Source organism: Tasmannia lanceolata, unplaced genomic scaffold (assembly GCF_043159265.1).
Source record: "Tasmannia lanceolata isolate RefF3 unplaced genomic scaffold, GAP_Taslan_0.1 ptg000013l, whole genome shotgun sequence".
Taxonomy (NCBI): domain Eukaryota; kingdom Viridiplantae; phylum Streptophyta; class Magnoliopsida; order Canellales; family Winteraceae; genus Tasmannia; species Tasmannia lanceolata.
In genome coordinates, this window is record NW_027518690.1 from 26,444,143 (window position 1) to 26,588,321 (window position 144,179).

The 144,179-nt window shown below is 40.0% G+C and overlaps 2 pseudogenes across 1 annotated transcript; both read left to right on the plus strand.

Moving 5' to 3' along the window:
* Nucleotides 1-64,460: 64,460 nt before the first annotated feature.
* On the plus strand, nucleotides 64,461-66,088 carry LOC143891104 (putative mitochondrial protein AtMg00860 pseudogene; annotated as a pseudogene).
* Nucleotides 66,089-76,927: 10,839 nt separating this feature from the next.
* On the plus strand, nucleotides 76,928-106,504 carry LOC143891105 (protein TPLATE-like; annotated as a pseudogene). The gene is made up of 8 exons (XR_013255280.1): nucleotides 76,928-76,957; nucleotides 78,058-78,373; nucleotides 78,512-78,564; nucleotides 80,596-80,946; nucleotides 82,870-83,173; nucleotides 95,484-95,606; nucleotides 103,753-104,214; nucleotides 105,969-106,504. The product of XR_013255280.1 is annotated as a protein TPLATE-like (transcript).
* The last annotated feature ends 37,675 nt before the right edge of the window (nucleotides 106,505-144,179 follow it).

Below are 144,179 nucleotides of genomic sequence, written 5' to 3' on the forward strand. Positions count from 1 at the left end.
AAAAACCTTATCAAAATACTCACCGGGATGAGTGAGTTATGGTCTTTTAGCCTAAATAGCATTAAAACATAATTTTGGCAATAAAGGGTGTTATTTAGTAAAACATCCATAACTTTCTCATTTTAAGTTCAAATCAAGTGAAATCACTCTATGTACTCATCTCGAAGTTTTCTTTCAAACCCAACAAACACACCGAAAAAGTCATGGAGATTAGAGAGTTACGGTCCATTTTTTAAAGACAGTGTGAAACCTCCATGACTCTCTCATTTTAAGTGCAAAAGTAGTGAAATTTCAACCAATCAGATGCCTTCAAATTCTCTTTCAGTGGAAAAAAACCATATCTAATATTCACCGGAATGAGTGAGTTATGATGGTCTATTAGACAAAATAACATTAAAACATAATTTTGGAATTGAAAGAGAGTTATTTAGTAAAATATTCATAACTCTCTAATTTTAAGTCCAAATCAAGTGAAATCACTCTCTATGTACTCATCTCAAAGTTTTTTTTCTAACCCAAGAAAGGCACCGAAAAAGTCATAGGGACTAGCGAGTTACGGTCTGTTTTTTAATGGTAGTGCGAAACGTCACCCAAATTTAAAACCTCCACAACTACTGCATTTTAAGTCCAAAAGTGCTGAAATTTCAACTAATCGGATGCCTTCAAATTCTCTTTAAGAGGAAAAAAACCTTATCAAAATATTCACCGGAATGAGTGAGTTATGGTCTTTTAGCCTAAATAGCATTAAAACATAATTTTGGCAATGGAAGGGAGTTATTTAGTAAAACATCCATAACTTTCTCATTTTAAGTCCAAATCAAGTGAAATCACTCTCTATGTACTCATCTCGAAGTTTTCTTTCAAACAAAACAAACGCACCGAAAAAGTCATAGGTGATGAGTGAGTTACGGTCTGTTTTTTAAAGACCGTGCGAAAGGTCACCCAAAATTAAAACTTCCATAACTCTCTCTTTTTAAGTCCAAAAGTGGTGAAATTTCAACTAATCGGATGCCTTCAAACTCTCTTTCAGGCAAAAATATCCATATGAAGAAAATATTCACAACGATGAGTGAGTTATGGTCTTTTAGCCTAAACAACATTAAAATATAATTTTGGGATTGGAAGGGAGTTATTTTGTAGAACATCCTTAACTCTCTGATTTTAAGTCCAAATCAAGTGAAATCACTCTCTATGTACTAGTCTCAAGGCCTTCCTTCAAACCCAACAAACACAGCGAAAAAGTCATAAGGATTAGAGAGTTACGGTCCATTTTTTGAAGACCATGCAAAATGTCACCCAAAATTATAACTTTCATAACTCTCTCATTTTAACACCAAAAGTGGTCAAATTTCAACTAATCAGATGCCTTCAAATTCTCTTTCAGGGAAAAAAATCCTTATCAAAATATTCACCGGGATGAGTGAGTTCTGGTCTTTTAGCCTAAACAGCATTAAAACATAATTTTGGGATTATAAGTGAGTTATTTAGTAAAACATATGTAACTCTCTGATTTTAAGTCCAAATCAAGTGAAATCACTCTCAATGTACTCATCTCGGAGTTTTCTTTCAAACCCAACAAACATACCGAAAAAGTTATTGGGGTTAGATAGTTACGGTCCATTTTTTAAGGACAGTACGAAACGTCACCCGAAATTAAAACCTCCACAACTCCCTTATTTAAAGTCGAAAAGTGGTGAAATTTCAACTAATCGGATCCCTTCGAATTCTCTTTCAGAGGAAAAGAACATTAACAAATTATTCTAGGGAATGAGTGAGCTATCGTCTTTTAGCCTAAACAGGATTAAGACATAATTTATGAATTGAAAGGGAGTTATTTAGTAAAACTTCCGTAACTCTCTCATTTTGAGTCAAAATCAAGTGAAATCATTCTCTATGTACTCATCTCGAAGTTTTGTTTCAAACCAAAGAAATGCACCGAAAAAGTCATTGGGATTAGAGAGTGTGACGGTCCGTTTTTTAAAGAAAGTACGAAACGTCACCCAAAATTAAAACCTCCATAACTCTCTGATTTTAAATCAAAAAGTGGTGAAATTTCAATTAATCGGAAGCCTTGAAATTCTCTTTTAGTCGAAAGAAAAGAGACCGTAATTAAAACCTACAGTCTCTTTTCTTTAAAAGAGACCGTAATTAATCGGAAGCCATGAAATTCTCACCGAAAAAGTCACTGGGATTAGAGAGTTACGGTCCGGTTTTTAAAGACAATGCGAAACGTCACCCAAAATTGAAACTATGTGGACCCCGATCCGAGAGGATGAGTGCCGAGGGACGCGAGATCCCCCTGCAATCGTCAAAGATCTCCACATGTGAGGGAGAGCTCTACCGAGGAACTCTCAAAATAAGTGCCACTCTCACAGCATAGCATAGGTGGCAATACAAAACGAATGAGATACATCTTGATCCGAAGCCAGGGCTCGAAACCGAGATGTACCTAAAAATAACTCAGAGTCGCCATCCATGGATACGCCATGGAACCAAAACAAATGCTCTGTCTGTAGCGAATAACCAGTGATACAAAAGGTCCGTGCCTGATTACGAATGTGGAAGGTCCGAAGAGCACCCCAAATTCATCCGAGTGGAAGCACTTAGTCTCTTATGCCATTTATTATTAACTTTGAAGAGTTTTGGGTGAAAATCATGTGAAATGGGAACAAATATCCCCGAGTGGATATCTAACTAATCATGCATGACTCGGGGATGAAATAATAAGCATACACAACATAAATGAAAGAAGCGTGTCACCTAAGCATCGCTAGGTTTTGTGTGACATGCCTAATGGGTGTCTAAGTTCTGGTGGACAAACACATGCATGCTACAACTAAAGCTATAAGGTATGCGCATGAAAATAAGATAACACAATAAAAATACACAACATAACAACACAACAAATCCTAAGACTCTAACGATTGAGCCAGAGTCCTTGGATAGTCTGATGTTCATCCAAGGAAGCCTACGTATCCCCGCCGCAATGAGAATCAGAGCAACGTAGTTCTTTGCGCCTATTCTAAGCTACGATGCCTAAGACACCTAGACCTCTATCCTATACTCGACCTAAAAGACCGGACTAGTTCTTAAAGCTTCTTGAGCGATCATTTAGGTTTCAGTGAATTGTGAATTTTTGGACACCCTATATGCCCTAACTAAATGCAGGTTAGTCTTAAGCTAATGCAGGTGGTTCCTACAACCTATGTGTAACTAGGCTGTTTCCTAAAGAAAACAAAGGGGCGGACTAACGCATCCTATTCTAGTCATCAGTCGGCGATGTGGATTGCCAACTGGCCAGACGGAGGCACTCTTATAACTCTAGGACAAACCCCTAACTCTAAAACAAGCACCCAACAACCACAACAAATCAAGGACAAACCCTCTAACTCTAAAAAAAAAACTCTATCTAGGAGAAACTCCTAACTCTAGAGGAAGAGCTTTTTAAAAACACGGTTTTAAAGAAAAAAGGGTTAAAGTATTTATTTACAAAGTTTGGCTGAACTTGGGATAAAGATCCCAAGCTGCACTACGTACCTCATGGAAGAGGATCAAGCCAACGTAGTTCGAAAATAAACTTTCCTAAACTACGCTCCTAAAACTCAACACTTTAGATTTTTTCAAGGTTTTTGATGTTTTCAAATGTTTTTAATGTTTTAAATTTCTAATGTTTTTTATATTTTAAATTTCTAATATTTTTGGATTTTAAAATTCCTCAATGTTTTAGGACCCTTAAAGAGATGGAGATGGTAGGTGGAGGCTGGGAATCGGATGGTAATCGGATTCCGGCAAGCCTGCCGAAATCAATGGGGATGGGGTCGGAGTTAATGGAGATGATTTGGGACTTTAAGAGATCTGTGGCGGGGATGATCCTGGGGTGCCAGGAATAATGGTGTTGGAGGTGGAAGTGAGAGGAGGTGGTGGGTCGTCGGATTCCGGCTAGGGTATGACCGGAATTAATGGAGATGTGAAGAAGGAGATGATGGGATGGGTTTGCAGGTAAGAGAAATGGAGGATGGGGAAGTAGATGGCTGCTGAGATGGGTTTGGAATAGGGTTTGGATCTAGGTGGTTTTGATATGGGTTCTAAAATGGGTTTGGGCAAAAATGGTGATTGTGATGAAGGCAAGAGATGGTCATGGTTGGATTCCGGCAAGGGTTGGTCGGAGAGGAGGGAGGCTGCGATGGTTTTGCCGGTGGCTGAAGAAGAAGAAAAACAAGGAAAAGAAGAAGAAGAAGAAGAAGAAGGAGAAGAAGAAGAAGATGGTGATGTGGGTTTGGCCGGAGCTCCGTTGGGAGATGGAGCCGGAGAAGAGGGTGGTGGGAGGTGGGTTTAATGATTTTTTTTCTTTCCCTCTTCCGAAAAAAAAGTGTGAGCTCCCCCTAAAACCCTATTTCGTTGGGTTTTAAAGAAAAACAAGGAAATGATATATTTGCCCCCCGCCCCCCCGGTTTCAAAGGACAGCCACCTCCTAGTGTATGCAAGACTAATCTTTTGTTCTATAGGGGGCCTCGGGTAAGACAAACCCAAGCAAAAATAAAAAGTACTTGACCCCCTGCTATCCCACTTGGACAGCCTACCTCTACTGTATTTCAAACTCCTCCATGCTAGCAGGGGGGGCTAAGTAGGAAACAGGGGAAAAAATTTTGTGAAAAATATCTTCTCCTCCTTTGATCTTAACCCTTCAAATCACCTTTTTATTCAAGGGTTAAGATCAAATAAATCTTAACCACCTAGGAAGCTTCCTAATATTCTCTCTCAACTAATCCTAGCCTTAAACACCATTAGCTCAGGATTAGGCCTAATTGTGACTTGATGTGGAAGAAAAGCATCTTCACTATTTATAAAATTGCCCTGGCTTCAGGATAATACACCCCTTAATTATGCTACACACCAATCTGCACACCCCTATATCTCCCTGGACAGCCTATTACAGTAAATTTGAACAGGCTTTCCAGATTCCAGCGCACCGCCTTATCTGGCTAAATCGCCACCCTTATTCCTACACCACACTATACTACAAACTTCGCTCGTTTGCTAGGCAAACCGTGACGGATTCGAATGAAAATTTACAAGGACCAAAATGAGGCCCAAACCTACCTTAGGAACAAATTGGGGGTGCTAAAACACTAGTTTGACAGGGTTTCTGTCCTAACCGGACTTATTAGGGTTCGGTCAAAATGGGGTGTCTACAAACCGCCATAACTCTCTCATTTTCAGTCCAAAAGTGGTGAAATTTCAACTAATCAGATGCCTTCAAATTCTCCTTCAGAGAAAAAAACCTTGCAAAATATTCACCAGAATGAGTGAGTTATGATGGTCTTAGCGTAAACAACATTAAAACATAATTTTGGGATTTGAAGGGAGTTATTTAGTAAAACATCCGTAACTCCGTGATTTTTAAGTCCAAATCAAGTGAAATCACTCTCTATGTGCTCATCTCGAAGTTTCCTTTCAAACCCAACAAACGCTCCGAAAAAGACAAAGGGATGTGAGAGTTACGATCCGTTTTTAAAGACTGTGCGAAATGTCACCCAAAAATAAAACTTTAATAACTCTCTCATTTTAAGTCCAAAAGTGGTGAAATTTCAACTAATTGGATGCTTTCAAATTCTCTTTCTGTGAAAAAATCCTTATAAAAAATTCACCGGGATGAGTGAGTTCTGGTCTTTTAGCCTAAACAGCATTAAAACATAATTTTGGGATTAGAAAGAAGTTACTTAGTAAACATCTGTAACTCTCTGATATATTTTGGGTTAGGCGGACCCCTACCAGATATATTAATAAGAGAAAACGATAAAACAATTAAAACAGAAACCAGCCCTTACACACAGGGAGTAGACATAGAACATAAAAGCAAGAATTGAGCAAAGAGAGCCCCAACTACTAAGGGGAAACAACAAAGACAAAAAAGCAAAAGGGCCCCACATGCAAATAACAAAAAAGTCAACAAATCAGCTTAAGAAATCCAACCATCAGAAGGAGGTTGTCTTTGAAATCCCCATGGTTTAACTCTTTGAGATACCTAGGGGATGGGATGCCTGGCATGGATTGGACGAAAGGAAAGATATTTCCTTTTTTCTTAGTTAAGGGAGTTATTTGGTAGAACATCCTTAACTCTCAGATTTTTTATTTTTTATTGGTAACGAAGGGTGTCCCCACCCCCTTCGGCGGTAGGACTATATCCCAACGGATGCGCGCAATCACCCGGAAACCACACGCATCGGGTAAGCAAGGGGGGATTTCAACGCTGGTCACTGGAGAGCAAAACCAAGACTTTACGCCAAAGAACCACACCCTTCCTGGTTAACTCTCTGATTTTAAGTCCAAATCAAGTGAAATCACTATCTATGTACTCATCTCGAGGTTTTCTTTCAAACCCAACAAACGCACCGAAAAAGTCATAGGGATGAGAGAGTTACGGTCCGTTTTTTGAAGACCGTGTGAAATGTCTCCCAAAATTAAAACTTCCATAACTCTCTCATTTTAACACCAAAAGTGGTCAAATCTCAACTAATCAGATGCCTTCAAATTCTCTTTCAGAGAAAAAAATCCTTATCAAAATATTCACAAGGATGAGTGAGTTCAGGTCTTTTAGCTTAAACAGCATTAAAACATAATTTTGGGGTTAGAAATGAGTAATTTAGTAAAACATCCGTAACTCTCAGATTTTAAGTCCAAATCAAGTGAAATCACTCTCTATGTACTCATCTCGAAGTTTTCTTTCAAACCCAACAAACGCACCGAAAAAGTTATAGGGATTAGATAGTTACGGTCCGTTTTTTAAGGACAGTCCGAAACGACACCCAAAATTAAAACCTCCACAATTCTCTTATTTAAAGTCAAAAAGCGGTGAAATTTCAAATAATCGGATCGGTTCAAATTCTCATTCAGAGGAAAAAAACATTATCAAATTATTCTACTGAATGAGTGAGTTATGGTCTCTTAGCCTAAACAGCATTAAGACATTATTTTGGAATTAAAAGGGAGTTAATTAGTAAAACTTCCGTAACTCTCTCTTATTTTAAGTCCAAATCAAGTGAAATCATTTTCTATGTACTCATCTCAAAGTTTTGTTTCAAACCAAAGAAATGCACCAAAAAAGTCAATGGGATTAGAGAGTGTGACGGTCCGTTTTTTAAAGAAAGTACGAAACGTCACCCAAAATTAAAACCTCCATAACTCTCTGATTTTAAATCAAAAAGTGGTGAAATTTCAATTAATCGGAAGCCATGAAATTCTCTTTTAGTGGAAAGAAAAGTGACCGTAATTAAAACCTACGGTCTCTTTTCTTTAAAAGAGACCGTAATTAATCAGAGACCGTAATTAATCGGAAGCCATGAAATTCTCACCGAAAAAGTCATTGGGATTAGAGAGTTACAGTTTGTTTTTTAAAGACAATGCGAAACGTCACCCAAAAATGAAACCGCCATAACTCTCTCATTTTCAGTCCAAAAGTGATGAAATTTCAACTAATCAGATGCCTTCAAATTCTCTTTCAGATGAAAAAAACCTTGTCAAAATATTCACCAGAATGAGTGAGTTATGATGGTCTTTTAGCCTAAACAACATTTAAACATAATTTTGAGATTTGAAGGGAGTTCTTTAGTAAAACATCCGTAACTCCATGATTTTTAAGTCCAAATCAAGTGAAATCACTCTTTATCTGCTCATCTCGAAGTTTCCTTTCAAACCCAACAAACGCTCCGAAAAAGACAAAGGGATTGGAGAGTTACGGTCCGTTTTTTATAGAGTGCGAAACGTGACACAAAAATAAAACTTCAATAACTCTCTCATTTTAAGTCCAAAAGTGGTGAAATTTCGACTAATTGGATGCTTTCAAATTCTCTTTCAAGGAAAAAATCCTTATCAAAATACTCACCTGGATGAGTGAGTTCTGGTCTTTTAGCCTAAACAGCATTAAACCATAATTTTGGGATTAGAAAGGAGTTACTTAGTAAAACATCTGTAACTCTCTGATTTTAAGTCCAAATCAAGTGAAATTTCTCTCTATATACTCAACTTGAAGTTTTCTTTCAAACCCAACAAACGCACCGAAAAAGTCATTGGGATTAGAGAGTTACTGTCCATTTTTTAAAGACAGTGCGAAACGTCACCCAAAATTTAAACCTCCTTAACTCTCTCATTTTAAGTCCAAAAGTTGGGAAATTTCAACTAATCGGTTGCCATCAAATTCTCTTTCAGAGGAAAAAAACCTTACCAAAATATTCATCGGAATGAGCGAGTTATGGTCTTTTAGCCTAAACACCATTAAAATATAATTTTGGGAATGAAGGGAGTTATTTATTAAAACATTCATAACTCTCTCATTTTAAGTCCAAATCAAGTGAAATCACTGTCTTTATACTCATCTCGAAGTTTTCATTCAAAGCCAAGAAACGCAAAATAAAGTCATAGGGATTTGAGTGTTACGGTCCGTTTTTTAAAGAAAGTCTGAAACGTCACCCGAAATTAAAACCTGCATAACTCTCTCAATTTAAGTTCAAAAGTGCTGAAATTTCAACAATTCGGATGCCTTCAAATTCTCTTTCAGTGGAAAAAAACATTATCAAAATATTCGCCGGAATGTGCGAGTTATGGTCTTTTAGACAAAAGAGCAATAAAACATAATTTTAGGATTGAAAGGGAGTTATTTAGTGAACAATCCATAACTCTCTAATTTTAAGTCCAAATCAAGTGAAATCACTCTCTATGTATTCATCTCGACGTTTTCTTTCAAACCCAAGAAACGCACTGAAAAAGTCGTAGGGATTAGAGAGTTACGGTCCGTTTTTTAAAGACAGTGTGAAACGCCACCCAAAATTAAAACCTTCAAAACTCTCTCATTTTAAGTCTAAAAGTGGTGAAATTTAACTAATCGTATGCCTTCAAATACTCGTTCAGCGGAAAAAAAACCTTCTCAAAATATTCACCAGAATAAGCGAGTTATGGTCTTTTAGCCAACGCAGTGTGAAAACATAATTTTTGGAATGAAAGGGAGATATTTACTAAAACATCCATAAGTCTCTAATTTAAAGTCCAAATAAAGAGAAATCACTCTCTATGTACTCATCTCGAAGTTTTCTTTCAAACCAAAGAAACGCACTGAAAAAGTCATAGATTAGAAAGTTACGGTCCGTTTTTTAGAAACACTGCGAAATGTCACCCAAAATTAAAACCTCTAAAACTCTCTCATTTTAAGTCCAACAGTGGTGAAATTTAAACTAATCGGATGCCTTCAAATTCTCTTTTAGTGGAAAATAACCTTATCAAAATATTCACCGGATTGAGTGAGTTATGGTCTTTTAGCCTAAACCGTATTAAAGCATAATTTTGGGAATGAAAGGCAGTTATTTAGTAAAACTTTTTATATGGTGTAAGCCTGTATTGTCAAGTATTTTTCAAAAATTACTGAACGGCGTACACCATAGGATGAGCCAAACTGTCCATTTGATGTGCCACAATGTAAATAGGGTGTCCCCGAAAAATCATTTCCATATTATGATCCCAGCCCTTCGATCTGGAGTGGTTTCCATATTTACTCATCTCAAAGTTTTGTTTCAAACCCAAGAAACACCCCGAAAATGTCGTAGGGATTAGAGAGTTTCAGTCTGTTTTATAAAGACAGTGCGAAACGTCACCCAAAATTAAAACCTCCATAGCTCTCTCATTTTAAGTCCAAAAGTTGTGAAATTTTAACTAATCGGATGCCTTCAAATTCTCTTCAAGAGGGAAAAACCTTATAAAAATATTCACCGGAATGAGTAAGTAGCCTAAACAGCATTAACATTAAAACATTATTTTGGTAACGAAAGGGAGTTATTTAGTAAAACATCCATAACTCTCCCATTTTAAGCCCAAATCAAGTGAAATTACTCTCTATGTATTGATCTCGAAGTTTTCTTTCAAACCCAACAAACGCACCAAAATATTCATAGGGATAAGAGAGTTACAGTCAGTTTTTTAAAGATCATGCGGAACGTCACCAAAATTTAAAACTTCCATAACTCTCTCTTTTTAAGTCAAAAATGGTGAAATTTGAACTAATCGGATGCCTTCAAAATTCTCTTGCAGAGGAACAAAACATTATCAAAATATTCACCGAAATGAGTTAGTTATGGTCTTCTAGCCTAAAGCGCAATAAAATATAATTTTGGGATTGAAAGGGAGTTATTTAGTGAACAATCCTTAAGTTAGCCTAAAGAGCATTAAAACAAAATTTTGGGGTTGAAAGGGAGTTATTTAGTAAAACATCCATAACTCTGTCATTTTTTGTCCAAATCAAGTAAAATCACTTTCTATGTACTCATCTCGTAGTTTTTTTTTTAAGCCCAAGAAAAGCCCCGAAAAAGTTAAAGGGATTAAAGAGTTACAGCCCATTTTTTAAAGACAAAGCGAAATGTCACCCAAAATTGAAATCTCCATAACTCTTTCATTTTAAGTCCAAAAGTGGTAAAATTTCAAGTAATCGAAGTCTTCAAATTCTCTTTCAAAGTAAAAAAACCTTATCAAAATATTCACCTTAATGATTGAGTTATGATGGTCTTTTTAGCCTAAACAACATTAAAACATAATTTTGGGATTTGAAGGGTGTTATTTGGTAAAACATCGATAACTCTCTGATTTTTAAGTCTAAATCAAGTGAAATCACTCTCTATGTACTCGTCTCGAAGTTTCCTTTCAAACCCAACAAACGCACCGAAAAAGTTAAAGCGATGACAGAGTTAAGGTCCGTTTTTTAAAGACCGTGAGAAACGTCACCCAAAAATGAAACTTCCATAACTCCCTCATTTTAAGTCCAAAAGTGGTGAAATTTCAACTAATCGGACAGATTCTCTTTCAGGGTGAAAAATCCTTTTCAAAATATGCACCGGAATGAGCAAGTTATGATCTTTTAGCCTAAACAGCCTTAAAACATAATTTTGGGAATGAAATGGAGTTATTTATTAAAACAGGCATAACTCTCTCATTTTAAGTCCAAATCAAGTTAAATCACTCTCTATGTACTCATCTCGAAGTTTTCTCTTAAACCCAAGAAACGCACCGAAAAAGTCACAGGGATTAGAGAGTTACGGTCCGTTTTTTAAAGACATTGCGAAACGTCACCCAAAATTGAAATCGCCATAACTCTCTCATTTTCAGTCCAAAAGTGGTGAAATTTGAACTAATCAGAAGCCTTCAAATTCTCTTTCAGAGGAAAAAACCTTGTCAAAATATTCACTAGAATGAGTGAGTTATGATCGTCTTTTAGCCTAACCAACATTTAAACATAATTTTTGGATTTGAAGGGAGTCATTTAGTAAAACATCCGTAACTCCGTGATTTTTAAGTCCAAATCAAGTGAAATCACTCTCTATCTATTCATCTCGAAGTTTCCTTTCAAACCCAACAAACGCACCGAAAAAGACAAAGGGATGGGAGAGTTACGGTCCATTATTTAAAGACTGTGCGAAACGTCACCCAAAAATAAAACTACAATAACTCTCTCATTCTAAGTCCAAAAGTGGTGAAATTTCAACTAATTGGATGCTTTCAAATTCTCTTTCAGGGAAAAAATCCTTATCAAAATATTCACCGGGATGAGTGAGTTCTGGTCTTTTAGCCTAAGCAGCATTAAACCATAATTTTGGGATTAGAAAGGAGTTACTTAGTAAACATCTGTAACTCTTTGATTTTAAGTCCAAATCTAGTGAAATTGCTCTCTATATAGTCAACTTGAAGTTTTCTTTCAAACCCAACAAATGCACTGAAAACGTCATTGGGATTAGAGAGTTACTATCTATTTTTTAAAGACAGTGCGAAACGCCACCCAAAATTTAAACCTCCATAACTCTCTCATTTTAAGTCCAAAAGTAGTGAAATTTCAACTAATCGGTTGCCATCAAATTCTCTTTTAGAGGAAAAAAGCCTTACCAAAATATTCACCGGAATGAGCCAGTTATGGTCTTTTAGCCTAAACAGCATTAAAACATAATTTTGGGAAAGAAAGTGAGTTATATATTAAAAGATCCATAACTCTCTCTTTTTATGTCCAAATCAAGTGAAATCATTCTTTTTGTACCCATCTCGAAGTTTTCATTCAAAGCCAAGAAACGCACAAAAAAAGTCATAGGGATTAGAGTGTTACGGTCCGTTTTTTAAAGAAAGTTTGAAACGTCACCCGAAATTAAAACCTGCACAACTCTCTCATTTTAAGTTCAAAAGTGCTGAAATTTCAACAATTCGGATGCCTTCAAATACTCTTTCAGTGGAAAAAAAAAACATTATCAAAATATTCACTGGATAGTGTAGTCTTTTAGCCAAAAGAGCAATAAAACATAATTTTGGGATTGAAATGGAGTTATTTAGTGAACAATCCATAACTCTCTCATTTTAAGTCCAAATCAAGTGAAATCACTCTCTATGTACTTATCTCGACGTTTTCTTTCATACCCAAGAAACGCACTGAAAAAGTTGTAGGGATTAGAGAGTTACGGTCTGTTTTTTAAAGACAGTGTAAAACGTCACCCAAAATTAAGACCTTCAAAACTCTCTCATTTTAAGTCCAAAAGTGACGAAATTTAACTAATCGTATGCCTTCAAATTCTCTATCAAAAGAAAAAAAACCTTCTCAAAATATTCGCCAGAATAAGTGAGTTATGGTCTTTTAGCCTACGCAGTGTTACCCAAAATTAAAACGTCCAAAACTCTCTCATTTTAAGTCCAACAGTGGTGAAATTTAAAGTAATCGGATGCCTTCAAATTCTCTTTTAGAGGAAAAGAACATCATCAAAATATTCACCGGATTGAGTGAGTTATGATCTTTTAGCCTAAACTGCATTAAAATATAATTTTGGGAATGAAAGGGAGTTATTTAGTAAAACTTTTTATATGGTGTAAGCCCATATTGTCAAGTATTTTTCAAAATTACTGAACGGCGTACACCGTAGGATGAGCCAAACTGTCCAATTTATGTGCCACAATGTAAACAGGGTGTGCCTGAAAAATCACTTCCGTATTATGATCCCAGCCCTTCGATCAGGAGTGGTTTCCATATTAACTCATCTCGAAGTTTTCTTTCAAACCCAAGAAACGCCCCGAAAAAGTCGTAGGGATTAAAGAGTTTCGGACCGTTTTTTAAAGACAGTGCGAAACGTCACCTAAACATAAAACCTCCATAGCTCTCTCATTTTAAGTCCAAAAGTGATGAAATTTTAACTAATCGGATGCCTTCAAATTCTCTTCAAGAGGGAAAAAACCTTATTAAAATATTCACCGGAATGAGTGAGTATAGTCTTTTAGGCTAAACAGCAATAAAACATTATTTAGGTAACAAAAGGTAGTTACTTTGTAAACATCCATAACTCTCCCATTTTAAGTCCAAATCAAGTGAAATCACTCTCTATGTACTGATCTCGAAGTTTTCTTTCAAACCTAATAAACGCACCGAAAAAATCATAGGGATGAGAGAGTTACAGCCCATTTTTTAAAGACAGTGCGAAACGTCACCAAAGATTAGTTATGGCCTTCGAGCCTAAAGCGGAATAAAACATAATTTTTGGATTGAAAGGGAGTTATTTAGTGAACAATCCTTAAGTCTCTCATTTTAAGTCCAAATCATGTGAAATCACTCTCTATGTACCCATCTCGAAGTTTTCATTCAAACCCAATAATCGCACTGAAGAAGTCATAGGGATTAGAGAGTTACGGTCCATTTTTTAAAGACAGTGGGAGACGTCACCCAAAATTAAATCCTTCAAAACTCTCTCATTTTTAGTCCAAAAGTAGTGAAATTTCAACTAATCGGATGCCTTCAAATTCACTGTCAGGGGAAAAAAACCTTATCAAAATATTCACCGGAATGAGTGAGTTATGGTCTTTTCCAACATAGCGTTGAATCAAATTTTTTGGAATGAAAGGGAGTTATTTAGTAAAACATCCATAGCTCTCTAATTTTAGGTCCAAATCAAGTGAAATGACTCTTTATGTACTCATCTCGAAGTTTTCTTTCAAACCCAAGAACGCACTGAAAAAGTCATAGAGATTAGAGAGCTATGGTCCATTTTTTAAAGACACTCTGAAACGACACCCAAAATTAAAACCACCAAAACTCTTTCATTTTAAGTCCAAAAGTGATGAAATTTCAACTTCGGATGCTGACAAGTTCTCTTTTGTTGGAAAATAACCTTATCAAAATATTCACCGGAATGAGTGAGTTATGCTCTTTTGGCCTAAAGAGCATTAAAACAAAATTTTAACTCTCTATGTACTCATCTCGAAGTTTTCTTTTAAACCCAAGAAACGCCTCGAAAAAGTTACAGGGATTAAAGAGTTACAGGCCGAACAACCTCCAGAGGAAAAAATACCCGAAAATGTTACAGGGATTAGAGAGTTACAGCCCGATTAACCTCCATAACTCTTTCAGAGGAAAAAAAATCTTATCAAAATATTCACCATAATGATTGAGTTATGATGGCCTTTTAGCATAAAAAACATTAAAACATAATTTTGCGATTTGAAAAGAGTTATTTAGTAAAATATCCTTAACTCTCTGATTTTTAAGTCCAAATCAAGTGAAATCACTCTCTATGTACTCGTCTCGACGTTTCCTTTCAAACCCAACAAACGCACCGAAAAAGTGAAAGGGATGACAGAGTGAAGGTCCGTTTTTTAAAGACTGTGCGAAACGTCACCCAAAAATGAAACTTCCATAACTCTCTCATTTTAAGTCCAAAAGTGGTGAAATTTCAACCAAAACGGATGCTTTCAAATTCTCTTTCTGAGTAAAAATTCCATTTCAAAATATTCACCGGAATGAGCGAGTTATGGTCTTTTAGCCTAAACAGCATTAAAACATAATTTTGGGAATGAAATGGAGTTATTTATTAAAACATCCATAACTCTCTCTTCTTAAGTCCAAATCAAGTGAAATCACTCTCTATGGACTCATCTCGAAGTTTTCTTTGAAACTCTCTCTATGTACCCAAGAAATGCAGCGAAAAAGTCACCGAGATTCGAGAATTACGGTCCGTTTTTTAAAGACATTGCGAAACGTCACCCAAAATTGAAACCACCATAACTCTCTCATTTTTAGTCAAAAACTGGTGAAATTTCAACTAATCAAATACCTTCAAATTCTCTTTCAGAGAAAAAAACCATGTCAAAATATTCACCAGAATGAGTGAGTTATGATGGCCTTTTAGCCTAAACAACATTAAAACATAATTTTAGGATTTGAAGGGAGTTATCTAGTAAAACATCCGAAAGTTCTTGATTTTTAAGTCCAAATCAAGTGAAATCACTCTCTATATACTCATCTCGAAGTTTCCTTTCAAACCCCACAAACGCACCAAAAAAGACAAAGGGATGGGAGAGTTACGGTCCGTTTTTTAAAGACTGTGCGAAACGTGACCCAAAAATAAAACTTCAATAACTCTCTCATTTAAGTCCAAAAGTGGTGAAATTTCAACTAATTTGATGCTTTTAAATTCTCTTTCTGGAAAAAAATCCTTATCAAAATATTCACCGGGATGAGTGAGTTCTGATCTTTTAGCCTAAACAGCATTAAACCATAATTTTGGGATTAGAAAGGAGTTACTTAGTAAAACATCTGTAGCTCTCTAATTTTAAGTCCAAAGCAAGTGAAATTGATCTTTCAAACTTAAGAAATGCACTAAAATAGTCGTAGGGATTAGAGAGTTATGGTCCTATTTTTAAAGACAGTACGAAAACATCACCCAAAATTAAAACCTTCAAAACTCTCTCATTTTAAGTCCAAAAGTGGCAAAATTTAACTAATCGATGGCTTCAAATTCTCTTTCAGAGGAAAAAAATCTTCTCAAAATATTCACCAGAATGAGTGAGTTATGGTCTTTTAGCCTACACAGTGTTAAAACATAATTTTAGTAATGAAATGGAGTAATTTAGTAAAACATCCATAAGTCTCTCATTTTAAGTCCAAATCAAGTGAAATTACTCTCTATGTACTCATCTCGAAGTTTTCATTCAAACCCAAGAAACGCACTGAAACTGTCATAGGGATTACAGAGTGACGGTCCGTTTTTTAAAGACACTATGAAACATCACCCAAAATTAAAACCTCCAAAACTCTCTCATTTTAAGTCCAAAAGTGGTGAAATTTAAACTAATCGAATGCCTTCAAATTCTCTTTCAGAGGGAAAAAAACCTTATCAAATTATTCTCCGGAATGAGTGAGTTACGGTCTTTTAGCCTAAGCAGCATTAAAACATAATTTTGGGATTGAAAGGGAGTTATTTATTAAAACATAACTCTCTCATTTTAAGTCCAGATCAAGTGAAATCATTCTCAATGTACTCATCTCGAAGTTTTCTTTCAAACCCAACAAACGCACCGAAAAAGACATTGGATGAGGGAGTTATGGTCCGTTTTTTAAAGACCGTGAGAAACGTCACCAAAAATTAAAACTTCCATAACTCTCTCATTTTAATTCCAAAAGTAGTGAAATTTCAACTAATCGGAAGCCTTCAAATTCTCTTTCAGCGGAAAAAAAACCTTCTCAAGATATTCACCGGAATGAGTTCGTTTTGGTCTTCTAGCCTAACAAAATTTTGGGATTGAAAGGGAGTTATTTAGTGAACAATCAATAACTCTCTCATTTTATGTTCAAATCAAGTAAAATCACTCTCTACGTACTCATCTAGATGTTTTCTTTCAAACCTAAGAAACGTACTGAAAAAGTCGTAGGGATTAGAGAGTTATGATTCTTTTTTTAAAGACGGTGCGAAACGTCACCCAAAATTAAAACCTTCAAAACTCTCTCATTTAAGTCCAAAAGTGGTAAAATTTAACCAATCGGATGCCTTCAAATTCTCTTTCAGTGGAGAAAAACCTTTTCAAAATATTCACCAGAATGAGTGAGTTATGGTCTTTTAGCATACACAGTGTTAAAACATAATTACGGAAATGAAAGGGAGATATTTATTAAAACATCCATAAGTCTCTCATTTTAAGTCCAAATCAAGTGAAATCACTCTCTATAAACTCATCTCGAAGTTTTCGTTCAAACCCAAGAAACGCACTGAAAAAGTAATAGGGATTAGAGAGTTACGGTCCGTTTTTTAAAGACACTGCGAAACGTCACCCAAAATTAAAACCTCCAAAACACTCTCATTTTAAGTCCAAAATTGGTGAAATTTAAACAAAACGGATGCCTTCAAATTCTCTTTCAGAGGAAAGAAACCTTATCGAAATATTCACAGGAATGAGTGAGTTATGATCTTTTAGCCTAAACCGCATTAAAACATAATTTTGGAAATGAATGGGAGTTATTTAGTAAAACATCCGTAAGTCTCTCATTTTAAGTTCAAATCAAGTGAAATCACTCTCTATGTACTCATCTCGAAGTTTTCTTTCAAACCCAAGAAACGCCCCGAAAAAGTCATAGGGATTAGAGAGTTTCGATCCGTTTTTTAAAGACAGTGCGAAACGTCCTCAAAAATTAAAACCTCCATAACTCTCTCATTTTAAGTTCAACAGTGGTGAAATTTCAACTAATTGGATGCCTTCAAATTCCCTTCATGAGGAAAAAAACCTTATAAAAAAATTAACAGGAATGAGTGAGTTATAAGTCTTTTAGGCTAAACAGCATTAAAACATTATTTTGGTAATGAAAATGAGTTATTTAGGAAAACATCCATAACTCTCTCATTTTAAATCCAAATCAAGTGAAATCACTCTCTATGTATTGTTCTCGAAGTTTTCTTTCAAACCCAACAAAAGCACTGAAAAAGTCATAAGGATGAGAGAGTTACAGTCCATTTTTTAAAAACCGTGCGAAACGTCACCAAAAATTAAAATTTCCGTAACTCTCTCATTTTAAGTCCAAAATGGTGAAATTTGAAATCGGATGCCTTCAAATTCACTTTCAGATGAGCAATAAAACATAATTTTGGGATTGAAAGAGAGTTATTTAGTGAACAATCCTTAAGTCTCTCATTTTAAGTCAAGTGAAATCACTCTCTAAGTACCCATCTCTAAGTTTTCATTCAAACCCAAGAATCGCACTGAAGAAGTCATAGGGATTAGAGAGTTACGGTCAATTTTTTAAAAACAGTGCGAGATGTCACCCAAAATTAAATCCTTCAAAACTCTCTCATTTTAAGTCCAAAAGTAGTAAAATTTGAACTAATTGGATGCCTTCAAATTCACTTTCAAGGGAAAAAAATGTTATCAAAATATTCACCGTAATGAGTTATGGTCTTTTAGACAACACAGTGTTGAATCAAAATTTTTGGAATGAAAAGGAGTTATTTGGTAAAACATCCATAGCTCTCATTTTTTTTTTTTTTGACGGGCAAGCTGGGTTTAGGCAGACCCCGACCAGAGTATATTAATGTAATAGGAAACAATTATACACGCACATAGCAAGTCCCCAAAAAGTCTTACTGAACAAGGTCCAAAAGGGCTTGGGGGATGGCCATAGACTCTATGTCCATCCCCTTACAAGGGCAGTCAAATTTAGAAAGATAGTCTGCCGCACTGCTAGCCTCACGCCATACATGGATTAAGAACCATTTATCGAAGTCCCTAAGGATCACTTTAATTTTGTTCAGCAAAGGGATTGCTTTCCAAGGGCAGTCGAATTCCCCATTGATGATCCTCACAACATCCATCGAGTCTGTTTCAATCCATACATCAGTGATCTCTTTGGATTTTGCAAGCAACAGCCCATGCATGATGGTTTCCATCTCCAGGATGTGGATAGGTTTTGGTGCCACATTAATGGAATATAGACCCATCAGGATGCCATTAGCGTTTCGGAGGAGGCCTCCAATACCTGCATTATCACCAACAATGGAGGCATCCGAGTTCAGTTTAATAACAGTATTATCAGGTTTTACCCAGATACATTCTCTGTGAGGACGCTCCATAGTAAACAGAGGGCAGTGAAGCATCTTTGCAAACCAACAATTTCTGTTAGAGGGTTCATCAGGAAGCTTTAAGAATAAAATTCTGTCCCTAATACATCCCAGGATCCTCCTTAGGAGAGCTTGTTTATGGTTGTGCGGTTCTCCGTGGATACGGGCATTACGCTCGCCCCAAATGTGATAAATAGCTGCTGAAAAGGCAATTCTCATAGCTGTAGAACATTGACCCTTACCTCTGAAGTGGGATCTGATCCACTCTTCTTCTTCAAGAAGCAGCTTTTTAGGTCTTCTTCTCTGGTTGAAGCGCCTTAAAACAGATCTCCATATCCAAGCCGAATAGGCACATTGGAAGAATAAGTGGGTAACAGCTTCTCTGTCAGAGTTGCATAACAGACACCGAGTGTCATTAACGGTACCCAGGAAGATGAGTCTATCACGGGTGGCCAATCTATTTTGTATAGCCTGCCACGCAGTGAAGCTGTATTTTGGAATGTGACCTTTGCACCATATGGAAGAGGCCCAGGGGACTTGAGTCTGATGAGTTCGAGTTGCGTTCCATGCTGATTTGAGAGTAAGCTTGCCATTAGCTTCAGGTTTCCAAATCAGATAACTGTCATTTATATCTATCAGGGCCAAAGCGATAATCTGGTCCATTTCACCTCCTTCAGTATTAGTAGTATCTTCATTCCACAAACCTTGCTGCATAAGCTGGGCTAAATTGGTGTGCATCGGGATGGCATTGATGCTAGGATCCTGGAAATTCCTGAGCCTCATAACACCATTCGGATGCCACGGTTGGTTCCAAAAATCCACTCCATCCCCATTTCCCACCGAATAGCAAATGTGGGCCTTGGCGTCCTCTCGGGCTACTAAGATACCTCTGGCTCCCCAAGACGGGTTAGCAGGGATCTTAATCGTCAAAAAGTTTTTCCTCCTGACATACATTGCAAAAAACCATTGCGCCCAAGGACTAGACTGAGTACTGATTACTCTCCACAAGCTTTTAATTTGGAGTGCCTTATTGACTTCGTGAATGCTTCGAATTCCAATACCTCCTTCCTCCCTGGTGGAACAAACTTGAGCCCATCCAATTGGATGGTAAGATCGAGCAAGGGAGGAGCCAGACGAGATAAAATTTCGGAATATTCTGTTGATCTCATTGAGAGTTCCCATAGGCAATGTGAATGCCGTAGACCAGTAAATGCTGAAAGAATTCAGTACAGTCTTCACCAACTCCACCCTCCCAGCCCGCGAGAGTAATTTACTTGACCAGGAGGCAATTTTCCCTCTAATTTTGGAGATCAAGGGAATACAGTCAGCACTAGATAATCTGCTCGAGGTTAGAGGGAGCCCAAGGTATTTCATCGGAAACGCCCCTTCATTCATATTGAGCTCCTGCTGAACTGGACTTTCATTCTGTTATTACAGCCAGCGAATATGACCTCTGATTTCCTGATATTCGCCTCCTGGCCAGTGCATTTTTTTAATCTGTCAAGGCATTTCATTATTTGCTTAGCATTGGTGCTGGTTGCATCTGCAAATAACATGACGTCATCTGCATAGAACAAGTGAGAAATCGATATGTTATTCTTAGAAAAAGGGGTAGTGAGCCAACCCATCTGAACTGATTCATCAAGAATGCAAGAGAGGATTTCCATAAGGATACAGAATAGGAGGGGGGATAATGGGTCCCCTTGTCGGATGCCATTAGATGCTCTGAAGTATCCACGAGGGCTGCCATTGATCATAACAGAAAATGAGGGGGTTGCAATGCATTCATTCACCCACCCACACCATCTATCATTGAATCCAACTTTCGCCAGAAACCCCAGGATAGCTTCATGGGACACATGGTCATAAGCCTTCCTGAGATCGATTTTCACACACAGGGGGTTTAACATTTTTCCGACGAAAGTTGTGAATAAGGTCCTGTGTCAGCAAAATGTTATCCTGAATAGATCTTCCTTTGATAAACGCAGATTGGAAGGGCCCAACGATACAATTCATCACGGTTCGGAGACGATTCGCCATTAGCTTAGTGATGATCTTGTATGAATTGCATAATGAAATAGGGCGAAACATATCAGGGGATGATGCATCATTACACTTCGGAATGAGGGTAATGTTAGTGCTGTTAACTTCAGCTAAGAGAATCCCTTTTTTGAAAAAATGCTGAATGGCTTTTACCACATCCGGGCCAAACTTTCCTGATTCGGAAAGTGAAAGGTTGAAGATGACTGCTAAAAAAGGAAAGGAGCTTTATCCCGCTCTTAACCCAGATTGCGCAAGTGGGCCCTCCCCTAATGGGCAAATCTCTGTAACAAGTGTGGGACCCATCAATCTCAAACTTGTTCAGGCGGGAAAAGTGGAAAAACTTTCCCGCCCAGAACAAGGATCTATTTTTTAACAAGGGAGAAAACTGATGGACCTCTTTAGGGGTGGCCAGAACCGAACCAAACCCGAAGAACCGAACCGGAACCGAACTGTTTAAAAATACTTTGGGTCCGGTTCGGTTCCACTGATGAAGAACCAAACTTATTCGGTTCGGTTCCGGGTCTAATGTTCTTGGTTCGGTTCTGGAACCGAAGAACCGAACTTTAAATATATATATATATAATATTTTTATATTTATATTATACATATACTTATTAATATAAATTACTTATAATATTAATAAGTAATAGTTAATACTATTCTTATAATAAGAAAGTAACTTATATTATAACTTTAATTAAAAGTTTTTAAAAATTATAATTAATAATTAGTAATTAGCCATTAGAACCGGAGAACCGGACCAGACCGAACCGATTATGTTCGGTCCGGTTCGGTTCGGTCCTACTATGTACTACGGTTCGGTTCGGTTCTTACGGTTCATGGAACCGGGAACCGAGAACCGAGAAAAAAAGTAACCAAGGACCGAGAACCGAACCGGTTGGCCACCCCTAGACCTCTTATTAGAATCAACTGAGGAGGTTTCCCGCCCAAGACTAATAGAAATCAAAACAGGGACAGGTTGTTCTTCACTGTCCCCTGTTGGGGAGTATCAAGCTAAAAAAGACGAACTCCCCAAGGATTCCAACCCTTGGAGATCTTTGTTTTTTAAGAGTGAGGAGAAGGTGTCTACAAAGCTGAGATACAGACAGCCTGAATTAACTGAGGCAGGTAACAAAAAGATTTTTTTTGCTGACGAGGAGGTCATGGAAATTGGGAGAAAATGGACGAATTGTCTGGTAGGATATTTTATTGGGCGGAGGCCTTATTTCCTTAACCTCAGAGAAAACCTGCTGAAAAAATGGAAGATTAAGGGTGACTTACAGCTGTTTACTCTCAACAAGGGTTTCTATCTTTTTCAGTTCACCTGTAAAGAAGATTGTGATCATGTACTTGAAGAATGTGATCATTCATATGGGGGTAGACCTTTAGTCCTGAGGAGATAGAGTGACGATGTTCCTCTGGAGAAGCTAAATCTTACTTCTATCCCGATTTGGGTTAGATTTCCTGGCCTGCCATTACAGTTCTGGAGTGCCGATGGGATCAGTAAAATCGCCAGCTACATTAGCAATCCCTTGTATATGGATGCCCAGACTTCAGAAACAAAAAGACTAAGTTATGCGAGGCTATGTATTGAAGTGGAAGCTGGAACTCCCTACCCTGATTTTATTCCCATTCATACTTCAAAAGGAATTCATAATCAGGAGGTGATTTACGATTGGAAACCTATTGCTTGCACACATTGCAGCAATTTTAGTCATTCCACAGATGCTTGCTCAAAGAATGTATCTGTTCCCAAAGAAACCAGGCCCAAACAGGTATGGAGACCAGTAAAGAGAGTTATAAAAGAGAAGGAGCCACTGGGAGAAATGGTCATGGCTGAGGACCTTACTGAAGATCATATGACAGACACTGAAGCCTCTTTCAATTCCCTGTATGGCCCAAAAGGGGATAACCCAACTAGCAGCCCAAGTATGAAATTGAAGATCACTCAAGGTCCAACTATGAATATCCTTAATCCTTATGCTATCTTGGAGGGTCTAGATGATATGGATTCTGTGGAAGATAAAGCTGAAGAGGAAAGTTCAGAAACACCATCTCTGATACGCTCTGACCTGCCCCCTCAGTATCATGAGAAAATGCCTCAAATGAGGCCCAATGACACTTCCATCCAAATTTCTGATGATAGTAATGGGGGTATGGAATGTTAGGGGCATCTGCTCTGACATAAAAAAGGGGGACATTAAAAGGCTCATTCATGAAAATCAGATGTCCCTGGTGTGTTTGCTCGAGACAAAAGCTCTTAAGGGTGATATGCAACAGATTATTTCTGCGATTTGTGATAGCTGGGACTTCCAATCCAACTATGATCACACTATCAAGGGAAGAATTTGGGTCTTATGGGACCCTACGGTTATTACCTTTCAAACCCTCTCCACCTCTAACCAGTATATACATGGTGTTTGTAACTTTATTTTGACAGGTCAATCTGTCAATGTGTCTGCAAGTTATGCTTCGAATAACCCTACGGGCTACGGAACGTAGGGATCTCTGGACTTCTTTAGTTGGTATATCCTCCCATATTCAGCTGCCTTGGATAGCTATGGGGGACTTTAATGTCTCCAGATTGGAAGATGAAAGACGGGGTGGTGCCAATCAGGTCATATCTGACATGAATGACTTTAATGCTTGTATTGACGATTGCTCCTTATCAGACCTTAGATCAGTGGGCCAGACAATGTCCTGGAACAATAGATCTCGTGTGGGGAATTTGAAGCTTAGAAGACTGGATCGTGCCTGGCCCTCTTCCCCCAATCCTATATCCTGTACAAAAACCCTGGTTTGTCGGATCACTCCCCTATTATTGTCTATCCCAGTCCTATTCAATCCAGTGGGGGTAAACCTTTTAAGTTTCATAACATGTGGCTATCGGACACTTCTCTCTTCGAGGTGGTGGAAAGAAGTTGGAATATCAAGATCAGTGGGAACCCGATGTTTAGGCTCTTTAAAAAACTCCAAGGAGTCAAGAGGGCAATCAAAGAGTGGAATTTGAAGACTTTTGGGAGAGTGGATATAAAAGCTCCTTTAATCAGACAGAACCTAGACAAAATTCAGTCCAGAATGGCAGCTGACCCCAGAAATATGGTGTTGAGAGAGGAAGAACGACCAATTAGAGAAGATTATATCCGGATCTCAGCTCAAGAGGAAGCCTTCTTTCATCAGAAATCCAGAGTGAATTGGCTGAATTTGGGCGATTCTAATACTGCCTTTTTTTCACTCTACTATGAACCTGCGGCGAAATCAGAACCATATCCATGGGATCGTAGATCAGAATGGGCAAATCTGTACTAATCCTATGGTTGTTGAAGAGGTCCTAGTCAATCATTTTGATGCTTTGCTAAATCATAACCTCCCCTATGGTTGGGGTGATTCCTGAACCAATTTCTTGTTTATCATCCGAGGATGCAGATATGCTGATTTTGCCTTTCACTAAGGAAGAGAGTAAGGACTCTGTTTTTAAAAGTGATGGTAATCGAGCTCCTGGGCCTGCTGATGGGTTTAATGGTTCCTTTTTCAAACATTGCTGGTATATTATTGGTGAGGAGATCATTGAGGCAATTCAGTATTTCTTCCGTACTGGTAATCTTCTTCCTGCCCTGAACTACACTTTTATCTCCCTAATTCCTAAATGCAATGGGGCTTCTTTCCCTGACCAGTTCAGGCCCATATCTTTGTGTAATTTTATCTATAAAATTATCACTAAGCTTATGGCTAACAGATTGAGTAGGGTTATGAACAAGATTGTTAGCCCGAATCAATCTGCTTTCATCAAGGACAGGCTTCTCCAGGATAATGTTCTGCTCACCCATAACCTGTGTCATAATTTCCACAGAGAAACAGATACAAAAGCTTTATGCATTAAGTTGGACCTGAGAAAAGCCTATGATTTTGTTATTCATGAGGTTCTCATTGGTTTTATGAATAAGATTGGTCTCGCCTCTGAGTGGTGTAACTGGACCTTAAAATGTATCTCCTCTGCTTCATTTTCAGTCCTCATCAATGGGTCCCCGAAGGGTTTTTTCAAATCTTCAAATGGCCTTAGGCAAGGGGATCCTGTGTCTCCCTTGCTTTTTTGCCTCGTAATGGAAATGTTCACAAGCCTCCTGACCAAAGCTCAAGCCCTGGGTCAGATTAGAACTCCATTTTCCAGAGGAAAATTATCTTTTTCTCATGTTCTTTATGCTGATGATGTAATGGTTTTCTTGTCTCCCGATCTTACCTCTGTTGCAGGTATCAAAGAGTGTCTGAGAACCTTCAAAAACATCTCTGGCCTCGAAGCTAATGCCCAGAAAAGTGAGTTGTTCTTTACTGGTACCCCTGAGCATACCAAAAACAGTATTTGTGCTGATCTTATGATTGAAGAAGGCAATTTCCTAATTCGGTACTTGGGTCTCCCTCTGATCACTAAGAGGCTGTTTAGTCAAGATTGTCAACCCCTCATTTCAAAAATCCGAAAAAGGTTGGCCATGTGGAGCAACAAGAATCTCTCGAGAGTAGGTAGAGTGGAACTTATCAAATCGGTCCTCTCATCCAATCAAGTATTCTGGTCTGGTACTTTCAATATCCATGTAGAGATTCTTCAGGGTATTGAGAAAGTTTTTCGGGATTTCTTTTGGGCTGGGATTGATGTCAAGAAAAAGTACCATTCAATCTCTTGGGATCAGATTTGTCATCCCAAGAGGGAAGGAGGAGCAGGTCTTAGAAGAGTGATTGACATAAACAAGGCATCTCAACTGAAACTGGTTTGGCACATTGTTGATAACAGAAAATCCTTATGGGTTCGTTGGTTCAAGTCAAGTATCTTAAGAAGGCCAGCTTTTGGAATAGGCCCATGCCTTCAAACCCCCCTGGGGGGTTCGTAGCATTTTCCAATGTAGGGATTTGGCTAAAGCTCATGTCTGTTATTGTGTTGGGGAAAGCAAAAGCATCAATTTCTGGACTGATCCATGGCATCCGAATGGGCCAATCAATGTTCAAACCTCGGAGGGAAGTATGTTCAATCTGATTCATCAGGTATCCATTGCTACTATGAAAGCGGATGGGAGTTGGGACTCTATGGCTGGTAAGCCTCACCTGACTCATCTTAATAACATCATAAGATCAGGAATCTTCTCGAATTGGTCAGATGACCAGATAATTTGGAAATGTGCCCCCAATGGAAAATTCTCTTAAATCTGCCTGGAACCAATGTCGAACGCACTATACTGAAGTTCCATGGTTTTCTTCTATCTGGCATAAAGGGTACATCCCTAGGTATAGCTTCACTACTTGGCAGACCCTTCAGAATAAGCTTAGCACCATAGACCGGCTCCACTTTCTAGGGGTTAACAGGGATACAAAATGCATCCTCTGCAAGACTGACTCTGAGTCAGTTAATCATCTGTTCTTTCAATGCTCTTTTTCAGCCTGGATATGGAGGCTTGTTCTGTGGAGATGTGGGCATAGAAGAAGGCCTCTCCCTTCCATCTTAGCTGAGGAAGCTTGGATTCGTGATAATTTCAAAGGAGGAGGACAGTCTACTGTAATTATGAAAGTTGGGTTCTGCGCATCGGTCTACATGATTTGGGGTGAGAGGAATTTTCGGCTCCATGGTAAGCCACAGAGGCATAAACAGCAAATTCTCCTGAACATTCTTTCTGTAATTCGTGCTAGGCTTTTACACTTGCAGTTGGAAGACGTAATCTGTAGAAAGAATGTGGCTATTGCTGGGCACTTTGGGCTAACCTATTTTCAATCGGAAAAAGATGAAAAATTCTGCTCTTGGGTCAAGCCAGATCTTGATGAAATGAAAGTAAATACTGACGCTGCCATTCAAGGAAGGGAGGTAGGTCTAGGTGGCATTATCAGAAATTCTTTGGGGAATGTTTCTGCTATGTTTTCTATTTGGGTAGATAATGAGGAAATTCATATCCTCGAGATGAAAGCTATACTCTTTGGCATCAGATTAGCGATTTCTAAAGGATACCATTCTATCTGGGTGGAATCAGATTCTTTGTTTGTGGGTAATGTTATGATGGAGAAATGGGAATGCCCCTGGAAAGGGCTCCAAACTCTTTTCGACATCCAAGATGCTCTATCCAAGTTCAAGGACTGGAAGCTTTCCCACGTCTGGCGGGAGGCGAATTCAGCGGCTGACTTCTTATCAAAACCTGATTGTTGCTGTGAATGGGAAGATATTCCCATCTCCCCTTTACCCAAGGACCTCAGCTCGATTGTTAGATTAGATGCTTCTGGCTATTTGTATCCTCGATTGTAATCTGTATATCTCTCCGAGGATAGATAAGAGAAAAGAAGCGTATGTTCAGATCGTCCATTCCTGGCAGACTGATGGCTCTGGTTATCACCTCCGGTATCTCTATTTCATGATGTATCTTTTTATCTCTGATTGTAGCTGGTTTTTTGGGGCGATAGTCCTGTTTGTTTTGGCGTTTGAGCCTCCATAGATGTACTTCTTCTTTTCTTTAATATATCTGGTCGGGGTCTTGCCTAACCCTAACTTGCCCATCAAAAAAAAAAACATCCAGGCCAATAAGATACAAATTTTTTTTTAATAAGTCCCCAGAGAATCCATCCGGCCCAGGGGCCTTGTTCCCATCCATATCAAAGACTATGTCTTTGATCTCCTCTTTAGATACCGTTCTAGATAAATGGTCAGCATCCTCCAGACTAAGGGACTTAGGATTCGAAGGGAGCAAAGTAAGATCACAGTTGTTACCAGCATTCAGAAGATTTTTGAAGTAATCAATAATGATTTCCTCAATTCTTTTTGGATCCGATGTCATTGTGCCATATGAGTCTTGGAGGCCCATGATACAGTTGTGGTTTCTCCGGGAGTTCATGACAGAATAGAAATAAGCAGAGTTACTATCCCCAACATTTAGCCATTGGACTCTAGCATTTTGCCAGAGCATCGATTCCTCCAATCTGGCCACTTTGAAATATCTCTCTTTGAGCTCACCTTCTTTTTCTCACAGAGTCAGATTTGTAGGATTGATGGCCAATCTCTTTGAACATCATTCAAATCCTGTTTAATAGAGGGGAGAATCTGATCAATTCTACCAAAGGAGTCCTTATTCCACCTTTTAAGAAGAGCTTTAGCATTTTTCAATTGTTGGGTAAGACAGAACATCGGGTTCCCATCAGGATTGGCACTCCAGGCTCGCTCAACAGATTCACAGAGGGAGGTGTCCTCAAGCCAGGCGTTGAAGAATCTAAATGGCTTTTTGGGACCTTTTTCTTTTTCAATAACCTTGATGATCATCGGAGAATGGTCCGAAGTCCCCGGGTATCGATATATAGAATGAGAATCTGAAAAAAGATTAAGCCATTCAGTGTTAACAAGAGTTCTGTCTAGCCTTCTTAATTTGAGGACACTGTTTTTTGCACTATTGGACCATGACAGAGATTGCCCAAAACATCTGAGGTCTTGGAGAGCACAGTTGTTGATGCAGTCATTGAATTCTTCCATCTCCTTTCTCTTAGGATTAGCTCCACCATACCATTCATCAGCGAACCTGATTGATGGCGTCTGAATCCGGGTCTGCGATCGCGCGGTCGGTAGGGGGCCTCCGCGGGGTCTGCAATCACAAACAAAGGGGGTCAGGGGGTCCAGGGTGAGTCCCGGACGACCACTTCGACACCCAAGTCAGATCCTTCGACCAATCAATATATAGGACAGCGAGAAGAGGAAGAGGTTTGATCAGGGTTACCAGGACAAAAACGCGGGTTCTTTTCTGGGTGTGTGAATGGGTGGGTCGGAGGGGACTAGCAGGGAGAGTAGGATTGAGTTCCTCGTCTCCTCTGTTGTTGCCTCGCCTCTTTTTCTGGTTGTTTTTGCGGAGCTGAGAATGGGGAAGTCTTTTCCCAAAACGTGGCCTCCTCTCTTCTTTCCCTCCCTCCCTTTTAAAGGGAGGCGGGCGGGCCTTTTCATCATTATGGAGAGAAAACCTTCTTTTGCGAGATTGGGCCGTTCCCCTGCTTCGCCGGCGCGCGTGGCTATGCCGGGTGTTTCCTTCCATAACTTGTGATGAAGAGGCCTGGACGGCGAGAGAACGACATGTGTCGTGACCGTATGGTCTTGCCATTTTCCCACGTTTTCTTCATGATGGTCTATGCCTTATTTGTGCATGGGCGACACATGGCGATGTCTGGGGGCGACGCTGTATTTGTGTCCCATCATAACTCCCCCTTACTCCTTTGGTCCATTGAATGAGCCAAGGGAGTAACGTTTTGTTCGAGCGACGCCATGATGAGGGCATTTATAGGGGGCTCTGGAGTACGAGGAGACGTGCCGTTTTATCCGGCAGCCGTCCCCGGGAAGCGGTGGCGTCGTTAGGTGGGTCGCCTTGTTTCGAAGCGCCGGGTTTCCTTTTTCGAGCTTAAAAAACAGGAAATTACCCTGGCATTTTGTTGTGGCTCTCCGTCCCCCTTTTTTTGTAGTAGGCGTTCTTTCGTGCCTTCTTCAACAACATGTCTGGTTCTCTTTCGCGAGTCAGGGGCAAGGCCTGTCTTCCCCAGGAATCGTCGAGTGACCCCGACTTGTCTTCTTATCAGGGGGAGGACCCCGCGGCTAGTCGGAAGAAGGCTAGGAGGAATTCGGGCCCTTCTTCGGGCTCCCCCCCCTTCGCCTTTCCTCTTTGCCTAGGGAAGACAAGTCGTCTCGGTCCCGTGTTGCCAGGGAGTGGTCTTTTTTCTCGCGAACCTATCACCAGGGAATGGAACTGCACGGCCGTGTTTCGAAGATGGGTAAGGAGATCGAGGACTTGAAGCGGGAGAACGAAACTTTGCAGAAGAAGGTTCGCTTTCTCACTGAGCAGTTGTTTGAATATGAGGTGGACCCCCTGCTGGAGAGCTCCTGGGAGGAAGAGGGGAACTCTTCGGGAGAGGAGTCTTCTTCGGATTAGTCCTTGACCTTTCCTGTTTTTCTACGTGTTTTTCTTTCTGCTCATTTCCTATCGGAGATTTTGGGGCCTGCGTGCCCTTGCTTCTGTTTCTTGATTTCCTTTTATTTTTTGTAGGCTGTGGGCCAGGAGGATGTGAATGGGCAATCTTTATGAATTTGTGTCGTGTCTCTTTGTGTTGCTTTTTCCGTCTGTTTGATATAAATTATCTTAATTGTGAGGACTTGTGACGTTCTTGTTCGAGCCTGCGAGGGATTCTGAGCCTTTTCCTGGTGTTTTTAATTTCCTTCACCTGTTGTGTTCGCGCGCCGGGGCCTCGCGCCGGGGCCCCGGGCCTGGGCGCGGGTTTTTCTTTGGTGGGGCTGAGGTCGGGCGCTTCTGCTTGGTTTCTCGCCTCTGGGCCCCTCCCTCTCATTTGGTGGGGAGGAGTCGGAAGTGCTTTGTGGTGGTGAGGTTTGGGCGGCGAGGAAGTGATACGTGTTGAATTCATACGGTGTTGTTGTTTCCCATCGGCTCTTTTTACGAAGGTTTGGCTGTATGGGTGTATGGGCGACACGTGGCGAAAGCTGAGAGCGGCACCGTTTTTTATGTCTCATCATAATACTGCCTTTGGTCCCTTGACTGGTCCAAGGGAGCAGGCTTGTTTACCTGGTTTGAGGAATATCGTGACAAAAGCATTTATGGGAGCCTTGGGGTACGAGAGGACGTGCCGTCCCGTCCGGCGGCTCCTTCCCAAGGAACTGCGGTGTCTTTATGCGGTGCCGGTTGGCCATCCAATGGGCGACGGGCACGTGTAGGCGAGTTGCTTCGATTTCCTACCCAAGGGTCTCCCATAGGGTTTATAAGGAGCGAGTTCTTCTGCTTTGTATGCAGATTACCCTTCCGTTCCTTTCCCCTTCTTTGCTTTCTTTCGGCCTTTCTTCGGGCTCGTCGGAGATGTCGTCGTCTTTCCAAGGTCTCTCTATAAGTGGCGAGGGGAGAGTTGCTAACGAGGGGAGTCCTCCCAGCAGCCCCGCGATCAACCGTGACGGGTTGGGGCCTCGGGAAACGATTCCTGAGAGGAACCCGCCTCAAGGGCTTTCCCCGCGTTCTCATCTTCCTCCCCTTTACGAGAGGGAGTCCCATGAAGCATTTGTTCATCGCCACCGCTCGTTCTTCTCTCATGTCCATCGTAGGGAAATGGCGGTTTGTAGCCGGATGATCGACATGGATCGGGAGATTGCGGTCTTGCGTGCGGAGAATGATTTGTTGAGGAGTCGGGTGCGGTGGTTAAATGACCAGACCCGATTTGCTGGGAATCGGCGTTGGGGGAGCTCTTCGGAGGAGGAGCATAGTGATAAGGAGCTTTCCGATGCGGAAAAATCCTTCAGCGACCAGTCGCTCTGAGCTGGAGGTGGCGGGATGAGCAGGATTTTGGAGGAGGCCTCTTTTTTTTTTTTTTTTTTTTTTGTTGGGGGACTTGGGGGCTCAGGCCTGCGTGCCTTTTTGTTTTCACTCCCCCCTCTTTGTAGGCCCGTGGGCCAAAAGGAAGTAGTTTATGAATGGCTGTTTTTTCGGTTTCTTACGACTTGTATCTTATGTTTGCTTTTCCTTCGCATGTTTGCTTTCCCGCGCGACCTGAGCCCTTTTCGCTGTGCTTATTATTTTTTCGTCTGGTGGTATTGTACGTCGGGCTCTTCTGACTTGCTCTGAGCCTTTCTTAGCCATACGCGGTATTTTCCATCTTGCGGATTCGTATACCGAGCCCTTATGATGGGTCCCGAGCCCTTTTGCCATCGTACGTGGTCTTTTCCATCTTGTGGATTTGTACGCCAGGCCCTTATGATGGGTCCCGAGCCCTTTGCCATCGTACGTGGTCTTTTCCATCATGTGGATTTGTATGCCGGGCCCTTATGATGGGTCCCGAGCCTTTTGCCATCGTACGTGGGGAAGATCTAAGGATGGCTTGCTGGGGAAGTCACTTAGCGGTAGGGGTAGCGACGTCTTTTCAATATGGCGCTTCGACTTTTGACGGTTCCCTTGAATTTCCCAATCGGCGCCACGTGTGCGCGTCCCATCGGATTAGAAAGGAAGGGAGATCAATCGACGCGTGTCGAAACCCTAGCCCTTTTATAAAGCCTTTTTGGGGATTTCGTTCTTTGTTTTATTTCTTCGTCTTCCTCGGGTGAAACGGGTTTTCTTCCGCGGCGATTTTTCTATGTATTCCTCTTCACCAACCTTCTTCCGGTGAGTTCTGTGTCTTTTATTTCATCCGACATTTGATAGTTTACGATGTCTGTCGCGACTGTTCCTCAAAGTCCCTCTTCTGAGTCGGTAGAAGTAGTGGAGAGGGCTCCGCCAAGAAAAAGGAGGCGGTTGTTCATAGAGAGAGGGGGCGGCGACTCTCGAGATGTACAGCAGCCTACGGAGTTGAAAGATAGCTCCGGGGCCTCTGGATCATTGGTGGGGGGCCGCTCCTTCGGAATCTCTCGCTCGAGTTTCTTTTGCTCGTGAGGCGGAGATTAGGGACATTTGGTCTGGTGCCGTTATTCGTCCTGGCAGGGTGGCGTGCTTTAGGAGCACTTTGGGAGAAGGGGCGGCGGAGAAGATTAGGAGGGAGTTCCACATTCCCGATGATTATGGGATTATGGTTCCTTCCTTTGCAGAGGGGGTGTGTGAAGGTACCACGGAGGAAGAGGTAGCTTTCTACGTTGAGGCTTTTCGGGCAGGGGTTAGGTTCCCGCTCTTGGGTATTATAGTAGAGGCCCTTGAGTTTTACCGGGTGGCCCCCTCCCAACTGGCGCCTAATAGTTGGCGCACTCTCTTGGCCTTTGTGGCCAAGGCGGGTCTTCACAAGGTTCAACCTACCCTCCCGCTACTCCGAGCGTGCGTTGCCCTTAGCCCGTTAGTGAAGGGGAAGGACAACTGGTTATATCTGACCCAGCGTCCTCAGGTGAAAATTGCGGCGAACTTGCCTTCTTCCATCAAAAAGTGGAAGGAGGAGTATGTGTTCATCACTCCTCCATCGGACGTTGGCTGGGACTTTCCTCGCTCTTGGAGGCGCTCCGTCGAGTGGCGAAGGAAGTCCCTCCCCGACGAGTCTGATTGCAGCAAGTTTGACTTGGGGAAGCTCGCCTCTGGGGAGGCTATTGATGTTTCCGACTTTAGATGGGAAAGGGGTCTGAAGAGGCTCGGTTTGCTGGGAGCTGTGGAGAGGAGGGCCCGCTGTTTGGGCGAGGGAACGGGGGAGAGTTCCGCTAGCCATCGTGGTAAGCCCCTTTTTTTTGGGTTTGTCTACATGCGCCTTGAGCAGTTTTTTTTTTTTTTTTTTTTTTGTTGTCTCCCTTCGTTCTGAGTGGTTTGTTGTTCTCCTGTTTTTGGCAGGAGGTATGTCTTCTTCCGGTGATGCTGGTAAGGGAAAGGGGATTGCGGCGGAGACGAAGGGTCTGGTGAGCCGCAAGAAAATTCCTTCTGATTTTATGGCCGCGGCCAGGTTGGGCCGGTCGCAAGCGAGGCTTCCGGCATCCGTGCCATCCAGCTCCTCTGGTCGAACGGTCGGAGAAAAGGGGGCGGTTAGGCCTTCTCCCCCGGAGCCGGAGCCTTTCGCCAAGATGGTTGTCCCTTTTGGCGCTCGACAGGGGGATGCTGGCCATGCGGCGCATCCTCCTGCCTTTACGGAGGACGTGCCGAGTCGGATGGAGGGGGCGGTTATGACCAAGCTTCTTTTGGAGCGGGTGGAGCTTCCTTCGCAGTGCTTCCAGGCGCAAGGAGAGTTGTTTAATCCTGACTGGAAGATTGGCGTTGAGGACAGCGTTCTTGCGAATCCCGGGTTGGGGTGGAGCTAGGGGTGACAACCGCCCTTCCTGGCGACGAGGCTGAGTTAGAGGGCTTCGATTGTAGGGCCCTGGGGGCTCAGTATTTTCAGTCAACTTCTTGCGTAAGTACCGGGTGGCCGGTTTTTCTGATTGTGCTTTTCTCCTTTTTTTTTGAGATCGTAAGTTGGAAATTTTCTGATGGCTTGCTTTTGCAGTCTCAAAGCTATGCCAGGAGAATGGTGCAGTGCCTGCTCGAGGATGAGGCTGAGATAGGTGCTTTTGAGGAGAGAGTCCGGCAGCTGAGCGAGGACTTGGACAAAGCCCGGGCGGAGAAAGCAGCCTTTGATGATAGTGTTGCTCGACTTCGGGCAGACCTCCGGACAGCCATAGAAGGGAGAAGCCGTGCGGAGGACAAATTGGCGGTGGCTCGACGAACGAATGCCAGGGAACTGGCGAAGGTGCGGGAGGAATGGCACGACTCCGAGGAGTTTCTCAAGGCCGCGGCCGCGTTCAGTGTGGACATTGAGATTGATGCTTTTGCCGAATGCCGGCGGCGTGTTCACGAGGTCGATCCTTCCTTCCCTCTCAAGAAGCTGATGCACGAGGCTGAGGGAGGCGCTTCAGAGGGTCTTTTGCCGGTACCGGTGGAAGTACAGGAATCGGCCGAGGAGGAGGTGGTTGCCTTGGTAGATCATGTAGTTGCTGAGACTTCTGAGGGGTTTCAGTAACATTCGGATGCCTCGGAAAGTTTGCTCTTCTTTTTTTGGTCTTATTGACGTATTTGGTCTGTAATAACATTTGAACTATCTTTCTTTCGTTTATATATGATGTGCCGCGAGCTCTTTGAGCTTTCGGTATTGCTCTTCGGGCTATTTAAGTTGTGATCTTTGTTGGCGAGGGTACTCCTAGTGCACCCCGTAGGGCGTCTTTTTTATGGAAGGATTATCTTCCTCTCGAGTGATCAGTTCGAGGTTAATGGGTCCCGCCTGCCCTTAAAAGGGAGGTCTTTTTTTCATGGGGAGCGTTTTAGGGTATTCTCGGGGGGATCGGCCCCGATGCTACCTCTGTCTCACTCCCTGTCTTTTTTTTCATGGGGAGCGTTTTAAGGTATCTTTGGGGGGGGGGGGGGGGGGGGGCGATGGTACCTCTGTCTCACTCCCTGTCTTCTTTCGGGTCCCTTATTTATCATGGGTCGGAAAGTGGAGATGCGTATGGCTCAGGTAGAAACGTTATTCCATTGATTTGTTAAAGAGGAAAATACATATTTGCTTCTAGAAACACAAAAAAGAAACAAACAAAACACTCGTCATACTTTTAAAGGAAAAGGTTGTCCATGCTCCAACTTCGAGGGACTGGGGTCCCGTCGAGGCGTTCTAGCTGGTAGGCCCCGGGGCGGAGTGCTCGAACGACCCTGTATGGTCCTTCCCATTTAGGTGCGAGTTTCCCGGTGTTGCGGGGGTCGGATACTTCCGCCCGTCGTAGTACCAGGTCTCCGGGCTTTACCGAGCGCTTTTTTACTCGGGCGTTGTAGTACCGTGCTACCCTTTGCTGGTAGGAGGCTTTTCGGAGGAGGGCCTGCTCTCTTTTTTCGAGCACGAGATCGAGAGTGTTCCGGAGGAGTTCAGAATTTCCCTGTTCGTCATAATTCTCTGTGCGGAAGATGGAGAGGCCGATTTCTAGCGGAATGACCGCTTCGGCCCCGAAGGTTAAGCTAAAAGGGGATTCCCCAGTCGCGGTCCACGGCGTCGTTCGATAGGCCCAGAGGACGCTAGGGAGCGCCTCTACCCAGTTTTTCCCAGCTTCTCCCAATCGCTTCTTGAGGCTCTGAAGCAAGATCCTGTTAGTTACCTCCACCTGCCCGTTGGCCTGTGGGTGTGCTACGGAGGCGAAACAGTGTTCGATGCTTAGGTTATCGCAAAATCTGCCGAATTCAGCACTTGCGAACTGGGGACCGTTGTCCGTTTCAAGTGTCTTTGGAATGCCGAAACGGCAGACCACGTCGTGATAAAAGAACTTCTCCGTCGCTTTCGAATTGGGCTTTACCAAGGCTTTAACTTCGACCCATTTGGTGAAGTAGTCGATGGCGACGTACAACATTGTATGCCCTCCGGAGGCTTTTGGGAATGGTCCGAGCAGATCCATGCCCCACATGGCGAAAGGCAGGGCCCTGCCATCGCGGTGTATGGTGTGGCCGGTTGATGGGGGGTGGTTGCGTACCTTTGACATGGGCTGCATTTCTTGACGAACTCCTTGGCGTCCCTGAGGATCGTAGGCTAGAAGTAGCCATGCCTCACGATTTTCTGAGCCAGAGTCCTGGCGCCTCCGTGGTCTTCGCAGATTCCTTCATGTACTTCTCGTAGCGCGTACTCTGATTCGGAGGGTACCAGGCATCGGAGATACAGCCATGTGTATGACCGTTTGTAGAGCCTGGGCCCGTGGACCACGTAGTGGGCGGCTCTTGCTGTTAGGCGTTGGGCTTCCAGCTTGTCTTCGGGCAGTATCCCGTCTTTCAGGTATCGCATGATGGGGTCCATCCAGTTCGGTCCAGGTGGAATCTCCAAAACTTGCACCTCGTCGATGCTGGGGTGGGGCAGTATCTCTGTGAGCACGGTGCCAAAGTCATGGGTCTCTTCGGAGGCCATTTTTGACAGTGCATCCACTCGATTGTTCATGTCTCGCGGTACTTGGAGGATCTCGACCTCTCCCATTCTCTGCAGCTTTTCCTTTACCTTCTAGAGGTATCTCTTCATTCTGAGGCCCTTGACTTCGTATATTCCGTTCACTTGGTTGACGACGAGCTGGGAGTCGCTATAGACTTTTAACTTTCCCGCGCCGAGCTCCGTGGCTAGACTTAGCCCTGCCAGTAAGGCTTCCTATTCGGCCTCGTTGTTGGAGGCTTTGAAATCTAGCCGGAGGGCGTATTCCAGCATGAATTCTTCTAGGCCGCGGAGGACCACTCCCGCCTCGTGCCCTGTTTTGCCTGCTCAGCCGTCAACGTGCAGGGTCCAGTGAATCTCGTCGCTCTGTTCCGCTGAGTTTGGCGCCATGTCTTCGCGAGCCATCTGTTTGGTGGGGCCCTCGCCATTTTCCATTGTTGCTGGTTCCGCGGTCAGGGCCGTGGATTCCACTATAAAGTCAGCGAGGGATTGGGATTTAATAGCCGGCCTTGGTCGGACCTGTATGTCGAATTCTCCCAATTCGACGGCCCAACTTACCATCCTGCCCGAGGTCTTTGGTTTTTGGAGAATTTTCCTCAGGGGTTGGTCAATCAGAAGCACAATGGGGTGGGCCTGGAAGTAGGGGTGGAGCTTCCGGGTGGCGCTGACGACTGCGAGGGCGAATTTCTCTATGTTTAGGTACCGGACCTCCGCACCGTGGAGAGTCTTGCTCACGTGGTACACCGGGTGTTCCTTCTTATCGCTTTGCTTGGCCAATACTGCACTCACCGCCGTGGGGCTGATGGCCAGATACAAAAATAGTTCTTCCCCCGGCTCGGGTTTGGCGAGTACGGGTGGTGTCTGAAGGTATTGCTTCAAGGCGTCGAAGGCTTCTTGGCAGGCCGGGGTCCATTCGAATTCTCGTATATTTTTTAGTTGTTTGAAGAAGGGCTGGCATCTTTCTGCCGACTTGGGCATGAATCGGCCGAGGGCGGTGATTCGCCCTGCGAGCCTCGGTACTTCTACCGCCGTTGTCGGGGGCTCCATGTCTAGGATGGCCTGGATCTTTTCGGAGTTGGCCTCGATCCCTCTCTGGCTAACCATGAACCCTAAGAACTTTCCGGAAGTTACTCCGAAGGCGCATTTTGCGGGGTTCAGCTTCATCCGGGCTCGTCGCAGGGTGTTGAAAGTTTCCTGAAGGTCGGAGATGTGCTTAGAGGCTTCCAGACTTTTCACCAGCATGTCGTCAACATACACATCTACGTTCCTTCCGATTTGCGCCCGGAATAGCTTATTTACGAGCCGCTGGTAGGTGGGGCCCGCGTTTTTTAACCCGAAGGGCATAACGGTGTAACAGTAGACACCCTGATCGGTAATGAACGTTGTTTTCGGGGTGTCTGGCTCGTGCATTTTCACCTGATTGTAACCCGAGAATGCATCCAAGAAGGTGAGGAGTTCGTGCCCGGATGTGGCGTTGATGAGTTGGTCTGTGCGCGGGAGGGGGTAGGGGTCCTTTGGGCAAGCCCGGTTTAGGTCTGTGAAGTCTATACAGGCCCGCCAGCCTCCACTAGCTTTCTTGACCATGACGACGTTAGGCAGCCACTCGGGGTACCGGATTTCTCTGATGAACCCGGCTTGTAGTAGCTTCTCCACTTCGGCCTTTATGTGAGTTTAACGTTCTACCGCAAAGTTCCTCTTTTTCTGCCCGACGGGTTTAAGGGCTTGGTTCACGTTTAACTTGTGAACGGCCAACTCCTTGGGTATCTCGGGCATGTCCTTAGCGGACCATGCGAACATGTCTTTGTTGGTTCTGAGGAAGTTGATCATCTGGTCTCGCAGGGGGCCTTTCAATAGGGAACTGATCCGGACTTGTCTCACCGGCTGATCTTGGGCTATGGGGATGGAGTCTAGCTCTTCGGCGGGCTCTCCTCTGATTGTGCGGGCCCGCTGCCGGGGATCTTCACTACCAATCGTGAAGTTTTCGGCCGGGGCGTTGGTCCCTCTTAGGCTTGCTGCGTAGCACTGGCGTGCTATCATCTGCTGCCCCCAGACCTCCCCTACTCCGGTTGGAGTGGGGAATTTCATCTTGAGGTGCAGGGTGGAGACTACTGCTCCCAAATCCCTTAGAGCGGTGCGCCCAATAATGGCGCTGTAAGTGAAAGGTATATCCACAACCATGAAATTGGTCAGGATGGTCTTTTGGAGGGGGTACGTCCCGAAAGTCACGAGTAAGTCGATTTTGCCATTGACCCGCACCGATGCCCCGGAGAACCCATAAATGGAATATTCTGCGGGTCCCAGCCTCTCTTGGCCAAGTTTCATTTCTTCGAAGGTTCCGAGGTGTAATACGTTGACGGAGCTTCCTGTGTCGACCAGAATCTTTCCTATGTCGAAGTTGGCGACGACTAGCCTGACGACCAGTGCGTCGTCGTGCGGGACTTGTAGCCCGTCGAGGTCTTCGTTGGAAAAAATGATGATCTGGTCTTGACGGGGCGGATCCGTTCAGGCCTTTTTGGAAGGCATATCCATGGAGAACACCCGCTCTGCATATGCCCGCCGACCAGCTGTTGTCGGCCCTCCCGCTGCCGGCCCTCCTGTGATGATATTGATTTTTCCTATGATGGTAGGCGGCTGTTCGCGGGCCTGCGGTTGTTCGGGGGGCTCTTCTTTCCGGGGGCGCTGGTGGCGGCATGCGTCGTGCCTGCTGCGGGATCGACGTCTGCTTCGGGAGCGATGCCTGCTCAAGGATCGGTGTCGGCTTGTGGATCGGTGGCGGCGGCCGCTGGACCGGCGCCTATTGGGTGACTGACGCCTGCCTCTGGGCTCGTCGGGTGGATGCTAGACCTCGCGCGAACTTTCGCCAGGGCTCCTGAGATATTGATTCAGGTGCCCTTCTTCGGCCAGCTTTTCCAGCTGGAGGCGGAGGTGGAAGCAATGGTCAGTTTCGTGGCCGTGGTCCCCATGGAATTCGCAGAACTTTTTGGCGAACCGCTTCTTTGGGGGGGTCAGGAGATCCTGACCTCTGATGGCTAGTAGGACATGGGAGAGGGGAACCTTTAGTGGGGCACTTCCAGGTCTTTCGAAGACGGGGATGGGGTTCCGGCTCGCCTGTTTCTCCTCGGCCCTTGGCCTCATGATCCTTTGGCCGTCGTTGTATTTTCTTTCATCGGGGCCGGGCTGGTTCTGCGCTCAGGCGCAGGCTTCTTCTGCTCGTACGAACTTGTCAGCCTTGGATTCAAGTTCTTGCAGGTCTCGTGGTGGCTTGAGGGTGAGATGCAGCTTGAGATTCGGATCGGTGGTGGCATGCTTTAGTGTTGCGACCGCTATTTGGACGTCCATGTTAGAAAGTTGGGCCAATTCGGCGTTGAATTTTAACATGAAGTCTCTTAGAGTCTCGTTTCTTCCCTGCCGGAGGGGTAAGAGGGCGTCCGCTGGATCATGGCGGAGGGGTTGTTGGCGAACCTTGCGCTGAACTTCCTTCCGAATTCGTGGAAGGATGCGATGGAGTCGGGCTCCAATCTCATGTACCAGTCGTTAGCGGTCTTTCTTAACAGGGAGGCAAAGGCTCTGCACATGAATCCGTCCGACGTGCCCCGGAGCGTCATCACCCTTTTGAAAGTTTGGAGGAACTCGAGGGGGTCTGTGCTTCCATCGTACAGACCGAAACGGGAGAGGTCTATCCCTGCTTCTGCTGGGGTTTTTAAGACCTCCGAGGTGAATGGAGATGCCGTTTCCCTCTCTCATTCGTCGAGGATGCCGTGGGCGTAGGGCTTTTTCACTTCCAGTTTTACCTCTCGGATTTGCCTCTGCAGGTCGACTATCGGATCCATGCTGGGCGATTGCGCTGAGGTTGCTACTTCTTCCGCCCAAGCCGGGGGCGGTTCCTGGAAACGGGCAGCCCGGACAGAGGGAGCGCGGCTTAGCGTAGCCTGCTTCCCGCTGTCTCGCTGGTGTCCCCTAGCCGCGGGGGGCAAAGGGCTATTCGCCGATGGGGACCCTCAAGTCGGTGCTCGCTTTCGCCGGGGATGACGCTCCCCTGGCTGTTCCTCGTTGCCTTCGTCATAGGCTTCCGTTTGGTCCTGCGTTATCAGGGGCCTCTCCGGGGCCTAAGGAGGCAAGCGCTAAAATAGTTTTCGGCGGAGTTTGTTGAACATCTCCATGGTGGGGACCATCTACGGTACGCTAGAGGAGGGCTGGTGTCGGCCCGAGAGCGGTGAGTTGGGCTCCCGGGAGCTTGAGGTGTTGGTTTGTGCGCGTTGAGCCTGGCTCCTGGTCATCACCCCTATTTCTTGCTGTTGGGTGTGGTTTCTCATCGTCATAAGGCGTTCGGTACTCGACGAGTCTCACGGATGGCGCCAATATGATGGCGTCTGAATCCAGGTCTTTTGCGAGATTGGGCCGTTCCCCTGCTTCGCCGGCGCGCGTGGCTTTGCCGGGTGTTTCCTTCCATAACTTGTGATGATGAGGCCTGGACGGCGAGAGAACGACACGTGTCGTGACCGTATGGTCTTGCCATTTTCCCACGCTTTTCTTCATGATGGTCTATGCCTTATTTGTGCATGGGCGACACGTGGCGATGTCAGGGGGCGACGCCGTATTTGTGTCCCATCACTGATAACATTAAAGTCACCCGCAATGATCCAGGGACTGTTCGTAGTAGCAGATATGTCACACAGGATTTGCCATAACTATGTTCTTTCAATCCCACAATTCGCTGCCTATACAAAGGTCAAAAGGACACTAATGTTAAGGCTGATAAAAGTTACCTCTGCATGGACGTGTTGCCTCGAATCCCTCAGAACATTCAGAGCAATTTGATTACCATCCCACGCGACTCAGATCCTTCCTTTAGAAGTGTGGATATAATTAGCGTAATGATCCCAATGCTCACACTGGCCTCAAGATGATCATGAGTAGTATAATCATCCACCATTGTACCATGGCTTGCAGATTCCTCACCGTCTGTCAATCCCTGTAGGATGTCATATGGGTTTGATACTTCGAAAAGAGGATCTTGATTTTTCCGGAGTGTCAAAATGCCATCCTTCCCCCCAATTTCGATTTTATCCTTATCAGTCTGATTTTCTTGTTTTCCTTGTGTCTTATCAGTAGCAGCGTGTACCTCTGTCTTTCCAGAGCTATCCACATAAACCATTTCCTGGCATTCATGAGCCTGAGTACATGTTTCTGTTAGTATGCGTTCCCTGTCTTCTTGAATGAATTTCCTAATAGGTCGCCATTCTTTTTTATGAGGTTTTGCAACCTGAATTTTGGGGCAGGAAGAGCTTGAATGGTTGAATGTTTTACATTCCTTGCACGACGGAGGCTTCCATTCGTCTTCAACTTTCTGATATGTAGTCCCCAATGATGTTCTTATTTCGACCTGCTCCGGGAGATCAACCCCCGCTTCTACTTCAATGCACACTCTAGCATAACAGAGTCGAGTTGTGCCCGTTGTCTGCTGATCCATATACAAAGGGATGCCAATCTTGCTAGCAATCTTACTCAAGCAATGTGCTGACCAAAATCTTAGATTTAATCCAGGAAAACGAATCCATACCGGAATGGTTAAAAGGGATAGTCTTTCCAGCTCAAGATCAGGTGTCCACCTCCGTAGGAGCAAAGGTCAGCCTCCAAAACTATGATTTCCTCCATCCAGGATCTTCTCGCAGTCCTCTGTGCTGCTGAACTGGAAAAGAAAAAATCCTCCATTCAGGTTGAACATCTGCATTTCCCCGTTAAGTTTCCATGTTCTGTGTAGATGAGTTTGGAGTGCCACAAAGTATGGTCGCTTGCCCAGGAGATATCCAACAATGGAATTCTGCCATTTACGATCATTTTCTTCAAGTTCTGCATCTTCGAAGTCATACTCTGAATCTCCATCTTGCTCCTCCTGTTTATGATGTTTGAGTTTGGAGTCAGAGATGATCTCTCTGCTCTCAAAGAGATTACTCCATGCCACCTCTTTCCTAACAGTGTTTTTTGGGCGAGTGGTAGGGCCCAGTGTAGGCCAATCTTCCTTATTTTGCCTTTCAAAATTTGAATTTTGGGAAGGACCAGCTCTGGTAACTGAGCTGGGAGTCACCGTTTTCTCTTTTCCCAATGATACAGCTTGGTAATCTCCATCCAGTCTATCGCCTTTTTTTATAGGGGAGGTATCCTGCGGACAAAAGGCTGGCTTCCTTTGCAATTGTTCATCAGATCCTTGGATAAGGACCTCATAGGATTCTTTTGCCTGGGGGGCCGATCTTTCTCCTTTTGTACTATCTTCAGCATGATTGGACGTATTACTATTTTGGTCCATGACCACATTTCCATTTTGGGATGTCTTCTTCAACCTCTCGGCACCCAAGTTCGAGTTTCCGGCCTTCACAGCTTTGCCTGGAGGGAGTGTTTCCAGAGGAGTATTCAGCTTCAACTCTTCTCTAATCCTGATTCGTCTTGCACCAAAGGTGGTCTTTTCAGGTTGCTGATCTTTTTTTTGGAAGATTTGGGGGCCTTTGGGGAGGTTTTTCAAAGAGCTTATGGATCCTTGTCCCCTTTTTATAGTGGGTGGTGGGATCAAACTCCTCAGTGGGACTCAGTTTCTTCGAATCTGTTATGATATTTGCTAAGCTTCTGACAGGAAAACCAGCATCTCGATTCGGAGAGGGAGCTTGTAGGGCTTGGGCCCTTGTTGGCTGAGAGGACGAGGAGGAACAAGGGCCCTCTGCTTTCCTCTGAGAAATTTGTTGGTCCCCCGAGGGACCATGGAGTTCTGAAGCACCCTCCTTTTCTAAGGCTTTGGCAGTCAGGAAGTTTTCATGGAGTTCCCCAACGAAATTATAGAAGTTCTCAAATGGGGTATTCATAACCGGCCATCCTTCATCTCGCCGAAGGATGACGGAGGGGGTCTTGCCTGGGTTGGGGGGCTCCATAGTAAAAGAGAACTTACCCGATACAGAACTTACCAGCAAGATACCAGCAATCAGTGATTCCGAACGAAGACTTGCTTCCCAGGTGGGAGAAAGGGACGAGAAGGGCTTAGGCCCTTGGCCTCCCGCCGGCAGAGGCCGGAAGAAGATGAGGAGAGTTTCTCTCACTAGGAAATCTAAGAGTTTCTCTCACTAGGAAACGTGGAAGAGGGGAATATTAGCTCTCTCATTTTAAGTCCAAATCAAGTGAAATCACTCTCTGTGTATTCATCTCGAAGTTTTCTTTCAAACTCAAGAACACACTGAAAAAGTCATAGAGATTAGAGAGCTACGGTCCATTTTTTAAAGACACTCTGAAAGGGCACCCAAAATTAAAACCTCCAAAACTCTCTCATTTTAAGTCCAAAAGTGGTGAAATTTCAATTAATCGGATGCTGACAAGTTCTCTTTCCGTGGAAAAAAACCTTATCAAAATATTCACCGAAATGAGTGATTTATGGTCTTTTGGCCTAAAGAGCATTAAAACAAAATTTTGGGGTTGAAAGAGAGTTATTTAGTAAAACATCTATAACTCTGTTATTTTTTGTCCAAATCAAGTGAAATCACTCTCTATGTACTCATCTCAAAGTTTTCTTTTAAACCCAAGAAACGCCCCGAAAAAGTTACAGTGATTAAAGAGTTACAGCCCATTTTTTAAAGACAATGCGAAATGTCACCCAAAATTGAAACCTCCATAACTCTCTCATTTTAAGTCCAAAAGTGGTAAAATTTCAAGTAATCAGATGTCTTCAAATTCTCTTTCAGAGGAAAAAAACCTTATCAAAATATTCACCGGAGTGAGAGAGTTATGGTCTTTTAGCCTAAAAAGCATTAAAACATAATTTTGGGAATGAAAGGGAGTTATTTACTAAAACAACCATAACTCTCTCCTTTTAAGTCCAAATCAAGTGAAATAACTCTGTATGTAGTCATCTCGGAGTTTTCTTTCGAACTCAAGAAACGCACCGAAAAAGTCACAGGGATTAGAGAGTTACGGTCTGTTTTTTAACGACATTGTGAAACGTCACCCAAAATTGAAACCTCCATAACTCTCTCATTTTCAATCTAAAAGTGGTGAAATTTCAACTAATCGGATGCCTTCAAATTCTCTTTCAAAGGAAACAAACCTCGTCAAAATATTCACCAGAATGAGTGAGTTATGATGGTCTTTTAAAGACCGTGCGAAACGTCACCCAAAAATGAAACTTCCATAACTCTCTCATTTTAAGTCCAAAAGTGGTGAAATTTCAACTAACCGGATGCTTTCAAATCCTCTTCCAGAGAAAAAAATCATTTTTAAAATATTCACCGGAATGAGCGAGTTATGGTCATTTAGCCAAAACAACATTAAAACATAATTTTGGGAATGAAAGGGAGTTATTTCTTAAAACATCCATAACTCTCTCATTTTAAGTTCAAATCAAGTGAAATCACTCTATATGTAGTCATCTCGAAGTTTTCTTTTAAACCCATGAAACTTACCGAAAAAGTCACTGGGATTAGAAAGTTACGGTCCGTTTTTTAACGACAATGCGAAACGTCATCCAAAATTGAAACCTCCATAACTCTCATTTTCAGTCCAAAAGTGGTGAAATTCCAACTAATTAGATACCTTCAAATTCTCTTTCAGTGGAAAAAAAACCTTGTCAAAATATTCACCAGAATGAGTGAGTTATGATGGTCTTTTAACCTAAACAACATAATAACATAATTTTGGGATTTCAAGGGAGTTATTTAGTAAAATGTCCGTAACTCTCTGGTTTTTAAGTCCAAATCAAGTGAAATCACACTCTCTTTACTCATCTTAAAGTTTCCTTTCGAACCCAACAAACGCACCGAAAAAGACAAAGGGATGGGAGAGTTATGGTTCATTTTTTAAAGACTATGCGAAACGTCACCCAAAAATAAAACTTCCATAACTCTCTCATTTTAAGTCCAAAAGTGGTGAAATTTCAACTAATTTGATGCTTTCAAATTCTCTTTCAGGGAAAAAAATCATTTTCAAAATATTCACCGGGATGAGTGAGTTCTGGTCTTTTAGCTTAAACAACATTAAAACATAATTTTGGGATTAGAAAGGAGTTACTTAGCAAAACATCTGTAACTCACTAATTTTAAGTCCAAATCAAGTGAAATTGCTCTCTATATACTCAACTTGAAGTTTCTTTCAAACCCAACAAACGCACCGGTAAAGTTATTGGGATTAGAGAGTTTCTGTCCATTTTTAAAGACAGTGCGAAACATCACCCAAAATTTAAACCTCCATAACTCTCTCATTTTAAGTCCAAAAGTAGTGAAATTTCAACTAATCGAATGCCATCTAATTCTCTTTCAGAGGAAAAAAAACCTTACCAAAATATTCACCGGAATGTGCGAGTTATGTTCTTTTAGCCTAAACAGCATTAAAACATAATTTTGGAAATGAAAAGGAGTTATTTATACATCCATAACTCTCTCATTATAAGTCCAAATCAAGTGAAATCACTCTCTGTACTTATCTCGAAGTTTTCATTCAAAGCCAAGAAACTCACAGAAAAATTCGTAGGGATTCTGTTACGGTCCATTTTTTTAAAGAAAGTCCGAAACGTCACCCAAAATTAAAACATGCATAACTCTTTCATTTTAAGTTCAAAAGTGCTTAAATTTCAACTAATTGGATGCTTTCAAATTCTCTTTCAGTGGAAAAAAATATTATCAAAATATTCGCTGGAATGAGTGAGTTATGGTCTTTTAGCCAAAAGAGCAATAAAACATAATTTTGGGATTGAAAGGGTTATAGTGAACAATCCATAACTCTCTCATTTTAAGTCCAAAGCAAGTGAAATCACTCTATGTACTCATCTCGAAGTTTTCTTTCAAACCCAAGAGACGCACTGAAAAATCGTAGGGATTAGAGAGTTACGGTCCGTTTGTTAAAGACGATGCAAAATGTCACCCAAAATTAAAACCTTCAAAACTCTCTCATTTTAAGTCCAAAAGTGGTGAAATTTAACTAATCGGATGGCTTCAAATTCTCTTTCAGAGGAAAAAAACCTTCTCAAAATATTCACCAAAATAAGTGAGTTATGGTCTTTTAGCCTACACAGTGTTAAAACATAATTTTGGAAATGAAAGGGAGATATTTATTAAAACATCCATAAGTCTCTCATTTTAAGTCCAAATCAAGTGAAATCACTCTCTATATACTCATCTCGAAGTTTTCTTTCAAACCCAAGAAACGCACTGAAAAAGTCATAGGGATTAGAGAGTTACGGTCCGTTTTTTAAAGCCACTGCGAAACGTCACCCAAAATTAAAACTTCCAAACTCTCTCATTTTAAGCCCAAAAGTAAAGAAATTTAAGCTAAACGGATGCCTTCAAATTGTCTTTCAGAGGAAACAAACCTTATCAAAATATTCACCGAAATAAGTGAGTTATGGTCTTTTAGCCTAAACCACATTAAAACATAATTTTGAAAATGAAAAGGGAGTTATTTAGTAAAACATCCGTAACTCTCTCATTTTAAGTTCAAATCAAGTGAAATCAGTCTCTATGTACTCATCTCGAAGTTTTCTTTCAAACCCAAGAAACGCCCCGAAAAAGTCATAAGGATTAGAGAGTTTCGGTCCGTTGTTTTAATGACAGTGCGAAACGTCCCCAAAAATTAAAACCTCCATAACTCTGTCATTTTAAGTCCAAGAGTGGTGAAATTTCAACTAATTGGATGCCTTCAAATTCCCTTCATGAGGGAAAAAAACCTTATAAAAAAATTGACACGAATGAGTGAGTTATAAGTCTTTTAGGCTAAACAGCATTAAAACATTATTTTGGTAATGAAAAGGAATTATTTAGTAAAACATTCATAACTCTCCCATTTTAAGTCAAAATCAAGTGCAATCACTCTCTATGCACTGATCTCGAAGTTTTCTTTCAAACCCAACAAAAGCACAGAAAAAGTCATAGGGATGAGAGAGTTACAGTCCGTTTTTTAAAGATCGTGTAAAACATCACCGAAAATTAAAACTTCCATAACTCTCTCATTTTAAGTCCAAAATGATGAAATTTGAACTAATCGGATGCCTTCAAATTCTCTTTCAGAGGAACAAAATATTTTCAAAATATTTACCAGAATGAGTTAGTTATTGTCTTCTAGCCTAAACATCAATAAAACATAATTTTGGGATTGAAAGGGAACTATTTAGTGAATAATTCATACCTCTCTCATTTTAAGTTCATATAAAGTGAAATCACTCTCTATGTACTCATCTCAAAGTTTTCTTTCAAACCCAAGAAACACCCCGAAAAAGTCATAGGGATTTGAGAGTTTCGGTCCTTTTTTTAAAAACAGTGCCAAACGTCACCCAAAATAAAAACCTCTATAACTCTCTCATTTTCAGTCCAAAAGTGGTGAAATTTCTACTAATCGGATGCCTTCAAATTCTCTTTAAGAAGGAAAAAACCTTATCAAAAAATTCACCGGAATGACTGAGTTATAGCCTTTTAGCCTAAACAGCATTAAAACATTATTTGGTAATGAAATGGACTTATTTAGTAAAACATCCATAACTCTCCCATTTAAAGTCAAAATCAAGTGAAATCACTCTCTATCTACTGATCTCGAAGTTTTCTTTCTAACCCAACAAACGCACCGAAAAAGACATAGGGATGAGAGAGTTATGGTCCGTTTTTTAAAGACAGTGAGAAACATCACCAAAAATTAAAACTTATGTAACTCTCTCATTTTAAGTCCAAAAATGATGAAATTTCAACTAATCGGAAGACTTCAAATTCTCTTTCAGCGGAAAAAAAACCTTCTCAAGATATTCACCGGAATGAGTTAGTTATGGACTTCTAGCCTAAACCGCAATAAAACATAATTTTGGGAATGAAATGTAGTTATTTAGAGAACAATGCATAACTCTCTCATTTTCAGTCCAAATCTGGTGAAATTTCAACTAATCGGATGCCTTCAAATTCTCTTCAAGAAGGAAAAAACCTTATCAAAAAATTCACCGGAATGATTGAGTTATAGTCTTTTAGCCAAAACAGCATTAAAACATTATTTTGGTAATGAAAAGTAGTTATTTAGTAAAACATCCATAACTCTCCCATTTTAAGTCCAAATCAAGTGAAATCACTCTCTATGTACTGATCTCGATGTTTTCTTTCAAACCCAACTAAAGCACATAAAAAGTCAAAGGGATGAGAGAGTTACAGTCCATTTTTTAAAGACCGTGCGAAATGTCACCAAAAATTAAAACTTCCATAACTCTCTCATTTTAAGTTCAAAATGGTGAAATTTGAACTAATCAGATGCCTTCAAACTCTCTTTCAGAGGAACAACATTATCAAAATATTTACCGGAATGAGTTAGTTATGGTCTTCTAGCCTAAACCGCAATAAAACATAATTTTGGGATTGAAAGAGAGTTATTTAGTGAACAATCCATAACTCTCTCATTTTAAGTTCAAATCAAGTGAAATCACTCTCTATGTACTCATCTCGAAGTTTTCTTTCAAACCCAAGAAACACCCCGAAAAAGTCATAGGAATTTCAGAGTTTCGGTCCGTTTTTTAAAGGCAGTGCGAAACGTCACCCAAAATAAAAACCTCCATAACTCTCTCATTTTCAGTCCAAAAGTGTTGAAATTTCAACTAATCGGATGCCTTCAAATTCTCTTCAAGAGGGAAAAAACCTTATCAAAAAATTCACCGGAATGAGTGAGTTATATTCTTTTAGCCTAAACAGCATTAAAATATTATTTTAGTAATGAAAGGGAGTTATTTAGTAAAACATCCACAACTCTCCCATTTTAAGTCCAAATCAAGTGAAATCACTCTCTATGTACTGATCTCGAAGTTTTCTCTCAAACCCAACAAACGCACCAAAAAAGACATAGGGATGAGAGAGTTACGGTCCTTTTTTAAAGATCGTGAGAATCATCTCCAAAAATTCAAACTTCTATAACTCTCTCATTTTAAGTCCAAAAATGGTGAAATTTCAACTAATCGGAAGCCTTCAAATTCTCTTTCAGCGAAAAAAAAACCTTCCCAAGATATTCACTGGAACGAGTTAGTTATAATCTTCTAGCCTAAACCGCAATAAAACATAATTTTGGGATTGAAAGGGAGTTATTCAGTGAACAATCCATAACACTCTCTCTCTCATTTTAAGTCCAAATTAAGTGAAATAACTCTCTATGTACTCATCTCGAAGTTTCTTTCAAACCTAAGAAATGCACTGAAAAAGTAGTAGGGATTAGACTGTTACGGTCTTTTTTTAAAAGACGGTGTGAAACATCACCCAAAATTAAAACCTTCAAAACTCTCTCATTTTAAGTCCAAAAGTCGTGAAATTTAACTAATCGGATACCTTCAAATTCTCTTTTAGAGGAAAAAAACCTTCTCAAAATATTCACCAGAAAGAGTGAGTTATGGTCTTTTAGCCTACACAGTGTTAAAACATAATTTTAGGAATGAAAGGGAGATATTTAGTTGTTTATCCATAAGTAACTCATTTTAAGTCCAAATCAAGTGAAATCACTCTCTATGTACCCATCTCGAAGTTTTCTTTCAAACCCAAGAAACGCACTGAAAAAGTCATAGGGATTAGAGAGTTACGGTTCGTTTTTTAAGGACACTTCGAAATGTCACCCAAAATTAAAACCTCCAAAACTCTCATTTTAAGTCCAAAGTCGGTGAAATTTAAACTAATCGGATGCCTTCAAATTCTTTTTCAGAGGAAAAAGAACCTTATCAAAATATTCGCCAGAATGAGTGTGTTATGGTCATCTTGCCTAAAGCGCAATAAAACAATATTTTGGGCTTGAAAGGGAGTTATTTAGAGAAACATTCATTACTTTCTAATTTAAATTCCAAATCAAGTTAAATCACTCTCTAGGTACTCATCTCGAAGTTTTCTTTCAAACCCAAGAAACGCACTTAAAAAGTCATAGGGATTAGAGAGTTACGGTCCATTTTTTAAAAACACAGCGAAACGTAACCCAAAATTAAAACCTCCGACACTCTCTTATTTTAAGTCCAAAAGTGATGAAATTTCAACTAATCGGATACTTTCAAAGTCTCTTTCAGAGGAAAAAAAACCTTATCAAATTATTCTCCGGAATGAGTGAGTTACGCTCTTTTAGCAAAAGTAGCATTAAAACAAAATTTTGGGATTGAAAGGGAGTTATTTATTAAAACATCCATAACTCTCTCATTTTAAGTCCAAATCAAGTGAAATCACTCTCTATATACTCATCTCGAAGTTTTCTTTCAAATCCAATAAACGCACCGAAAAAGACAAAGGGATGAGAGAGCTACGGTCCGTTTTATAAAGACCGTGTGAAACGTCACCAAAAATTAAAACTTCCATAACTCTCTCATTTTAAGTCCAAAAGTGGTGAAATTTCAACTAATCAGAAGCCTTCAAATTCTCTTTTAGTGCAAAAAAACCTTCTCAAGATATTCACCGGAATGAGTTAGTTATGGTCTTCTAGCCTAAACCGCAATAAAACATAATTTTGGGAATGAAAGGGAGTTATTTAGTGAACCATCCATAACTCTCTCATTTTAACTCCAAATCAAGTAAAATCACTCTCTAAGTACTAATCTTGAAGTTTTCTTTCAAACCTAAGAAACGCACTGAAAAAGTCGTAGGGATTAGTTACGGTCCTTTTTTTAAAGAAGGTACGAAACGTCAGCGAAAATTAAAACCTTCAAAACTCTCTCATTTTAAGTCCAAAAGTGGTAAAATTTTACTAATCGGATGCCTTCAAATTCTCTTTTAGAGAAAAAGCTTCTCAAAATATTCACCAGAATGAGTGAGTTATGGTCTTTAGGCATACACAGTGTTAAAACATAATTTTGGGAATGAAAGGGAGATATTTAGTTAAACATCCATAAGTCTCTCATTTTAAGTCTAAATCAAGTGAAATCACTCTCTATGTACTTATCTTGAAGTTTTCTTTCAAACCCAAGAAACACATTGAAAAAGTCATAGGGATTAGAGAGTTACAGTTCGGTTTTTAAAGACACTGCGAATCGTTACCCAAAATTAAAACCTCCAAAACTCTCTCAATTTAAGTCCAAAAGTGATGAAATTTAAACTAATCGAATGCCTTCAAATTCTCTTTCAGAGGAAAAAAACCTTATCAAATTATTCTCTGGAATGGGTGAGATATGGTCTTTTAGCCTAAGCAGCATTAAAACATAACTTTGGGATTGAAAGGGAGTTATTTATTAAAACATTCATAACTCTCTCATTTTAAGTCCAAATCAAGTGAAATCACTCTCCTTGTACTCATCTCGAAGTTTTCTTTCAAACTCAACAAACGCACCGAAAAAGACATAGGGATGAGAGAATTACGATCCGTGTTTTAAAGACTGTGAGAAACGTCACCAAAAATTAAAACCTCCATAGCTCTCTCATTTTAAGTCCAAGTGGTGAAATTTCAATTAATCGGATGGCTTCAAATTCTCCTTCAGTGGAAATAAACATTATCAAAATATTTGCCAGAATGAGTGTGTTATGGTCTTCTTGCCTAAAGCGCAATGAGACACTATTTTTTCCTTGAAAGGGAGGTATTTAGTGAAAGATCCGTCACTTCCTCATTTTAAGTCCAAATCAAGTGAAATCACTCTCTAGGTACTTACCTCAAAGTTTTCTTTCAAACCCAAGAAACGCACTGAAAAAGTCATAGGGATTAGAGAGTTACGGTCCGTTTTTTAAAGACACTGCGAAATGTAACGCAAAATTAAAACCTCCAACATTCTCTCATTTTAAGTCCAAAAGTGGTGAAATTTCAACTAATCGGATGCTTTCAAAGTCTCTTTCAGAGGAAAAAAAACCTTATCAAATTATTCTCCGGAATGAGTGAGTTGTGGTCTTTTAGCCTAAGTAGCATTAAAACAAAATTTTGGGATTGAAAGGGAGTTATTTATTAAAACATCCATACTCTCTCATTTTAAGTTTAAATCAAGTGAAATCTCTCCCTATGTACTCATCTCGTAGTTCTCTTTCAAACTCAACAAACACACTGAAGAAGGCATAGGGATGAGAGAGTTACGGTCCATTTTTTAAAGATCCTGAGAAACGTCACCAAAAATTAAAACTTTCATAATTCTATCATTTTAAGTCCAAAAGTGGTAAAATTTTAACTAATCGGAAGCATTCAAATTCTCTTTCAGTGGAAAGAAAACCATCTCAAGATATTCACCAGAATGAGTGAGTTACGGTCTTTTAGCCTACACAGTGTTAAAACATAATTTTGGGAATGAAAGGGAGATATTTAGTAAAGCATCCATAAGTCTCTAATTTTAAGTTCAAATCAAATGAAATCACTCTCAATGTACTCATCTCGAAGTTTTCTTTCAAACCCAAAGAAATGCACTGAAAAAGTCATAGGGATTAGAGAGTTACGGTCCATTTTTTAAAGACACTGCGAAATGTCACCCAAAATTAAAACATCGAAAACTCTCATTTTAAGTTGAAAAGTGCTGAAATTTAAACTAATCGGATGCATTCAAATTCTCTTTCAGAAGAAAAAAAGCCTTATCAAATTATTCTCCGGAATGAGTGAGCTATGGTCTTTTCACCTAAGCAGCATTAAAACATAATTTTGGGGTTGAAAGGGAGATATTTATTAAAACATCCATAACTCTCTCATTTTAAGCCCAAGTCAAGTGAAATCACTCTATATGTACTCATCTCGAAGTTCTCTTTCAAACCCAAGAAACGCACTGAAAAAGTCATAGGGATTAGAGTTACGGTCCTTTTTTTAGGACAGTGCGAAACGTCACCCAAAATTATAACCTTCAAAACTCTCTCATTTTAAGTCCAAAAGTGGTGAAATTTAACTAATCGGATACCTTCAAATTCTCTTCCAGAGAAAAAAAACCTTCTCAAAATATTCACCAGAATGAGTGAGTTATGGTCTTTTAGCCTACACAGTGTTAAAACATAATTTTGGGAATGAAAGGGAGATATTTAGTTGTTTTTTCACAAGTAACTCATTTTAAGTCCAAATCAAGTTAAATCACTCTCTATGTACCCATCTCGAAGTTTTCTTTCAAACCCAAGAAACGCACTGAAAAAGTCATAGGAATTAGAGAGTTACGGTCCGTTTTTTAAAGACACTTCGAAATGTCACCCAAAATTAAAACCTCCAAAACTCTCTCATTTTTAGTCCAAAAGTGGTGAAATTTAAACTAATCGGATGCCTTCAAATTCTCTTTCAGAGGAAAAAGAACCTTATCAAAATATTCGCCGGAATGAGTGTGTTATGGTCATCTTGCCTAAAGCGCAATAAAACAATATTTTGGGCATGAAAGGGAGTTATTTAGAGAAACATCCATTACACTCTAATTTAAATTCCAAATCAAGTTAAATCACTCTCTAGGTACTCATCTTGAAGTTTTCTTTCAAACCCAAGAAACGCACTGAAAAGTCATAGGGATTAGAGAGTTACGGTCCATTTTTTAAAAACACTGCGAAACGTAACCCAAAATTAAAACCTCCGACACTCTCTTATTTTAAGTCCAAAAGTGGTGAAATTTCAACTAATCGGATGCTTTCAAAGTCTCTTTCAGAGGAAAAAAAACCTTATCAAATTATTCTCCGGAATGAGTGAGTTACGGTCTTTTAGCATAAGGAGCATTAAAACAAAATTTTGGGATTAAAAGGGAGTTATTTATTAAAACATCCATAACTCTCTCATTTTAAGTCAAAATCAAGTGAAATCACTCTCTATGTACTCATCTCGAAGTTTTCTTTCAAATCCAACAAACGCACCGAAAAAGACATAGGGATGAGAGAGCTATGGTCCGTTTTATAAAAACCGTGTGAAACGTCATCAAAAATTAAAACTTCCATAACTCTCTCATTTTAAGTCCAAAAGTGGTGAAATTTCAACTAATCGGAAGCCTTCAAACTCTCTTTTAGTGGACAAAAACCTTCTCAAGATATTCACCGGAATGAGTTAGTCATGGTCTTCTAGCCTAAACCGCAATAAAACATAATTTTAGGACTGAAAGGGAGTTATTTAGTGAACAATACATAACTCTCTCATTTTAAGTCCAAATCAAGTAAAATCACTCTCTAAGTACTAATCTCGAAGTTTTCTTTCAAACCTAAGAAACGCACTGAAAAAGTCGTAGGGATTAGTTACGGTCTTGTTTTTAAAGAAGGTGCGAAACGTCAGCCAAAATTAAAACCATCAAAACTCTCTCATTTTAACTCCAAAACTGGTAAAATTTTACTAATCGGATGCCTTCAAATTCTCTTTTAGAGAAAAAAAACCTTCTCAAAATATTCACCAGAATGAGTGAGTTATGGTCTTTTAGCATACACAGTGTTAAAATATAATTTTGGGAAAGAAAGGGAGATATTTAGTTAAACATCCATAAGTCTCTCATTTTAAGTCCAAATCAAGTGAAATCACTCTCTATGTACTTATCTCGAAGTTTTCTTTCAAACCCAAGAAACTCATTGAAAAAGTCATAGGGATTAGAGAGTTACGGTCCGTTTTTTAAAGACACTGCGAAACATTATCCAAAATTAAAACCTCCAAAACTCTCTCATTTTAAGTCCAAAATTGATGAAATTTAAACTAATCGGATGCCTTCAAATTGTCTTTCAGAGGAAAAAAACCTTATCAAATTATTCTCTGGAATGGGTGAGTTATGGTCTTTTAGCCTAAGCAGCATTAAAACATAACTTTGGGATTGAAAGGGAGTTATTTATTAAAACATTCATAACTCTCTCATTTTAAGTCCAAATCAAGTGAAATAACTCTCTATGTACTCATCTCGAAGTTTTCTTTCAAACCCAACAAACGCACCGAAAAAGACATAGGGATGCAAGAGTTACAATCCGTGTTTAAAGACCGTGAGAAACGTCACCAAAAATTAAAACCTCCATTGCTCTCTCATTTTAAGTCCAAAAGTGGTGAAATTTCAATTAATCGGATGGCTTCAAAATCTCTTTCAGTGGAAATAAACATTATCAAAATATTTGCCAGAATGAGTGTGTTATGGTCTTCTTGCCTAAAGCGCAATAAAACAATATTTTTGGCTTGAAAGGGAGGTATTTTGTGAAAGATCTGTCACTTCCTCATTTTAAGTCCAAATAAAGTGAAATCACTCTCTAGGTACTTATCTCGAAATTTTCTTTCAAACCCAAGAAACGCATTGAGAAAGTCATAGGGATTAGAGAGTTACGGTCCGTTTTTTGAAGACACTGCGAAATGTAACACAAAATTAAAACCTCCAACATTCTCTCATTTTAAGTCCAAAAGTGGTGAAATTTCAACTAATCGGATGCTTTCAAAGTCTCTTTCTGAGGAAAAAAAACCTTATCAAATTATTCTCCGGAATGAGTGAGTTGTGGTCTTTTAGCCTAAGTAGCATTAAAACAAAATTTTGGGATTGAAAGGGAGTTATTTATTAAAACATCCATACTCTCTCATTTTAAGTTTAAATCAAGTGAAATCTCTCCCTATGTACTCATCTCGAAGTTCTCTTTCAAACTCAACAAACGCACTGAAAAAGACATAGGGATGAGAGAGTTACGGTCTGTTTTTTAAAGATCGTGAGAAACGTCACCAAAAATGAAAACTTCCATAACTCTCTCATTTTAAGTCCAAAAGTGGTGAAATTTCAACTAATCGGAAGCATTCAAATTCTCTTTCAGTGGAAAAAAAACCTTCTCAAGATATTCACCGGAATGAGTGAGTTACGGTCTTTTAGCCTACACAGTGTTAAAACATAATTTTGGGAATGAAAGGGAGATATTTAGTAACCCATCCATAAGTCTCTAATTTTAAGTCCAAATCAAATGAAATCACTCTCAATATACTCATCTCGAAGTTTTCTTTCAAACCCAAGAAATGCACTGAAAAAGTCATAGGGATTAGAGAGTTACATTCCGTTTTATAAAGACACTGCGAAACGTCACCCAAAATTAAAACGTCGAAAACTCTCTCATTTTAAGTAAAAAAGTGCTGATATTTAAACTAATCGGATGCATTCAAATTCTCTTTCAGAGGAAAAAAACCTTATCAAATTATTCTCTGGAATGAGTGAGCTATGGTCTTTTCGCCTAAGCAGCATTATAACATAATTTTGGGGTTGAAAGGGAGATATTTATTAAAACATCCATAACTCTCTCATTTTAAGCCCAAGTCAAGTGAAATCACTCTCTATGTACTCATCTCGAAGTTCTCTTTCAAACCCAAGAAACGCACTGAAAAAGTCATAGGGATTAGAGTTACGGTCCTTTTTTTAAAGACAGTGCGAAACGTCACCCAAAATTATAACCTTCAAAACTCTCTCATTTTAAGTCCAAAAGTGGTGAAATTTCAACTAATCTGATGCCTTCAAATTCTCTTTCAGAGGAAAAAAAAACCTTATCACAATATTCACCGGAATGAGTGAGTTATGGTCTTTTAGCCTACACAGTGTTAAAACAGAATTTTGGGAATGAAAGGGAGTTATTTGGTAAAACATCCACAACTCTCTCATTTTAAGTCTAAATCAAGTGAAATCACTCTCTAGGTACTCATCTCGAAGTTTTCTTTCAAACCGAAGAAACGCACTGAAAAAATCATAGGGATTAGAGAGTTACGGTCCGTTTTTTAAAGACACTACGAAACGTAACCCAAAATTAAAACCTCCAAAACTCTCCCATTTTTAGTCCAAAAGTGGTGAAATTTCAACTAATCGAATGCCTTCAAATTCTCTTTTAGGGGAAAAAAACCTTATCAAATTATTCTCCGGAAGGAGTGAGTTATGGTCTTTTATCCTAAACAACATTAAAGAATAATTTTGGGATTGAAAGGGAGTTATTTATTAAAACATCCATAACTCTCTCTTTTTAAGTCCAAATCAATTCAAATTACTCTCTATGTACTCATCTCGAAGTTTTCTTTCAAACCCAACAAACGCACCGAAAAAGTCAGAGGGATGAGAGAGTTATGGTCCGTTTTTTAAAAACCGTGCGAAAACGTCACCCGAAATTACAACTTCCATAGCTTTCTCATTTTAAGTCCAAAAGTGGTGAAATTTCAACTAATCGGATGCTTTCAAATTCTCTTTCAGAGAAAAAAATCCTTATCAAAATATTCACCGGGATGAGTGAGTTCTGGTCTTTTAGCCTAAACTGCATTAAAACATAATTTTGGGATTAGAAGGGAGTTATTTTGTAAAACATCCGTAACTATCTGATTTGAAGTCCACATAGTGTGAAATCACTCTCTATGTATTCATCTCGATGTTTTCATTCAAAACCAACAAACGCACCAAAAAAGTCATAGGGATTAGAGAGTTACGGTTGGTTTTTTAAAGACAGTGCGAAATGTCACCCAAAATTAACACCACCATAATTCTGTCATTTTAAGTTCAATTGTGGTGACTAATCGGACGCCTTCAAATTCTCTTTCAGAGGAAAAAAATCGTATCAAAATATTCACGTGAATGAGTGAGTTATGGTCTTTTAGCCTAAATATCATTAAAACGTAATTATGGGATTGAAAGGGAGTTATTTAGTAAAACATCCATTATTCTCTAATTTTAAGTCCAAATCAAGTGAAATCACTCTCTATGTACTCATCTCGAAGTTTTCTTTCAAACCCAAGAAATGCACTGAAAAAGTCATAGGGATTAGAGAGTTATGGTCCGTTTTATAAAAAAATGTGCGAAACGTCACCCAAAACTAAAACCTCCATAACTCTCTCATTTTAAGTTCAAAAGTGGTGAAATTTCAACTAATCGGATGCCTTGAAATTCTCTTTTAGAGAAAAAATATTATCGAAATATTCACCGGAATGAGTGAGTTATTTGGGATTGAAATGGAGTTATTTGGTAAAACATCCATAACTCTCTCATTTTAATGCCAAATCAAGTGAAATTACTCTCTATGTACTCATTTCAAAGTTTTCTTTCAAACCCAAGAAGCACCACGAAAAAGTCTTACGGTTTATAGAGTTACGGTCCGATTTTTAAAGACAGTGCGAAACATTACCCGAAATTAAAACCTCCATAATTCTCCCATTTTTAGTCTAAAAGTGGTGAAATTTCAACTAATCGGATGCCTCAAATTCTCTTTATGAGGAAAAAAATATTATCAAAATATTCACCGAAATGAGTAAGTTATGGTCTTTTAGCCTAAACAGCATTAAAACATAATTTTGGGAATGAAAAGGAGTTATTTAGTAAAACATCCATAACTATCTCTTTTTCAGTCCAAATCAAGTGAAATCACTCTCTATGTACTATCCTCGAAGTTTTCTTTCAAACCTAAGAAACGTCTCGAAAAAGTTATAGGGATTAGAGAGTCATGGTCCATTTTTTAGAGACAGTGCGTAACGTCACCCAAAATTAAAACCTACATAACTCTCTCATTTTAAGTAAAAAGGTGGTGAAATTTCAACTAATCAGATGCCTTCAAATTCTCTTTAAGAGGAAAAAAACCATATCAAAATATTCATCGGAATAGTGAGTTATGGTCTTTTAGCATTAAAACATAAATTTGGGAATGAAAGTGAGTTATTTAGTTAAACGTCCATAAGTCTCTCCTTTTAAGTCCAAATCAAGTGAGATCACTCTCTACTCATCTCAAAGTTTCTTTTGAACCCAACAAACGCATCGAAAAATTCATAGGGATGAGAGAGTGACAGTCCGTTTTTTAAAGGCCGTGCGAAACGTCACCCAAAATTAAAACGTCCATAACTCTCTCATTTTAAGTCCAAAAGTGGTGAAATTTCAACTTATTGGATGCCTTCAAATTCTCTTTTAGAAAGAAAAATCCTTATTAAAATATTCATGGGGATGAGTAAGTTCTGGTCTTTTAACCTAAACAACATTAAAACATAATTTTGGGATTAGAAAGTAGTTATTTAGTAAAACATCTGTAACTCTCTGATTTTAAGTCCAAATCCAGTGAAATCACTCTCTATGTACTCATCTTGAAGTTTTCTTTCAAACCCAACTGTGGACCCGCGATCCCGAGGATGGTGACGAGAATACGAGATCCCCATTAATCCTCTAAGATCTCCACATTGAAGGAGAGCTCTACCAAAGAACTCTCGAAATGATGCCACTCACAGCATGGGTAGCAATGTAAATGAGATACCTCTTGATTCGGGGACTAGCCCGGAACCAAGACATGCATAAAACAAAGAAGAGTCGCCATCCAGGGTAGTCGGCTCTGGAACCTATACAATACTTTGTCGCAACGGATAACCAGAGATACAACATGTCCATGCCTGGTGACGAATGAGGAAGGTCAGAAGAGCACCCCATCCGCCCGAGTGCAAGCACTCAGTCTCTTATTCCATTTTTATTAACTTTGAAGAATTTTGGGCCAAAATCATGTGAGATGGGCACAAGCATCCCCGAGAGAAGACGTCTACCTAAGCATGCATGACCCAGAGATGGGCAAATAAAACAAACAAATCCTAACTCATCACATCTAAAAAAGGCCGTAAACAACCACATGCACAGCTACAACTAAGCAGATAATGACAGATAAGTTGGATAAGTAAATGCTACAGCTAAGCATATGATGTGGAGAATTAAAAAAGAAAAGAAGAGAGGGCTGCTAGCAAAACGGAAATTGTTTTCTTAAAAGCACGAGATCCTCTATCGTGACATCGCTAGAAAATTAAAAAGAGCACCAATACCTGAAATGCCAAAATCCATGTGAAAATGACCATGGGATCCCGTTCTAAAAGTGTTTTCCAAATAATAATCTTCAGCAGTGCTAAAACGATCGACTTCTCAAAACAAAGGAGTGAAGCGAAGGGGAGTCGCACCAAGCAATTATGTTCCTGCTCCTTCCACCTTATCTGAGAAGCGTTTAAGAACACAGCCTATATCATCAAATTTGGGCTCGGAGTCCATTAATGATCTTTGTTCTTCCTTCCCCATCTCTTACTCTCCATAGCTTCTTAAGTAGAGTTTTTAGATGGTGCCTAAACATGAAGTCCTGAGGAGGTGGTACCGCCCTTGATATTTGATCCAACAACAGCCCACTTTTTAGGAGGCTACAATTGGATCAAATATCAAGGGCAGTACTTTTGTGGTACCTCCTACACATGACTTCACGGGCTGGCACCATATTATTTCTCTCTTAAGAAATACTATCATAGTCCTTCCAAATAAGTGATCTCCCATTTCTGTTACAACCCTCAAATAATCAACCAAAGTTGTAACAAAAGTCTTCTTCCTCTTGCAAAACTCAAAAACCATCATCTCTAACACCTGTTTTCTTTTTGGGTAAGATATTCTAGTCCACCTGTACGCATCACAATTAAATTAATTTACAATTTAATTTACTTTTCCAAACAAATCAACAACAATTTCCTAAAATGCCTTATGCGATAGTCCCTAGCAGATCCCTTTTGTGAATATCAATTTGTTAATCACAAATTTTACGAATATAAGATCTACAGATTTCTGAAGTTGAACAATTCACCAAACAGAGTCGACACGAGGTGTACAGAAATGAAGATGTTAATAAAACCTAAAAAATAAAAAGCCGTAATCACCCAAATCATCACACTAATTTCAAAATTAGATTACATGAATACAAAAGAATAATGTTACGGCTCACTTTTCTCTTCCTAATTTCTCTCCATCAAATTAGTAGTTTCTTTTGTTAGAATATTTAGTTTTATTTCCTAGGAGTCCTAGTTTAGAAAGAGTCCTTTTCTTAGGTTGTTCTACTTTAGAAAGAGTCCTTTTCTTAGTTGGTTTCTTAAAGAGACAATAATGAATATGTATTGGAAATTGCTTGTGGGAATAAATAGAAAAGAGTTATTTTAATATTGTGCATCTGCACCAGAGGAATCCCTTCCCCTCTTAAAATTGTGGGAGTTTGCTCGTTTGATCTTTTTTCCTGCAGGTTGCCCTTGATAGGTAGTTCGATCCTATCATCTGGTATCAAAGCCTTGGTTCTGGCATGCCAAGAAAGCCTAGCAAGATGGAAGAGCATGTGGGAAAGTTGGAAGAAGAGGTTGCCCTAGTATCGAACGTCCTGAACAAGCTTCGGAATCTATGAACAATAAGTTCGATACTATTGCGAATTCGATAGAACGGCTGACGATAGGGAGTCCAGCTACTACTCATTCAGTTTCTATTGGCGATAATCAAAGTATTGTCGCTGATAGTCGAATCCAGACTCGCTTTGCACAAATTGATTTTCCCAAGTTCGAGGGTCAAGATCCGACGGAATGGGTCTATAAGGCAGAGCATTTTTTTGCCTATCATAGGACACCTGAGGATCAAAAAGTATTGTTGGCCTCTTTTCACCTAGATGGAGCTGCGTCCCAGTGGTTCCAATGGTATCACAAGGTGCAGCCGAGCCTCAAATGGAACGAGATGATTGATGCCATCTGTGTTCGTTTTGGTCCGACAGATTATGACAATTTTCATGGAGCTCTATCGAAGATCCAACAAAAGGGGACCTTGCAGGCCTACCAAGAAGAATTTGAAAGACTTGCTAACCGGATAACCGGTTGGACAAAAGAAGCATTGATAGGTAGTTTTGTACATGGGCTACGTGAAGAGATTGGACTAGAGGTTATGATGTTCAAGCCATCTTCATTGAAGGATGCTATGGGGTTAGCACGCCGACAGGATGCCAAGTTGTAACGCCTACGTCGGGTGGATCGAATCACTCAGAGCCGCTACAACTCAACAAACATTGAAGCAACACATGCTAGTAGATTTTCGCAGCCTAAGGCCCCACCAAGAACGGTGGTTGCCCCTATTAAACGTCTAACCTTGGCTGCGATGAAGGCTCGGCGTGATCAAGGCCTATGCTTTAATTGTGATGAAAAATTTGTTCTGGGGCATCGTTGCAAGACAATGCAAGTGTTTATCCTTACAGGAGAAGATGATGAGACAACTCCTAATGATGAGGGAACTACAGAGAATGAGGATAATATTCTAAAAGTGTCATTATATGTGTTGGCTAGCGTTACAAGTGCACAAACCATGAGGTTGTAGGCCTTCATTAAGAAACAGGTGGTGTGTTAATTGACACCGTCAACACACATAATGAAATTCCAAAGGTAGGCCCGAGTACTTATTCTAATGGCAACTTATGAGGAGGGAAAATTTAGGTTACTTAACACGTTTTAATCTTTTGAAAACTCCAACCCAAATTTGAAGATTAAGAGATCAAAGATAAAAATTAAGCACACAAGTTAAATCCTAAGTGCAATGCAAATATAAAGCAAGAGATAAGAGAGTGCACCCGAGATTTTAAGTGGTTCGGTCCTCAAAACGCGAGGCCTACTCCACTCCACCAACCAAACCCGTTGATGGCTTCACTATTTGATCTTCTTAACTTCGGCGAAGATCGGTACCGATTACAATTCCAATTGCTTTTAACCTTGGTGGCAATCCTCACCACGGAGAGTGGGCTCCGCTTCTCCGAACACTCGCCCGAATACAATCGTCTTGAACAAAGAAAGAAAGAACAAAAAATCCCTCACAATGGTTTACAAGGTTTGTAGAAGATGTAAAAATTTTAGCCTAATGATCCAAATCCTAATTCTAGAGAATGAGAGGCATAAACAAGCTTGATTCACTCTTAGGATATTCCAATAGGTTTTTTAGAGTGTTATGATTGATAATTGGGAAGTATAGAATACCCATATATATAGAAAAAACCAAATATGACCATTTGGGGGCATAGTCGTAATTCTGGCAAAGTTCCCCAACGGATATATTTTTTCCCGTTATAGTGTTCTCGGAGTTCCGAGAGATTTTCTCGGAGTTCCGAGAATTTATCTCGGAGTTCTGGTAATACATACAGAAGTTGGAAAAATGCTACTGGACAATTTCTCGGAGCTCCGAGGAATATCTCGGAGTTCTGAGCTCGGAGCTCCGAGAATATTCTCGGAGTTCCATGAAGCCTATATGCAACAGATTTTCAATTCCTGTTTCTTATTCATTTGGGCTTCCAACTCTACACAAAGTTGGGATTGTTATGAGGGTTCCAAAGTCTTGGAACACCACAAGGACAATCTCTTAAACATTTAGGGGTGTGTGTTTTACTTTAATTATGCCTCAAAACATCTAAACTAGGATTGAATCTTTACATTCTAAAATGACTTCGATCTTCAATTGCGATGCTTCAAGTCTTCATGCGTCTTGGATCTCCGATGTCTTGGCCTTCCGAATGTGGTCCAACGAGAGCTTCTTGGCCTTAATCCAAGCAATCATGTCTTAATACAATCATGATCTACAACTTAGACATACAAACACATTAGTGATATACAATCACTTGTGTATTGTAATCATCAAAAGAATATGGGAATGCCAAGGTGGGAGCCATTGGGCTTACACATAAATTTGTGGCGGTAGAATTGGTTCAAAGGTTGGGTTATTCGATGAAATCAGGTCCAAGCTTCGAAGTTTTAGTAGCCAATGGTAACAAGTTAAGATGTCATGGAATTTGTGAGCGTGTGTGCATCAACCTTGGAGGTTTGGAACTTATAACTGATTTGTATGCCTTGCCATTACATGGATCTGACATTGTTTTAGGAGTTCAATGGTTGAAGTCACTAGGTACTATTATTTGGAATTTTGAAAACCTTACAATGACCTTTGATTATCTAGGAGAGCAGCACACTTTACATGGGATTCAAAATTCCAAAGTACAAACTGTGGAAGGCAAGGAGTTGACTCAGTTACTGAAGCAAAAGTCATGGGGATTTTTGGCTCAAATTGATTTTAATACCCAACTTGAAGAAGGCAAGAATACACATGCGGATCTTGCAATATTATTAGAAGAATACCATGATGTATTTGAAGAACCAAAGGAGCTCCCACCTCATCGTTCTCATGATCATCATATTCCATTGAAGTCTGGAGCGCAACTTGTCAATATGAGACCCTACCGTTACCCACACTTGCAGAAGAATGAGATTGAAAAATTAGTTCGAGAAATGCTTGAGATTGGAGTGGTTCGCCCTAGCAAGAGCCCATTTTCTTCCCCAGTACTATTGGTGAGGAAGAAGGACGGGTCGTGGAGGATGTGTATCGACTACAGGTCGCTCAAAAGATAAGTTTCCTATCCCTACTATTGATGAATTATTAGATGAACTACATGGAATGAAGTTTTTCTCAAAATTGGATTTGAGATCCAGGTACCATCAAATACGTGTGCATGAATCTGATATTCCTAAGACAGCATTTCGCACTCATGAGGTCATTATGAATTTTTAGTTATGCCCTTCGGGTTGACTAATGCTCCGTCAACATTTCAAAGTCTTATGAATGAGGTTTTTCGTGAACATTTACGCAAATTTGTCCTAGTATTCTTCGATGATATATTGATATATAGTAAGTGTTGGACAGATCATCTCAATCTTGTACAAATAGTTTTGGATAAGTTACGGCACCATCATCTGGCGGTTAAACGTTCAAAATGCTCTTTCGGCCAAATATGCATTGAATATTTGGGTCACATAATTTCGAGAGAAGGAGTTGCAGCTGACCCTGAGAAGATCTGTGCCATGGTAGAGTGGCCACATCATACCAATTTGAAATCATTGCGTGGTTTTTTGGGTTTAACAGGATATTATAGGAAATTTGTGAAAGGCTACAGTGAGATTACTAAACCACTTATTGTGCTCTTATGCAAAGATGGGTTCCATTGGAATGAGGAAGCGGATGGGGCATTTGTGAAGCTTAAGGCTGCTATGTCATCCACCCCCGTGATGGCTCTACCAGATTTTTCACGGCCATTCGTTATAGAATGTGATGCTTCTGGAACAGGCATTGGAGGTGTGTTGATGCAAGATGGGCGGCCCATTGCATTTTGTAGCAAGGTCCTATCCAGCCAACATTCGTCATTGTCTACATATGAGCGTGAGATGCTTGCCCTTGTTCACATGGTAACCAAATGGCGTCACTATTTGTTGGGCAGGAAATTTCAAATAAAGACTGATCATCAAAGCTTAAAGTATCTCTGTGGACCCCGATCCGAGAGAGAGCCGGTGCGCGGGCCCCACACTCTAAGTCTCACGATCATCCACGTGAATGGAGAGCTCTACCAAGGAACTCTCGAAAGAAGTGCCCCTCACAGCATGAGTGGCGATACAAAGGGTGAGATACCTCTCGATTCGGGGACTAGCCCAGATTCGAGGCGTACCTTAAACAAAGAAGAGTCGCCATCCAAGGAAGTGGGCCAAGGATCCCATACTATGCTCTGTTGCAACGGATAACCAGAGATATAAAAGAAGGTTCGTGCCTGGTTACGAATTCGGAAGGTCCAAAGAGCACATCGTCCGCCCAAGTGCAAGCACCTGGTCTCTTATGCCATTTACTTAATGATTTTGAAGAGTTTTGGGCAAAAGTCATATGAAATGGGAATCAATATCTCCGAGAAGACGTCTATCTAATCATGCATGTCTCGGAGATGAATAATAAGCACACATAAAAGAAATGAAAGAAGTGTCGCCTAAGCAAAACTAGGTTATAAGTGACATGCCTAATGGGTGTCTAAGTTCTGGTGTGCAAACACATGCATGTTACAGCTAAATGTATAGGATCTGTACATGAAAGTAAGAAAACACAGCAAAAACATACAACACAAATCAACTCTATACCTGACTGGACAAAATGAGTCATAACTCTAATGCGACCTGACCCGACCAAGATGGCCGTCCATCCCAGCCGCTCTACGTATCCCGGCCTCGGGAAGAATCGGAGTCAACATACTTCGATGCCCTATTCTAAACTATTATGCCTATCCATCTAGAACTGCTATCCTAGACTCGATTCCACTAGACTCGACTGATTTTTAAAGCTTTTTTGCACGATTGATTAAATTCAGATGAATTGTAATTTTTAGGACTCTCTATATGCCCTAACTAATGCAAGTTGATTAGCTTTAAGCTAATGCAAGTGGGCCATACATCCTATGTGTAACTAGGCTGTGCATCCTAAAGAAAACCATAGGCTGACTATATGCTTCCTAGTCTAGCCATCGGTTCGACTAAATGTCTAACCGATCGACTCGAGGCCTCCTAACTCTAGGGACACTCACACGACAGGACACACCATATCAACAAATCAGGACATACTCCTAACTCTAAAACACCCCAAACAAACTAGGACAGACTCCTAACTCTAGGAGAAGATCTTTTTGAAAAAGGTTTTGAAGAATTTTTGTATTTTTGAAAGATTTGAAATGAGTTTATTTTTAAAGGTTTGGCTGGACTTGGGATGTGAATCCCAAGCTGCACTACGTACCCTGTTGAAAGGGATCAAGCCAACGTAGTTCGGAAACAGAATTTTCTAGCTACTCCTAATGACTCGAGATTTTTGAGATTTTTGATTTTTCAGATGTTTTTTATGTTTTTGACTCAAGAGGACAGAATCCTATCATCATAAGGGTAGGGTAGACTTCTGGAATCCCGCAAAGGTCGGACAGCATCCTATGCTTTGCGGGGGAAAAAGACAGAAACATGACTCTGTAAGGGTTTGACAGCATCCTATACCTTGCAAGAGCGGATAGAAGAACATGATCTGATGAAAGGTTGGATAAAATCCTAACCCTTATGATGATAGAATTTGATTCCTGAACAAGAGGACTGACTTTCTAGACTAAGGACGGATTCCTATGCTAGTGGACTATCAAACCAAAATAAAGCTCACAAGTAATAAGGAAAAAAAGAGACCCTGTGCATATTTGGCAAAGGAAAAACACCCAGCCGGGCCGGACAGCTACCTAGCCCTAGGGTGCAACAAATGTGCAACCCAATACCCATAAGGGTAGGGGTATGTTGCCAAGCCGAGTAAGGTGTTCTCCCAAAACTAAACGACGCACAAAGAGGAAGTTTAGCAAGAGAATGAGACTGGGTAAGTCTCTTAGACACAGAGGTAGGATAGAGAAAAATGCTAGCAAGACTGGGCAAGTCTCCTAAGCATAAGGATGGGCTCCAAGTAACCTTATCATTGCCTAAACAATGATAAGAAAATGAGATAACTGACAGACCAAGTTGGTCTTCGACTAGAAGAGGGTTTAAGACCTGTGAGACTAGAGGTAGTCTCCTAGGGGTTGACTCGGGTTGATTCATTAACGAGACAATGCCTGTCTCCAAAGATTTGGATCTAAAAGACTAGGCAAGTCTTTTGAGAAAATTGAATGCTATTTGGACTGTGCAAGTCCCCCTAGAGATGGGCTTAAAATGACAAAGGAAAGAAACCTGAAAGACTTAAACAGTCTCATTAAATGAAGAAAAGATTAGAAGGGAAAACACTACTAGGACTATGCAAGTCCTCTAAAATAATGGGCTCGGGATGACTCCTTCATAGCCCTTGCAATGAGAGGGGATTCCAATATCTAAAGAAATTTAACAGAAATCTATAAGACTGTGTTAGTCTATCAAAGAGAGAAAAAAAGGCTACCAGATAATCGCAAATTCCATTCTATTCTTATAAAAATAAATCAAGTGCTAAGCAAAGAAGAATTTTCAATTAAAAAAATACACAATCTATAGCAATCATAAAATGATAAACAACATTAATTAGTCCAGACCAGCCGCTGGATAGCCTAATAAAGTAAAAGAAAACAATATCAAACACTTCTATGCCCAACCACAAACACCACCCCAATATGGGGATGAAATCAGATGATGCTAAAGTAATCATCTGATATCATATACACATGATAATATTTCTATATCCCGCCTTGAAATCAGACAGTACTCATGTCGATAATATCGAATAGAGTAGTCATCTGATCTCCTTCTTCCTATTAAACAATTTATTTAAATAAAAAGGAATGAGTATAATAAGCTTTGAGATAATCTCACCTGACCAATCCATTTATTACCGTCTTTGAACCCTAAGTCAAAGCTTAGTATGAAAGAGAAGTATTAAATTTCCAACAGATTATAGAAACACATTAAATGATATTTTCAATTTGTACAAATTTTAATACAATCAGGGCAGAATGGTCATGAGGTACAAATAAATAAATAAATAAAATCAAACAAAGCATGTTGGAGCAGCTAGAATAAGGCAAACATGAAAGTATTTGACACGCCACAACTCAGCCATACATGTACAGGGTTGATTTCCAACATTCATGAACTGGTGGCAACTCACATTTAAGAATGACTTATAATTCAAGCATGCACGGGATCAAATTGCATAGAACCAAGAAGAGAATTGAAATGTATAAGAACCGGTGGTCACCAGCCTTATTATGAATTATGCTCTGGAAATTTCTGAAATCATATACTCCTTATGTTCCTTTTTGGAACTTCACAAAGAAAACTATCATATAATTTCAAGATGAGAACAATACATTCTTATCCAAAGAGGTTTCAAACATTCAATGAGAAGTCATTGTCAAAATAAAGGAGAAATGTATTCACTGGACTTATTGAACTATATAAAAAAAAAATTACAAAATCAATTAGTAATCACAAAATAGCTATTATCCATGGATTGTTTGAGCATAAAAAAAAATTGCAATCATATCACACAAACTGAAATCAAGACCAAAATTGAGATTTAAAATCAACTAGTACAATATGATTCAGCCATCAAAACTGGAAAACATACAATCGAGTGGACCAAACACCATCCGATTAGAGAAGAGACTAAAATTAAGGAAAACAATCTCATGATCCATGGAAGAACATGAGAGTTAAGAAAAATACCTGAAAACAAGGGAATCAGAGCAACCTTTTTCTTCTTGTTGCCAGAGAAGATGGAATTGGCAACAAAGATGATTATCAGCTGATCTTGACCAGAATCCGGCAGAATCGGGGCTTTGCCTGAGGTCGATGGAAAAATGTTCGTCGGAGCTCCGGCGAGTTGATCGGAGCAGATGATCGGATTAAGGCTTCGGGTTTGGATGAGATCCGGTTTCTCTCTCTTGTTTCTCTCTCTCTCTCTCTGCAGATCTTGTAGTAGTGTGATGAAGAGAAGAGTAAGAAGTGAAAATTGACCAGCCGGAGCTCCGGCAAGCTTGCCGGAAGGTTCAATTAGAGAAGAAGAAGACAAATAGGGTTAGGTTTTCAAATCTCTCTCTCTAAAACGAAAATGAGATCTCCCTAGCATCTATGCCATGCTCTGCACAGATCACCTCCCAAAACTTGGCTCCGATCTGGTTCCCGCACTAGCCGCCCGGAGAAGATGAGCTCGCCGGAGAAGAAAAGGTACAGTTAGGGTAGGGAATCAATAGATATCCGGCCGGATTCCGACGAGAATTCCGCCGGAGAAGATAAACAGAGGGTTAGGGTTTCGAAAAATGCTATTCTCTTTCTCTCTTTCACTCTGCAAAAAAGAAGCTCTGATCTATCTCTCTCCTCTCTTCCAGATCTCAGATCTAAATTTCGGGGCTTAGAATCCCACCGGAATTATGTCGGAGAAGAAAAGGTTTGTCGGAGAAGCTTGGAGAGATTGAGGTGTTAGAGAGGTATTGGCTGATGGATGAGGATGATGTGCTAGCCGGAGCACCGGTGTGATGGTCGGCGGTGAAGTGAAGACCGGAGAAGGATCGGAAAAGGTATAGCATCGAAATCCCCTTTCTCTCTCATTTTCTCTCTCAAACGAAAATTTTTTTCTTTAAACAAAGAGAAAATCAGCATTTATACGTTTTTTTTTTTTTTTTTTTGGGAATTGATATTGGCAATCCAAATTTGATGGGCGCGCGGAAAATTGATTTGCGCGCGGAAATTTGATTAACGCACAGACCATCGTGTCTTATATGAATTTGGGTTAGCCCTCTCTAGGATAATTCACCCCCCTGTTCTGCATTTACACTACAGCAATGCCCCGGCCTGTTCGCTAGGCAAACACGCTCAGATTTTGACGAAATTTTGCAGGGACCTTGGCGGGACCCTAAGCTAGCTCGGGGTGAAATTTGGAGTCCTATCTCACTGATTTGATGATGTTTTACTCAATCATGAAGGATTTAGGGCACGGTCAAAATGGGGTGTCTACAATCTCTTAGAGCAACTTGTAGGCTCAACTGCTGTGGACCCCGATCCTGAGGGAGAGGTGGGGGACGAGCCCCCAGCGGCCTCTGGATCATCCACGTGTGAAGGAGAGCTCTACTAAGGAACTCTCAAAACAGATTCCACCCTCATAGCATAGCACGAGTGGCGATATAAAAAGAAAGAGATACGTCTTGATCCAGAGCCAACGCTCGAAACCAAGACGTACCTAAAATAAACTCAGAGTCGCCATCCATGGATAGGCTATGGAACCCCAAAATCAAATCCTCTGTGCAATGGATAACTAGAAATATACATGGGCTCATGCCTGGTGACAAATGGAGAAGGTCCGAAGAGCGCCCCCAATTCGCCCGAGTGCGAACACTTGGTCTCTTATGCCATTTATTTATTAACCTTGAAGAGTTTTGGGTGAAAGTCATGTAAAAGGGGAATGAAATATCCCCGAGAAGACGTCTATCTAATCATGCATGACCCGGGGATGAAATAATAAGCACAAATGAAGATAAATGAAAGAAGTGTTACCTAAGCATTGCTAGGTTATGAGTGACATGCCTAATGGGTGTCTAAGTTCTGTGGGACAGACACATGCATGCTACAGTTATAGGTATAAGGTCTGCACAAGATATATCAAATACAATAAACAAGATAAATGAGATGCAACTAAACATATGATCAAGGTAAACAAACAGGTAAATATTACAGCTAAACATGCAAGTAATCAAAGAAATGAATGCACACTATCAAGATCCTATGCAAAAATCATCATTAATATACAAACACAAGCCCTAAAGGGCTAACAACAAATCCTAAGACTCTATTGCTTAAAGCCCGAGCCTTTAGATGATCTGATGTTCATCCAAAGAAGCCTACGTATCCCCGCCTCCACGAGAATCAAGGCAACGTAGTTCTTCGCACCTATTCTAAGCTATGATGCCTAAGACATCTAGACCTCTATCATAGACTCAACCTAAAATACCAGACTAGTTATTAAAGCTTCTTGAGTGATCATTTAGATTCCAGTGGATTGTGGATTTTAGGACACCCTATATGCCCTAACTAAATGCAGGTTAGCCCTAAGCTAATGCAGGTGGATCCTACAACCTATGTGTAACTAGGCTGTGTGTCCTAAAGAAAACGATGGGATCACTAACGCATCCTAGACCTAGTCATCAGTCGGCGATATGAATCGCCAACTGACCGGACGGAGGTGCTCCTAGCTAGGACAAACTCCTAACTCTAACACAAACACACAACAAGCATGAACAAAGGAGATGGTTCCGACATGGGTGGAGGCTGTATCTGAATGGATAGGTAGAGGATTTTGAATAACATCAGGTTTAGGTGAAAAAATAAGTTTCTTCTCATCAAGGAGATCTTGGATAGCATGCTTCAAGGACAAGCATCGATTGGTGGTATGGCCACGACCTTGGTGATACTGGCAATACTCATTCTCATTGTAGGTTTTAGGAAGTGGATTAGGAGGAGGTCTAGGAGGAAGTAAGGTAAGGTGACCAGTAGCTAAACATTGCTTCAATACAGCTGACGGTGAAACAAGGAGATAAGTGAATTCTCTTTTAGCCTTCTCCAGAGGCTTAGCACCCTCTTGATTGTAATTGAACACCATGGCTTTCTGAGGCTGAATAGTAGTGGAAACATAATTGACTTCTTTAGCAGGAGGAGAAGGCTTCTTGTAATCCTTTTGAAATGAAACATTCGTGGCCAGAATGCCTCTAGCTATGGCATCTTCGATCTGAATTCCCGCATTAATGAAGAGATCGAAAGTTGGGCAATACTGGAGCAACATATGCTGAAGCATTGTTGGGGTCAGATTGTTTAACATGATCTTGCATTGTTCCTTCTCTATAGGGCGGTCCGTCATGGAAGCAGCAAGTTTCCTCCACCTTTTTACAAAAGTGGCAAATGTCTTAATGGGTAGTTGCCTCTAGATCACGGATTGTCACCTCAGATCCGTCATCATAAGTAAACTGTTTGATGAACTGCTCAGTAATCTCATTCCAGGTTCTGACCTTTGTCTTATCCAAACTCAGATACCATTTTCGTGCAGTGTCAGTCAAAGAAATGGGAAACAACTGAGCCATCTGCTCCGAATTCAACCCTTGGGACTGTAGCCGTATGATGAACATTTGTAAATGAGCAGTAGGACAACCTGTGCCATGGTATTTATCAAAGTTTGGAATCTGGAAGTTTGGAGGGAGACGAACATTCAGAAACAGAGTCAGGTTATCAAGATTAAAACTGTTTGACTCTCGGTGCTTAATGCCCTTGACTTCTTGAAGCAACAGTTCAAATTTCTTAGCAAGGGATTTCTCTTCAGGATAAGGAATTGGAGTGCAATTTTCTTCACCGTATTGCTCTTGATCTTCAATAGTGAGAGGAAACAACTTGGGTTGAGGGAGAACCTCAGATGTGGTTGCTATAGATTTTTCTTTTGAAGCGGGAGTATCAACTTTTTCCTCCCACTGAGCCTTCATGATCTTATGTTCTTCGCGAAGTAGGCTCATCTGACGGGTGAGTTCGACCAACATATCATCAATGCGAGGAGGCTGAGAGTTTTTGGTTGGTTCAGACATTGAGACGACAATGGGAGAAAATTGAGGTGGAATTCTCACAAGACGATTAGAAACTCGGGTCCAAGTTGCTTTTGGATGATCAATGGTGAATACAAGAACTCCTGATAAAGAAAAGATTGGAAGTTTAGACACAGTAGTGTTCTTGATTGAAAACATGTATTGGCTAGAAGGACTAAATTCCCACACACATTTGAGACCGATAAATTTTTCATCGAAAAAGATGGTCTTATTTATTTAAAAATTGAAAGAATGCGACCAACGGATGGGTGAGGCATGAACCTAAGAAGGGGTGACATTTTAGGGGTTTTAAGGATACACTCGAAGAAGATGCCCCTAGTTTCAGGGGAGATAAAATCCTAGGCTAGAGTTATGAGATGAGTCCTTGAAAGGGAACCCTAACCTAAAGGATATCAACCCACGATAAATGAATCATTGATCAATGAGAGATGTGATTTTCTAGATCTAAGAGTAACGAGATTATTATCCCAACCTCAAAGGCATTTTTTTTTTGATTCACTTGGAGGGCGCAATTCCTAACCCCTAATCTAAGGGAACCAAGAGATTTGGTTCACGACTTTGTTTGTGCACTTAAAACCGATCGTAGCCATTGAAAGATGAACTACGGCCTAATCTAGACACAAATGGGTACGGCATCCTAATCTAGGCTCACACAAGTGATGTACGCTTGTCCATGCTATATGCAAGTGTGGGATAATCTAGGGATAAGGCCAAGAGTTCCCTTAGCGCGAATTCGTGTTCGATATACTCTACCGGTGTCCAGAGTAGCAGTACGTGAACCAACAGATCGGTTTACGCACCATAAAGGTACTAGGCTAAGAGTGGAATGTTTCTCTAGCACAGAGGCACCGGGTCATGACCTCCCAGTCAACCATGCTAGATAACATTCCGGGTTCCTAAAATAGGACGTGTGTGAATGTGATATGCAACGGTGTAAATGCAAGTGATGTAAGTGTGTGCAATTTTGGGATTCGCATCTAATGCCCTCAAGTCCTTCAATTAATCTTTTGAAGGTTTGAGTGATTACATTTTATGAACATGAATTATTGTTTTCACTTTATCCTTTTTGTTCAAGAATGAAGCAACACCAAGATTGATCTTTTCCACACACAAGTAAGCACACAACATCTTTTGGTTTTTTTTTCTTGTTTTTTGAATTTTTTTGATTTTTTGAATTTTTTGAATCTTTTTTTTTTTTTTTCTTCACATTTATCCCCTTTAATTATGACTTAAACGACTAAAGCTTTTAAAAGTTATAAAGTTAGGTAATTAATCCCCAGCAGAGTCGCCAATCTGTGGATCCCATCCCGATGAGGGGTGGTCGCACGAGGGTGTGTGTTGCGATGATGATAGCGCCTTTGTCCATTGAATTTGAATATGGTTGCCTTTCCATAAATTTAGGATAAAAGTCCTAACGTCACGAAAGAAGCAACTAACCAGAGTAGAATGCACTCCTAGCCTGCATGAGTCTAAACTGTGAACGGCCAAATCATTAGTAATATTTAGATTTTCAAAATAAAACTCACATTTACCCCCTTTAGTTAAAACTTAAACAACTAAAGCATTTAAAAGGTAAAGTCTGACTTTCGTCGGGCAAGATCGATGCTGTACACTTCGTACGGTACACCTTCTGATCTTTGAAAGCTGGTGGAGTTCGAAACCCAGGTAGGGGGGGAACAAAAGGCTAAACCTTCCCTTTCTTTTTTGAGACTAAATTCCAGGGTTCTCCATTGGAAAAAGAGGGAATAGAAGCTGAATTAGATTTTGGACTATCTAATGGGGGCTTACTACTATCAATCACATTTGTTACCCCAGTTGCTTTGCCTTTATCAATTGCGTCTGGAGGAATCGGGGTGATGGATGCTCCCTTGGATACCATATTTCCTTGATCACAGAGGGTATCAAATTTGTTATCGAGAAGATTTTGATTAGGAGGCAGGCTCCTACAGGTAGGGGGTTGATTTTCGGGAGAAGACTTCACTTGCTCAGGGACTACACTCTTTTGGACAGGTTTCCAAACCTTTTTTGGGACCAAATGAGATGAAATTAAGGTGCAATTCTCCAACGAGTGGCTAAAATCTTTGCACCTAGAACATGCCTTGGGCTTCCAATCATAAGCAATTTCTTGAATGATCTCCCCTGAGGAAGTTTTAAGCTTTATAGAATCAGGGAGGGCTTGCTCTGCTGAAATTTGGATGCAAAGTCTTGCAAAGTGGAGTCTTGAAGTCTCAGCTGTGTGGGTATCCATGTAAAGTGGCTTTCCGATCATGCTTCCAATTCTACTCAAGCAGTGAGGGTTCCAGAATTTGAGGTGAAGCCTAGGGAGACGAACCCAAATTGGGATTTCTAGCAATTTTTTCTTTTCAAGTAAGGAATCAGAATCCCACCTCTGCAAAATAAGGGGTTTTCCTCCATAATGGAGGTTGTTGCCTTCCAGGACTCTAGTGCATTCTTCAGAGCAAGAGAACTTTAGCAAAAGGAATCCATTTTGCAGAGAAACAACTTAGAGAGGGCCTGTAAGGTTCCATTTCTTGGAAAGGATTTCTTTAAGAATGGAGAAGAATGGCTGTCTCCCAAGGAAATACCCCACAAGACAATTTGCCCACTGATTTTCATACCTTTGGATCTCTTCATCTTGAAAAAGAATTTCTAGATTTGATTTTTCTTCCTCAACTAGCGAAATTTCCGTGAGTTTAGTTGGGTCAGGATGGCTTGCAGTGCAAGGAGTGGAATTCTGATCATTGAAAAGATTTTTCCAAGGGAGATTTACAACTGGTAGTAGATCATGCACTATATTTGCTGAAGAAATCTCCTTCTCAATTGCCTGCATCAGAAAGAGCACCATTGATCATGAGAGGGCCAACAGCAGCTGAATTTGGAGCAGTGATGCAAAGAACAAAAGGTATTTTAATGTCTCTGCTTGAACCGAAGTTTGAAGAGATCACTGGATATTCATTACCAGGGGTGAAGATGGTAGTGGCTGGATTGGAAATAAAGCCACCCCTGGAGATCCATGATTAACTATGGCAGGAAGACCATTGAGGTCCTTTTCAATGGGATCTGAAGATTGCGGGGGAAGAGCGGCAGTGCTAACACTCTTTCCAAAATTGGAAGAAAGATGGGTTGATATCCCACCCTTTTCAGTAGAGCTAAAGGACCCAGAAATGCCTTGAGAATCTTGAGTGAGACTAGCTTTGGTGGATTCCTCCAAGGGTCCCTCAAACAAGCAAGTCTTTGAATTCAAAGCTGAACCAGTAAAGACAGCACTAGTACTCTGCACTGTGCAGGTTTTCATTTGACCAGCAGTCATGGCAGGTATGGCAACATCAGTACCTCCTGCTGAATTTAATGCTCCAGTACTAGGCTGTAAGCTAGCAGCCTTAGGATCAATGCTAGGCTGTAAGGGGAGAGCACTAGCTGTCAACAAAAGTGTCTTCTCATCACCCAAAACAAGGTTGGAAGTTGGATCCAAAGGACAAGGCTCAGAAGAAGAGCTAGGAGAGTCCTTTTCATGTAAGAGGGTAGTACAAGAGCTGTCTTTGCCATTTAATGCCTGATGCTTCTCTTTTATTGTTGGGTCATTCTTTGACTGATGGAGCTTTGTTTGAAGAAGAAAACCAACAGAATCTTCGGCAGTAACCAGTGAGTAATGCACGAAACTGGTTTTGTCCAAACCATTGGAGTAGTTTTTGAAGATGGATTCCTGGTTTGGACAGGAGGTTTTTTCCACAACAATGGCAGAATCATCAACAAAGGGAGGGTTTCCAATTTGGAAAGCAGCCAGATTGATTTTCAATCTATCTTCATAGCTGGTGAAGATTTCTTCCTCATCTTCAATTTGCTGCTAATAAAAAGCTTTGGCCTTCTTTCTACTCTTCTTGATCTTACTCTTCTTTTTTTATGAGGAGTTGGACTCAGCAGAATGGATAGAATGGGCTGGAGAGTAAAAAATCTCGGCATCAATGTCTTTTAGGATGTCCAATTTGGCTTTCAAGGTCAAGGAGTTAACTATATTTTCATTGTCAACAAGGGCTTTAAAATTGAGAAGTCTTTCACTTGGGGATTCTACTTTACTTAACTTGTATTGGATGAACTGAGTGAAGGTCAATGGCTGTTGCTCTTCATCCAACAACTCAGGTAAGCAGGAATCCAGAGTTTCCAACAAACCAGAAGATGCTGATGTCTCCAGAGTTTAGGGTTTGTTGTGTTGTGTCGTGTCGTGTGTGGTATCGAATCGTATTATATGTTTTGTTGTGTTTTCTTACTTTCATGTACAGACCTTATACCTTTAGCTATAGCATGCATGTGTTTGCCCACCAGAACTTAGACACACATTAGGCATGACACTCATAACTTAGTTATGCTTATGTGACACCTTTTAATTATTTTGTACGTGCTTATTATCCCGGAGTCATGCATGTTTAGATAGACATTTTTCTCGGGGATATTTGTTCCCATTTCACCTGATTTTCGCCCAAAACTCTTCAAAGTTAATAAATAAATGGCATAAGAGACCAGGTGCTCGCACTCGGGCGAATTGAGATGCTCTTCGGACCTTCCTCATCCGTAATCAGGCACGGACCCATATATATTTCTGGTTACTATTGCACAGAGGATTTGCAAAAACGTCTAACATGGGATGAGGTGGTTGGTGACATCATATTTGTTTTGAAAAAAATAATAAAGAAAGGAAGAGTTATAATTAGAAAGGGCTAGTATGATCAGATTACTAAAACGGCCATAACTTTTTACCTTCTTGTCCAAAAAATGTGTATTTATACTTGTTTCGAACATCATGAAAAGATCTACAACTTTCTAGTTTATAACGTTTCCTGAATCACCTTCTAAATAGGTCAAACATGAGCTCAAACGTTGGGCAGCCCTCTTTAGACGAATATCATTCATAAAAACTAGTTTCCTATATGAGAAGGCTTCTAGATTGATCTTGAAGGATCTCGCCTGCATCAAAACCTGCTCAGAAATGTGAAAGAAAATTCTCTACATTACCATGTACACTTGAAAGTGCCTTAGGGAAATTATCCAGGGAGGGAAAATTAATTTTTCCCCAATCACCAAATTTTTAGAGAAATCCGTGGGGTTTAGAAGCTGGCAAAATATATTGTTTGTATCATCAATGTCGTGGTCATTGGACTGACCATTGTCTGGAGCTGAGACATACGATCCAAGACTTGATAGATAAGGAGCCTCATATTCTTTGAGAGCTCAATGCTGACCAGAGACCTACGCCGAAAGGTGATCCATATATTCTGAGAATTGATGAAGATGACTTTATCCAGTTCTTCGCGGAACCAGTCATTTCTACTTCCGTTACTCCAGGGCCAAGTGAACCGAAGCGTACTCCATATGTTTTGAGAATTAAAGATGATGAGCTCATTCAGTGGTATGCAGAATCAACTGTTCTTGCTCATACCTCAGCGCCGAGTGATAAGAGGACTTTAAAAGGAAAAGAGCCGATGATTTATAATCAGAAGGAGTCAAGCAGAACTAAGAAGATTTCGCCGATGTCAGAGAATGAAAATCAGTGCAAGCCAGGTCATCCGGACTTTGTGGGACTGCCCTTTCCGAAATTCCTACTCCGGGATCAAACTCGGTAGATGTCATCATGATGGAGGAAGGCGGGTTTCTCGTAAACTTTCAGTGCTAGTTTCTTGTTCATGAATAAGCGTCCAGTTTTTATAGTCTGTCTTTTTGTTGAATCTATGCCAACTCCTGCTTCAAAGTTGGTAAGTTTAGTCGTGTCATTAATAATTCAGAATATGTAGTGTTTGTCAGTTGTCTTATCGAGTCAATGTCCAGTCTTCTGTTAGGTCTGATGTAGAAGCCCAGTGAGGCGCGTCAAAAGTTACTGATATACTTACAGTTTTCAATTCAATAAAATTGTTTATTTTTATATCTTTGATGTTATATGATTCATTCTTAGATCTAATGTTTAAATAACTAAAGCCACCCTTCTCGGAATGAGAATGCAGACGAAATTTCCCTCGAGATCTAGAACATGGTTAAACGAGAGGAAGAGTGTCGAGCATAGCTACTTGAAGAAGAAATCGAAACTATTGATAGTGGTATCGAAATCTGAAATTCAGAAAGATGGATTGGCAAAACTTAATCTCCGAGGAGCGCAAAGAATTAATAAACCTGTTTAGAGGGGTTCATGGTAGTCTTGCTTGATCCTATAAGGATAAACAGGGTGAATGCCTTGTTGATGTGCAAAGCAAGACTCCATTATCTTTAGACATCAAGTTGAAAGTGAAAAATTTTAGAGAGTGAAGCATCAAACATTCAGTTGAGCTGATAAGAAGTTGAGAGAGGACTTTCAGAAAATGAAGTCATATATTTGATCCCTAAAAAAAAAAAAACACACTTGGGCTGCATATTTTCAGTGTGATTCCGAGGTGGAACATTTCAAGAGTAAGGACATTCCACATGTCTAAAAGCAAAAAAAAAAAAAAGAGAGAGAGAGAGAGAAGAAGAATATGAGGAAAAAGAAAAGGAGAAGGGAATGTGACCCTAAAACAACTCTTTGAAAACATCAAAAACCCAGATGATGGAGTCAATGAGATGGATTGCATATGGGAAATCGTCTTCAACACTTGGAGACTCATGAGAGTTGTGGATCTTGAACATGGATTCGAGATCTCCGAGATGAGAGTTGAGCATTGAGATTGAAGTCTTGCCAGCAAATACCACCAGACTCCTCGACAAAAGAAACATACAAAGTTTTGAACCTTTTGCAAAAGAGCTTGCACGTCAAAACACCAGAAGACTATCCTTGAACGTTTGAGCCTTTATAGCCAAAATCCTAATGTCATAAAATTCATTTGTAAACCCTTTGGGCCAAAAGTCAAATCAAACCCTTTCTTTCTAACCATATTATAAACCAGGGGCATTTTTTTTAGAAAGAAAAAGTTCATTTTGAACTACGTTATGACCTGATCCCCACCTCTTCAGGGGTACGAAAGCAGTCCGATTAATTCAGTTTTGGTCGACCTTTGGGATAAAAGCAAAATTATTCCCTGTCAATCCTTTTGAAGCTTAAAAGCTAAACCATTATTTGTTAAACCCTAAAAATGTGAACTACGCGGATCTGATCCTCCATTTTTGGGGTACGTAAGCAATCTGGCAAGACCAGAGCCGGTCCAAATCGTTTGAGCTTTAAACATCCTTCATTTTTGAACCCGAGCCCACCTAGAAAGTTCTTCTGGTGAAATAAGCAAAGGTTCAAGGCAAATGAAAGCAAAAACAGAAAGAAAAGAAAAGAACGAGGTCTGAAGACCCCCTAGGTTGAAAACCTGAAAAGGCGGCCTAGAATAATGTATTTGCTAAGTCAACAACCAAAAGAGTTGGTTTATGTAAAAGGCAAGGGTAGCGGTTTACGGGATTGAAAAACCTGAGAAAGGAATCCAGTCAGGGGCAAAGACTTCGCATAAAGAGTGAGCTGATGAGATACAGAAGGAGTTCCTCAGTCATGAAGAATTCCAAAGTTTGAGTTGCGATTATTCCAGGCGAAGTTGAGATGACTAGTTTGCAAGATTGGAACATGGAAGACATTAGTTGCGACTTCTTGTCAAAAACATAATTGATCAGATGGAGAAGTAGTTTCTGAACATGGCAGCATCCTGAAATCCGAGTAGTGTCTGCGAGACTTACTTTGATATCCTTTCTAAACTAGGGGCATTAAAACTGAGCAATCTGAAGGGGTAATAACCATGACGGAAATCCTGATGGAGAAAATTAGAACCTCTTACACATGCTAGGTGAGCACACCAAGAATATGTACACGTCTGCTTTGGGCTATGGTAGAACACTTGGATCTAGAAGGTCTCGATCCACTTCTAGCTGATGACCCAGAAGATCCATTGAACATTATCATATCAAATATTCACAAACTATTGTTCAGCATTGATTCATCCTCAAAGGCTTCAAGATGTGCAGGCAGTTCTTCTCTGTGCACAACGCTTAGGATCACGGCACCCCAGGGCGGGCCTTCTGTTGGCTAAAGAACTTGAAGATTTTAGTAGTAATGGGTTAGCTGATTTTGTAAACAAGCATCAGAGTCGTCTTATATTACAGATAATCAAATATGTGACAAGTCATCCAGAAAGCAGGTATGCAATTTATGCATGTTTGATGAAATTTTGACATGGGAAGTTTGCTGATCATATTATTGCCCATGTTTTAAATATTTTAAAGCAAAATTCCATCTGAGTAGCGTCATTTATTTCAGGCAAAGAGTAGCTACTGAGTATATGCATTTTGTGTGATATAGACAAAAGATTTTACCTCTGTTTCCTTAATTTTAATATATTATATAAGGACATTGAGGAACAGAAATTTAGGTGATCTGCCACCTCAATTAATGGATGATTTATCTGCTATGATCACAGTCTTTGAAATGAAATTTGTTGTACTGGGCCCGACTCTGCTGAGTTTTGCTATTCCTTCAGAATGCTTTATTTCCTGGTTATCTCTTTTCCTGTTGTTGGTTTTAATGGGCTGTTCAGTAGCTGCTTTTTTCAGCCACGATAACTTAACTGTCTGTTTTGTAAAGGAAAGTTTCTCAAGATGTGTTTGACGCTGGAAACATATGGGGTTTGATGTTTTTTGTTCCAACTAGATCTCTCTATTTGGTTTTCTTTCACTTACTGTAGATTATTAGCATCAAGTGCAAACTTAAGCATCAAATACAGAAAACAAGCCAGGCCTTTGAAAGGGCTAACCAGATACAGTCCACATTGATCTCCAGGAAACACCAGAATGGAAACTTTATTCCCTTATTTGCAAAAGTAACTGCTTCATAGTTGGCCTGGTGGATATGTTTCTCACTTACATTCTGCACTTGCTCATACAGAAATCTTATAGAATGTTCTGCAATTTTCCGAGAATGATCTGAAGCTCAATTAACACATCATTCTCAATGAGAAGTAACAGCGACATCTGAGAAAGATGCACATAACCAATTTAAGTTTTTCTGGAGTTTGAACCAAGTTAAATGTTGTCGGTTGAACTCACCTCATAGCTGGTATTGCCACTAGAATGTGGAATGAATTTCCTCAAAGGTTATATTAATTTTCTCATCCCTTCTGTGAAACGTACTCCAGTTTTCTAATGACTTTTGACCACCCATTTTATGCTACCCATGTGTTCACACCATACTGTGAATGTAACAACTGCTTGCACTTTCTTATGCCTATCATAGTAGTCATGTTCTTTCTGAACTTATTAATGGTTATAAATATCAACGAAGATGGTTGACTAAAATTCTTAAAAATAATTATTTCAGAAGTTCTAAAAAGCCATTGCAGAGTCAAAGATGGTGTTGGTGAAGTTTGTTGATACTCATTAGCCAAATTATCATATTAATGTGATACTGGGATGAAAATGTAAGTGGCTGAATTATAGGTGGGAGGACTGTATAAGGTTAGTAATGTTCATTTTCCAAATTCTTGGGTAAATAAGGACAGGTGGGTTTAGGTAGTTTGGTTTCGACTTTAGAGACTGCACAGGGAAGTTGTATTTGTATCCATTGGGAATAAATGATTTACCAAGGTAGAGGTCTTGGCCTCAGGACAGGTAGTAGACATCTTATGGTTATAATTCCCAGGTCTATTTGTGAATGAGGGTGATATGTTTAAGCATTATTTGACGGATGGGAAAGCGAGACATATCTTGGAGACTAACATATGCTATTGCAGAAATATGGGTGCTAATATTTTTTTTATTTTTTATTTGTATGTGTATTTTAAAACGAGCTTTCAAAATCGGACATTAGGTTCGATTATTACTCTTTTTCTTATTCTTCAATTGTCATGGTGGCTGTCTGCCACTTAAAATTGTGTGCATGATCTTTTTGTTTCAAATTAAGATGTTACATTTTGAACCTTGCTTAAATATATTTTTGAGGATTCTTGGCTTGTTTGAGATGTTTGACCATCCTTCGCAATGCTAGGCTGATTTTTTAACATAATTTTTGAGAAAGAATCTTTGTTTTCGTGAACTAGTAGTTGTGGCTAACCATGCATCATTTTCAGGTGGGCAGGGGTTGGTGAAGCTAGGGGAGATTACCCATTTAGCCACCACAAATTTACAGTTCAGTTTTCTGAAGCATCTGCTGCCCAAGACAGGAAGTTGGAAGCATTGGTTCACAAGGCCATTCAAGAGCTTTGGAGGCCAGATCCTAGTGAATTAACTCTTTTGTTAACAAAGGGTGTTGACTCTACTTTTCTTAAAGTGCCTCCAAGTGCCATTACTTTGACTGGTAGTAGTGATCCATGCTTTGTTGAGGCTTATCATTTATCAGATTCAACTGATGGAAGGATCACACTGCATCTAAAGGTTAGGTCACTCAACTCAATGTCATTTTCAAAGATATTGCAAGTCTTTTGAATTCGTAGCTACTGGTTGGAGGTTATAGGTAATTACTTGGTATTTTATAGAACTGTTTCCACCATCGTAGGTCACTGGATCAACCTACTCAATATATGTTTTAAAATGTGGAGGGTGATGAGATGTTTAGAACTCTCGCAAGGGGCTGGTTAACCCCATGAATTTCCTGATTTTAAAATGTCTGATGTAGAAAATTTAAGGAAATTTTGAAAAATAAGATAAAATGAAGCCAACAAATTGTGAAAACTCAAGATTCGTGTGCTTCATTTTCAATGCTTAAACAGTACAAAACTCACACATTTACTACATTAAAATGAGAATGTTTAAAATGTAATTATAAGTTTTTACTAAGCCAAGTATTCAAATGATTAATGAGTTTGTGCAATTAGTTTTCAAATAGCCAAATTCTACAAGTCAAGATCATGAACTATAGTTACTGGAAAATATAAAAAAGTACTAGAGAATCAAGAGTAATACAGTGATATGGGTATTTTAATCATTTGCTATGAGATTGCCATTCAAAAAATAAATCATTTGCTATGAGAAAGGGGTATTTTGCTAAAACACTTTGATATGGGCCTTTTTTTTCATTTCCTATGAAATATGGCCATTTTAAGATTTTTCTTCTTAAATATTTTTTAATTTTATTTCATTTTGTCCATTTTTTCATTTCTTTATTTTCTCATATTTAGCTGGAATACACAAAATTTGTGTAAAGGTATTTTATTCATTTTCTCTTAGGTATGTTTATTCTGGTTAAATTTCTATGGGATAATTGTATTTTGGTCATTTCCTATGAGATATAGGTATTTTGGCCATTTCTATGAAATAGGGGTTTTTGGTCATTTTTGAATTATGGGTATTTTGGTCACTTTAAGACAATAGTTTTAAAACTGCCTCGCGTCATCGTGGACTCCCCCGAGCCGACTCCTTTTTCCCTTGGTCGCGTTCCGCGTTTTGTCAACGTGTTCCGTGTTTTGCCCTACAGAGTCAACACAAAGTCCTTTGACTCTCCCGAGTACTCAGCCGCGTCAACCGCGTTCTTGGCTGCCTCCGCGCTGAGTCAATAAGGATTTTTCTTGGCCGCATTTTGACTAGCATCCTCATTTTTAAACATTGAGTTTGGTCATTTTTCATGAGGTGTGATTATTTTTGTCACTTGCTATGGTCATTTCCTATGAAAGATGGGTGTGCTACTGTTTTCCCTTATTCAAAATTTTATTTTTTTTAATGAGATAAGGGTATTTTGACCATTTCATTCGAGATTGGGGTACTTTTGTCATTTTATATGGAATAGGGGTGTTTGGTCATTTTCAATGAAATATAGATATTTTGGTAACTTTGTGATAGTGGTATTTTGGTTATTTTCAATGGAGTGGTATTTTGCTCATTTTTCATGAGGTATCGGTATTTTGGTAACTTGTTAAAGATATTGGTACTTTGGTCATTTCCTATGAAATATGGATGAGGATTTTTTCCTTTTTTTAAGATTTATCATTACTTATCTCATCGAAAATTAACCAAAATACTCATACCTCATATAATGATCAAAATACCCTTACACAAGGTTTGTTTATCAAAAGTAATTTTGAGAAAAAAAAGGAACTGAGTAAAAAGTTAAAAAATTAAAAATATATAGTAGAATCTTCCATTTCAATGAAGTAGGGGTATTTTGGCCATTTTCTATGAAATAGAGATGTTTTGGTTTGATGATCTCGTTTTTTTTATGTGGGGTATTTGATTCATTTCCTATGAAATATGGGGGTCCTAGGATATTTTCTCTTTCTAGGATTTTTGTAATATTTTAAGTTTTTTGATAAAAAATCGCTTGTGACAAAAAATCGCCGCTTGTGATAAAAATTCACTTTTGATTTTATTCCACAACAGAAATGACTTTTTTTTTTTGTTGATTTTAGGTGTTTTTGGAGTAGAAATAACAAGATTTTGCCCTATTCTACATACCAAATATGTTTCCTCTGATTTTAAATGTTGCTCCGGAGTTTTTTTTTATCGTACAGGAAAAACGTTTTTCTTGAATGTAGCCAAATACATCCTTATCCTTAAGGGTGTATTTGGCCCTTGGGTTTGTTCATAATTAGAAAGAAAAAATAAACACAAATTCATTAAGAAAATCTCAATTTTAAATTTGAAATTAAAGGACACATTATAACTACTTCAATATAAGAGTATTGTAAGTCATGGCCGCCTCCAGATGAACGGCTTGGATCATTGAACAAGTGACCGACCCCTTTGAACTTTCGCTCGATGTATTTCCAATGAAATAAGGGCCGGTATGGATGCCGAGAAGATTTTGATTTGGATTTCTCACATTTGCAGCCCATTTTGTGTTGTGATTTGGATCCGGATCAAATCCTTTGATTTCCAAATCAGCGACTAACAGTGGAAAATATCATGATATTTTTTATTTCTAGTTTTTCCCTGATATAAACCCATAAGTAACCAAACAAAAATTAAAATCTCCCGAGATATACACTTCCCAAGAAATTTCCGGAACCGGAATATGCTTGGTGGAAGTAACGTAAACATATTGTCATCATCAAGCTTAGCTATATGTTTCACCTTATCATCGAAATCAATTTGGTCCATCAACCTTAGATAAATGTTTTACCTTCTCTCATCCTTATTCCCCTAACTTTGTGTTGTACACGATATAAACTAGGACACTTAAACCTTATTTGCTCAACGGATTCCTCTTCTTTGTGTGCACTTATCAATTGCATAAATAATAAATTCACAAATATGTTTCACAATATTATCCTCTACATAAAAAATATTATCCTCTTCAAAACCATTCAAAAAAAAGAAGAAATTATCCGGTCCAATCTTCAACTAGTATGGTAAAAATGAAAATTCAATAATAGATTAATATACTAGGAAAAGAAGGAAGAATCACCAACGTTATGACTGCTTAACATCTTAAAATAAGTCAACTTATGCTTCAGTGCGATGTGTGTGAAAGCCGATCATCACGCTACTATGGCAGATCAGCTGAACTACATTTTAGTGGTTCAAACTGTCATGCCCCAACTCGTATCGCAAGGTTCCACACTTGTGTGAAGTGGGCGTGATAGCCAATAGTTCAAATGCAAAATTAAAGTACAACTATTCATTCATGGATTCAATATTAAATATCAAAACAAACTTTTTCCACATAATTATCAAACATGCATTCCAAAAAGTTCTATGTTCAATAGACCTTATCATAGTCTTACATTCCCAAAAAAGAAATAAAACTAAAAAGTGACAGACTAACTTTGATGTACATGCCTCAACTACAAGCGTTCTTCTTTCAATCCTCCACCAGATAAGTCAAGCACAGCTATCGCCTCAAGATTACTGATCAGCAAAAGTAGTCATAAAAGTTGGGATACGCTACACAACTCAGTAGGTAATGTAACTACTACTTTAGGAGTCTGGAACATGTTTGAGGTGGAGTAAAATCAGTGTTCAGTGGTCCATATTTAATTTTCGATACTCTTGCGAGTCATACTCAATAAGCAAATTTTCAAATTTTAGATTCAATATCAAATGAGTCAAGTTCAACACTCAATGGTTCAAAGTTCAGAGTGAAAATCAGTGTTCAATGGGTCATATTTAATTCTCAATACTCTTGTGAGTTGTGATCTCAGGTGCAACCCAAGAGGGGGTGAATTGGGTTTTTTGAGAAACCTTTTTGATTAATCTTTTGAGCAAAGCTTTTTCTTTTACTATCAAACTAAAAGCAATAAAAAAATCAAAGTGAATATTATCGAGCAACCAGAAGAAGTAGATGAGAAGAGATAGAGAGATACCACACACAATATTTATAGTGGTTCGGGCCAAATCCAGGCCCACATCCTCTCGCTCAAGGAATCCCCTCCTTGAATCTTTAGTGTCTTTCCGACCTCAATGTAGGTAGAGATCAAACCGTTACAAGTCACCGATTTCAATTTCTTTTCGGATAGAGATTACACCATTTACACGCCGTTCTCCGTGCTTCCTTTTTCTTCAAGGGTTGATCCAGTGTCCATCTCACCAACACAATGAAGAAATGATACAAGGAATGATTTGCCTCTTCACAGGTGCCTATACCAACCGCTCAAATTATATGTAAGATCAATGGCACTTGAGAGAATATGATTATTCAAGCCTTCTTCAAAGATTCTCAGATGATGAGCTTGAAGATAAGCAAAAGGAGTCCCTCAAAGGGTTCTGATTCTCTTGAGAGATGTATCAAGTTCTTGAACGTTATTGTGGGTGAACCAAATGGTCCTATTTATAGAGAAACTCATAATATCTCATTTTTGGAAGGTCCAACGGTCTCAATGGAAGATCCTTGGTCGACCAAGCTGGTTGTCGAACTCGCGCCTCCATAAGATATTTGGTTGACCGAGCGAATGCTTTGGTCGGCTGACCACATACTTGGTTGACCAAGCATATCCCTTGGAAGACCGACCAAAGTTTATGAAAGTTTAATAAATAAAATTGATTTCAATGCTTTGGTCGACCAAGGATATCTCTTAGTAGTTCGACCAAAGTTTCTGGAAGTTTAATAAAATCGATTTCATTGATTTGGTTGACCAAGAAATATCTCTTGGTAAACCAAGCACACTTCCTAGAAATTTATTTAATAAATTCGACTTCAATGCCTTGGTCGATCAAGCAAAGCTTTTGGTCAACCGGGCAAAGTGTTTGGAAATTTATTAATTAAATTTCACATTGCTTTCCTTCGGACTTTAGGGCGCACCTTTGGTTGACCAACCAAAGTTGTTCTATGGGTTCCAATGGACACCTCATTAGCCCTAGGGTCAGCTCGAGTTTCTTGGTCCATTTAGATAATATTAAGCATTTTAAAGTGTCATGGCCATTCTAGATTATGAAGGGAATTTGGTTTTACATTCTATTGATGAAAACCACTTCCGATCTTCAGTGCTTCACGATTAATTCTTCTTGAGCCTTAGCTTCAAAATGTCTTCAAGTTTGATATTGGCCTCAGCTCTTCATCCAATGTCTGAGTAGTGAGCACCTTCTTTGACTTGTTGTATTGGTCATTTGATCTTTGATATGCAATGAGATAGCTATGACCATTGCTGTGAACTTAGCCAAATTCACTTTCACATAAAAAAGCATTAGTCCAACAATATAACATGGAAAATCAAATTTGATGGCTTGTTTTTTTTAAAGACAACACCAATTTTCATTAATAATGGAAGATTACATGGGGACGAGGCGTCCCTCGATTAGATCCCCTGGATTATCCATCCAGTCCTATCCCCCCATAATTAACGAGGGCAGATTACAAGAGTTAAGGAATTACAGCCATGGTGCGTTAAAGATTATACAAGTCTCCTTCCTATCAATCCCCTCCTTTGCCAGGGTATCCGCTTCCGAGTTTGCAGAACGTGGCATATGATTGAGAGATGGTTTGGTAATCCGAATCAAGTTCCGAATAGCGTCTAAAGTTTGATATAATTGCCAACGTCCACAGCAGCGATTTGATGCCCACGCGATCGTATTAGTTGAATCCCCTTCGATAATAACAGGCCCCAAATTATTTGTTCAGTACCATTGGAGGCCGAATAGTAATGTCTCTGCCTCAGCTTCATTGGCATCACAGACGCGAGCAAGTCCCGAATAAGTCATGATTGTTCTACCTTCCGCATCCAAATGATTCTCCCAATCCCAACCCTCCCCGGGTTACCCAGTAAATTCCCATCAAAGTTTAATTTGAACCATCCGTCGGGAGGCCGAGTCCATTGAGGTGCTGATATCATTGTACTCCTCTCTAATATGACCTAGTTCCAATTCCTCAAGATAGTTCCCATAGAGTATGGTAGCCCCATCTTTACTTTTGTCCATGCAATGATAAGAACTTTTACTTCCAGAAAAATATGTTGCCAAGACTTTTCTTTGTTATGAAATATCCGGTTGTTACGCTCCCGCCGAATACACCATAGAATGGCATATGGGATGGTGGCCCACATTGGTTGTCCAAGGCATCCCGTGACGGCCCCTCCCCAATCAGTAATAATTTTCGAGACCCGTCGTTGTGAGACCCATGACATGCCACAAGCTCTAATAATTGACATCCATATGTTGTAAGCAAAAGAACAATGTACCATCAGATGGTCCAGATTCTCCTCCTCATTGCGACACAGTGTACACCAGCTCGCGAGATGGATGCCTTGCTCTTAAGTCGTTCGCATGTATTGATACATCGGTAAGCAACGGTCCATGCAAAAGCTGCTATCTTGGATGGGATGATTGGCTTCCAGACACAAGCCCTCCTTGAAGATGTTCCACTTCCATCATTAAGTTTTTCGAAAAAAGTTCGCACCAAAAATCTACCATCTGCATCCGGCGTCGAAATCCATTCATCCGGGTTGTTAGGGGAGAAATAGCATTTGGATAATAGAGCAAGTAATCTTCCAAGATTTGCTGTCTCTGAATCTTTATGGTTGCGCCGCATTCTGATATCCCAAAAAATATTACCAAACCCACCACCACGGGTCAGATATCATCGCATCTGGGTTACATGTGATAAGATAAAGATCAGGGAAATTATCTTTGAGAGTGCCATCACCAATCCATAAATCCAACCAAAATCAGACTTGATCTCTGATACCCACCTTAAATCGTAAGAAAGGTAGAAAGTAGTCCCGAACAGCATGTATTGACTGCCATGCCCCGGATCCTTTCCCAGAAGACGACCATTAGATTCCCACTCCCCCCACCCGCAACCGTCCTTGTCCATAGTGCCTCATTTTCCACCCCAAATCTCCATAGCCATTTTCCCAAGAGTGCCCTATTCCGAAGTCGTACCTTTCTGATTCCCAAACCCCCTTTACGTTTGGCTTTGCACACCTTTTCCCATTTGAGCAAGTGTTTCAATCTTTTTCCTTCCTCCTTTCCCTTCCATAGAAAATCCCCTGTAATTTTTCGATCCTCTTCGCGACTTTTACCGGTATTTTGAAGAGGGACATGAAATACACAGGCATATTCGATAATGCTTCTTTGATGAGTATTCCTTCCTCCGAATGAGAGATATTGCTTCTTCCATGTACTAAATTTTCTCTCAATCCATTCTATCACCGGATCCCACTGTGCAGCCTTAGGGAAATCATATCCCAGTGGTAAGCTGAGATACTTAATTGGTAACTTAACATTCAAACAACCAACCAATTAACTCAGCTAATTCCGCCATCCGTGATTCATCCATATTAATCCCCGCTACTGCACATTTGGCAAAATTGATCTTCAAACTAAAAATGATTTCGAACCACCAAAAGATACACCTTATATTCCGCATGCTTTCCCCATCATCTTCGATTAACGGAATGATGTCATCTGCAAATTGTAGATGGGAAACGGTAGCAGAATTTTGACAACGTCTAAGTCTACTGATATAACCCATTTGTTCATCTCTCGAGATTAGCTGGCTTAACTCTTCCTTTACCATAATAATTAAGGCGATAGTGGATCACCTTGTCGTAAGCCCCGCGAGCTGCTGAGATAAGCCTCCGAGGATCCATTTACCTCGACCGAGAATGATGCGGAACTGATGCATGCACGAATCCAACATCTCCATCGCTCACCAAAGCCCATCCTCCCCATCACATAATCCAGAAATCGCCGATCTACATGATCGTAGGCTTTTGCCAGGTCCACCCGCATGATAATGCCGCTACTTCCCTTCCTTTTCACCGTGTCTAGAACTTCATTGGCTATGAGTATTCCATCCAGAATTTGCCTATGTTCTACAAAAGCACCTTGATACCTTGAAATGGTATTCCCCATAACCGCTGAAAGTCTCCAGGCAAGAACCTTTGCCAACAACTTATATAAACAATGGATAAGACTAATAGGGCAGAAATCCTTCAACCTCCAATTTTCGGAATAAGTGTGATGAATGTAGTGTTGGCTTCTTTGTTGATTATGCCTCTCTCATGAAATTCCATAATAAAAGACTATCTCATTTTTTATAAGATCTAAGTATCGTAGGTAAAAGTCCATTGGAAATCCATCCGGTCCCGGAGCCTTGTCCATCTTCATAGAATTAAGAACCACTTCGATCTCTTCCATTATGAACATCTGTTCAAGACCCATTTTTTTTTCGGTCGATATCAATTTGAATTGAATTCCGTCTGGTAAAGACCTTCGTGAGTGGGAACATGTGTACAACTTCTGATGGTATGCTACAATTGACTCCTTTATCCCTGCTGGATCTTCAATCGGTGCTTCATTCACTCTCAAGCAACTTATCTGATTAATTCTCTTCCCGGTACTGGCCATTTTATGAAAATATTTAGTGTTGTTGCCACCTTCTTTTAACCATACCTCACGGGATTTCAATCTCCAGCTTATCTCCTCGCGTCTAATGATTTCCTCGTATTCACCTTTGATTTCCTCGTAATCAAAACATAGGTTTCCAGAGTACTTGTTGAACCCTTGGGCTAACATGACTCATACTTAATAACCAAATTTTCAAATTTTATATTCAATATCCAATGAGTCATGGTCAACACTCAGTGGTTCAGAGTTAAATATTCAAATATCCAATGAGTTATATGTTCAATGGGGACAAATTTAGGTTTTCAAGGTTTACATTGTTGAATTAGTTTCATGTGCTTTACTCAAAAAATAACAAGCATACAGTCAAACATAAGATATATCTCATTATTGTAAGGCGTGAGTAGCTTACTTGTGAATTCATTAGTTTCTGTGAATTTAAATCTATTCAAATATGGTTTGAGGCGGATTAAGTCTTCTATGGGCGGTGTTGATAGGCATTGCACCAACTACAGTCTAGAGTCTGATGCTCATACTATCAGGATTCCTATGTCAAGGTCAAAGACCCTCAGAACTGAGGTAGAGACCTAAGCCATACCCATATCCAGGTCGACATATACACCTAAGTGCCCTAGAATATCAGAAGATGACCTCTTGGGATCAATCCACAACCCCTAAGGTGTTTCTCCCACTCAAAGCCCATACCGGAATTCCCAATCAAGGGTCTGCCCTATTAAGACTCTGGATTAAGAGCAAGCTAGAGTCCAGAAAGTATCTCTTATCCCACATTCTTATTGGTTTATTTGATTCAAGTTTCATTATTCTTTTTTTTTTCAATAATTCAAACGACCCACTATTCAAGTTTGGGTTCCATTATGTGATTCTGATTTACAAATATTATAATAAGCTTCAATATATTTGACCTTTATTATGAATTTCACTCAGAATGTTCAATGAGATGCCAATCGCTCAAAAATGTTTCAAAGGTTTACCATTCAGGCATTCAGCCATCATTAGGAATAGATACCTCATATATTCTTCATAGGTGATTCACGACATGAAATTTTACACCTTGATGATTACAAATCAAGATAATGGCAAAAAAATACCCAAATAAAAATCCTTAGACAAGTATTTTAATTACATTTTTCAATAATTCATTGAAAAGTTCATTGTTCGGTATAGTGCTTTCAGACAAATCATTTTTGTAAAATCTATATCTAGAAATCTAGATGTCAAAAAATGATGATTCCAATTTTTTCTGAAACTAGAAAAGCTGAAGTACCTTAGCATGAAATTTCAACATCAAATTCATTCTACAAATACACTTGAATTTTTAGCAATTAAGCTCAAAATTCTGGACCAGTTAGTTCACCAAATTTTTGTAACTAAACTTGTGATTTTGGTCAAAAGCATAGACAACGGTGTCAGAATTTCGTGAAATGTATGTCATTTGAAAGATCTTGCTGTATAGAACAAATTTTATGAAGCTCTTATTTTCATTTGATGACTCCATGGTTGATTACAATGGAAACAATCAGACAGAGGTCAAACAAGATTTCTTATTGTGGTTGCTAACTAGCAGTTACAAATGATTTTATTTTTTCCAGAAAAATCATGAAATCCAAATCCAATAAATTTTTGTCACAAACTGTTAACCCATCAAGGATGGCTACGATTCTTTTTTCGGATACATAGGATGACTGAAAAAATTATGAGTTTGATTCATGAGCAAAATAATTTTTCTATATTTTATAAAAATGAGTCAGAATGTGTAACTTCTGGAAACATATTTCACATGAAGAGAAACCTAGAATATTCAAGTAAAACCTAATCTAAGAGATATCATGCCTTAATATTGATCCAAAGGTATTCCAAAATAATTAAGTAGGTAAAGTAACCTACCTCGTTGGATGAGAGTTCTTCCAACAAGTTTAGGTTCAACTTATGTTTCCTCACTTACTTTCTTCAATTTTCCAATGATTCCCCCCAAAAAGTTTGAGGAAAATACACATGAGAGTTCTCTTAAGAGAGGGAAGGTGAATGAAGTTGAAAAGGAGGTAGGTAGGGGACATTCAAAATAGCTTGGGAATGTGGAAGAGCATTAAATGCACATGAGAGTTCTCTTAAGAGAGGGAAGGTGAATGAAGTTGGAAAGGAGGTAGGGGACATTCAAAATAGGTTGGGAATGTGGAAGAGCATTCATTTTTTATAGAGACATTCTTTCCATCTATGGAAACTCTAGACTTCTCTGTCTCATAGGACCAGTGAAAGTATTTTCTATAAAAGACTTCGACGAAATGGTACCAAGCAATTGGGTATTCGTCCTCAGGAATGGTACTTTGAGCTGTCTCCCACCAATAACGGCCCTTAACTTCAAACAGGAAAGTTGCCAACTCAACCTTCATATTATTCAGACGCATCATAACATGAAAAAGCTTTTCAAGTTCATTCGCCCAATTTTCTGCCCACCTGCGGATCTTTGGTTCCTTTGAATGGCGGAGTCGTGAACCTCTTAAACCACTCAAAAATTACAACCTCTTCAACCTCTCAATGCTGACCTTGTTGTTGGACCGTAGTGGCAATCGCCTCAAGGGCCCATTGAGCACCAGCCAACGGGTTGGCGGGGTCAACTCCTGCTTGTCTTCCTCGAGTAGCCCTCACTGTTGAAGACGAAACTTAACATCCGGGATTCTAATTCAAAGGGTTCTTCAAAATATGATGACTTCATGTCACTTGTTGCTTGGAACTTCCATGGATCTAAAGCTTAAGCTCTAGTACGACCTTATGTCGCACCCCAACTTGTATCCCAAGGTTCCACACTCATGTGTACTTCGACGTACAGGATTTCCATGGATTCAATATTAAAGATCAAAACAAACCTTTTTTTTTTCAGAAATGAATCAAAACAAACTTTTTCCACATAATTATCAAACTTGCATCCCGGGACATTCCATGTTCACACTTTTATGAGCCTTCTTTAATCTTTAGTGGTGCACATGTTTTTTTTTATTAGTTTAGAGGTATTTTATTATTCATACTAAGTTGTTCTAAGTGAGTTTCAAACACCCACACATTTCACAAACCTCGGGGTGTGCAATGTGGGCGTTACTTGTCTTTTGGATATTTAAAGATGTGTTTCGAAGTCAGATTAAAGTCTTAGATCAAGAGCTGGGATTTAATTAAGGTTTTCTAAGAGTTATGTGGACTGATATATATATATATATGATGGGGTATAAGAAAAAGCCCCCAATCTCCACACGACACATGGCACTATGGACTTGATCCACTAGCAGGTTGACACATGTCCTCAAGGGTAAAAGGGTAAACTAAGGCCCAAAGCCCTCACTATAAATAGCCCTCATAAAGACAAGGTGAGGGACTCGAATCCCAAGAAATCACTATTCATCGCTTTGACAGTTCAATTTCACTGACTTGAGTGTCGAAGTGCCCGTCTGGAGCAAGGACTCCGGGTTGGCCTTCTGACCTCGTGCGTCACTGTGTAGGTCATTGCATCTCAACCAGTTCAGCGATCAGGACTCGCCAAGTCAGCTCTTACGTCACTGCCTTATCTGTTACCAGTTCCGGGTATATATATATATATATATATATATATATATATATATATATATATATATAAAGTATTTTTCTAATGTTTTTATGATTTGGAGTTTTGAATCTCTAATACCCGAATAGAGTGACTCCATTCATCTGTTTCCTTGATCTCTATCTATTTTTCTGCCTTTTGTATGTTTTGTGATTGGCTGCCTCATTGTCTAACTTTTATGAAGTTAAATGACTTCTAGTCAACTGGATCATGGTTTCTTCAGCTATTCATTTTAGGTCATTTCATGTCCTGGTTTGATTTTGTAGTCGTGGGACCTAACTATATGTCAATGCTTTCATTTCTGCCAATTTGATTAGATAAAGTGATAAACTGCACACTATACAAACCAGAGATGTGTTGCAGGTCCTAAATTTGACTGAACTAGAACTTAATAGGGTGGATATTCGTGTTGGACTATCTGGTGCATTGTATTTTATGGATGGATCTCCTCAAGCAGTGCGCCAGTTGCGTAATCTTGTTTCACAGGTTTGATTTAAATGGTTTGTTCCATTTTTCATTTTTCCTCATATACTTGTTACTGTATCTCACCTTGGTAGCTTTGTATGCTTGTTAAACTTAATCCATATTTAATGTGCACAAATTAATTATTTTACAGCTTTATTACCGTCAGCATTCTCGAGTGTACATTATTAGGGTTATCCACTACAATTATTATTTACTTTCAGTATTTCTGTAAGTACATATGCCATACTAACATCGTTTTGTATTTTGTCTCTGGTGGCTAATAGTTGTAATTCGGGTTTTCTGATTTTTTTATTAATTATCCATCTTGCACAGACTGTTTGTGATCTACGACTTTTTATTTTTGTGTCGGGATTCAATATTACATCTGAGTGATAAGTAATAATGCATGTCTGATTATAGATGTCCTTCCATCCATTTATCTTCAGGGTTCAAATCTTCTATGATCACCACATATTTCTTTCTTGGTTTTTCTGTTGACCTTTCTCCTCTTTTTTTTACCGTCTTCTTGTTAAGACGTTGGAGCCACTGGCAGTTTGTTAGACATTCTGCTTTAGCATCCCTTCAAAAGAGAAGGAAAATAATGGATATTCACATTTCCTACTTATGCTTTGTGGAGTCATTTCTTTGCTGTAGACTTGTCCCACTTTACAGAGAAAACTTCTTATTGTAACTAAGCTTATTAAGAAAATGAAAGAGAATTGGAACATACAAGACAACATCCACCCTACACAAGGGGGCACACAATGGCCTAAATCACTTTAACTGGCTGGTGAGTCTAGTGCCTAATTTGTCTCTCTGGACATGTTCAAACAAGTCAACAACACATCCAAGGTAACCGTGTCATGGTTCTTCACCAAGTCATTTCTAAAGAAACCGCATCTCACTCTTTGGTCAAGTCGAGCAAGTACTTTCTGTGGTTTCCGGACACATGGTCAATTCCCTAATGGAAGGGTTGACATCATATGATTCCATCTCATAAAAAGATAGAAAAAATGCTTTTAATAATAGTAAAAGACAAAAACAAGTTCACATTTTATTTGGTTTTATTAAACAACACGTTTTATTTACTAAATTAATACAAGCTTTAACTTAATCTTTGTTTTAGTTTTTGTTATGTCTTCCTCCCTACTTTGTCTCTTTTCTACAATTCGAAGATTACATGATTAAAAAGCTTTCGCAACCGAACAACCATCACCCTTCTCTGAACGAACAATTGCAATGACCGGACATTTCTTTTTGTCATCATTGGCAAGGTTTTAAATTTCGGTTTCAGTTTCGGCCGCAATGGAAATCAAAATATTTCGGTTTTGATGGAAATTTCGGTCGAAATCTTGTAAATTGCGTTGAAAATTTTCGGTTTATCTAAAATTCAGTCAAAAATTTAGAAATTTCGGAAATTTAAGTGGAAATCTTGTAAAAAGGAAATTTCTAATTGTCGGTGGAATTTCGGAGATTTTTGGGTAGAATTTCGGCGAAATCCTTGTAAAAAAAACGAATCCATGCGAATTTTGTTTCAGTCTTGGTGGAAATCCAAAATTTCGGCCGAAATATTTCTGTTTTGACCGAAATTTAAAACCTTGATCATTGCTCCCCCTATCTCTCTCACCGAACAAAATCACTGCTCATTGATGTCATTCTTCCGTTTTCCATCCAAAAATCTTTCCGAACCATTTGAAATTTTTCTGACCATATGGATCTGTCTGAATGAGGGAAGTCATAAACTACCTCAATAAACAAAGCAGCTTTGTTGTTAAAATCTTACGATTTACTATTTGAATCTTACATTTGAAATCGATTCGTGGGTTGAACAATTCAAATCGGACGAAGAATCTTTTCTCGTAAAAATCTTACGATTCAAGTACGATTCGACTTTGAATTGTGTGATTTTTACAATTCTTTTTAAGAATTTTACGATTATGTCTGTTTTGGATTCTGAGAACTGATTGTAATTTCAAAATGAAAATCATTTCAAAATGCTTTGTTTATTGCTGACATTTCTTTGTATGATGATTATTATAGATTTGACTATGTACTTTGTTTACTGTTGTGATAAATTATATAATGATTTATTATATGAAGAATATAGTTTGTCCTTTGTTTAGTAATTTATTCTGCGATGAATATGGTTTGTGTTTCGGATTACTAATCATAGAATTTTATATTTAATTTAATAGTTTCAAATGGAAAATAGATAATTACTCATTTTATTCTTATTTTTACCTTTTTATATTTTTTAAATATTTTTTCTCATTTTTATATATAAATTTGAAAAAATCTTACAATTTACAATCCGATTTACGTTTCGAACCCTGTTACGATTTATGATTCGATTCCGATTTTCAGAACCTTGATTCTGTCACATTTGTTGAAGAATATGGTCATTTACAGAGAAGTTTTTGATACTCTGAACATTAACAGAGGTTTTTTTCCCATTTCTTTTTTTTTCTTTTGTTTAAGCCATGGATTGGTGAAATATACCCAAAAGAACTATAAAAAACACAGCCTCACTTTATTGAAAAAAAAAGATTCAGACACAATCATTTACCAATAAATGGATCAGAAACAATAACTTGAAGTTACACAATCTCTTTAATATTAGCAAGTCAATTAATGAGCAACAAAAGGATAAAAATTCCTTTGCTGTCCGATGCACATGAGGGTTCCTGTTCTCATGGGAACATGTTTCATAGGATTCAGCTAAGAAGGCAGAATACTAGTGACAATATATACATAATTATAAGTTTTATATTGCAACCTGTAAAAAGGCAGAATACTAGTGACAATATATACATAATTATAAGTTTTATATTGCAACCTGTAAAATATTGAAGATTTCCACTAATCTTTGCTTATCTTACAATCAAGCCTAATGAGTGTTTATATAGAACACTCAAGAGGATCAGTGTTGCATGGATTCGGATTCGCGTGTCGGGATCCGATACGGATTCGAGGTGTTGGATTCGGCAAACCCCCAAAAGTAGGGTTCGGATTCGGTAATTTTTAAATAAAATAAAATTTTCAAAATTTAATATTTAAATATCTATATGTCTATGCATATATATTCATGAAAAATTTTAGGGTAGAGGGTAGAGGGTAGAGGCGATTTTTGTATTAAGAGAGCTTAAGGAGCAAGGGTTTGATGTTCGTGGGTTGAGGCGCTAGGGTTTTTTATTAAAAGAGTACGGGTTGTGATTTCATATAAAAAAAAGTTAAGAAGAAAATACATTTAAAGGGAAAATATACAGGATTCGCATTTCAAAAGAGATAACGATGAATCAGATTCACCCGAGAAAAAGAGGATTCGTGCGGGACACGGCTACGACAAGAATCCGGGTGTGTCCCAAGTGAATCCATGTCCGATTCGGATGCGGAGACGTGTCGACACGGATTCGACAGAGGGGGGGCAAAGAATCCATGCAACATAGAAGAGGATAAACATAGAAACTAGTATCACAAGATTTATGAAAATAGATTTGACAAGATATGAAAAGATAATCTCAATACCTAATCTAGCCTCCCTGCGTAATCTTCCCCAATTAATCCAAATCAAATCTTGGAAGATGTGATTTTATTCTACCTAATCAAACCATAGTTGCCTAATCAAACCTATTGGTGAGATCTCACATATTCTAACATGCCCCCTCAAACGTATATGGATTGAAAATCGATATACGTTTGATTACAATGAATATCCCCAAAAAAATGTAAAAATTTGCCAATTCTGTTGCACGTTGTCACGATTGATGTATGTTGCCAATATTGTTGAAGATGATGGCCGCCTGTTGTTGAAGAATGAGTCGCATTAAAAGGTGAGCCGCGAAGAGCTCTAATGAACTGGATTGGACTCAAGCCTGAATGGGCGAGTCATTAGGCCGATTAGAATATCGAACCTTCAGAAAAGGGGTCACAATGGACCAATGCCGGAATGGGCAAGAAATGCGTCACAATGGACGAATGCTGGAATGGGCAAAAAATGGCCTCTATGGGCAAAAGAAAGCCTCAATGGGCAGACTTCACGGGTCAGCTTGAGATACCGATCCTTATGAAAGAGAGAAATTGCTCTCTCAGGCACGAACCTCAAGGAGAGAGGCCCCTCAACTGAGTAGAGCTCCTATTTCAGGCACGTACCACAAAGAGGTACCTCAACCGAAATAAGCGAAAGACAAAAATATAAAGAGAGGAAAGAAATAGAAGAGAAAGTGACAAATAGCGGCTAAGAATGGTGTCAACAATTATCGACGAAAAATTGGACATTGAAAAAAAGTGTGCAAATATCAAATCTGTGTTTTGAAAATGCAAATCCCTTTTTTTTTTTGTGAAGGTATTGACAGCAAAATAAGAAGACCGTGTAATTGCCACAAGATGATGAGAGGGGCGCAAATAAAGAAGATGAGGGGTTATTGAAGGCAACTAAGAAAGTCTTGAAAATTAGATGGGAAAAGAATGGAAGGAGATTTAACAAGAATGCTACGGAATTATGCTAAGGATGCAAGGAGATTGAAACTAATGAAGCTGCTAAGGAAGGCACTACTAGTGGTGTTAATTTGAGAAAGAGAATGTGGGAGCAATGGTGGCCGGGCGGACGGCTAGATCGGCCATCTGCCGGAGAAAGCAGCTATTTGTCTTGTGGTTACTCCAAGATCGGTGGCTCTGATACCATGTAAAACTGTTAACTTACCAACTTCTCCAATAGCTTAAGATGTTGGAGAAAGGCGTTATTTATCTTTTATACTTTAACACTTCCCCGCACGTGTGGCCCACTTGGCAAGCATGTGGCACATGTGGTCCCACTTTGGGCCGACCATCGCATGTGGATTTTCGCTATCCAGGAGGTTTGAACTCGAGACCTTGGGCTCTGATACCATGTAAAATATTGAAGATTTCCACTAATCTTTGCTTATCTTACAATCAAAGCCTAATGAGTGTTTATATAGAACACTCAAGAGGATAAACATAGAAACTAGTATCACAAGATTTATGGAAAGAGATTTGACAAGATATGAGAAGATAATCTCAATACCTAATCTAGCCTCCCTGCATAATCTTCCCCAATTAATCCAAATCAAATCTTGGAAGATGTGATTTTATTCTACCTAATCAAACCATAGTTGCCTAATCTAACCTATCGGTGAGATCTCACATATTCTAACACAACCCAATTGTATTTTGATGTAATTTGTCAAGTAATTCCCCATGTGATTTGCTTGCAAATTTGGAATGTACACCCAAATTGTCCGTAAGTGTTTTCTTCATATGGGTTTTCAGATTAATTCATGTTTGCAAGGGGATTGTACACCTTGAGTGCACTATCTCTATGTGCTCTATATACAGCACCAGAAATGGTTGATCTCCAGGGTTTGCATCCACTGCGCCAAGAGCACAACCACCGGTCACCCATCAATAAATCTACCATACCCACGTATGAGAAAATAGATCTCATTTTAGAAATAAGAAGATGTTCCTCATACTAGTACTTCAAAAATCTCTAATAATTTCAATACCCCGGAGTCTCTTGAAGCAGAGTTGCGATTAAAGTAGAGAGATTGAGACAATGGTTGTTGTTAGTAACTTCGAAGGCTTTAAAAAGTCAAAATGCACTTCCAAGAGAGAGCCTATGTACAGACTGAAATCATTTACACGCTGTTCTTAGACTTCATGTCTTATTCACTATTTGAATAGGGACTTAACAATAACTGAAAAAAATAACAAAGCTAGCTTCTAGATCTTACTCAGAAGAAAACCCCCCAAAATCAATGACAGATGCCTGAGTTCTTCAAAACCAAGGAGAAACTAGTATTGAGAGAGAGAGAGACAGAGACAGAGGAGGTAGTACCTTAACTTTAAGATCTAAAGCAGCTCTCATGAAATTTTCAGCAGTTTTCAAATAGGGGCAAGGGAGAAGGTTGGCGAGGGAATCCCTTGTTTCTACCACGAAATCCGGCATTTTGTTGGGGAAGAAGCGATCTTCCATCTTTCAGAAAAAATATCCCTATTCGGTCTGGGTTTTGGAGTTGAAGAAGAGCGGGGAGGGAAATGATGTTTTTTAACAGAATGGAAAAGGGGAAATAGAAGGACATTTTGGTTAAGCTAAAAATGAAGGTTGTGGAGTTTTTTTTGGGTACCAATCCTCGAAACTACAATCGAAAGGTCCAAAAAAGACAAGACCAACAAGGCAGCCAGCCAAGCTAAAAATGAAGGTTATTTTTGTCTTTTCAAACATATAGTTTGGGACAAAGGCTTTTTTGAGTTGAGTTGAGTTGAGTTGAGTTGAGTTGAGTCGAGTTGAGTTGAGTATTTTTGTCCTTTCAAACATATAGGGGCATTTTGATTTTTTTTCCTGACGTAAACTCACCTGCCGTAGGTGTTTCCGTTAAGTAATTGACGGTGTGCCTGTTCTTTGCAATATTCACCCGTACCACATGTCTCCTTATACAAAACCTTAAATCACGTGTCTTCCTGGGCAAAATCCCCAAACCTTATGTTGTCTTTTTCAAAGACCTACACTTACAACTTGTTTCTTTTTTAGGAGCCTTCACTCTTTTTTTTAGGTTTTTCCTTCAAGATGCAATGGATCTTTGAGTCATTTTCAAAGAGAGAAACTTGGATAAATTTTGTGTCTGGATGGGCTCTGAAATGCTGTAGATGAACCTTCATTGTTATGTTCTTTGAATGACAATATTGTGTGAGCTAATACTACGATGGAGTATCTAAGGAATTCAGGATATGCTTCAAATCAGTCTATCATCTCATCTACAGAAGTCTGAAAGTTTCTATATACAAATCCAATTATTTATTCCTCCAATACTTTCCCTTTTTTTGAGGATTTTGGGAAGGAACAAACATCTGGATATTATTCTCCAACCTGATGTATTTGCTTATTATCAAGATTCGTTGACAACCCCAGATCTTTCTCAAGCAAGAGATTTCCTGCGTTGAATATAGTTGAGTTTGTGGTAATGATCTATGAGTTCATCTCCTCAATAAACACTTCCAAACAACTAATGGCACTCCATTATTTAACAACTCCATGTGTATTGGGGAGGGAAAGTGCTTTCTTCTTCCCTTTTCAACACTTAACCATCCGTTTGCAATATGCTGATGATACCATATTTGTTCAGCTCCTCATTTTTTAAGACACAATATTTCTTAAATAATCCTTTAGTTTGGGCTGATTTCATACTAAGCTGATATTTTTTCTTAGTCAAGCATAATGTTTCTTAATTAACAGCACTTATCGCTTCAAGTTCTGGTTCATAATCAATTTTGGGTGCATAATATCTCTGATTCTTAACTGAATACAGTATGGCAGTTGCCTGTTTGTGTACTTATAATCATGCCTCATAGCTTAGAATCTACTGAACAAAGAAAATTAGCCTCTGATATTTAGTTCGAAAGGAACATTTTGTTCATCCTTTGGATAACTGTATTTCTATTGCATGCATTTCAGGTTGAGGCTTAGTTTCTTAACCTTGAAGTCAAAGGTTCGATCCTAGCTTACCAACACAAAAAAAATACTTAGCTGTGCTTGCTGACTCTATATATCTAATGTTGGAAGCATTGCTGTCCTTTAGACAGTTCTGAAATTATGTGATTGAATAATTGTACCATCATAAATAACAAAGTACCGAAGTAAAATTTGATCTTCTCATAGAATTTATTTGTGCATTTTTTATCCGACTCATTAAATGTGATCAAATAGCAATAAGTAATTACAAATTGCACATTGAACACTATTCAAGTGGACGAAACTTTTGTCATAATTGAATTTTCTATATCATTTGTTTTAATGTCTTTGTCTTTTAAATTTCTTTCGTTACACACAAGATGTGTTCCATATCTTATATGTAATCAAAAGTAGCATATACTGAATATTAGTCAATCTGATTGTGGGAGATGCAAACTTTGGACACCATCCTGCTGCTGAGTTACTCAACAAATTAACAAAACTTGTACTTCCTATTCCTGAAGCTTGCCTTGTCTTTCTCATTGAATAAATCATACCCATAATTTGAGCAATTCCTGTGATGTGAAAGGCAGACCCAATTTGGACCACATTCTCTTTTTTTTTGTGTGCAACATATTATTCTGGAGTTTTAATATTATGAATGAATTTGGCAGTCAATTTACTCAATCTTCTTGATTGTAGGATCCAGTCCTCTGCAGTGTGACTGTGGGTGTTTCCCATTTTGAGAGATGTGCTCTTTGGGTTAAAGTCTTGTATTATCCATTCTATGGCAGCGGCAGTGTAGGAGACTATGGTGAGGGAGACTATACAGAGGATGATCCCACTCAAGTCATGAGACAAAAAAGAAGCTCAAGGCCAGAACTCGGAGAACCCGTGGTTTTGAGATGTCAACCATATAAGATTCCTCTTACTGACCTTCTTTTGCCTCACAAATGCTCACCTGTTGAATATTTCCATTTATGGCCAAGTTTACCGGCTATAGTTGAGTACACAGGTGCATATACTAATGAAGGAAGTGGTTTCCAGGCTACTGCTACACAGCAAAGTGGGGCTTCTCCCTTCCTCAGTGGATTGAAATCATTGTCATCTAAGCCTTTCCATCGCGTTTGCTTACACATCCTCAGGACGGTTGCAGGATTTCAAGTAAGTTTTTGGTTTTGTTAATTACGGATGCTTGAAGCGTATTTAATGTGTTCACCTTTTGATTTTCACTCTTAGAAACTGTTTCCACCATGTGACTTCTGTTAGGATTTTCTGACTTCCCTTAAATTTAGGTGAGATTTTTCTGGAATATTTAACACAGAATGAAGCTTTTGTTGGGATTATTCTTTGCGGGAAATGTGTAAGATGTTTTGTAGAATTATACTTTCAAAAAATGGACAATGGGCTTTGTCATTTCCACGTAATAAAATATGATGAAATAATGTCTTATGGCGTAATAAAGCCTTTTGCATCACAAGATAATCATAAATGCCAATTGATATAGTTCTACAATATACAACAACAATTTTGATAAAAAAAACATGACACTGGTAAATATTTATCTAACCTGAAGGAGGGGCATGTTCCATCATTTCATCTCGTGACCATAGTAAGTACAATTTGTAAGTTCTCCAACAATTTGTAAGTTCTCCAACCATAGAGCCTCTTTTATCTAACCTGAAGAGTGTATTTCCCTTAGAAGAGTGTAAAAAGTTGAAGTGTGTGAGTAGGAAAGAGAAGGGATGAAAGATGTAAGTGAAGGTAGAGGAGAATTTTGTGGGAAAAGGGGTATATATAGGTTTAATGGCTTGTATTTGTGAAAATGACGAAAAGACCCTTCCCAACAGCTATAAAACGGCTATATAAACGGTCACAAAATGGGGCTAAAACAGTCCTCAACTCAACAAAGCCTTTGTCCCAAACTAGTTGGGGTCGGCTAAATGAATCCTTTAGCAAAATTTCATGAAGAAGGTGAAAGGAATCTACCCGGCTCTAGTCCCGGCTCTACTTGGGTTCTTCTACGTGGCTCATTTTCTTCCATTCTATCCTATCCAAGGTCATGTTCTCTGTTATGTTCCTAGCTATCAAGTCTTTCCTCACTATTTCTACCCAAGTTGTTTACGGTTTGCCCCTACCTCTCTTTACTCCATGGCACGAGTCGCCTCTTCTCACCGGAGCATCCAAAAGGCCTACACTGGATATGTCCAAACCATCTTAAGCGGTGCTCTATCATCTTCTCCTCAATTGGTGCCACCCCCACCTTTTTACAAATGTCTTCATTTTTATTTTTGTCTAACCTTGTGCGGCCGTACATCCATCTAAGCATTCGCATTCTAGTAAAAGAACAAAATATAACCGTTCAGGGGCATTCTAGTAAATTCTGGGGGGGAAAGTTGAAAACTAGCCATCATGGGCAGTTTCGGACGAAATCTGGAATTTCATCCATTTCGGAAGAAATTCGAAATTTCAAAAAATTTCGTCAGAAATTACCGAAATTTCAACCGTAACGAAATTTTGGGAATTTCATTCTGGTTTTCGAACGAAACTTTCGGACGAAACGAAGCGATTTTTACGACTAAGATCTTGCCTAATTGGGCCTGAGCAAAGTGTGCAAGCTCCATAAAGGCCTTGGATTCACAAGAACAAGGTAGTACCTTCAACTCTCCTTAAGTGCATCAAGTATGTCAATGTGACCGGCATAAAAAAGGTTGATGCTGATAAAAGACCATCTGCATGGTTAGAGGCTTGTTGCGAAATTGCGAAAAATGCAGTTTTTTTTTTTTTGGTCAAAAACTCAATACAGTTGCTCATATGCTCTTCAGAGTACTAAGAATTGTTTACTAATCCTACTCTTTATCTTTTGATTCATTTCTGTTCCATTAATCTCACCTCCTTTTCGATCTTCTTATAAATAGCTGTGCTTTGCTGCAAAAACATGGTATGCTGGCTTTGTGGGCATGATGATATTTGGTGCAAGTGAAGTGAGCAGAAATGTAGATCTGGGCGATGAAACAACCACCATGATGTGTAAATTTGTTGTCAGGGCTTCCGATGCATCAATCGTAAACTAAATAGGATCGGATTTACAAGGATGGTTGGATGATATAACTGATGGAAATGTGGAATACATGCCGGAAGACGAAGTGAAGGTTGCAGTTGCAGAGAGGCTGAGAATTTCAATGGAACGCATAGCATTACTGAAAGCAGCCCAACCGCCACCCCAACCTCCAAAAGAAGAAGAAGATGAAGAAGAAGAAGAAGAAGAAGAAGAAACGGAAGCCGAGGATGAGGACAAAGAGGAGAAGAAAGAGGAGAATAAAGATGGTAAACCAAAGGGGCCTATGACCCTTTCGACTCTGACTGCGGAGGAGGTGGAGCACCGAGCTCTTAAGGCGGCTGTACTTCAGGAGTGCATATGTTATGCAAGGAAAAGCCTGTCAAAGTTGCTTGATTCTACATTTTCTTCATAGGTTGACTTATTTGATAGGATCAAACTACCTATCAAGGGCAACCTGCAGGAAAAAAAGATCAAACGAGCAAACTCCCACAATTTTAAGAGGGGAAGGGATTCCTCTGGTGCAGATGCACAATATTAAAATAACTCTTTTCTGTTTATTCCCACAAGCAATTTCCAATACATATTCATTATTGTCTCTTTAAGAAACCAACTAAGAAAAGGACTCTTCCTAAAGTAGAACAACCTAAGAAAAGGACTCTTTCTAAACTAGGACTCCTAGGAAATAAAACTAAATCTTCTAACAAAAGAAACTACTAATCTGATGGAGAGAAAATAGGAAGAGAAAAGTGAGCCGTAACATCACCCTCCCCTGAAAACGCGCCTTGGCCTCAAGGTGTAAAGTTAGGAAAACGTTGTTGTATGTTGTACTAAAGCTCCCAGGTAGCTTCTTCCTTAGGCATATTAGTCCATTTAATCAGAACTTCAGTGACAACCCTATTCTTGTGTTTGATCATTCATCGTTCCAAAATGGCTTCTGGCTCAGGTTTTAACAACCCTTCTTCTGTAAGTGGAGGCAAGTCTACTTGGGATGACACCCCTGAACCAAGTTTCTTCTTAAGACATGATACATGGAAGATAGGGTGGATCTTGGCAGAGGACGGCAAGAGTAGTTTGTACGCAACTGACCCAATTCGTTGGATTATTTGGAATGGTCCATAAATTTTGGGGGCTAACTTGAGGTTAGAGCTAACAGCTATTGTAGATTGCCTATAAGGTTGTAGTCTCAAATAAACCCAGTCTCCAACAACGAACTCTCTCTCCATACGATGCTTATCAGGCTGTGATTTCATTCGAACTTGAGCCATTGTCAAATGCTCCTTAAGGCTACTCAAGACTTGGTCACGTTCATATAGCTCCTTGTCCAGTTGTCCCACCATAGTATTGTCAGATATATAAGTCACATGGGATGGAGGTGGTCGTCCGTAAACAACTTCAAATGGCGACATTTTTATTGATTCATGGTATGTGGTGTTATACCACCATTCAGCCCATGACAACTAGTGCACCCACTGCTTAGGTTGGGCCCCAACAAAGCAACGTAAATATGTTTCAAGGCAACGGTTGACCACTTCAGTTTGCCCGTCTGTTTGTGGATGATAGGCCGAACTCATACACAACTTAGTTCCTTGGAGACGAAAATACTCCTGCCAAAAATTGCTCATGAATACTTTATCTCGATCGCTAACAATCGATGTAGGTGTGCCATGTACACGCGCCACCTCTAGAACAAAGGCATGCACCACCGAAGTGGATGTGTAAGGGTGGGCAAGAGCTATAAAGTGTGCATATGTAGACAAACGGTCCACCACCACCATGATAGTTGTTTGGCCTTGAGACCTTGGTAACCCTTCGATAAAATCCATAGAAATATCTGACAAAATCAAATCTGGAATAGGCAATGGATGAAGCAATCCTGGAGGCAAAAGATTCTCGGATTTGTTCCTCTGGCAAACATCACAAGTAGCCACATATTCCCTAACCTGCCTCTTCATTCCTCGCCAATAAAAGTATCTTGAAAGCCTTTTGTATGAGCGTAAAGGACCCGAATGTCCAGCTTCGGCAGTTGAGTGAAATTCCTGTAGCAATTTGTCAATGATATTGGATGTTTTGGGCACCATGATTCTTCCATTATAGTGCAACACCCGGCTGTCCCAAGAATAACCATCCAACCCTTGTGAGGTGGTTTGAAGCTTGTCAAGCAATTCTTTTGTATCATGGTGCTACTCCAGCCCTTTACATATATCCTCCACCAATGTATTATATGGAATAGATAATGCTGACATTGATGCTTCAACTGACCCGTTCTCAAATTGTCGTGATAACCCATCAGCTGCAAGGTTTTCCTTACCCCTTTGATATAAGATTTCATAATCATATCTCATTAGCTTGGTTGCCCATTTTTGTTGAGCAGTTGTAGACACCCCATTTTGACCGAACCCTAATGGCGTCGTTAGGATAGAAACCCCATCAAACTAGTGTTTTAGTGTCCCCAATTTGTTCCTGGAATAGGTTAGGGTCTCATTTAGGTCCCCATGAAATTTTATCCGAATCCGTTGCAATTTGCCTGGTAAACGAATGAAGTTTGTGGTATAGTGTAGTGTAGGAGTAAGGGTGGCCATTTAGCCAGAAAAGGGGTGCCCTTGAACCTGGAAAGCCAGTTCAAATTTACTGCAATGGGCTGTCCGGGAGGATATATGGGTGTGCAGATTAGTGTGTTACATAATTGAGGGGTGCATTATCCGAGGCCAGGGCAATTTTATAAATAGTGAAGATGCTTTTCTTCCCCTCCAAGTCACCATTAGGCCCTAAGCTAGGTTAGTGAAAGGCTTATGACTAGAATTAGTTAGGAGAGAATCTTAGGAAGCTTCCTAGGTGGTTAAAAAGCTCCAAATCCTCACCCTTGATCCATAAAGGGGATTTGGAAGGTTGAGATCAATCCTCAAGAAGATATTTTTCGCAATTTCCCCCCTTTGTTTTTTACTCAGGCCACCCCCCTGCTAGTATAAAAAGTTTTAAAAATACACTAGAGGTGGGCTGTCCATGGAAAGGGAGGGGGGTCGAATGCACCATTTTTTGCTTGAGCTTGTCTTACCCGAGGCACCCTCCTATAGAATTAATTGGTAGTCATAATACACTGCAAGGTGGTTGTCCCTAAAAAGAAAGGGGGATAGGATATATATCATTTGCCCTTTATAACCCCTCGAGTTAGGGTTACATGGGGTGGGGATTTTGTTTTTTTTAACAAAGAAAAGAGAGAGAGAGAGAGAGAGAGAGAGAGAGAGAGAGAGAGAGAGAGAGAGAGAGAGCTGCCATCTTCTCCGGTAGGTTCACCGGAATTCGGCCACTTCCCCAATGACCTCCACCATATTCGCCCCCCCCCCCCCCCAATCCGAAACCCCATCTCCCACCTCCATTAAACCTATTTCCACCCAAAACCCCCATTATCCCCTTCATCAGCCTCCACTTACCTTATTTTAGAACCCAACACCCTATTGTCTCTGGCCAAGCTCCCATTGCCGCCGATCTACCTCCACCATCTACTCTAGCCGGACCAGCACCCCTACCCAAATCAATCCAATAAAACCCACTTCTTCTTCCTCTTCTTCCTCTGCACCTCCGATCACCTAATCTCCGACCACCACCACGATCTCCAACCACCTTGTTGCCGCCGGCCGAATCCCACCACCATCCCCTCTGCACCTCTGATCACCTAATTTCCAGATTCCATCATCCACCAAACTCACTTCATTTCCCTTTCTAGCCACTTCAAAAACCCATCTCTACCCCTCCACCACAATCATCTTCTCATTTTTCCTCTTCTCCTTCTTTTTCCCATTTGAAACCCCAACCATCACCATTTGAAACCCCAACTCCTTCCATCTCCATCAAATCCCTCTTCATTTGAAACCCTCAGCCATCGTCACCATTTATGCCCAAACCCATTTCTTGTTTTTGTCACCTATCAGCAGCTATCGAAGTTGTAATCCCTTCTCTCATCTCTCAAACCTTTAAAGTTCTCCAGCATTTCTTTAGCTCCGGCAAAGGTTCAGTTTTCCGATCAAGACATTTTACCAAAAATCTGATCGTTCTTAGATCAGATCCGATCATTGAGTCACTATTTTCGTCCAGTGATCTATTCCATTTATTCATCTTCATATTGGTAGTCACTGCAAGTTGAACTTTATTCTCATCCAGAAATTGCAGAGAAAGAGGAGTTCTTAGTAGAAAATCAATGGAGAAAAGGTCCGAAATCTGAAGCTGTGTTTATCCCTATTACAAATTTCAGGTAATTTTTTCTTTCTTTCTTTCAGATTTTGTTTAAAATACTGATCAATATGTTTAATGAATGCTTCTTTTCTAATTAAGTGTTTAATATTTTTTTCGTTTTATTGAGTCCGAAATTTAAAGCATTGGATCATGTTTTTGGTTTGAAACACCTTGCTGATTAAGAATAGTTGAAAAGGATATTAGTGCAATAATATCAGATAGATGTATAAGCTTGACTTGTTTCTTCCATCTTTGCTGATTACTTTGGTAGTTTCTGGGCATTTGCTTTGACCTTGATTAGTAAAGAAAATAGGTAGTGATAATATCATTTCCCTAAAAAAATACAGCATTACATGTTCTTTGCATGACCTTGTTTTTGTGTTTTCTTCCTTATGAGCTTGTGAGAATCTTCCAAGAAAGCTATAATCGCATTTGATAGTCTCTTGAATATCATAACACAGAATGTCTTCATGTTAGGCAAGGTTAATTTGGCTTCAGTGTGATCTTAGTTTAGAGTTATATATGGTGCTATAGGTTCGGTTTTTCATTATAGTTTCATTTCAGTTTTGAGGTTCTTTGAGTATATTTGAATGGTGTAGGTGCATTTGAACAGCATGATGGTGAGGTTCGGGTTTTGGATTTTGCTATTTTGTATCTTTGGTCCAGGATGTGTTCACTCTAACAGAGTAGAATTAAGATTGGGCGCTTAGTATCATTTCTTCTATCACTTGGGGGCTAAATGAATAAAGCAGAGTAATCCCATGACAAATGGTGGTATGCCTGAATTGCCCCTTTTTCTTTTTATTTGCTTTATGGAGGTTTTTGAAGAGCTAGGGCAGCAATTGGCAGCTCATTAGAAATGATACCAGTGCAAGCAATATATTTTCAGATTATTTGACACTCGAATCAATAGGGTAAGACAAGAGCAGAATGATGACCGTGATAGTGCCTTATGGGCTCTTTAGAATAGACATTGGTATGTTCTATCAGTTACACCAATTTAGTTTTCCTACTCTGAGCTAAGGGGTGTCTCTTCTAGTTTTCTACTGGAAAAATTCGTGAGTTGTGTTAATCTTTTTATAATCATTTTGATAGAAGAAATTGGCTAAGTCTGATGCCTCATCAACATAGTATTGCTCGTGTGTGTATTCCTTCCTCTCATTTCCTAGAGATTAGTTAAGTCTTTTAGATGTCATATCCTCTCATCATTGCGAGGGCTATGATGGCGCTAGCCGGAGCGTCCCCTTTTTGAGACAAGCTATGTCTCGATAGAACAAGCCCATCCTTAGGGGACTTGCTCGGTCCAAGTAGCACTCCCCTCTTTTGTTTAATAGGCTTGCCTAGCCTTTTAGATGCTTTAATCATTTTTTAGAAGAGTCATCTAGAGCCCCCCCCCCCCCCCCCAATTGTTAGGGAGACAAACTATGTCTCATAGAATAAAGCCCTTCTCTTTAAAGAGACAAGCTATGTCTCAGCAGAAAAGTCAAACCTTTAGAAGACTATCTTGGTTTCATTAGAGGAGTCCGCCCATAGGAGACAAGCCTTGTCTTGTTTAGAGAGTTTACTCATAGGAGGCATGCCTTGTGTCACGGGGAAACAGTTAAGGACACAACCGGTATTAAAATCCAAACCTACCTCGTCTAGTTGCGTCTTGAGAAGTCGTCATTTACAGCACCTTTGGTTGCCACTGGTGGTTAAGGGGGTTGGTTGGCCAAACTCTATAGGAGAAGTTGACCCCGTGACTTGCTGACTCCTCCCCCATTAGACCCAGCAGGTGTGGTCAGGAACCTTGGAGGTTTGCTCATGGGTTGGAAGAGGACTTGCTTGTGCATCTGTCGCACACAGCAGGAAATCATACTTCAACTCGTAGGCGTGCCCTAAGGGAGCTTTGAGTGCGGATTGCGACCTATCCATAGGGATGCTCCAGTTTCTTTGGTCGAGGATGGGGGCCAAAGACAGTGCATGTTGGGTTGGGTTGGGTTCCCACATGCATTACGCTTACGGATCGGTGCAGGGGGCTACCTATACTGTTTGCCCTTCTGAACCGCGGTACGTCTGGTGGGTAGACCAATCTCTAGGTCTTCCATGGGTTCGTGCCGGGGCGACTTCGGTTGCCCTCGCGAGGTGTACACCTTGCTGATCAGTCCATGAGGCATCTTGCTCCTTGGATGACCAAGCCCCAGTGCTTGACGGATTGGTTCGTGGCATCGTCATGCCTCGTACTCGATGGACTTTGCATTAGGCCCCAATGCCTTATGTTCGATGTACTCGTGATGCAGGCTGATCATGAGTGTGGGTCTCTAGAAGCGCATGTCAAGATCTAAGCCAAGTAGCCTGTTAAACAGCTTAGAGTTTGTGTGCACATTCGAAGCATCAAGGGGTGTTGGCGTGTAGGGCCTTTAAAGCCTTGCACGATTGAAGGCTTGCCCTAGCATTCATGCATGTTGGGGTGCTGCATGGGTAATTCCGCTGCTCAAATATTTGGCCCGTGACACTTGCCTCATTTATGGAGCCCCTATTTGGAGACAAGCCTTGTCTCATTTAGAGAGTTCCCCTTTTAGGAGGCTTACCCAGCCTCATGTTAGAGTCTCCCCTTTTCTAGAGCAAGTCTTTGACTCATTTCCCCTTTTGGTAGAGTTATTAGAGAGTCTTTGACTCGTTTGTCCGTTTAGTGATTTGTCCGTTTAGTGATTTTATTAGAGAGTCTTTGACTCATTCATCTTTTGGTGGTATTATTAGAGAGTCTTTGACTCATTCGTCCTTTTGGTAGCATTACTAGATAGTCTTTGACTTGTTTGCTCATCTCCTTAATGTCATCAGTTAGGAGTTCCTCCTTTAGAGTTGTTGTTGCTCTCCTTGATTAGAGACTAATTCAGTCATATTAAAGTTTACCTATTTTTGAGATCTTAGATCATGTCATTATCCTTGATAACTAACTTACCTGGTTTAGGAGTTTCCCCTGTTAGCCCTAGGGTTTGGCCCAGGGTGTTGCTTTGTGTGTTCCTTTAGGTCTTTGACCAAAAAGGTGAAATCAGAAATTCAAAATCCAAAAATACTTGTAACATTTTTTAAAAATCCAAAAAACATTGGAAAAGCGAAAAATTAAAAATCATTTAAAGAGTTAAAGGTTTTTAGTGGTAGTTAGGAGAGTTTGTTTCGAACTATATTAGCTTGATCCTTTTCCACGAGGTACGTAGTCCAGCTTGGGATCCTTATTCCAAGTCCAGCCAAACTTTGTAAATAAATCATTTGAATTCTTTATAAAGCACAAAAATCTTATTTTCAAAAAGCTCTTCCTCTAGAGTTAGGAGTTTGTTCTAGATAGAAGGTTCTAGAGTTAGGTGTTTATCCTTGATTTGTTGTGTGCATGTTGTGTGTTTGTGTTAGAGTTAGGAGTTTGCCCTAGCTAGGAGCGCCTCCGTCTGGTCAATTAGCGATTCATATCACCGACTGATGACTAGGTCTAGGATGTGTTAGTGAACCCATCGTTTTACTTATGACACACAGCCTAGTTACACATAGGTTGTAGGATCCACCTGCATTAGCTTAGGGCTAACCTGCATTTAGTTAGGGCATATAGGGTGTCCTAAAATCCACAATCCACTGGAATCTAAATGATCACTCAAGAAGCTTTAATAATTAGTCCGGTCTTTTAGGTCAAGTCTATGATAGAGGTCTAGATGTCTTAGTCATCATAGCTTAGAATAGGTGTGAAGAACTACGTTGCCTTGATTCTCATGGAGGCGGGGATACGTAGGCTTCTTTGGATGAACATCAGATCATCTAAAGGCTCGGGCTTTAAGCATTAGAGTCTTAGGGTTTGTTGTTAGCCCTTTAAGGCTTGTGGTTGTATATTGATGATGATTTTTGTATAGGATCTTGATAGTGTGCATTCATTTCTTTGATTACTTGCATGTTTAGCTGTAATATTTACCTGTTTGTTTACCTTGATCATATGTTTAGTTGCATCTTATTTATCTTGTTTATTGTATTTGATATATTTTGTGCAAACCTTATACCTATAGCTGTAGCATGCATATGTCTGTCCACCAGAACTTAGACACCCATTAGGCATGTCACTCATAACCTAGCAATGCTTAGGTAACACTTCTTTCATTTATTTTTATGTGTGCTTATTATTTCATCCCCGCGTCATGCATGATTAGATAGACGTCTTCTCGGGGATATTTCGTTCCCATTTTACATGACTTTCGCCCAAAACTCTTCAAGGTTGATAAATAAATGGCATAAGAGACCAAGTGTTCGCACTCGGGCGAATTGGGAGCGCTCTTCGGACCTTCTCCATTCATCACCAGGCACGAGCCCATGTATATTTCTGGTTATCTATTGAACAGAGGATTTGATTTTGGGGTTCCATGGCCTATCCATGGATGGCGACTCTGAGTTTATTTTAGGTAAGTCTTGGTTTCGAGCCTTGGCTCCGGATCAAGACGTATCTCTTTCTTTTTATATCGCCACTCGTGCTATGCTATGAGGGTGGCATCCCTTTCGAAAGTTCCTTGGTAGAGCTCTCCTTCACACGTGGATGATCCAGAGGCCGCTGGGGGCTCGTCCCCCACCTCTACCTCAGGATCAGGGTCCACAGGCTGGCGACTCTGCTGGGGATTTCTTGAAACACTCCTAACTCTATTAAAATTTCATTTTTACTAACTTTGAAAAAGATTGGGCCAAAATCATTTTAAATGGGAATTCTATCGTTAGAATCCAGGGGCACCAGATAGGTGCGTAAATAAAACGAGTGAATCACACACTGCACAGCATAGATTGTTATATTCTTTATTTGTTTTATTTTTTTTCATTATCATTAGTTCCATGGGATAGATACAATGCATGCCAGGTAGGATGTCATTACCCTAATGGTGTTGTTGTATCTATTTTCAAGCTATGCGTCAGTACTGCACCCGTAAACACTCGGTGTACTTGTGTTTACAACAGTCGATGAGCAATGAGGCATACTATGTATAACACTCGGTGCACTTGTGTTATACATCTAAAGTATGGATCATATGCATAGTGTCCGGTAGATCGAGTCCGGAACCCTACTTTGTTTTATATATTTGTATATACTTACCAGCTTAGTGAAAATCCAACTAGGAAGTACCTATATTGCATTCACATAGAGACGAACATGTGTTGCTTATACATGTGAAGCCTAGAGTTAGTAGCCCTGTCCCATTTGCAAACTAGGGTAGCTCATCTTGCGTGGCTACAACACAGTCCTAGTATGCTCACTGGTCTGTCTCGAGTCGAAGCTTTCTTGACTCTGCTAGATTAGATTAGGGCTGGTGCCCCTGGTTAGGGTGTATATATATATATATGTGTGTGTGTGTGTGTGTAATGTATTATTAGGACCTATCTTCTAGACTAGGTTTCTATATCTATTTCAGTCATACCATTCTTTTAGGCCTAGTCGATGACCTTTGCTCTTGCTTGGTCATCATCCAGATCATATGATTCCAGTATCTAGGATTTATATCCATTTTGTCAGCTGTCAGATCGGGGCATACTCTTTACTGAGTTTTCTGGTCTATTATCACCAATTAGAGTTTGTTCACTAGTTCAGTCTTGGATCTGGTCGATGGTTCTCGTCCACCACCTTTTATGATCATGGTCAATTTCTTGATTCCTCGTTAATCGTTTTAATCGAAATCTGTGAGCCTAATCACTCCTTGTGATAACTGTTAGACCATGACTTGTCCATCAGTAAAATTTTTGGGTCTAACTATTAGCTATCTTCTTTCACCCTCCAGTCCTCTAACCTGGTCAGTAATTTTCCTCGATTGTTATCTTGGCCATGGTCTATGATCTGCTTCTTGAGTGTACAATTGTGTCATTCATTTGTACATGTCTTATTTGCTGAGTCGATATAGAGTTTTGTCATCTTCTTGTGCATATCCTATTTGTAGAGTCAATCGTTTAGATTAGGACCCATTTTCAGTGGGTATTCCTGGTCTTATGTATCCTATCGATATGATGGATGACATTTATTTTGCCATTGTTGTGACCATAACCCGTCTTTTGTTCTCGAGTTGTACAAATCTTTTGTGTGCCTCTTGTTTTGTTGATTGATTAGATTAGAATCCATTTCTAGTAGGGGATTCCTGGTTTAATTAATTATATTTACATTCTTTCAGATTCACCCGATTGATGGCCTGTACCTGTCGCTCTCATGGCCACAATGTATATTGCCCGTCAATTGTGTGCTCATTCTTTTGTTATAGGTCCATATCGTGTGTACATTACACATTCTTTTGTTGTGTCATAGGTTCAAGTTATGTATATATTACTCTCCGATTGTGTACCCATCCTATTGTCGAGTCATATATCCACATTATGTATATTACCCTTTAGGTTAGACTTTGGTTTGTCTGTCTGCTTTGTCTCAGATCTGGTCGATGGCTCACCCGCTGTCTTTATGGCCATGGTCTGTAAATACCAATCTCTTTGAGTGTGCAGTTGTCGGTATCCATCGTCAGATTTAGACCTGGTCTATGACCTACTTCTGTCATTTTGTGGCCATAGTCTGTCTTTCTGATCTGCCGACCATCTTTGATCGTTGATGAAAAATTATGTGTCATCAATTGTATCCTTCCCATATGACTGATCATTAAATTTATCCCTGTCATTTATTTATACCAAGTTATCTCCATTTTCTCATAATCTTATCCTATCTCTATGTCAGGTGTTGAATCATGTCGAACAATGTATTGAAGGATTGGATAAGTGAGGCTACCAAAGCTCTCCCGCGTGAGCATGAGAGGAGCATGGTTGATCGATTTATAAGCACATTCAATCATTTGAGCATATCCGGTGTGAGTTGGAAATTTCTCCAAGCAGCTGCAAAACTCTAGGATCCACCCTTCACGTTTTTCGATTCAATCCCTTTGAACTCTGTCCAATCTTCGAAGATTGGTGCGCCTTGTTAGAGATCCCACCTGAAGGACTCTGGATTCGACCTTTGACCATGGATTTTCCTAATTCCCTCTTCTGCGAGCTATTCAAAAATGATACTATTGATGCTCTACCTTGTTTCAAGGGCACATACGTGGAAGTTTATGACCTCATTGAACTCCTTTTCAAAAACGTCGACCCTGCTAATTCCCGTTTTCAGATTATCGGTGTAGCGCCTTAATCTTCGGAGTTCTTGCACGTCATGTCATTCGTGGAGACTCCCGTATTGCCCCGTTGGCTTTGCTTGGTATAGTAGACCAAATTAACGAAGGAAGGAATCCTGTTCCTACTATGCTGGCAGAAACGTTTTCTGGACTAGACCGCATTGACCATCAAAAGTTTCAAAATAGTTTCTATGGGTGTGTCAAATTGTTATACGTGTGGCTTTGTGAAAAACTCACCATCCTCCGGCCACAAAGCCACGACAAGTACACCTTGAAGCATTTTCCATCATGGCAACCAATGGCCAACCAACTGCAATCCATTGATGAGTGGTGTAATTGGTTACAGCACGTGGAGGAAAATCAGTTTCACTGTGTGAGTCATCCGTGCTTACAAGTTATCACTAGCACTTACCCATATCCAATTGTGTATCTCATGGGTTTAGAAAAGTCAACTTTTTATGCACCAACCCGTTTGCTTCATCAGATCACGGGATATTCATGTCCTCTCGGGACTGTAACACCTCCTCCTTGTAAAAAACTGTCTCCTGATCTCATCAGGATCATTGTAGCTGCTTGGAGAAATAAAGTCGTGGAAAAGAAATTTGCCTTACTATCTAAGGTCCGATGTGGGGAATTACCGGAAAAGTTCGTGGGCAAGAGAGCTCGGATTGGAGAGCCTTGAAGATTTTTTTTTCGTGAAATTGTCATTTTTAATTTCTTCAAATTTCATATAAATAGTTACTTTCATCCAATTGTAATCAGAAATTAAAATTTTGACAGTTATACCCAAAGTTTAATTTGAATCAATGAAATGTGTCTGAGTTTTATCTTATCTCTATTTGACCAGAATATTTTGTTCCAATTATCAATATTTTAATCTAGTGTTTATACTTCCATCTGAGGATTCTAAAGGCGAGCAGTCATAGCTCCCAAGAAAACCATCATCTCAAAACCAACTTGGTCCCGTCAATCTTTTGATTCCAGGCTGAGTAGACAATCTTTGTCGCCTGTTTCATTTACTTCTCCTATATTACCTTTGTCAAATTTTCAGGAAGCACTTTCTCCTATTCAACCTACCCTTAACACAATGGCTGATCCGGTGGACCCCATGATAGCTATACAAGAGATGTTGAGAAATATGTGTCGAGATATAGCAGGGCTGAAAGATGAAGTGATTCATCTGAAAAATCATAATATTGAAAAAGTCTCTACTTCTAGAGATCCTGCCATTCAACCTCCTCCGACCATATCTCTTAACCTCACCAGACCAGTCATCCCTCCCGTAGAGATCGATCTGGAGGAGGAGCAATATGCCGAGGAATATTATGTCCCTCAGGTGAATAAGGAAAAAGAGTTGTTTGATATGTATGAAAAGATGGCTCGTGACATTGAGAACATGAAAGTTCATGGTTCTAAGGGGTTTGATATTTCTGAATTCCTGATATCCCCCGGTGCTATATTCCCACCTAAGTTCAAAGCACCAAACTACGATAAATATGATGGAACTGGGTGTCCAAGAAACCACGTCAGGTGGTTCATCACTCTCTCTCTCTCTCAACAGCATGGCTTAAATCGAGAACAAATGGCCCAATTGTTTCCCTTGTCTCTTACAGGGGTGGCCAAAAGGTGGTTTTTGAGGTTGAAACCCGAAGAGATTAGGACACTGGAAGAGATCTCTAACCGGTTTGTTGAACAATTTTCTATGGAAGAAGGGATCGAGGTTACTAAAAGAGATCTGAAGCAGTTGAAGCAGAATCCTTAGAAGACTTTCACATCATTCATCAGGCGCTGGAGGCGCAAGTCTGCCCAACTGAGCTAGAGAATGTTAGAAGAGGACCAGATAAAGTTAGTCCTCAAGAGCTTGTCTCCGCAGTACTTTCACTTCATGACACCGCAGCACTACCAGAATTTCGATCATTTGATCAAGACCGGCACCCAGACCAAGGATGCTATTGCCAAGGGCCTTAGAGCCAAGACTCTGTCTGATGTCCGAGAAGGGAAGAGGCCTATGATCCAACCAAAGGAAGTTCATGCGGTCAATTATACCAGACCTGTGGCCAAACCTGTTGCGGAAGTGGTTAGACCAGTGATAACGAAGCAGCTTAGGCAGTTTGACACATTGTCGTATCCACTGCCCATGATATTAAAGAAATTGATCAGAGACAGGAAGATCAGACTTCCGGATATCAGACCTGCACCTAGTCCACTACCTGCAAGTTGGAGAAAGGATCAATACTGCGAGTATCACAGAGGCCAGGGACATTTGACTGAGAACTGTTTGGCTTTGAAGCACGCGATTCAAAACATGATCGATAAGGATGAACCTGCAGTTGAAAGGCCGAGTGTTACTCAGAATCCTCTTCCCAACCATCGTGCCGTTGCTCCTCCGGCTATTAATGCCATCTTTGTAGATGAGCCCATCCTTGATCCCTCTGCTCTCATTTGCGCTATCACGTCAGACAGAACATATATTTTGAGGTTTGACGAGGAGGAACTCAATGAATTCAGAGAAAAAGAGCCTTATGTGCTGTCGTTTGACGACGCTGAGCTTGCTGAGTCATCTTCATCTCGGTCTTATGCGCTTCAGAATGTTGGTATGGAGAAAACAAAGAAAGCTACCTATGTTCTAAGGATGGAGGACTTTGAAGAGGAAAATGTCACTAATGAACCATATGTTTTCAGAATGGAGGAAGATGAATTGCTGTTGCTAGACGATCAGTGTGGCGAGATGCGTCACATGACCAGAGGTGGGCGAGTATTCAAACCTCCGGAATTAAGTGTAGGAAATCCTGTAGAGGTTGCAAGAAACACAGAAAATCAGAGACAGAATAAGATGAGCACAGACTAAGAAGATGAGAGCTTGTTAAAGCAACTGAAAAAGACTCAGGCTAATATCTTAGTATGGGGTTTACTCATGGCCTCATCAAAGCACAGAAAGCTAGTCCTTGGAGAGCTTAATGCAACACAAGTCTCTGTTAACACCACACCCGACGAGCTTGTTAGTCTCGTAGCCATGGCCAGAGCAGCGAAAACTTTGTCATTTGCTGATGAGGATTTACCTCCTGAGGGCCGAGACCATACCAAACCTCTTAAAATCACAGTTATTTGTAATAAGAAAAAGGTGCCAGAGGTGTTGGTTGATAATGGCTCTGTGCTGAATTTTTGCCCGTTAAGCATCGCAACAACCCTTGGGTTCGGTCCTGAGAACTTTATTCCATCCGAGCAGGGTATTCTGGCATATGATGGCACTCGCAGAGATGTAATCGGGACTCTGGTCACTGAGATACAGATCGGAGGAGAGGACTTCGAGATAGAATTCCAAGTCTTAGATATTAAGGCGTCATTCTTATTGTTACTTGGTCGTCCGTGGATGCACAGGGTGGGGGTTGTTCCGTCTACTCTTCACCAAAAGCTGAAGTTTGTTCGCAGGAATAGAGTGATAACTGTAAAGGGGGATCCAGATCTTGAGATAGGTCAGATTACTCCAGACTTGACTGCGGGAAAATCCAAAGATGTAAGTTTGACTGGGTTTTCACTAGAGGTGACTGCGATCACTTTTAAAGAGGCTATGAATGAGGAAATTTGTTTCCTAACCAGCATCGAATGTCATCAGGATGATTCGTCGACAAGGGTATATACCACGTGTTGGTTTAGGCAAATATCATCAGGGTTTGACCGAGTTTCCTGTGTTCAAAACATTCAATGGTTTGTTCGGGCTGGGATACAAACCTACAAGAAAGAAATCATAGAGATGAAGCAGTTGGTTGGGATTACCAATGGTGCCTATTGATTTGACAATGAACGGTCGATTCCGAAAAGAAGGCGCGGCCTTTCCTTTCTATGGCTTTACTGAGATTTGGTTGGATGAGAGTACAGGGCAGATGCTTCCGGGGTTCGAGATTTTCTTTGATCTTGAGCTAGAAGATGAGCCGATGGGTGCGCAGATTACAGAGATGGAGTCTGAGATTGACTGGGCTGATCGCATGGAGCCAAGCCATCTGAATTCACTTTTCCAAGAAGGGTCACAGACTGTCGCCATGATTGGCAGGAGCTCGCTGATATTAGACCCAACTCCCCTTATCACCCCGGCTGAGGAACCTCTGACTAACTGGATTTCTCAAGTCCTACCCCAGGTTACTTTCCAGTACAATCACATTCCTTCAAAAGAGTCAGTCGTCTGTAAGTATGTGTCGGCCTCTGAGTTTGATTCAGAGTCTATTTCTTCTAATGAGTCTTTTGATGCAGGTACCATAGAGGACTATTCTCCTGAGGTCGGTGGCGGTTCTTCTTTTTTTGGCGATATTGAGCTAGAGACTGTTTATAATAAAGCATCTGATACTGTTTTCTTACATAATTCTGAGTCAGTTGATACTGCTGTCAACATATCCATCGAGTCTGTAAAAACGGGTCTAAGGTTCATTGTAAACCCCGATGAGGGTAATTCATCTTATGATGTATTTGATTCAAATTTCAATGAAATAAAGGATTCTTCTTCTGTGTACATTCCTGTCTCTGTTTCTATTTCATTTACTGAATCTGCTTTAAAATCTGATAACAATCAAGACTCCCCCTCTGACGAGGATGCTGACGAAACTCCCCCTGAAATCAGAAATATGATTCAATAGGAGGAGAGTCACCGAGAAAACCGCTTGAGGAGGAAATTGAGACCGTGAATATCAGTGATGAAACCTCGGCTCGGGAGATTCGGATTGGCAAAACTTTATCTCCTGAGGAGCGCGATGAATTGATCACTCTGCTTAAAGAGTTCAAGCAAGTTTTTGCTTGGTCATATGATGACATGCCAGGATTAAGCGAGGAAATTGTTCAGCATCGCTTACCCTTAATCCCTGGTGCTAAACCAAAGAAGCAAAAACTCTGAAAACTCAAAACTGAATGGGAGATGAAAGTTTAAGAAGTAAAGAAGCTATTAGAAGTAAAATTTATCCAAGTAGTGGAATATCCTGAATGGCTTGCAAATATTGTACCGGTGCCTAAAAAGGACGGGAAAGTTCGAATGTGTGTCGATTTTCAACACCTGAATAAGGCAAGTCCTAAAGATGACTTTCCTCTTCCAAACATTGATCTCCTGGTGGATAACACTGCTGGACATGCTCTTTTATCCTTTATAGATGGGTTCTCAACTTACAATCAGATTAAGATGGCACCTGAAGACATGATAAAGACAACGTTTATTACTCAGTGGGGTACTTACTGCTACAGGGTGATGCTGTTTGGTTTGAAAAATGCTGGTGCTACATATCCGAAAGCCGCTACGACTCTTCTTCATGATATGATTCACAAAGAGGTCGAGGTTTACGTAGGTGACATGATCATAAAGGGGAAGACTCGGCCTGAACACACTGTTGCCCTAAGAAAGTTCTTTGAGCGGATCAGGAAGTATTAACTTCGCCTGAACCCGAGTAAATGTGTATTTGGCATTACATCAGGAAAGCTTTTAGGGTTTATGGTCAGCGAAAGAGGAATAGAGGTAGACCCACAAAAGATCAAAGCGATCCAAGAAATGCAACCGCCTAAGACAGAAAAGTAGATCCGAGGTTTCCTTGGCAAGGTTCAGTATCTAAGGAGGTTCATATCTCATCTGACGATGACGTGTGAACCCATTTTCAAGCTTCTGAAGAAGAATTCCTCGAAGAAGTGGATTGCTTAATGTCATGAGGCCTTTGAAAAAGTTAAGCAGTGCCTATCCTTACCCCCTGTTCTATCACCTGTCATTCCGAGCCAACCGTTGTTGTTGTACTTTTCTATCACGGATACAGCGATGGGTTGCATGCTCGCTCAGCAAGATCCAGAAACTAAAAAGGAGAAGCCTATTTACTACATCAACAAGAAGATGCTAGAGTATGAATTAAAGTACACTGTTTTGGAGAAGACTTGTCTAACATTGGTTTGGGCTACCCAGAGGCTTAGACATTATCTGTTGTCAAACAAGGTTCCTTTTCTATCACGGATGGATCCGCTAAAGTACTTGTTCGAGAAACCTGCCCTTACAGGGAGGACTGCAAGGTGGTTGTTGTTATTGTCTGAGTTTGATATTACCTATGTCACTCAGAAGTCGGTAAAGGGACGGGTAATTGCTGAGCAATTGGCTGATGCTCCTGTAGAAGAAAATGCATTCTTGAAGGCAGATTTTCCCGACGAAGAGATAATGGATATTGAAGAAGAAACTCTGAGTACTAGGTTGCTTATGTACTTTGATGGAGCTGTCAATAATCGAGGACAGGGAGTAGGAGCTGTGCTTGTATCCTCTCGAAAGGAGTATATTCCTATCTCTATCAAGTTGCAGTTTGAGTGCACCAACAACATGGCAGAGTATGAAGCTTGTACTGCCGGACTCGAAGCAGCCTTGGCTTTGCAGATTCAAGACATCGATGTATGTGGGGACTCCATTCTGATCATTTGCCAGATTAATGGACAATGAAAAACTCGAGAAGATAAATTGATCCCTTATAATGCGTATCTGGAATCTCTAGTCCAGAAATTCAAGAGCGTCACATTTACTCACTTGTCAAGGACAAGAAATCATTTTTCTGATGCTTTGGCTACTCTGGCCTCGATGTTAGATATTTCTGGTACAATGGAAATTCAACCGCTAGCCATCAGACTGCAATAGGCTCCTGCGCATGTGAATGCTATAGAGATTTCAGCTAGGTGTCCAGATGGGAAGCCTTGGTACACAGATATCAGAAACCTCATTTCAGGCAAGGGACATCCTTCAGAAGCTTCGAGAAAAGAAAGAAGGACTCTTCAGAAGTTAGCTGCTAATTTCATCATTTGCGATGAAGAGCTGTACAGAATGTCATTTGATGGCATACAACTCCTTTGTGTTGATGAAGATAAAGCTGCAGAACTTATTGAGCAGACTCATGAAGGTGTTTGTGGATCTCACATGAATGGAAAAATGTTATCCAGAAAGATTTTGAGACTTGGGTTCTATTGGCCTACTATGGAAGCCGATTGCTTTGCTTTAGTGAATAAGTGCCACAATTGCCAAGTTTATGCTAATCTTATTCATGTTCTGCCTTCAGAATTGCACTCCTTGACTTCGTCATGGCCGTTTTCAATATGGGGAATAGACATAATCGGGAAAATTTACCCAAAGTCCTCGAGCGGGCACGTCCTGGTGGCTATTGATTATTTCACGAAGTGGATAGAGGCTGCATCTTATGCTTCCATCACTTCGAACACAATTGCGAAGTTCATCCGTACTAATATAATTTGCAGATACGGAGTACCTCACGAGTTGATTTCAGATAATGGATCACATTTCAAGAAAGAGGTGTTACACCTGTGTGAAGAGTTTAAAATCAAGCACCACAAGTCGTCTCCTTATAGGCCGCAGACGAATGAAACCGTTGAAGCAGCAAATAAGAATATCAAGATAATCATCAGCAAGATGACAGAAACTTATAAAGATTGGTCGAAGAAGCTTCCTTATGCTTTGTGGGCTTATAGGACATCTATCAGGTCTTCAACAGGCGTAACTCCGTATTCTTTGGTGTATGGAATGGAAGCTGTTTTACCAGTTGAATTGAGAATCCCATCTTTGAGCGTGATGATGGAGGCTAACCTGCCAGAGCCAGAATGGGCGAAGGCCAGACATGATGAGCTACATATGATAGATGAGAAGAGGCTAAGAGCCTTGTATCATATCTAGGGATATCAGAGGCGGATTGAGAGAGCTTTCAACAAGAAAGTTCGTATCCGAGATTTGAAGTTTGGAGATCTTGTATTGAAGTCCTACAGGGTACCGGTATTTGACCCAAGAGGAAAGTTCAGGCCAAACTAGTCTGGTCCTTACATCGTCGATGAAGTCCTACCTGGAAAAGCCGTAAGACTCCTCGATGAAAATGGAGAAAAATTAAATGAACCTACAAACCTGGATCAATTAAAGAAATATTATGCTTAAGTACACCTGGAGGCCATCCTTGGACGATTTGAGCTTCAAGCAAATATCCCAAATGTTTTAAACTATTTGCAAACCCTTTGGGCCTAAAAAAAAGAATGATGAAAACCCTTCCTGCCAAAAGTAAAATCGAAGTTTCTTTGTCAAACTTAAACCAGGGGCATCTTTTATGACTTTCTTTATAAAAGATTTTAAACCCGAACTACGCGTGACCTGATTCCTAATTTCTTTGGGGATACGTAGGCAATCTGGAGGGTCCAGATTCGGTCCAAATACATGCAAACATACCAAGGTCTAACCTGTTTGAACCTAAGCCTACCTGAAAGTCCTTCTGGTGTATTTTGGGCCCCAGTTTGTAGAGAAGCAGAAAGAAAGAAAAATGATGGAGTCTTAGACCCGATAGACTAAAAACCTGCAAGGGCGGTCTGGGCAAAAGTTAGGGTCATTCACCCGCTGAGCTGAAAACCCGAAAGGGTGGCTTAGGCAAAAATCAGGGTGTGGAGCCTGCTGGATGGAAAAATTGCAGGGCAGACAGTCCAGGCAAAAATTAAGGCATGCGGTCCACCAAATTGAAAACCTGCAAGGACGATTTGGTGATGGCAGTGACTTCATACAGAAAGGACGGCTTCTGAAAGCCACCTAGACTTCCATTTTTCTTTGGCACCTTCTCAAAGTCAGAGTACATCAAGGCTTTCTTAGATACTCTTTGAGTTAGGGAGGTTGAAACCAAGCAATCTAAAGGGATAATAACCATGACAGAAATCCCGAAAAGAGGAATGAAACACCTTTAAACACTGTATTCAAAAGACTCTAAGAGTGGTGGACTTTTAACCATTTTAAAAATATTTATCAGACTAAGAAGCAGATTTCAGTCTCTTTTAGTGTTGAAGGCACGTGTCTATAAATGTCATCGTTCATTGTTTGTCAATGTCCTTCCTTTGTTGATTTGAATTCAAATTTCGAGGTCTTGTTAGTTCAAGTTCTCCAAAGCCGGGGTGATAAAAAAAAAAACTCTCAGAGAAACCAGAGAATTTGTGGCTCCTGTGAACGAATGCAAAGCAGAGTAGAGTTCAAAGGTTAATAGGCTTTTAGCCCAGTTTCAGCATTAGCAGATGGTAGTGATGAAGCAAGATTTTGAGCAGAACCTTTGTTCTTGTATTTTTGAAAAGCTTTATAAGCCCTAGTGTTTATTAGAAAACTTTCTAACCCCAAGTGTGCATTAATGAAAACCTTTGACCTGTTTTTCTTGTGTTGCTCTCCAATGAATTTTGTTATGGAAGTAATCATACTAGGGGCATTTTTTATGACTTGCGTCATAAAAGATGTCAAAAACACACTGATATTTGAGATGGACATTCTCCTCAAATAGAGACTAGAGAAGTTTGAACACATTCTTTTAGTTCAAGCTCCCCTGTCGAGTTATTTTCTGTTAGATTGAAGTTTTCAAAAATTTTATCCCCAACGGAGTCTAAAACTCACGTCTGCCATCTTCAAAATTCCGTAGAAATGCTCTACATCTTTTGAAAAAGGGTTACAACCTGAAAAATTTTGTTAAAATTGCTTGAGTTTGGTCTTTGGTAAAGATCATGAATTCTTATTATTCTCTTTGAAAAATGGTTTTTTTTCCATCGGTGAAATTGATTAGTGTACTTGCTTGATTCTTTTTCTTTGAGTATCTTGATTAGTGTTGCTTTAGTAAAGTATCGATTTCTAAAAATAAAAAAAGAGGGGGAAACTCTTTGAGTGTTGCAGACTCATGGAGTGGTGAAGACTCATTGAGTGTTGCAGACTCTTTGAGTGTTTGGTTTGTGACTCATTGAGTGTTACAGACTCATTGAGTATCCGCAATGTGTCCCTACCTAACAAGTTAGGAGTCAGGCATCTCCGCGAGGAGGGATCCGTGTTGCATGACGGGCATACAAGTCTAGATTTATATGGAATCGTGTTACATCATGGGCATATAAATCTAGGTTCATATGGGATAATTTAGCAGTTCCTTTGATTGTTTTGAGACTCTTTGAGTAGTTGAGACCCTTTGAGTGTTACAGACTCTTCGGGTGGTTGAGGCTCTTTGAGTTTAAAGGTTTCTGTGTGTGTTTGAGACTCTCTGAGTGTTACAGACTCTTTGAGTGACTGTCTTGAGACTCTCTGAGTGTTACAGACTCTTTGAGTGATTATTTTGAGACTCTCTGAGTGTTATAGACTCTTTGAGTGATTGTTTTGGACTCTCTGAGTGTTACAGACTCTTTGAGTGACTGTTTTGAGACTCTCTGAGTGTTACAGACTCTTTGAGTGATTATTTTGGACTCTTTGAGTGATTGATTTGAGACTCTCTGAGTGTTACAGACTCTTTGAGTGATTGTTTTGGACTCTTTGAGTGTTACAGACTCTTTGAGTGATTGTTTTGAGACTCTCTGAGTGTTACAGACTCTTTGAGTGATTATTTTGGACTCTCTGAGTATTACAGATTCCTTGACTGATTGATTTGAGACTCTCTGAGTGTTACAGACTCTTTGAGTGATTGCTTTGGACTCTCTGAGTGTTATAGACTCTTTGAGTGATTGATTTGAGACTTTCTGAGTGTTAAAGACTCTTTGAGTGATTGTTTTGAACTCTCTAAGTGTTACAGACTCTTTGAGTGATTCATTTGAGACTCTCTGAGAGTTACAGACTCTTTGAGTGATTGTTTTGGACTCTCTAAATGTTACAGACTCTTTGAATGATTGGTTCGAGACTCTTTGAGTGTTGCAGACTCTTTGAGTGATTGATTTATATTTGCGTGAATAATGGTTTACATTCTCTGAGTAATTTCATTGTGCTCATTTTCCTAAAACTTTGTTTTAAAAATAAAAGAGTATGTTTGTGTTTTGTGTCTGCTTACTTTAATAGAGTCCCTCCGTATGGGTTTAGATAGTTAAGTCGTGAGTATTAGTGCGAGGTTATCTCCCTTTTGCTTCCAGTCTTTGCGACTCGTAGTGTTATTTTATTGTCTTACCTTGTGAATACTGTTTTAGAACCCAAAACCAAAAAATTTGTCTTGCTTTCGGGTCAGCCAAAATGTGTTGTCTATTCAGCTTTAGCATTCGCACGTTACACATGCTCTACCAAAGAGGGGCACCTGTAGACACCCCATTTTGACCGAACCCTAATGGCGTCGTTAGGATAGAAATCTCATCAATTTAGTGTTTTAGTGTCACCAATTTGTTCCTAGAATAGGTTAGGGTCTCATTTAGGTCCCCATGAAATTTTATCCGAATCCGTTGCAATTTGCCTGATAAACGAATGAAGTTTGTGATATAATGTAGTGTAGGAGTAAGGATGGCCATTTAGCCAGAAAAGGGATTGCCCTTGAACCTGAAAAACCAGTTCAAATTACTACAATGGGTTGTCCGGGAGGATATATGGGTGTGCAGATTAGTGTGTTACATAATTGAGGGGTGCATTATCCGAGGCCAGGGCAATTTTATAAATAGTGAAGATGCTTTTCTTCCCCTCCAAGTCACCATTAGGCCCTAAGCTAGATTAGTGAAAGGCTTAGGAATAGAATTAGTTAGGAGAGAATCTTAGGAAGCTTCCTAGGTGGTTAAAAAGCTCCAAATCCTCACCCTTGATCCATAAAGGGGATTTGGAAGGTTGAGATCAATCCTCAAGAAGATATTTTTTGCAAATTTTTCCCCCTTTGTTTTTTACTCAGGCCACCCCCCTGCTAGTATAAAAAGTTTTAAAAATACACTAGAGGTGAGCTGTCCATGGAAAGGGAGGGGGTCGAATGCACCATTTTTTGCTTGAGCTTGTCTTACCCGAGGCACCCCCCTATAGAATTAATTGGTAGTCATAATACACTGCAAGGTCGTTGTCCCTGAAAAGAAAAGGGGATAGGGTATATATCATTTGCCCTTTATAACCCCTCGAGTTAGGGTTACAGGGGGTGGGGTTTTTGTTTTTTTTAACAAAGAAAAGAGAGAGAGAGAGAGAGAGAGAGAGAGAGAGAGAGAGAGAGAGAGAGCTGCCATCTTCTCCGGCGCGTTCCTCACCGGAATCCTGCCACTTCACCAATCACCTCCACCATATCCCCCCCCCCCCCACCAAAATCCGAAACCCCATCTCCCACGTCAATTAAACCTATTTCCACCCAGAACCCCCATTATCCCCTTCATTAGCCTCCACTTACCTTATTTTAGAACCCAACACCCTATTTTCTCCGGCCAAGCTCCCATTGCCGCCGATCCACCTCCACCATCTACTCTAGCCGGACCACCGCCCCTACCCAAATCAATCTAATAAAACCCACTTCTTCTTCCTCTTCTTCCTCTGCACCTCCGATCACCTAATCTCCGACCACCACCACGATCTCCGACCACCTTGTTGCCGCCGGCCGAATCCCACCACCATCCCCTCTTTTCCGACCATAACCTCCATGATTTCCAGATTCCATCATCCACCAACCCACTTCATTTCCCTTTCTAGCCACTTCAAAAACCCATCTTTGCCCCTCCACCACAACCATCTTCTCCTTCTTTTTCCCATTTGAAACCCCAACCCCGATCACTCTCTTTTCTTCTCTGGTCGATTTGCCGGAGCTCCGGCCAAGCTCTGGTTTGTATGCTCCTTTCACCTTCTTCCTTATATCTCATTTTTGCCCCTCCACAACCATCTTCTTCTACCACCACCACCATTCTTGCCCAAAACCCATTACCAACTCCACTGTTCTTCCATCTCCATCAAATCCCTCTTCATTTGAAACCCCCAGCCATCGTCACCATTTATGCCCAAACCCATTTCTTGTTTTTGTCACTTATCAGCAGCTATCGAAATTGTAATCCCTTCTCTCATCTCTCAAACCTTTAAAGTTCTCCACCATTTCTTCTTTAGCTCCGGCAAAGGTCCAGTTTTCCGATCAAGACATTTTACCAAAAATCTGATCGTTCTTAGATCAGATCCGATCATTGAGTCACTATTTTCATCCAGTGATCTATTCCATTTATTCATCTTCATATTGCTGGTCACTGCAAGTTGAACTTTATTCTCATCCAGAAATTGCAGAGAAAGAGGAGCTTAGTAGAAAATCAATGGAGAAAAGGTCTGAAATCTGAAGCTGTGTTTATCCCTATTACAAATTTCAGGTAATTTTTTCTTTCTTTCGTTCAGATTTTGTTTAAAATACTGATCAATATGTTTAATGAATGCTTCTTTTCTAATTAAGTGTTTAATATTTTTTTCGTTTTATTGAGTCCGAAATTTAATGAATTGGATCATGTTTTTGGTTTGAAACACCTTGCTGATTAAGAATAGTTGAAAAGGATATTAGTGCAATAATATCAGATAGATGCATAAGCTTGACTTGTTTCTTCCATCTTTGCTGATTACTTTGGTAGTTTCTGGGCATTTGCTTTGACCTTGATTAGTGAAGAAACTAGGTAGTGATAATATCATTTCCCTAAAAAAATACAGCATTACATGTTCTTTGCATGACCTTGTTTTTGTGTTTTCTTCCTTGTGAGCTTGTGAGAATCTTCCAGGAAAGCTATAATCGCATTTGATAGTCTCTTGAATATCATAACACAGAATGTCTTGATGTTAGGCAAGGTTAATTTGGCTTCAGTGTGATCTTAGTTTCGAATTATATATGGTGCTATAGGTTCGATTTTTCATTCTAGTTTCATTTCAGTTTTGAGGTTCTTTGAGTATATTTGAATGGTGTAGGTGCATTTGAACAGCATGATGGTGAGGTTCGGGTTTTGGATTTTGCTATTTTGTATCTTTGGTCCAGGATGTGTTCACTCTAACAGAGTAGAATTAAGATTGGGCGCTTAGTATCATTTCTTCTATCACTTGGGGGCTAAATGAATAAAGCAGAGTAATCCCATGGCAGATGGAGATATGCCTGAATTGCCCCTTTTCCTTTTTATTTGCTTTATGGAGATTTTTGAAGAGCTAGGGCAGCAATTGGCAGCTCATTAGAAATGATACCAGTGCAAGCAATATATTTTCAGATTATTTGACACTCGAATCAATAGGTTAAGACAAGAGCAGAATGATGACCGTGATAGTGCCTTATGGGCTCTTTAGAATAGGCATTGGTATGTTCTATCAGTTACACCAATTTAGTTTTCCTACTCTGAGCTGAGGGTTGTCTCTTCTAGTTTTCTACTGGAAAATTCGTGAGTTGTGTTAATCTTTTTATGATCATTTTGATAGAAGAAATCGGCCGAGTATGATGCCCCATCAAAATAGTATTGCTCGTGTGTGTATTCCTTCCTCTCATTTCCTAGAGATTAGTTAAGTCTTTTAGATGTCATATCCTCTCATCATTGCGAGGGCTATGATGGCGCTAGCCGGAGCCTCCCCTTTTTGAGACAAGCTATGTCTCGATAGAACAAGCACATCCTTAGGGGACTTGCTCGGTCCAAGTAGCACTCCCATCTTTTGTTTAATAGGCTTGCCTAACCTTTTAGATGCTTTATTCATTTTTTAGAAGAGTCATCTAGAGCCCCCCTAGGAAGACAAGCTATGTCTCACAGAAACAAAGTCACACCATTGTTAGGGAGACAAGCTATGTCTCATACAATAAAGCCCTTCTCTTTAGAGAGACCAGCTATGTCTCAGCAGAAAAGTCAAACCTTTAGAAGACTATCTTGGTTTCATTAGTGAAGTCCGCCCATAGGCGACAAGCCTTGTCTCGTTTAGAGAGTTTACTCTTATGAGGCATGCCTTGCCTCATTTATGGAGCCCCTATTTGGAGACAAGCCTTGTCTCATTTAGAAAGTTCCCCTTTTAGGAGGCTTACCCCGCCTCATGTTAGAGTCCCCCCTTTTCTAGAGCAAGCCTTTGACTCATTTCCCCTTTTGGTAGAGTTATTAGAGAGTCTTTGACTCGTTTGTCCGTTTAGTGATTTTATTAGAGAATCTTTGACTCATTCATCTTTTGGTGGTATTATTAGAGAGTCTTTGACTCATTCATCCTTTTGATAGCATTACTAGATAGTCTTTGACTTGTTTGCTCATCTCCTTAGTGTCATCAGTTAGGAGTTCCTCCTTTAGAGTTGTTGTTGCTCTCCTTGATTAGAGACTAATTCAGTCATATTAAAGTTTACCTATTTCTGAGATCTTAGATCATGTCATTATCCTTGATAACTAGCTTACCTGATTTAGGAGTTTCCCCTGTTAGCCCTAGGGTTTGGCCCAGGGTGTTGCTTTGTGTGTTCCCTTAGGTCTTTGACCAAAAGGGTGAAATCAAAAATTCAAAATCCAAAAATACTTGAAACATTTTTAAAAAATCCAAAAAACATTGGAAAAGCGAAAAATTAAAAATCATTTAAAGAGTTAAAGGTTTTTAGTGGTAGTTAGGAGAGTTTGTTTCGAACTACGTTGGCTTGATCCTCTTTCACGAGGTACGTAGTACAGCTTGGGATCCTTATCCCAAGTCCAGCCAAACTTTGTAAATAAATCATTTGAATTCTTTAAAAAGCACAAAAAATTTTAAAATCTTATTTTCAAAAAGCTCTTCCTCTAGAGTTAGGAGTTTGTTCTAGATAGAGGGTTCTAGAGTTAGGTGTTTGTCCTTGATTCCACCCTCATAACCACCATTCATACCTTTGACCCACCATACTATTCTCATCCATTGAAAGGGGGAAGGGAGGAAGTGTCCGTGGCATTGCTAGATGGTTCAGATCCAGAGAAGAATTTGCCAGAATACCTTGAGCTAGAAATCGCAGCAGTCACAGAAGAAGTAGTTCTTGATCCTCAGAGCCAGAGTGTTGTAGTTGAAGGAAGTTATTCCAGTTGAAGTGTTGTTTTTTCATGGTTTTTTGAGTAGCAGTGTTGAGTCCAAATAAAGTTAGTCAGTCTTTTGAGTATTTTTTTTTAATTCTTTGCAAGTAGGGCAAGATAGTTGTTGAGTTTATTTTCACAGCTCGAGTCATTTGTTCCTGAGCCTGTTCATGATAAGTCTTTGATCTATGCTATAGTCGATGTAATCTTTTGATCAATTAATAAAAGTTTCAGTTTCGAGTATATTCTTGTGCATGCTTATGATAAAATGACATATATTAACAATCCTTCCTCGGATGATGAGACCGACGAAACTCCCCTTGAAATAAAGTGAATACTCAAACAAGGGGAGGAGCGTCAAGCCTAACCTTTCAAGAAAGAAATTGAAGTAGTAAATATTGGTACTGAAATCTTAGCTCGGGAAATACTAATTCGAAACATCTTATCCTCTAAGGAGAGCAAAGAACTAGGAAACCTGCTTCGAGATTTCAAGGTGGAAGAGATCATCCAACATAAATTATAACCCACACCAGGGCAAGGACTAAGAAATAAGAGATTAAGAAAACAAAAATGTCTGACACATGCATTATACAGGAGGCATGAGTGGATGGAGCCTGCCTTTTATATTTTCAATTCTCGGCTTCAGTTGTCAACTTCATCATGCGGACATGGAATTTTATACAAAGAAGTTTAAAAAGGCCATCAATTAGTGGAACCAATTAGTGAAATATCAAAGAAGATGTCAAATCCAAATCATGATGTTTGAATTCAAGTAAATGATTTAAAGACATCAAAACAGATTGGATCTTTAATAAGAAAGTGTGCAATCAGAATCCTGAAGGAAGGAGACTTAGTGAATATCTATCACTCATTTTCAATCCAAAGGGACAAGTTCAAGCTTTCACGATGTGGATCAATCTTACCTGGAAAAGCCGTCAAACTCCGAGAGAAAAAATATCAAGACCAATGAACCTCGACCAATTTAAGAAACTCTAAGCCTGAGCACCAGAAGGCCTCCTTTGGCCGAACAAGACCTCAAAAATCATAACCCAAAATCATAAATAAAGACCCCATTTGCAAACCCTTTGAGCCTAGATATTCCTTGCAAACCCATACACTAGGGGCATCTGCTCTGAACTATGTGAGACATGATCCCTTCACTGGGGTACGTAGGTAGCTTGGTTAATCCAAGTTCGGTCGTTCAAAAAAAAAAGAGAAGTTTGAAAAAAAAAGTGCAAATAAAAAAATAAAATAAAAAATCGATCAATCAACAAAAAAGAAAAATCCATTTTATCTTTATACAAGGGGTATCTGCCCTGAACTACACAAGACCTGATTACTACACTGGGATACGTAGGCAACCTGCTCATTCAGGTTCGGTCTAAATTTGCAAACCTCAAGCCTTTTCTTTGATAAACCTCACCCTACCTATAAGTCCTTCTGGTACACAGTGCTCAAGGTTCTATATATGAAAAAAAGAGATAAAGGAAACGGAGTTTGAAGACCTGCTAAGCTGAAAATTCGAAAGGGTGGTCTAGCAAAAGTCAAGGTTACTCACCTGCTAAGTTGAAAACCCGAAAGGGCGGCTTAGGCAAAAATTAAGGTGTAAGCCCGCTGAATCGAAAACCCAAAAGGGCGATTTAGGCAAAAGTCAGGGCAAACGGTCCGCCAAGTTGAAAACCTGAAAAGGCACCTTGGTCATGGTAAGAAATCATCCACAAAGGCAATGTCCAATATCAGACTCAGAAATCCAAGAAATTCAAGCAGTCATATTTCGCATCCTCAAAGCTAGGGGCACGAAACTGAGCAATCCGAAGAGCGTTAGTAACAATCCATGAAGTACTACTGATCTAAGGAAGAAAGTACCAATATTTACAAACTGATGAAGTACTCTTTGAAAGGTTAGACCTACCAATCAAGAAATGCAAATTAGTCATGATCAGAAGCATCAGTATTGTTATTCTTGTATCTTTACGTTCCCATTTAACCTTCAAAAATTTGTTTGAGTCTTCTCAGTTAGTCGTTGTGTTAGAAAAATTGAGTCTTCTCAGTTAGTCGTTGTCTAAGAAAAATTGTCTCCTTTGTGTAAACATTGTTCGTTATTCCATCTTCTCATGCTGTGACTCTCTTGGTGAAAAGGTGAAGACTATTCTTCTTCGTCTACGTGACAAATGTTGAAAAGGAGCAAATACAAGTAATCACAAAGGGATAATTTCAAATCCAAAAGATCACAGAAGCAAGTGAATTGATCAACCAATGTTAAAAGGTTGTGGCAAGGGACATGTGAGAATGTTGTTTTCATCTTCAGATAACAAAACAGTTGAAGAGAACCTTAAGGCAATGGAAGAACCTCAGATATGGTTTTGTTAAGATCTTTTGTCCCAATCCTCATTGAAGAAAGGCATTCAATCCTTGGAATCGAAGTATCCCCTCATTTATTCACCTTCATGTCTGCCAAATCTCACTAAAGTTAACCGTTGATGTTCTGTCCTAGCAGGAAATGTTCATCCAAATCCTCAACCGATGAAATACCTGTTTAACTCAATCATCCCCAGCAAATCCCTTCAATCCATGCCATTCATTTCCGTCAAGAAACCCGAATTAGGACTAGATTCGTCTAGGGCCTTTGAGTGAACTAGATGTTCATTCAGATCAAATCTTTCTTGGACTAGATGCTGACCCATCTAGGGCCTTTGAGTGGATTAGCCATTCACTCATACCATATCCTTGCTTCCGAGTGGACTATTCGTTCATGAAGACCGTATCATTGCTTCTGAGTGAACTATCTGTTCACAAAGATTGTATCATTGCTTCCGAGTGGACTATTTGTTCACAAAGACCGTATCATTGCTTCTGAGTGAACTATTTGTTCACGAAAACCGTTTCATTGCTTCCGAGTGGACTGTTCGTTCACGAAGACCGTATCATTGCTTCCGAGTGGACTATTCGTTCACGAAGACCGTATCATTGCTTCCGACTACATTATTCGTTCACGAAGACCAAATCATTGCTTCCGAGTGGACTATTCGTTCACGAAGACTGTATCATTGCTTCCGAGTGAACTATTCGTTCACGAAGATCGTTTCATTGCTTCCGAGTGGACTATTCGTTCACAAAGACTGTATCATTGCTTCCGAGTGGACTATTCGTTCACGAAGACCGTTTCATTGCTTCTGAGTGGCTATTCGTTCACGAAGACCATATCATTGCTTCCGAGTGAACTATTCGTTCACGAAGACCGTATCATTGCTTCCGAGTGACTATTCGTTCACGAAGACCATATCTTTGCTTCCGAATGGACTCTTCGTTCACGAAGACCGTATCATTGCTTCCGAGTAAACTATTCGTTCATGAAGACCGTTTCATTGCTTCCGAGTGGACTATTCGGTCACGAAAACCGTATCATTGCTTCCAAGTGAACTATTCATTTACAAAGACCGTATCATTGCTTCCGAGTGGACTATTTGTTCACGGAGACCATATCATCGCTTCTGAGTGGACTATTCATTCATGAAGACCGTATCTCAACTTCCAAGTGAATTAATCATTCACTTAGACCATTTCTAGACTAGCTTTGCCTAAGGCCTTTAAATGAATTAACCATTCTTTATCAGGACTAGCTTCACCTAGGCCTTTAAGTGGATTATCAATTCGCTTAAACCATTCTTTATGTGGACTAGCTTTTTCTAGGGCCTTTAAGTGAATTATCAATTCACTTAAACCATCTTCTTCCTTTACTCAAACAATTCTCCTTCGGACTAGATTCATCTAGGGCCATTAAGTGCGGCCATTAAGTGCGATATCTGCTAACTCAACCCGTTCTCAAATTATTCATTCTTCACTAATCATCTTTCAAGGACTAGATCCGTCTAGGGCCATTAAATGAGCTACCCACTCATTTAATTCGTTCACCATCATTTCAGGACTAGATATGTCTAGGGCCATTAAGTGGGTTATCAACTCACTTAATTCATCCACATCATTTATTCTCGATCTATTCGCTTAATCCATTATCCTTCCAGGGCTAGATTCGTCTAGAGCCTCCAAGAGAATTATCATTCATTTGGAACATTTTCCATTGATCACTCGATCATTTTACATTATTATTCACTCAGATCATTTCTCATTATCTGTCGTCGCACTTTTCCATTAGTGGTTCCAATCTAGGATCTTGCATTTGGTAGCATTGCATGCATTTATGTTGCATTTTGTGAGAGAGTCCTTTGTTGGCTAAAGCTACGCAAAATAATGCTGTCTCTTTTGCTTTGGCATTCGGTTACTATATACCCTATACCAAAAAGGGGCATCTGTAGATACCCTCATTTTGCTCCGCTTTAACTAACAAGGATTTCATCATTTTTCTTCCATTTCTGCGTCAGTTTCCTATGTTTTCTCCATCTTCTTGGCCATTTCCTATGTTTTCTCGATCTTCTTGGCCAACTCTCCCATTTCCATTATACCCAGAATATTCCAGGGCATTCCAACGGCTTTCCATTCATCAATGTCCATCTCTTTTCCTTCCAGGTTCTTTTAGAGGTAGATTTTCCATGGAAGATTGAAAGGTTAGATTTTGGTCAATGGAGCTCACCATTGTTTTTGAAGATGGGTTACAAAAGGGGATTGGGATTCGTCCAATCTTGAGATGCGGAACATAAATTTGAGAAATTTGATTGCAAGAATGTTCGGTCACATTTGAGTCGGGCTCACCATTTTTGGAAAATTGTAATTAAATATAATTTTTTCGCGAATTGGATTAGGGGGCCGCCATTTTGTTGTGGATTTCCATGCATTTTTAGACAATTTGACTGGGTCCGCAATCATTGGAATGCGAATTTGTCTAACTTTGTGGGGCCCACTTTTAGGAATTTACTTTTATTTCATGGGGCCCGCCGTTTATCAAGATCTTAAATTTCATGGGCAGTCAGCTAACTTGGATTAGGCCCACTACTGTTCAAAATGTTAATTTTGGGAGAGGGAGATACATATTCGGTCAATAGTGAATGGGCCCATTCGAAATAATATATTAAAACTTATCTTGTTTCAAGATGGGTACAAATAAAGGAGAATGCTTGATTGAATGCATTCAAGTGGGTTTCTGTTGTTTTTGGTGGGGTCCACATTAATCTATTCTTGGACTCCCTTTTGATTAGAAATACAGGGCATTTAGAATTCCTATTCTATTAAAACTCAAAGAGTGGTATTTGAATTGGATTCCTCAAAACAAAGCTTGTAAAAAAAGAAACACTTTCAGCCACTTAGGAAGGGACTTATATTTTTTAACTTTTACATGCCCATCTCTCTCTCTCTCTCCCCCATGAGCACACGTTTTGGGAGGATGAAGATTTTCTCTCCTCGATATTTTATGAAAATTGATATCCCATTGAAAGTAATTTTTGGCAACTCCTAACTAACTATTCCAAGAAAAAAAAGAAACATGGCCTACTTTAATTGGAAGACACTCCCTCTTTTATCCCCATTCTATTTTTACCACACGGAAGAACGTGTTGGCCATATTCAGGGGAGTGTGGGTATCATTTTCACCAATCAAAGCCCAATTAGCTTTAAAGAAAAGGAAACATAAGTTGCTTAAAATTAAAAGGGGACACAAAAGAAAGTCATTAATTCGTTTCCAAAATTTAAGAGAAGAAACTTTCCAGCAAAGCTGCTCTCTTTTGTTGCTCAAATTAAAAAAGAGGACATGTGTCCCTCTCTCATAAGTTGGTCCATTATTAGATTGCCATTTTATTCATAAATCAAAATCAATCAAGATTTCTCAAGTTAGCAACTCTTGCCTCCCATCGTTTATAAAAAACCTCTCAATCCCTCCCCTAGAAGACAGGAAAAAAAATCCTTCTTCCTCCTCAAAAATTCTTCTCTCTCAAATTATCGTCCATCTTCCCTCTCCTAACTTCTCTCATATTCTACTCAATTGGTCAAATTTCTACATCAAAGGAACCATCAAGCAAAAGGTCAATATCAAAGGTCTTCTTCAATCCAAGGGCTGATCTTCATCTAAAGGAAGGCCATCCAAAGTTCATTTTATTTATTTACATGCTTTTGTAACTTTGGGATAGTGGTTCTTGCATTTTCTTAGCCTTCCCAATCCCAACCTACTGCTCATACCCAACCATAGACTAACCTTGATTTACTCCATCCCAAAAATCCAACAGCATATCCCAGCCGCATCCCATAGCTATATCCTATAATCACATCCCAAGAGACCATTCGGCCATACCTCATTTATACCATACCATAGTGGGATCCGATCACCCTAATCAGACCTTGCACAATTTAACTCCACCAAAACCCAACCCACTTCGGATCCAATCAAACCATAGCCATGTTGCATATGCACACGTCTGCATGTCTAGTGCATGTTAGTGCAATAAGTAACTTTATCTTGAAAAATTATGAATCCATCCACGGTTGAATTATCACCCCATGCATTGTGTACACAAGGGTTTCGCCCCAAATCACATCACCCTAACCCTCACCTACCTAGCCGCGCCAACCTAATCTGGCCTCATCTACCTAGCCGACCACCCTAATCCGGGTTCACCTACCTAGCTGGACCACCCTATTTGGCCATCCTAGATATCCCAACCTACACGAGTCTCTTAGTGTTAACCCGAGACGACCTGGTCAAACTCAGACCTAACCCGAGTCAGCCCAGACCTTAACCCGGTGCAGCCCGAACCTCTAACCCGAACCTCAACCCGGTCTGATTAGGACTGAGACTCAACCCCAACCCGAGTCAAACCCGAACGCATAACTCGTAACCCCAACCCACTTGGACCTCTATCCAACCTGAGGGAAACTGGACCCACCCGATCCAACCCGAGTCAACCTGGATCGAACCGGTCTAACCTGAACCTGAACGTCAACCCAACCCGGACCCTATCCGGTTCAACCGAATCATAGTTCAACCATGCTTGCACCGTACAAAGCCGAACCCAAGTTTCAACATACCCATCCTATGTACCGTAACCCCAACCTTGTTATATCCGAGACCAAAAATCCATAGACTGCCCCCATACACCATTTGCACTGTGTGTATAAGTTTTTAAACGAATCTAAATGTGTATGCACATATGTGAATTGCATGCGCATGTATGTATCACATACACTATGTGCAAATCTTGTCCAAAACAGTTTAAACGAATGTAAATGCCCATGCCTATAAGTGTGTCGCATGCACTTTAATTGTACGCCCAATCCTTTATTCATTCAGGCACCTACACCTCAACCACACCCCATCCTATTCGGATCTCATCCAACCCTGACTCAACCCGGTTCAGCCTGGTCCCAACACTTCCCGACAAGATTCAACCAGCAACCCGCAGCCGCGACTCACCACGAGTTAACCCGAGCCAACATGAACCACACCCAACTCAACTCGTCCCTTCTCAAGTTAAACCGGATTCAACCCGGACCGCAGCCCGGAACCCGACCGAACCCATTCCAGCTCGGACTCAACCGGTTCAACCCGAACCGTACCAACACATCCCAATCCGGACCAGCCCAGTCCAACCAGACTTAACCCCGATTCCACTCACCCGGTCCATCCTGGACCGAACCCAACCCAAACCCATGGCCAACTTGGCCTTGACCCAAACCTGTGGCCTACTTGGCCTTGACCCGAACCCCAAGCTCATTCAGCCTTGTCCCAAGCCACACCCCACGCCTCGAACCTGCAACCTGACCCCGAACCCTACCAGCACCCTGAACCGCAACCAGGACCCGCAGCCAAAACTAGCAACCCGAACCCAAGATCCTACCCCTACGCGCACCACGACCTGCACCCAAAACCCGGCCCGGAACGCAACCCCGACTCCCCTCGGCTAACCCATCTCCATTATTTAACGGAACCCCACCTCCATAAACTAAAATATACACCTCCTTCTTAGCATGCATCACATTTTATCTACTATACCACATCACCCTATGTCATGACCCACATCCCTTGACCCATGGCTCATATACCTATGGCATCTATCCCAAAAGTCCTCATTCTACCTAATTTCTTTATATCCATTACCATAGACCCATACCATATCACCTCCCTCTTGTATCCGAATAATCCACCCCATATTCTAACAACATGCTCAAATTCCCTGTAGCCATAACTCCACCCATCACCATCTCAATCCCTCATAGCCATCCCATCACCTACTATCTAATATCCCATCCATCAACCCATTAATCCATATGCCTTCATATCCCATCCATCCATCAACACACCCCATCACTACATACCCACAGCTATACCCCATACCACCATGCCTATAATCCCCTACCCATCCTCCATTCTAGTTTAATCTCCATCAGCCCATACATATCATCTAAATTAACCTCATACTCTTTAATTTCATACGATCCATCCATGTTCCCATCCCCACACTACATCACCCATAGCCGTACCCATACCCATACCTTATTCCATTGACTCCCATACCTATAGCCATGATCCCAGAGCTGATCCCATCAGACCCATATTCATTTATATAACCTTATCAGACCTCACATCCTCATCCCCATATATTACATTCTCATAACCCCAATAGCCTCTTATTTTAACTGGCTACCACTTGCGTTCTCTCCTTTTGGCTGCATGGCTACCACCATAAATCCGAACCCACTTATCTCAATTTGCCGAGCCTCACCCAAACCCATCTTAGTCTACCCCTTGCGCCTAACCACGTAGCCTAGCTGAGAGGGTTCTACCTTAACCCAATCAAATGGACCCTATGAGCCCTACTTTAGCCCAACCAACTGAAACCCTTAGGATCTAACCCAATTAGTTGAAGCCTACATATTCCGAACCAATTTACCTTGCTTCACCGAACCCAATTTCATACCCTTATAGTCCCACCCCAATGGCTGAACCTCGCAAGATCTTCCCTTTGGTTCCTAAATAGATCCCCTTTTGCTAAATTCCATGGTTGCATCCTTTAGATCAAACGCCTCAAACTTTCATTTCCCAATTCTAAAATTTTGATACCCAAACCCAATTCTAACTCTATCTTCAAAATCCAAACTCCTTCGACGGAACTACGTGTGGCTTGATCCCCACGACGGGGTACGTAGGCAACTTGGCAAAACCAAGTTCAGCCCCACCTTTCTCCATCCTTCCCGTTCCCTCACACCCTTCTTCATCTTTTCCATCCCTCTTTCTATCCCTTCTCCCATTCTCAAATCATTGATTACATATTTAGTTCTTTGGTCATTTTGCATGATTAGTTACTTTGCTTCACATGTTTAGTTTCTTTGCATGTTTTATCACTTAAAAATGGCATGTTACTTGTCTTTGGCAGAAATTGCATGTTTAGTTATTTTGTTTGAATTTGTAACTCTTTGGAATTGAAAGCCTTAAAGAACCTAAGAACTTTCACCTAATTGGGAAATCACAATTCAAGATCATAAATTCTAAAAATGCTTTAGGTTCTAAACTTAGAGGTTGCACTCTAGGTTCCCCAATAGAATCTTAGAGTTCAAACTTCACAAATATACTGAAAATGCAACTTAGGTCCATTGCATTAGATCTAGGTTCATATAGCATAGGTCATTTTAAGTCAAATCAATTAATCAAATTAACTTAAACTAAATCTCATCAAATATCAAAAACACTCACATAGGCACATAGGCATGTAGTTGCATGTAGGATGCACTCCTGGCCCGCATGAGTCTAAACTGTGAACGGCCAAATCATTAGTAATATTTAGATTTCCAAAATTAAACTCACATTTACCCCCTTTAGTTAAAACTTAAACAACTAAAGCATTTAAAAGGTAAAGTTTGACTTTCGTCAGGCAAGATCGATGTTGTACACTTCGTGGGGTACACCTTCCGATCTCGTAACCAGGTAACTTACACAGAATTTAAATCGTAGACCAAATATACAGAGTTAATCATGGGCCTTAGATCCCTAATCTAGGTGACGACTCTGGTCAATTGCTTCTTTCGTGAAGTTAGGACTTTTATCCTAAATTTATGAAAAGGCAACCATATTCAAATCCAATGGACAAATGCGCTATCATCATCGCAACACACCCTCATGGGACCACCCCTCATCGGGACGGGATCCACAGTAATATCCTTGGAAAAGAAAATAAAAGCCTTGAAAACACAAACATGAATTTAAATGCAAAATATAAACATGTTTGTGAAAATGAAGAAAAATTGAAAACTAGTTCCTCTCATAAAATAGATTGTCTTAAAAATCAATTAAATGAGATAAAACTAGTAAATAAGAAACTCTCATCAAATAATCAAAGACTTCAAGATGAAAAAGATAAACATGTTTGTTTACTTTCAAAGTCTTGTGATTCTGTTTGCTCGTCATCTACCTATGCTTATTCTTGCTCATATTGTGGTAGATTAGGGCATCACAAATCTAGGTGCAAACTTAGATTTGTGAAGTCAAACAAGTTTGTTTGGTTAAAAAAAGATACACTCAAAAAAACAAACTTGGTCGGAACCAAAGTAATTTGGGTTCCAAAGTCCCCCACTCAAATCATCATTTGAATATATTAATATATGGGGCTGTGCTTAATTGTTATATCATATTAATTCTTTCTAGATGCTTTACTTCAATGTTAAATGTGCTTAAATGTTTTATCATTTCATTTTTTAGCATTAGATACTCATCTTTATATATGATTTAATTGAATGTATCTTTGCTCATTCTGCTTTAATGATTACATCATATCCATGCTATAGTCTATAAGCTAAAACAATTGTATACTAGTTGTAGACTATATCTTTGTAATTTATTGAATATCATTCTTGAATTTTTAGTCTGAATGCACACACTTTGTCTTATATCTTCTTGCACTTAGTATTCATCTACAAAGAAAATCCACAATAGAAAATTCAATGTGAAAAACCATATGTGTGCTTTCTATAAAAATCAACCACTCTTTGCTCTCGAGTTCAAATTGATCTTTCAAGTTCATTTCTTTCATTCTTGAACTCTATTTATGACAATTTTGGCATTTGCTAGATCTTAGTAT